This window comes from Hypanus sabinus (genome assembly GCF_030144855.1).
Source record: "Hypanus sabinus isolate sHypSab1 chromosome Y unlocalized genomic scaffold, sHypSab1.hap1 SUPER_Y_unloc_18, whole genome shotgun sequence".
NCBI classification, from domain to species: domain Eukaryota; kingdom Metazoa; phylum Chordata; class Chondrichthyes; order Myliobatiformes; family Dasyatidae; genus Hypanus; species Hypanus sabinus.
In genome coordinates, this window is record NW_026779019.1 from 271,244 (window position 1) to 410,000 (window position 138,757).

A 138,757-nucleotide genomic window follows, 5' to 3' on the forward strand; every position below is an offset into this window, starting at 1 on the left:
CTAAGTGACTTTGACTGTGGAATGATTTTTGGTGACAGACAGAATGGTTGATTACCTCAGAAATACTTGATCTCCTGGGATTTTCATGCACAAAACACTCTAGAATTTTAATGTGCAAAAAACAAAATACTTCCTGTGAGTAGGAGTTCTTTAATGAAAGAGTTAATGTTAATGAAAGAGTCAGGGGAGAATGGACAATGTGTTCAAGCTGAGAGTAACTCAAGTAAACACACATTGCACAGTGGTGTGCAGAAAAGCATCTCTGAATTCACAACATGGTAAATCTTGAAATGAATGGACTACAGCAGCAAAAGGCCATAAACATGGTGTACATTAATAACTATTCAGGTTTGCCACCAACATTTACAGAATGTTATTACTTGCAGAAATGAACGGTTTAAGTTTCAGAACTGGTCAGTGTGGATGTTATCTGCCCGCCTGACTAGGCAGTCATTTGTCAGTTAGTTGACATGTCCAAGGTTCTTCAGCAGGCTTGGATATCTGCATGCAGAAGTACTTTCCCCTGATATTCCCTATAAGAAGTGGGATTATAGATACAGAAAAACATAGAGAGCTCCTTCATTACACAGAATCACAACTGGTGCATCCTGTTTTCTTACCTGAGTGAAACCCAGCTTAATTCGCCTTTGCTTAAATGTTTTTGCAAACTGTTCCAGTTCCTCTAAGTCACTGTGACGCTCAGAACATACGGGGGTTGGGGGGGGGGTGGTGTGCTTTGGGACCTGGTGGGGAAGAAGAACTTCCAAATGTGACTCGAGGTTTGAGTCCATGAGACTTGACTGAAATACTGCCTGATGAGTTATTAAAATAAATCCAGTAAATGGGCTTGAGCACAATATTCAGGAGAACTAAAATGTCCACTAGAACTCTTCAGTTAAGGCCTTACCATAAATCAGAAGACCAGCCCATTTAGCAATGTAATCATTTTCAGTAAGATCACAACAGGAAAGCTATCTACAGTACTTTACCATCTACTTCACTGATCATATCATTTCCAAATATCTCGTGGGTCAAACATATGCAAAACAGCAACTGATTCCACAGTCTACTGGGAATATGGAGTTCCAAAGATTCAGGAGTTTACTCAGGGGCATCTTTGGTCAGACCTAAGTAATTTAAAAAATAGATTATTTCTGGGAGCAGTTGCTTAGGGTTTAAATATTAATGGAACATTTTAAACACACTAACCTGTGAAATGAGCCCAATACCAGTCTGAGGAGAACAGAGGGAGCTCTGTGATTGTTGAGACAATGGGAGCAAGTTTGCAGACTGGAGTGAACCTGAAAATATTTTAAGACATTTCTCATTGACTATATCACAAATTACAATTACACTTGTAGTCTAAATGCCCCAAAGAAGGAAAATCAACCACAATATCAATGTCAAAGCTGATTGACAATGTAATGAAGCATCCACTTCAGAATTTGTTTTCAGAGACAAAGATCTTTACTGCTCTGTCACACATAGTCTGATTCTCTCCTTCACACAATCCATTTTTAAACAGGCCCCTCTCACTAAGAATGGTTGTTCCCTATCTCCACATACTATAGCCTATCCTAGCTCTCATCTTGAGGTATATAATCCAATCCTACCAAGCCTTATTCCTAATCATCTATAAGAAAGCCCTTGTGAGCAGAATAAGAGATCACCTTGTTGGTTATGTAGTGTCTGAGGCAATAGGAATGTTGTTGCTGTCTGCAGATGATGCCCGGGTGTAACCACTAACTGCTGCAAGGTGTGAAGTGGCTGCAGGTCCTAAACAAAGGCAGTATTTATTAGTCTATGATTTCTAGCTTTAGCATACTAGATCTTACTCAGACATTCTTCGACTGAAAAGAAAATTAATTCTCAAATAGATACTTGTCCAATGGAGTACTTGAAATTGAAACACGCTTACCTCCAAAGACACACCCACATTTTACTCACACCATATCCAATTCCTCCAGCCTACAGCATAACATCATGGCTCTCCTGTTGCTCCTTTTAAAACCTACCAAATCTCAAGGATGTCTACTCTCTTTACACTGAAGACTATGTCACTAAGCACAGCTCAAATGACCTGTACAGATCTGCCAAAGACCCAACTAATGTAGGCAGAATTTCAAATGGTGCTGAGGTGACATACAGGAGTGGATAGATCAGCTGTTTGAGTGGTATCACAACAACAACCTTGTACTCAACATCAGTAGAACTAAGGATTGTAGATTGTAGACACCTTCAAAAGACTATACCTTTAAAAGGGGGTTTAAGAAGAATCCTGATCTCCCAGGACATGCTCTTTTCTCATTGCTGCCATCAAGGAGATGGTACAGGAGTTCTGAAGACAGACACTCAATATTTGTGGAACAGCTTCTTTCCCTTTGTCAAGGGATTTCTGAATGGGCAATGTACCCATGAACACTGCCTTAGTATGTTGTTCCCTCTCTTTTTGGATCACTTATTTAATTTAAATTTTTAGATATATTTTATTATAATTTATGGTTTTTATCATGTACTATAACATACTGTGACACACCACAACAAACTTCTCAACATATTAAACATGATTCTGATTCTGAAATTCCAAACTTTGCTCCCAATGCAATTGCAGGCTGTTCCATATACAACTCCCCCCACCTCAATTCAATCATGCTTGTCTCTACAAGGGAATCCCAATATCTAATCACACATTTTCCTTCAATAGACACTTTCCTTAAATAACTGCATATACAAAAGTTGAAATGCTATCTCTTGCAGCAAAGATGCCTTAGTGGATTGGATGGTGTGTGTAACAAGCCACTTTGAGATGTTCAAACACACATCTCTGAAATCACTGCTATGAAGAAGCTGGTACACAGCAAATGACGTATCTCTGCTGATACCTGTGAGGGGACTCTCTCTGGTCCTCAGTTTTGATCTGGAAAATGGAAGGTAATCAGCATCAAACATCAGAAACAAGGGTTTGAAAGTTGTTTATACAGACAATACCTACACTAGACCAGATACCAGAAACCTGAAATTCTTAGCATCAGAGAGAGACTGAGCTCATCACTCCAATATATCGCATGCCAAAAAAATCTGAAACCAATCAACCTAATTCACTGTTAAGGAGGTGTGGTGAACTACATATACCTGTCTGGACACGCCCCCCCCCCCCCCCCTGCTGACTGCTCCTCTTGTGTCTCCTCCCACTGACCCCAGTATAAAGGCGATCAAGGCCTGAGCCCTGCCCTCAGTCTTCAGGATGTAGCATGGTGGTCAATTGCTGCTTGTTCTTTCTTCCAGTCAATAAAAGCCAATATCTCACCTCACGTCTCAGAGAGTTATTGATGGTACATCAATTTTATTGACTGGAAGTTTTAAAACATGTAAAGTATTTTACGTCCGGAAAAATTGGATTTGGATCCCCAAGCCCCTGAAGCCGCCCTTGCCTTTGAACTCTGGCTTGCATGCTTCCAATCATACTTGGAGGAGGTTCGTGTGACTGACCCTGCCGTTATGCACCGAATTCTCCTCTCGAGGGTCAGCCCAAAAGTTTAGTCAGTTATCAGAGACCTGCCGACCTACCAAGGGGCACTGGACGCCCTCAAAAGACAGTACCTGCAGCCAGTGAACACCGTCTACGCAAGACATCGCTTAGCGGCACAGTGAGTCAAGCGGGCAGGTTCTCCGAGCCCTACAGACACTTGTGCAAACTTGCAACTGCAAAGGACTGATGGCGGAACAACATGCGGAGCTCCTGGTAAGAGACGCCTTCATTACGGGTAACAGGTCAGTGTACGTGCGCCAGCGGCTCCTGGAAAATGTCGATCTTACCTTACACTCGGCGATCGAGACGGCCAACATGCTGGAGGCTGCTCTGCACAACGCTGACGCTGTCCAGCTGCGTGATCTCCCGCCAGATCCTTGGACACATCAGACCCCACCACCGCTGCCAGTCGTGAGTCCACGAACTCCCCGAAACTGACCACAGCTGCTGCCAGTCGCAAGTCCGCGCAGTGTTACTTCTGCGGACTCAAAAAACACCCCCAAAAACACTGCCCGGCCCGAGAAGCTACCTGCTCCAGCTGCGGGAAGACAGGCCATTTCGCCAAAGTCTGTAAGTCTGAACCACGAGCGGGGTCGGGCAGCACTGAGTGTGAGGCATGGGGGCTGCCATCTTGCCTGCCCGGATGGGGGCGGCCATCTAGCCTGCCCGGATGGGGGTATGTAGTTGAGGGTAGTGCAGTGGATGTGATCTACACGGATTTTAGTAAAGCATTTGACAAGGTTCCACACGGTAGGCTTATTCAGAAAGTCAGAAGGCATGGGATCCAGGGAAGTTTGGCCAGGTGGATTCAGAATTGGCTTGCCTGAGTCAGTGGTGGAGGCAGATTCACTAGTGAAATTTAACAGACTACTAGAGAGGTATATGGAGGTATTTAAGGTGGGGTTATATGGGAGGCAGGGTTTAAGGGTCAGCGCAGCATTGTGGGCCAAAGGGCCTGTACCGTGCTTTATTGTTCTATGTTCTTATCCAATGTGGCAGGAATGGAATTTTTGGAAAGTGTCATTAAGCACTTCATGATGATTGCTGTCAGTGTTACTGGGTGGGTAGTCATTTAGTTCTGAAGGTGTAGAGTGCATTGGTACAGGGATGATGGTGGCTGCCTTGAAGCATGTGGGGACATCAGTCTGAATGTGTAAAGTGTTGAAGATGTCTGAAGAATTCATTGAGCTGCTGTGCACACTGTACTCGGCGCGGGATGTTGTCTGACCCATCCACCTTTAATTGTTTTTGTTGACAATAGCTGCTCACTTAGATAACTTCCATAGCTGGTGTTGTGTTGCATGCCTCGAAGTGTGCATAAAAATTATTCAGAGCTTCACCCGGGGAGGCATCATTGGTACAGACAATGCTGTTATTCTTGTGTTGTCAGTAATACACTTGATTCCTGGCCATATACACAGCGAGAGTTCCTCAATGTTTTGAGCCTAGGATGTTTTGCCCTCTTGATACCTAAGATGAGGTTACTCTGGTCTACTCTGACATCTGTCTGTCTCCCAACCTAAAGGCAACATCCAAGGCTTTTAATAGGGAATGTACATGTGTATCAGCCAAGACTTCTAGCTGGGTAATGAGATAACTGTTCTTGAGATGCCAATGTCATCCACAAACTTGCAGATACAGCTGGTGACAGATGAGACACATTACTCAAGGTTTGTGTCCCCTCCACTTGTGTGGCCTCCTTGAGTATTTGTCTGTTATTTCATTCAAAACAATCCTAAACCATAGAGATTGCCTCATTAAGACATATCATGATGGTCTTCTTGACGGGGTTCTCCATTTTCAGCAGCGGCTGATATGTTGGGAATAACGTTATGCAAAGTGGTCAGATATAAAGGTGATGGCATGGGATGGCTTTGTAAGTACCGTATCGCATCCATAAGACCATAAAATACAGGTGCAGGATTAGGCCACTGGCCCAAGCCTCCACCAGCATTTCACTAGTCCAAGATATGCTCTCAGCTGAGACACATTTTCAGGTGGTGGTGCCTTAAGCACTGCTTCTATCTTGTCTTCTATCCTGTCTTGAGACATGTATAAGCCATCCTTGTCGATCATATGCTCACAGTATATTTCCTTTTTGAAAAACTTACATTTCTGTCCATTAGCTCTGAGCCCACTTTCTCATAACCAGGTGAGCACTTGTTCAAGGTTGGAAAGATGTTTGGCGTCACCTTTGCCAGTGACAATGATGTCATCCAGGTAACACTGAGTCCCTGAAATCCCCTGCAGAACCTGGTCCATTTCCCTTTGCCAGATCGCAGGAGCTGATGCTATCCCAAACACCAACCTGATAAAGTCCTTTTGTGTATATTTATTGTCAGGTATTTCTTGGATGCTTCATCGATTCCCATTTGAATGTAAGCCTGGGTCAAATCAATTTTTGTGAAATCTTCCCCTCCTGATACGAAAGTAAAAATGTCCTCAATGCAGGGTAGAGGATACTGTACTGTGCGGAGAACTGGGTTAACAGTCACTTTAAAGTCTCCACGTATACGCTCCTTGCTTGGTTTTCCTGGTTTTGTGCTGGAGGTTTTCTTCATCACTGGAATAATAGGTTTGGCCTATTCACTCCAATCCACTTTTGACAGGACCCCAGTCTGCTGCAGATTTTTCAGCTCTGCCTCTACTGTAGGTCGGATTGCTTATGGCACTGGTCTGGCTTTGTGAAATTTTGGACATGTATTTTCCTCAATCTCAATCTTTGCCTTCATGCCCAGAAGGCATAGATTTCCTATTCCTTTCATGAACACTTCCTCAGAGTCAGCAAGTATTTGTGACAGTCTCTCAGGTGTAGCTTTGCTGCACTCCTTTGCTGACACATTTAGTGCCTCAGAGTCAGCAAGTGTTTAGAAACATAGAAAATAGGTGCAGGAGTAGGCCATTCAGCCCTTCGAGCCTGCACCGCCATTCAGTATGATCATGATCATCCAACTCAGAACCCTGTACTTGCTTTCTCTCCATACCCCCACATCCCTTTAGCCACAAGGGCCATCTCTAACTTCCTCTTAAATATAGCCAATGAACTGGCCTCAACTGTTTCCTGTGGCAGAGACTTCCACAGATTCACCACTCTCTGTGTGAAAAAGTTTTTACTTATTTTGGTCCTAAAAGGCTTCCCCTTTATCCTTAAACTGTGACCCCCTCATTCTGGACTTCCCCAACATCGGAAACAATCTCCCTGCACCTAGCCCATGCAATCCCTTTAGAATTTTATATGTTTCAATAAGATCCCCCCTCAATCTTCTAAATTCCAGTGAGTATAAGCCTAGTTGATCCAGTCTTTCTTCATATGAAAGTCCTGCCATCCCAGGAATCAATCTGGTGAACCTTCTCTGTACTCCCTCTATGGCAAGAATGTCTTTCCTCAGATTAGGGGACCAAAACTGCACACAATACTCTAGGTGCAGTCTCACCAAGGCCTTGTACAACTGCAGTAGAATCTCCCTGCTCCTGTACTCAAATCCTTTTGCTATGAATGCCAACATACCATTTGCCTTTTTCACCGCCTGCTGTACCTGCATGCCCACCTTCAATGACTGGTGTACAATGACACCAAGGTCTCGTTGTATTTCCCCTTTTCCTGATCGGCCATCGTTCAGATAATAATCTGTTTTCCCGTTCTTGCCACCAAAGTGGATAACCTCACATTTATCCGCATTATGAATTTGCCCACTCACCTAACCTATCCAAGTCACCCTGCATCCTCTGCATCCTCCTCACAGCTAACACTGCCACCCAGCTTCATGTCATCCGCAAACTTGGAGATGCTGCATTTAATTCCTTCGTCTAAATCATTAATATATATTGTAAACAACAGGGGTCCCAGCACTGAGCATGTGGTACCCCACTAGTCACTGCCTGCCATTCTGAAAAGGTCCCCTTTACTTCCACTCTTTGCTTCCTGTCTGCCAACCAATTCTCTATCCATATCAATACCATACCCCCAATACTGTGTGCTTTAAGTTTGCACTCTAATCTCCTGTGTGGGACCTTGTCAAAACCCTTTTGAAAATCTAAATATACCACATCCACTGGCTCTCCTCTATCCACTCTGAAGATTCGGCAGACATGATTTTCCTTTCACAAATCCATGCTGACTTTGACTGATGATTTCACCTCTTTTCAAATGTGCTGTTATCACATCTTTGATAACCGACTCTAGCATTTTCCCCACCACCGATGTCAGACTAACCGGTCTATAATTCCCCGGTTTCTCTCTCCCTCCTTTTTTAAAAAGTGGGGTTACATTAGCCACCCTCCAATCCTCAGGAACTAATCCAGAATCTAAGGAATTTTGAAAAATTATCCCTAATGCATCCACTATTTCTTGGGCTACTTCCTTAAGCACTCTGGGATGCAGACCATCTGGCCCTGGGGATTTATCTGCCTTTAATCCCTTCAATCTACCTAACACCACTTCCCTACTGACATGTATTACCTCAGTTCCTCCATCTCACTAGACCCTCAGTCCCCTACTTTTTCCAGAAGATTATTTATGTCTTCCTTAGTGAAGACAGAACCAAAGCAGTTATTCAATTGGTCTGCCATGTCTTTGTTCCGTATGATCAATTCACCTGTTTCTGACTGTAAAGGACCTACATTTGTCTTAACTAATCTTTTTCTTTTCACGTATCTATAAAAGCTTTTACAGTCAGTTTTTATGTTCCCTGCCAGCTTTCTCTCATAATCTTTTTTCCCTTTCCTAATTAAGCCTTTTGACCTCCTCTGCTGGTCTCTGAATTTCTCCCAGTCCTCAGGTGTGCTGCTTTTTTTTGCTAATTTATATGTTTCTTCTTTGGACTTGATACTATCCCTAATTTCCCTTATCTGCCGTGGGTGCACTACCTTCCCTGGTTTATTCTTTTGTCAAACTGGGATGAACAATTGTTGTAGTTCATCCATGAGATCTTTAAATGCTTGCCATTGCATATCCACCGTCAACCCTTTAAGTATCATTTGCCAGTCTATCTTAGCTAATTCATGTCTCATACCTTCAAAGTTACCCTTCTTTAAGTTCAGAACCTTTGTTTCTGAATTAACTATGTCACTCTCTATTTTAATGAAGAATTCCACCATATTATGGTCACTCTTACCCAAGGGGCCTCGCATGACAAGATTGCTAACTAACACTTCCTCATTGCTCAATACCCAATCTAGAATGGCCTGCTCTCTAGTTGGTTCCTCAACATGTTGGTTCAGAAAACCATCCCTCATACATTCCAAGAAATCCTCTTCCTCAGCACCCTTTCCAATTTGGTTCACCCAATCTATATGTAGATTGAATCACCCATTATAACTACTGTTCCTTTATTGCACACATTTCTAATTTCCTGTTTAATGCCATCCCCAACTTCACTACTGCTGTTAGGTGGCCTGTACACAACTCCCACCAGCGTTTTCTGCCCCTTAGTGTTATGCACTCTACCCATATCGATTCCATATCCTCCAGGCTAATGTCCTTCCTTTCTATTGGGTTAATCTCCTCTCTAACAGCAATGCTACCCCACCTCCTTTTCTTTCCTGTCTATCCCTCCTGAATATTGAATATCCCTGTATGTTGAGCTCCCATCCTTGGTCACCCTGGATCCATGTCTCTGTGATCCCAACTATCTCATATTCATTAGTAACTATCTGCACGTTCAATTCATCCGCCTTGTTATGAATGCTCCTCGCATTGACACACAAAGCCTTCAGGCTTGTTTTTACAACACTCTTAGCCCTTATACAATTATGTTGAAAAGTGGCTCTTTTTGCTTTTTGCCCTGGATTTGCCTGCCTGCCACTTTTACTTTTCACCTTACTACTTTTTGCTTCTACCCTCATTTTACACCCCTGTCTCTCTGCACTTGTTCCCATCCCCCTGCCACATTAGTTTAAAGCCTCCTGAACAGCAGTAGCAAACGCTCCCCCTAGGACATTGGTTCCAGTCCAGCCCAGATGCAGACTGTCCTGTTTATACCAGTCCCACCTTTCCCAGATCTGGGTCCAATGCCCCAGAAATTTGAATCCCTCCCCCTTGCACCAGTTTTCAAGCCACGTATTCATCTGAAATATCCTCCTATTTCTACTCTGACTAGCACATGGCACTGGTAGTAATCCAGAGATTATTACCTTTGTGGTCCTACTTTTTAGTTTATCTCCTAACTCCCTATATTCACCTTGTAGGACCTCATCCTATTTTTTACTTATATTGTTGGTACCTATGTGCACCACGACCACTGGATGTTCACCCTCCCATTCCAGAATGTCCTGCAGCCGCTCAGAGACATACTTGACCCTTGCACCAGGGAGGCAACATACCATCCTGGAGTCTCGTTTGCGGCTGCAGAAACGCCTATCTATTCCCCTTATAATCGAATCCCCTATCACTATAGCTCTCCCACTCCTTTTCCTTCCCTCCTGTGCCACAGAGCCACCCATGGTGCAATGAACTCGGCTGCTGCTGCCTTCCCCTGATGAGAGATCTCCCCCAACAGTATCCAAAACAGTATATCTGTTTAGGAGGGAGATGACCTCAGGGGACTCCTGCACCACCTGCCTACTACTACGCTGTCTAGTGGCCACCCCTTCCCTTTCTGCCTATGTAGCCTTTACCTACGGTGTGGCCAACTCACTGAACGTGCTATTCACGACTTTCTCAGCATCGCGGATGCTCCAGTATGAATCCAATCGCAGCTCCAGATGCTCAATACGGTCTGCCAGAAGCTGCAGTTGGACACACTTCCTGCACACATAGTCGTCAGGGACACTGGAAGTATCCCTGATTTCCCACATACTGCAGGATGAACAAACCACGGGGCTGATCTCAGCTGCCATGACCTACCCATGTGGCAGTCTCTCAGGTGTAACCTTGCTGCCCTTCTTTGCTGACACATTTAGTGCTTTGATGGTGTGCCAATACAACTGAATTTTCCTGAACCATTCATTCCCAGCAATGGTTATCCTCCATTTTTCAGTACATAAAGGTTCAGCTGCTGTGTTTTGGCTCCGTGGGTCACTATCACTTTAATTTTACCTTTGGGATGCATTCTCTATCTTGAGTAAGTCTTTAGCAGTAGTTTAGTTCGTTTCAGAGGTATGTGAGAAAACAGTCATTTGTAATCGTGTACAGAGATCACTGTTTAAGTTGAGCCAGTGTCCAACTCCATTTTCAGTCTCACGCTGGCCAATTGTGGAATGATCCATATTACTCTTCGATCATCTGTCTCTTGGCAGACAGAACAGTTCACTGAGTCCGAGTCGTTTTCATCAGAACTGCTTTCTTTCATTTTGTGTGCCTTGTTGAATTTTCCTTTCTGGGGTTTCTTGTTTCTCTGTATTTTGTCCTTTTCCTGCTGATTTTTGTTGTATCTCTGAAGCACCTCATGAGTCTGTTTCTATTGATATTGAGATGTTTAGCGCCTTGTCGAAAGTAAGATCTTTTTCATACAGGAGCCCTTCTCAGTGGTTTCACAGTGCATGCCACACACTAACCTATTGCACAATGCATCAGATAGACCCGCGCCAAATTGACAATGTTCTGATAATTTGTGGAATTCAGCACGATATTCAGAAATGTTTTCATTTTTGCTTTGATTCCATTTGTGAAATTTAAATCTTTCAGTAATGACCAATGGCTTGGGGTTTAAATGCTGTTGGAGAGTGCCTACTTTTTTCCTGAACATTTTGTCAGCTGGCTTTTCAGCAGTTAACAAGCTCTAAATTTTTGCTCTACATCTTCCTTTTGACTTTTATGTCAGTTTTGATTTCTCTTGCTAGCCTCAGTTGTGCCCTTCTGAAGGGTCTCAGCCTGAAACATCAGCTGTACTCTTTTCTATAAGTGCTGCTTAGCCTGCTGAGTTCCTTAGCATTTTGTGTGTATTGCTTTGGACTTCCAGCAACCGCAGATTGTCACTTCTTAGTTCACAGTTGTGTCATCCTGCCTTTTAAATACCGTTTAAATACTGGAATTGCTCCCAGAAACTCCAGCAATTGCTGCTCTGCTGTCATCACAGCTAATATCTCTTTCCATTAAGCTTTGGTCAGCTCCCCTCTTGTGCCTCTGTAGTTCTCCTTACTCCACTGCAATACTGATACATCTGACTTTAGCTTCTCCCTCTCAGACTCAAGATGATCACTTGCCACTAAGGGGACTTTTACCTTAGAGCTAATCAATTCCAGTTCATTGCTCAACAACCAATCCAGAATTACTGATCTCCTAGGGGGCTCAACCAAGAGCTGTTCTAAAATGCCATCTTAAATACAATATAAACAACACACACAAAATGCTGGTGTAACACAGCAGGCCAGGCAGCATCTAGAGGGAGAAGCGCTGTTGACATTTCAGGCCGAGACCCTTCATCAGGACTAACTGAAAGGAAAGATAGTAAGAGATTTGAAAGTAGTGGGGGGAGGGGGAAATGTGAAATGATAGGAGAAGACCGGAGGGGGTGGGGTGAAGCTAAGAGCTGGAAAGTTGATTGGCGAAAGTGATACAGAGCTGGAGAAGGGAAAGGATCATGGGACGGGAGGCCTCGGGAGAAAGAAAAATGTAACCAAGGCAAATATACGCTGCGAATGTGACTCCCGTCTCCCCTTCCCCCACCACCACTCTGCAATCCCCTCTCCCTCAGATCCCATCGTCAGCTCCTGGGCCCTCAGAGGCTCCATCTTCCTCTCACCCCGACCCTTCCCTCTCCACTGACACTACCAGCCTCCCTCCCCCCTCTGATCCCATCTCTCATCCGTGCCGGGTCTTTACCAATCCCTCCGACCTTCAACTCTCTGAGACAGTCCTCAGACTGAGCTCGTTGATTTCATTAACTTTGCCTCCAACTTTCACCCTGCCCTCAAATTTACCTGGTCCATTTCCGACACCTCCCTCCCCTTTCTTGATCTTTCTGTCTCCATCTCTGGAGACGGTTTATCTACTGATATCTACTATAAGCCTACAGACTCTCACAGCTACCTGGACTATTCCTCTTCCCACCCTGACTCTTGCAAAAATGCTATCCCCTTCTCATAATTCCTCCGTCTCTGACGCATCTGCTCTCAGGATGAGGCTTTTCATTCCAGGATGAAGGAGATGTCTTCCTTTTTTAAACAAATGGGCTTCCCTTCATCCACCATCAACTCTGCTCTCAAATGCATCTCTCCCATTTCCTGCACATTTGCACTCATCCCATCCACCCGTCACCTCACTCGGGATAGGGTTCCCCTTGTCCTCACCTACCACCCCACCAGCCTCCAGGTCCAATGTATAATTCTCTGTAACTTCCGCCACCTCCAACAGGATCCCACTACCAAACACATTTTTCCCTCCCCCCTTCTGATTTTCACAGGATCACTCCCTACGCAACTCCCTTGTCCACTCATCCCCCCCCATCCCTTCCCACCGATCTCCCTCCTGGCACTTATCCTTGTAATTGGAACAAGTGCTACACCTGCCCTTACACTTCCTCCCTCACCACCATTCAGGGCCCCAGACAGTCCTTCCAGGTGAGGCGACACTTCACCTGTGAGTCGGCTGGTGTGGTATACTGTGTCCGGTGCTCCCGGTGTGGCCTTTTATATATTGATGAGACCCAATGCAGACTGGGAGACTGTTTCGCTGAACACCTACGCTCTGTCCGCCAGAGAAAGCAGGATCTCCCAGTGGCCACATATTTTAATTCCACATCCCATTCCCATTCTGATGTGTCTATCCATGGCCTCCTCTACTGTCAAGATGAAGCCAAACTCAGGTTGGAGGAACAACACCTTATATACCGGCTGGGTAGCTTCCAACCTGATGGCATGAACATTGACTTCTCTAACTTCCATTAATGCCCCTCCTCCCTTTCTTACCCCATCCCTGACATATTTAGTTGTTTGTTTTTTCTCTCTCTGCCCATCACTCTCCATCTCCCTCTGGTGCTCCCCTCCCCCTTTCTTTCTCCCGAGGCCTCCCATCCCATGATCCTTTCCCTTCTCCAGCTCTGTATCACTTTCGCCAATCACCTTTCCAGCTCTTAGCTTCATCCCACTCCCTCCAGTCTTCTCCTATCATTTCACATTTCCCCCTCCCCCCACTACTTACAAATCTCTTACCATCTCTCCTTTTGGTTAGTCCTGACGAAGGGTCTCGGCCCGAAACTTTAACAGCGCGTCTCCCTGTAGATGCTGCCTGGTCTGCTGTGTTCCACCAGCATTTTGTGTGTGTTGCTTGAATTTCCAGCACCTGCAGATTTCCTGGTGTTTAGCCACCCTTTTCTGCTTTATATATTTATAAAAACTTTCACTATCTGTTTTTATATTCTGTGTTAATTTACTTTCATACTCCTTTTCCTTATTTCTTGTTTAGTTGTTCTCTGTTTCTTTGTAATGTTTTGCCAAACCTCCTGTCTCCCATTACTCTGCGACTTTGTACACATGAGCATTTAATTTGATACTACCTTTCATTTACTTAGTTATCCAAGGCTGGCTCTCCCCACACTTACTGTCCTTGGTTTTGACTGGAATATACTTTTGTTGAGCACTGAGAAAAATCTTTTCCTGTGAAATAGATTCCACTGTTCCTTAACTGTCCTCCCAAATAGCCTTTGTTCTCAATCCACATTAGCCAACTCCTCCCTCATCCCGTTGTAGTCTCCCTTGTTCGAACATAATACACTAGTTTTAGATCTAACAGTTTCATCCTATATCAGTATGCAAAATTCAGTCTTACTATGATCACCCTTTCCAAGAGGATCCCCGACTACAAGATTCTTCACCTTACTTGTCTCATTGCACAGGACTAGATCTAAGATAGTATTTTCCCTTGTAGTTTGTAGGCACCATGGTTTGATCTATAACTTCTTGGATGCTTCGCTTTTCACAAAACCCGACTGGTTCATGTTTTCCTTGGTCTACTCATGCTCTCTATCCACTTTTGCAACAGATCTTATTACAGTGATGTAGTTACAAAGAACATGATTGTCAGCACTGAAGACGTAACATGAAAAGAACTCAACTCCACTAATCGTTTGGAAAGCTCGAAACATTTCTTATTACTTATCTTGTCTTCTCAAAGTCCATCTCACATTGAATCGTGCATCATCACAACCCTTTCCAGCTGGAGTTTCTCATTCTAGCTAGAATGTGCATAGTAACAAGCCTAGGGACTTCATTGTGGAGTTACCATTGCCTTGTTAACTACCGATAAAACTGGACTTTCAATTTAGAAATCCCTGTTGCTAATTCCGGAGCTATCAAACTACGCATTGATTGCCCCTTTCAAAATTTCCGCCCCATGTTATATAAATTGATTAATTTTTAAAGTAATTTTTCATCTCCATTGGCCGACAGGGAATGACGTGCTGAACAATAAGGTGGAGTTGCAAATTAAATAAAAATGTAACGACGAAAGCTGCGGCTCTATTGTATGAGAATATATAACAGCTATTGCTAACTATCCTGCACTAGCTATTCGGAAGCAGCTAGCACTCTGCGCGCAGCTGAGGGAAGAGTATGGCCTCTCGTTATTTTAACATTTCGCAACAATTACAAAGTTCCCTTCGGAATTTTACATCTGTATAGAAAATATTTTGTTGCTTTTCTTTAAAAAAATCAATAACATCCTTCACAGCAGCCGAATACAGCGGGCTCGCTAAAGGAAAGGAAGGAACTGATAGGAAAAAGGGGATTGGAGACGTCGGAAATATCGCGAAGCATGCCGGCTCTCAACCGGGACTAGAAGGGGTACACGCCAGCGTTGTAGATCTGGCGAAGGTTGAGTCCCGGCTCTCCTATTTTTGCAAGACGAAGGTAAGGTAGTTAAAAAATTCTGTTAGGTGCATTTTAGAAAAGTAAATTAGCAATCCAGAAAAAAAGCCGGGTGTGTGCTCTGCTTCAAAAGAAAGTACAAGCGGGCTTCGACATGAGATTTTGCCGAGAGCCGCCTCTTGTTGACAGCTTCAGAAGCTGGTTGGCTCGAGTAGCGGCGCCAGTGCAGGGGATCGTTCTCGGTTCATTCCTTCGGTTCCGGCCCCTTTTGTCTTAAGCTGCTGTCGCTGCTTGGCTGGTATTGAACAGCGTCTCTCTCTTCGAGCAAAGTCGCGAAGCTTCCGGACTGGGTGAGTGTTCGGGTCCACCCTTTTGCTCGTTTTATTGTAATTTTATTTGCAGAGCCGGCGTTCTAAGTGATCGTCTAATCACCTCGCATCCTTGCTCGGTTCTCTCGGATTATTTATAATTTTCATTTATTTCCTATCCTTTCATTTTTTTTCAAATTATAACCATATAACTATATAACCATATAACAATCACAGCACGGAAACAGGCCATCTCGGCCCTCCTAGTCCGTGACGAACGCTTAAATGGGTTTGATTTCATGCTTATTGCGGGTTTATGCCGCGTTTTCCCTTTGGTAGCAGCGCTCACATGGCGGACCAAATCCTTCGCCCATAAGGGCTCTTATTCTGCCATAATTGGCCGGTGTGGAAGCGGAGACGATTAGTAGTCTAAAAGCGACTCCGTGTAGTTTCCCGATATATTTTAATTATTAAATTGTAGATATTTTATTTATATTATTTAACAAATAAATACAAATTATGAACCGTTTTTCGACACACTGCAGCTAACTGTAAACATGGCCGTGTGCGGCTGCGAAGTGCAACCGGAACTGGGACGCCATCACTGGGACAACGAGAGGGCCATGCGACGGGCCGATTCAACATGGGGATAGTAGCGGAACAGAGAACCGGGCGGAGATCAACTTGGAGGGCTTGTCTGGTGTTTGGTGCACTGTGTGGGGTGGATAATCAGTTGGTTTGGAAGTTTGCAGAAGGAAGCCGAGGGCGGCTGTGCACAATCGGATAAAAATGGCGGAGAGCTGGGCTGGGGCGGGTGAAAGCAAGACCGAGGGAGATGCTTCTCGCCCATGTCTTTCGTCTTCGTTTCCTAAATTCGAACTCCCCTACCACGCCTCAGCGAGAAGTTGATGCCGCTGCCAGCCAGAGATGCGCGCTCTCGTCCTCCACCAGACTTGGAGCGCATTCAGAAACAGCCAGTTTCCATTCTCTTTCGTCCGCTTCGTGCAGCGCTGCTCCTGCTTTGGACAAGCTGTGACTGGGAGGTTTTCTTCAGAGCGACTGTTGCACACGCTTAGACTGTACGGGAGAAATAATAAAGGTAGGAGGTTATTATGTAAGCACAGTTGGTTTGACTAGACTGGCTTGCATAGGATGCGCAGGGGTAGAAATGACTTGCAGCTATGCTATGGCTTAATCACTCGCTTCTACTTAGGTGATTGTGGACTCGACGAGTCGCGTGTTTCTGTCGAGCAGAATGAACGGAGAGACGGCCATGACTGGAAATACTGAAATAAGCGATACTAAAGGTGAGTTCCATAGGGCTGATGTTGCAGGCTGACTTCAGACTACAGAAATTTCCGTTCAGATTTCGTGAACGTGAGATTTATTTAAGTCTTTAATTAGCAAAGTGCAGAAATAATTCTTGCAAATTAACTTTTTAAATAAATTCTTACTTTCTTATATACCAGATTTTAATTTTGACCAGTTAACAAGTTATAAAATAAATAATGTACTTTGAAAAACAATAGTCATATTCGACCCTTGTTAGTATTCTTCATTAAATACACATCAAACAGAAAATACTTTAGTAGAACATCAAGAGAAGAAAATTAAACCCGGATTACATTTTGACGGTTAGATGTTGGGAGGGATATGTTTATCACACCTTAAAAGTAAGATTTGTTTCAAGCATTGAATTTCCCTTGTTATGATAGATACAATCATAATTGATAGCAGATGTACTCTCAATGACTGTCCACATGGCTTTAGACCACCTGGACAACACAAACACCTATGTCAGGATGCTGCTCAACTACAGTTCAGCATTTAATACTATCATTCCCACAGTCCTGATTGAAAAGTTACAGAACCAGGGCCTCTGAATCTCCCTCTGCAAATGCATCCTCGACTTCCTAACCGGAAGTCCACAATCCGTGTGGACTGGTGATAACATATCCTCCTTGCTGACGATCAACACTGGTGCACCTCGGGTGTGTGCTTAGCCCACTGCTCTGCTGTCTGTATACTCATGATTGTGTGGCTACACGTAGATCAAATACCATCTATAAATTTGCTGATGATACAACCATTGTTGGTAGAATCTCAGGTGATGATGAGGAGGCGTACAGGAGTGAGATATGCCAACTAGTTCAGTGGTGCCACAGCAACAACCTGGCATTCAACATCAGTAAGACGAAAGAGCTGATTGTGGACTTCAGAAGGGTAAGATGAAGGAACACATACCAATCCTCATAGAGGGATCAGAAGTGGAGACAGTGAGCAGTTTCAAACTCTTAATAAAGCACAGTTGTCAAGATCTCTGAGGACCTAACTATCTCCAATCCTCATTGGGATTTTAATATGGTTTTAATGATTTTAATAGATTTTATGATTTTAATAGATTTCAACATGCAGGTCAATTGGGAAAATCAGGCTGGTAATGGATCTCAAGAGAGTGAGTTTGTTGAATACATAGAAGATGGCTTTTTCGAGCAGTTTATCATTGAGCCGACTAAGGGATGAACTATACCGTTATGTAATGGACAGGAAGCAATTAGGAAGCTTAAGGTAAAGGGACCCTTTGGAACTGGTGAACACAATATGATTGAGTTCAACTTGAAATTTGATAGGGAGAAAGTAAAGTCTGATGTAGCAGTATTTCAGAGGAGTAAAGGAAATTACAGTGGTTTGAGAGAGGAGTTGGCCAAAGTAAATTGGAAGGAGATGCTAGCAGAGGTGTCAACAGAGCAGCAATGGTGTGCGTTTCTGGGAAAATGAGGGAGGTGCAGGACATATGTATTCCACAAGTGAAGAAATACACAAATGGTAAAACGTACAACCGTGGCTGACAGGAAGTCAAAGCAAACATTAGTGGCAAGATAGAGGATTGGAATGTTTTTAAAAACTTACAGGGAGCAACTAAAAAAATTATTAGAAGGGAAAAGACGAATTATGTAAGCACTGTGGAAGACACTAACAGACAACACTGTGTGAAGGAAGACAATTGGGTACTGTTGCTTTTACAGGAGACAATGTACTCAAAAAGCTAAAAGATCTAAAGGTATATAAGTCACCTGGTCCAGATTAACTGTATCCTAGGGTTCTGAAAGAGGTAGTGTTACAGATTGTGGTGGCTTTAGAAATGATCTTTCAAAAATCATTAGACTCTGTCATGGTGCCAGAGGACTGGAAAATTACAAATGTCACTGTACTCTTTAGAAGGAAGGAAGGCAGCAGAAAGGAAGTTATAGACCAGTTAGCCTGACCTCAGTGGTTGGGAAGATGTTAGAGTCAATTGTTAAGTATGAGTTGATGGAGTATTTGGTGACACAGGACAAAATATTACACAGTCAGCATGGTTTCCTTTAGGGAAATTCCTGCCTGACAAACCTGTTGGAATTCTTTGAGGAGGTTACACATAGGATAGATAAAGGGGATGCCGTGAATGTTGTATATATGGCCTTACAGAATGCCTTTGACAAGGTGCCATGTAAGAAGCTGCTTACCATGTTGAGTGCAGGAAAATTATTAATATGGTTAGAGCATTGGCTTATCGGTTGGAGGCAGCGAGTGGGACAAAAGGATCCTTTCCTGGTTGGCTGCCAGTGACTAGTGGTGTTCAGCAGGGGTCAGTGTTGGGACCGCTTACTTTTATGCTGTATATAAATTATTTAGATGATGGAATAGATGACTTTGTTGCCAAGTTTGCAGATGAAACAAAGATTGGTGGAGGGGCAGGTAGTGTTGAGGAAACAGGTAGAATGCAGAAGGACTTAGACAGATTAGGAGAATGGGAAAAAAGGGCAAATGAAATACAATGTTGGAAAATGCATGGTCATGCATTTTGATAGTAGAAATAAATGTGAGGACTATTTTCTAAATGGGCAGGAAGTCCATGAATCCAAGATGCAGAGGGTCTTTGGAGCCCTTGTGCAGAATACCCTGAAGGTTAACTTGCAGGTTGAGTCAGTGGTGAGGAAGGCAAATGCCATGTTAGCATTCATTTCAAGAGGTCTAGAGTACAGGAGCAAGGATGTGATGCTGAAGCTTTATAAGGCACCAATGAGGCCTCACCTGCAGTATTGTGAACATTTTTGAGCCCCTCGTCTTAGAAAAGATGACCTGGCATTGGAGAGGGTCCAGAGGAGGTTCGTAAGGATGATTCCAGGTATGAAAGGGTTATCATATGAGGAACGTTTGATGGCTGTGGGACTGCACTCAAAGGAATTCAGAAGGATGAGGGGGGTATCTCATTGAAATCTTTTGAATGATTGATGAAAGGCCTAGACCAGGGGTCGGCAACGTTTACCACTAAAAGAGCCAATATGGACCCATTTCCCACAGAAAAGAAAACACTGGGAGCCACAAAATGAAATAACATTGCATACAACGGGGTTTTTTTGCCTTTATGCTATGTATAAACAAACTATAATGTGTTGCATTTTTGAAATTGATGAACTCCTGCAGAGAAAACGAAATTACATTTCTGCATGCAACAAAAACATTTTGAACTCCGAAAAAAAGACGTTGGGTTGAAGGTTACTACATAGGTAGCCTACCTTGGATCGAAGAATTAAAAGAAAGCGCGCACTGGCGGGTGTCAGGCATTGGCAGTGGTGATGTATATTAATAGCGATAAAAAACACGTTGTAGCGGTGTAGCGCTACACGCAGCGCTAAAATAAAGACTGCAGTCAAAGGTAACTTTATTCGAACTAAACAGCCTTGCTTTTAAGCCTCCCTCAACCCAGCCCCCATGGACGCAGATGCTGCAAAAGACGCGTACTCACAAACCCCCGTAGGCTATCTCCCTTAGCCGGAATGCTGGCTAATTGTGAGGAAATGTGAGGCCACACTTAGATTGTACAAGATCACCATAATCTTCAAATTTAGAATTACATTTCAAAAGCTAACAAACTAACATAAAATACATTTTAATTAAATACTGACCAATTATTTCCCAAAGCAACAGGGAGCCGCAGCACAGAGGTGAAAGAGCCACAAATGGCTCGGGAGCCGCAGGTTGCCGACCCCCGGCCTAGACAGATTAGTTCTGGAAAGCTTGCTTTCCATGTTGGGAGAGTTTAGGACAAAAGAGTGCAGCCTCAGCATAGAGCGCCCATTTGAAACAGAAATGCAGAGAAATTTCTTTAGCCAAAGGCTGATGAATTTGTGGAATTTGTTGCCACATGCAGCTGTGGATCTCAGGTTGTTGGGTGTATTTAAGGCAGAGATTGATAGGTTCTTTATGGAACATGGATTCAGGAAAGAAGGCCGGGAACTGGGGTTGTTGAGGAGGAAAAAAGTATCAGCCATGATTGAATGGTGAAGCAGACTCAATGGATGAGATGGCTTAATTCTGCTTCTATGTCTGATGGTTTTACATTTTATCACTGTAATGTGGAAATCTGAATGTGATCAGATACGACTGAATATGAAGCCGTCATTTGATGTTTTAAGTAGTTTGTGCGTAGCTCACTAGAGATGGCAGATTCTGTTTTTTTTAGAATCAGAGTCAGGTTTACTATCACTGGCATGTGACATGAAATTTGTTAACTTAGCAGTAGCAATTCAATACAATACATAATATAGAAGAAGAAAAAAATATACAAGTAAATCAATTACATATACACATCATAAATAGAAAAATATTTGTGCAAAAACAGCAGTATTGTATATTTTTAAAAAGTGAGGTAGTGTCCAAGGGTTCAGTGTCCATTTAGGAATCGGAAGAAGTTGTTTGTGAATTGCTGAGTGTGTGCCTTCAGGCTTCTGTACCTCCTACCTGATGGTAACAGTGAAAAAAGGGCATGCCCTGGGTGCTGGAGGTCCTTAATAATGGACGCTGCCTTTCTGAGACACCATTTCCTGAAGATGTCTTGAGTACTTGGTAGACTAGTACCCAAGATGGAGCTGATTAAATTCAAAAACCTCTGTAGCTTCTTTCAGTCCTGTGCAGTAGCACCCCACCTCCCCATACCAGCCTGTCAGAATGCTCTCCATGGTACATTTATAGAAATTTTTGAGTGTATTTGTTGACATGCCAAATCTCTTCAAACTCTTAATGAAGTATAGTCACTGTCTTGCCTTCTTTATAACTACATCGATACGTTGGGACCAGGTTAGAGATCTTGACACCCAAGAACTTGAAACTGCTCACTCTCTCCACTTCTGATCTCTATGTGTATTGTATGAGTAATGTAAGATGTTCCTTCATCTTACATTTCCTGAAGTCCACAATTAGCATTTTAGTCTTTCTGACTGTTGTTGTGAGAATGAAATCACCAGAGAGAGAGTTACTGGTAGATACAAAACAGCTTCTTTGTTCGATAAAACAAGGTACAGCAGACATCACACGGAGACGCTTTCAGTGGAAAGGTCTGCTGGCCTGATATAGGGCTTGATATTTATTTGCTAAACACAAAAGTTCCATATTTACAAATACAGTCGGCCCTCCTTATCTGCAAGTTCTGCATGCGCGAGGTCAACCAACCGCGAATTGAGAAAACCCGGAAGTGCTCTTCCAGTACTTGTTGTTCGAGCATGTAGACTTTTTTTGTCATTATTCCCTAAACAATGCAGGATAACAACTATTTACATAACATTTACATTGTATTAGGTATTATAAGTAATCTAGAGATGATTTAAAGTATACGGGAGGATGTGCATGGGTTATCGTGGATCGAGATCGAAAAAAATCGGAAGTTCTCTTACTAAGTAAGTCAGAACAGGTATATCTGGTATGAAGTTGAAAGCTGGAAAGGTGATTGGTGAAAGTGATACAGAGCTGGAGAATGGAAAAGATCATGGGACGGGAGGCCTCGGGAGAAAGAAAGGGGGGGGAGCACCAGAGGGAGATGGAGATCAGGCAAACAACTAAATATGTCAGGGATGGGGTAAGAAGGGGAGGAGGGGCATTAACGGAAATTAGAGAAGTCAATGTTCATGCCATCAGGTTGGAGGCTACCCAGCTGGTATATAAGGTGTTGTTCCTCCAGCCTGAGTTTGGATTCATTTTGACAGTAGAGGAGGCCATGGATAGACATATCAGAACGGGAATGGGATGTGGAATTAAAATGTGTGGCCACTGGGAGATCCTGCTTTCTCTGGCGGACAGAGCACAGGTGTTCAGCAAAATGGTCTCCCAGTCTGCGTCGGGTCTCACCAATATATAAAAGGCCACACCGGGAACTCCAGACACAGTATACCACACCAGCCGACTCACAGATGAAGTGTCGCCTCACCTGGAAGGACTGTCTGGGGCCCTGAATGGTGGTGAGGGAGGATGTGTAAAGGCAGATGTAGCACTTGTTCCGTTTACAATTAAGTGCCAGGAGGGAGATCAGTGGGAAGGGATGGGGGGGGGAGGGGACTAGTGGACAAGGGAGTCGCATAGGGAGCGATCCCTGCGGAAATCAGAAGGGGGGGTGGAGGGAAAGATGTGCTTGGTAGTGGGATCCCGTTGGAGGTGGCAGAAGTTATGTAGAATTATACATTGGACCTGGAGGCTGGTGGGGTGGTAGGTGAGGACAAGGGGAACCCTATCCCTAGTGGGGTTATGGGTGGATGGGGTGAGGGCAGATGTGCGGGAAATGGGAGAGATGCGTTTGAGAGCAGAGTTGATGGTGGAAGAAGGGAAGCCCCTTTGTTTAAAAAAGGAAGACATCTCCTTCGTCCTGGAATGAAAGGCCTCATCCTGAGAGCAGATGTAGCGGAGACAGAGGAATTGTGAGAAGGGGTTAGCATTTTTGCAAGAGACAGTGTGGGAAGAGGATTAGTCCGGGTAGCTGTGAGAGTCTGTAGGCTTATAGTAGATATCAGTAGATAAGCCGTCCCCAGAGATGGAGACAGAAAGATCAGGAAAGTGGAGGGAGGTGTCGAAAATGAACCGGGTAAACTTGAGTGCAGGGTGAAAGTTGGAGGCAAAGTTAATGAAGTCAACGAGCTCAGCATGCGAGCAGGAGGCAGCACCAATGCAGTCGTCGATGTAGCGAAGGAGAAGAGTGGGATAGATATGTGTATAGGCTTGGAACATGGACTGTTCCACAAAGCCAACAAAAAGGCAGGCATAACTGGGACCCATACAGGTACCCACACTCTCGGTACACCCTCGGTTTGGAGGAAGTGGGAGGGGCCAAAGGAGAAATTATTGAGGGTAAGAACTAATTCCGCTAGACCAGGGGTCAGCAACCTTTACCACTGAAAGAGCCATATGGACCCGTTTCCCACAGGCAAGAAAACACTGGGAGCCACAAAACCCGTTTGACATTTAAAATGAAATAACACTACATACAACGTTTTTTTTGCCTTTATGCTATGTATAAACAAACTATAATGTGTTGCATTTATGAAATCGATGAACTCCTGCAGAGAAAATGAAATTACATTTCTGCATGCAACAAAAACATTTTGAACTCCGAAAAAAAGATGTTGGGTTGAAGGTTACTCCATAGTTAGCCTACTGTGGATCAAAAAATTAAAAGAAATCGCGCACTGGCGGGTGTCAGGCATTGGCAGTGGTGACGTATATTAATAGCGATAAAAAACACGTGGTATGCTACACACAGCGCTAAAATAATGACACGGAGTCGGTAAACTGCAGTCAAAGATAACTTTATTCGAACTAAACAGCCTTGCTTTTAAGCCTCCCTCAACCCGTCCCCGTGGGTGCGGATGCTCCAAAAGACACGTACTCACAAACCCCCGTAGGCTATCTCCCTTAGCCGGAACGCTGGCTAATTGTGAGCCGGTTCGGATGTGCCAGGAAATGGGTCGCCACAACGTTTTATTTAGATTGTACAAGATCACCATAATCTTCAAATTTAGAATTACATTTCAAAAACTAACAAACTAACATAAAATACATTTTAATTAAATACTCATCATTTATTTTCCAAAGCCACAGGGAGCCGCAGCACAGAGATGTAAGAGCCGCTTGCAGCTCAGGAGCCGCGGGTTGCCGACCCTTGCTCTAGATGGAGGAGAATAGTGGTAGAGGGGAATTGGTTAGGTCTGGAATACAAAAAGAAGCGAAGAGCATCTTCAATCTTCTGTGGAGTGGGATTCACAGCTTTTAGGGAATGCATTGTGTCAGGAATCCCATGAGATGTTGAAAAGGACCAGTAGAAATGGAAGACCTCTATATGTGTGTGTGTGTGTGTGTGTGTCATTCTGTCTGTCTGAGGTGTGTGTGTCTGTGTGGTCTGTCTGTGTTTGTGTGTGTGTCTGCCTGCTTTTAGACTCTGACACACTCTCTCTCTCTCTCTCTCTCTCTCTCTCTCTCTCTCTCTCTCTCTCTCTCTCTCTCTCTCTCTCTCTCTCTCTCTCTCTCTCTCTCTCTCTCTCTCTCTCTCTCTCTCTCTCTCTCCCCCCCCTCTCCCCCTCCCTCCCTCCCTCCCCCTCCCTCTCCCCTCTCCCTCTCCCTCTCTCTCTCTCTCTCCCCCTCTCCCTCTCCCCCCCCCCCCACCCTCTCCCTCAATTAATGTCCCTCAATTGCAGGAAGCTCACTGCCTGGTCTGTGACTGAGTTGCCCGCCCACTTTTGGCCCGAACTTGTTGTGAATCCTGCTTGGTTTATTAGCTTGTCATGGGAGCCCCTCAATGTTAACACAACTCTACACTTTGAACCACCTTGAACTCCTCTATCACCAATGACAAGAGCAACTGTAGCTGGTCTCATCTTATGTAAAACCCTACTGAAGTAAAACTTGGGGAATCCCCAGCCACCTCTGCTTGTTAACATTCCTCTTGATGCCTTCCACAGTGGTGGCGGGGAGCTCCTAAAGCAACAGCTGATTTGGTACAAGACCATGTTAAAATTAATTTAAATTTCTGGTTTTGTCAACATTGTCCTCTTGGCATGCATTTTCTATCTTCCATTGTAATTTGTAGACCACCTCCTTACTACTGTTTTGGGGTCTATATACAACTCCCATTAAGGTCTTTTAATCCTTGCTTCTCCTTAGCTCTGTCATCTGTTAAGGTCATATACTGTGTTCAATGCTGCTGGTGTGGCCTCTTGTTTATCGGTGAGACCTGATGTAAATTGGGAGAGCATTTCACTGAGCATCCGTCCACCAGAACAAGCAGGATCTCCTGGTGGCCACCTGCTTTAATTCCACTTTCCATTCCATTCTGATATGTCCACCCATGTCCTCCTCCACTGCATTCCTCAGCCTTCTTTCAATTTGTTTGTGCTACTCAATCCCAGACAGGGATTGGTGTTTGGTCAGAGCTCAAATTACATTGCTGCAATCTACTGCTGCTTTGTTCCACTCAGACAGTTTAACCTGAGTGAAATACCCTCCTCTGAAACTTTGAATGTTTTGATTGGTTAATGATCAAAGCATGGAAATGCTGATAACAGTCTTTGCTTCACTCTGGAAACACTTTTTATAGGTTAGTTCATTTAAGGGCAATTTGAATACTTGTCAAAGCCTTGAGCATGAAGGGATTGAACAATTATGCATAAATTGGTCTTACCAATGCTAAAGACATAATTTGAGGAATTAATTGTTTGAATTAGTTGAAAAGGGAAGTGCATTACTATAGACATTTGCTAATCTTTTATTAAAATGTATGAATAGGAAATAATCAATCCTATTAAGCCTACATTTTGAGGTTAGTGATTGTCATGAAGAAAGTAATATATTTGTTAATGGTGAAGTGTGATGTGGCAGAAAATTAACTGAAGCAGGATAGATGAGTGTGTTGTTGCTTAAAGCTCCAATTTAATATTTAGCAAGTGCGAATTAAGCCGTATTGAAGTTGTCCCCAACCATGGGGCCGGAAATGAGGAGGAAATGATATCATTTGGTGATATGAAATGATAAGAATCAGCTGCACCTTTTCCCATTCTCAGTCACGCCCATTGTTGAATTTGAATGCACGTGAGGTCATTACGCGCACAGTCATAACCCATGCGAGGTTATCAGTCGCCCAAACACTGTGATAACCTCACGCCAGGGATCACTGGTTGGCCTCTTGTGGCAGGTGGGAAGTGCCGTTGGTACTGGCCTGGAGCACCGCCTCTAAACCTGTTTACTACAATGAATGTTCAGTGCTAAAATATTCACAGACGACCTAATTCAGGCTCAGGGTTTCATAAGTAGAGCAGCTACCTCACTGCGATCTAGTGAAAGTCATCCCTTGAGACAACTTTTGTCGGCTGATAGATCCTACAAGGTGTGCGCTTGTCGCACTCCTCACTCAGCCACTCGCTCTCTCCAGACTGCAACTGCTGCAGCCCCAGCTCAGAGACCTCTGGCCCTGAACATGTCCTCTTACCCCACCCGCGGCCAGCCGCACCTGATTCCAGGAATGAAAGGGTTACCGGATGAAAAACATCTGGCAGCTCTTGGACTGTATTCTCTGGAGTTCAGGAGAACGAGGGGGGGTCTCATAGAAACATTCCAAATGTTAAAAGGCTGAACAAATTAGATATGGAAAAGTTATTTCCCATGGTGGGAGATACATTTAAGGCAGAGATAGATAGATTCTTGTTTACCCAGGGCATTAAAGGGTATGGAGAGAAGGCAATGGAGTGGGGATGACCAGAAGAATTGGATCAGCACATGATTGAATGGCGGAGCAGTGTCTGGCTCCTATACCTTATGGTCTTAAAGGTCTTATTTACCTGTACAAATATTCACCACCAAGTGAAATGACATTTCTCCAGACCAAGGTGCACAACACGGTACCTACAGTTAACACACATAAAGTAATATTAATATTAACGGATAATAAGGTGCATTTACAACTCAGGTTTAACAGTAAGCAGTATAATGCTACTGGCACATCATGCATGATAGACCTGGGTACAGCCAGGGAGTTCAGTACCGGAAGTCAAACTATAAGTGGATCTGAATTTTTGTGGACAGTCTAGATGTGGTCTTTAGTAAATGCAACAAAAAACAAGATTGTTGATTTTTTAAAATTTGAAATGCTGACCCATATCTTAAGTTGCATGCATAGGCAGAGACTGGGCAGAAAGGCAATTCTCATGACTCTTGAATCTACAGTTATTTTTCAATCTGCTCAGAATTTCAAACTTTATTTCCTTGCAATATTGGGGGAAGCCATTTGCCTTGAGCCACCAGTCCAATCTTACTGATGTTTCTTGAAGGGTTTTTGCTTATCACTGTGGTACTTTCAACAAAAAGGGCATCCTTTATGGTATTCCAGTTAAATTGAAACCTAAAACTCGATGTGTTTTAATACTGGTGAATTATTATTGTTGGATTCTTGTTTGTTGTATTTAAGAGACATCAAAATTTTTTTGAGGAAGGAGTTAATTTCAAATGGTGGGGAAGAATTGAATTATTGTTTATGAGCTGTAGAGGTTGATTCACTTTTTCTTTACAGAGTGGCCAAAAGAGGATCTCCTGGGCCTATTGAACAGCATGAGAAGCATGGTTCCTACCAATGATGTGATGAAATTTAAAACAACCGAGTCACACATGGACTGGAATAAGGTGACCTTCTCACATTATACAGCAGAAATGTGTAAACAGAAGTGGTCGGAGATCTCACATGAGGTAAGTGTCGACATTTAGCTGTTGTACCTAATAGGGCACAGCTTTAAATATCAAAGTAGCTGCGCGCCATAATTTTTGAAGTGAATAGTACCATTTTTGTGTAATGAATATGATAGGCTTAGGTTCCAACTCTTGATCCTCTCCAACTAAAGAATGTCTTGCAGCTTAGAACTTCCACTTTATAAAACAAACTTGTAAAACTTATAAAATTTTATTGAGCGTGTTTAATAGGTTAGTGAATGACATACCATTTAATGTGGATAACTGTAGTTACAACACTTTTGGGAATGGAATTCTGGCTATGCTCATGTGTGACGGACATGGACTGTGCCTTTAAAAGCCAGAGAGAGAGACTGACTACAGTCCTGCCTGGGTTGCTATGGTGAGAAAGGTGTTGTTACGTGATGGACAGTTGATGTTTACAGATGCTTTGCGACATGTTTATTTAAGCAAGGTCAGATGACTCAAAGATACACAGACTGGAATCAACCATGGAAGAAGAGTCACTGGATGGAACCTTCAAGTGTTCACAAGGGTGGGTTGAGGATCAATCAGGAGAATCAATGGGTAGCTATTACGGTGTGTAGAAGGACTGGCTCTGTGGAAGCTATTAGTGCGTTTACTCTTGCCTGGGTTGTAGTTTTCCCTCGAAGACCATAGCCTTTGTGATAAGGTATGTTTGGCTAACTTGAGAGTGGATTCGGTGTCTGACCACAGAAGACCACCAACACCTGTTTATCCATCCTTCTATTGTGGATTTTACCTCGGCTTACAAATACCTCTCTCCCCACTTCCTTACATTACCATCGTAAGACTTTAATTCTTGCCACCTGAGCTTAAACGAGTTTGGGAATAATATTTATACACACACGCACGCACACACACGCACGCACGCACGCGCACACACACACACACACACACACACACACACAGACACACACACACACATACACACACATGCACGCGCGCACACACACACACACACACACACACACACACACACGCGCGCGCGCGCACACAAACACACGGACACACATTCACACACACGGACACACACACACACACACACACACACACACACACACACACACACACACACACACACACACACACACACACTCATACCCCCCAACATTTGATTTATCAGGTTTAAGTTACTATATTAAGTAGTTACTAATAAATAGTGGGGTCTATTGCTGCTGTTTTATTTAAACCACTGTGTGTGTGTAATACCTGTTTAACAAAGATAAATGATGGAAAGTTTTAGATGGTCAGTGATGGCCAAGAAGTGGGAGAACTATTGATAATAAAATAAATTTTTGGTATATTAGCAGTATCATTTCAGTTTGAGCAGGAATATCTATAACTTTTAAAGAGCACAATTTTAGGACCTCTTCATTTAGGAGTTTGTGTTTGATAAGACAATACCCTAGATTAATTACTTCATGAACACGTTTTAAGTTAAAGGTTGCCTTTGAATTTTAATCATTTCATGAGGACTGATTAATTGTTATTTCGGCCTCCATTTTAAGTCCCAATCAAGATCACAGTCTTTGTTAAAGATTAAGAATATTTTCATCCTGTATTCCTTCTTCAATCTTTGATCTTTTTTACCTATCATCTTTCTGCTTCTTACTTCATTGACTTTTCTATGTACTCACTCATCCATTTCCTCACCTGCTTTCATTTATCACCTGTCAAATTGTGGTCCTTCAACCATCCAACTTAGTATTTTTTCCCTTTTCTGGGTTCCATACCGGTCTTGCCCTGAAACAAAACTGTTGATTACTTGCCATTACCTGCCTAGATTGTGCCTCTGGCACAGAGTCTGGCCCTATGGCTCAGAAGGGTAGGGAAGGGAAGAGGAAGGAAGTAGTGATAGGGGACTCTATAGTTAGGGGTCAGACAGGCGATTCTGTGGATGCAGGAAAGAAACTCGGATTGTAGTTTGCCTCCCAGGTGCCAGGGTCTGGGATGTTTTGGATCGCATCCATGATATCCTGCAGTGGGAGGGAGAACAGCCAGAGGTCGTGGTACATATTGGTACCAATGACATAGGTAGGAAAAGGGGAGCGGTCCTGAAAACAGACTACAGGGAGTTAGGAAGGAAGTTGTGAAACAGGACCATAAAGGTAGTAATCTCAGGATTACTGCCTGTGCCATGCGACAGTGAGAGTAGGAATAGAGAGAGGTGGAGGATAAATGCATGGCTGAGGGATTGGAGCAGGGGGCAGGGATTTAGATTTCTGGATCATTGGGACCTCTTTTGGGGCAGGTGTGACTTGTACAAAAATCCCAGGGAGACCAATATCCTGGCGGGGAGGTTTGCTAAGGCTACTGGGGAGAGTTTAAACTAGAATTGCTGGGGTTGGGAACCGAACTGAAGTGATGGAGGAAGAGACAGTTGGCTCACAAATAGAGAAAACTTGTAGACAGTGCGAGGGGGGGGATAGACAAGTGATAGAGAAGGGACCTGCTCAGACCGATGGTTTGAGTTGTGTCTGTTTTAATGAAAGGAGTGTTGTGAACAAAGCAGACAAGCTTAGAGCGTGGATCAGTACTTGGTGATATGATGTGGTGGCCATTACAGAGACTTGGATGGCTCAGGGACAGGAATGGTTACTTCAAGTGCCAGGTTTTAGATGTTTCAGAAAAGACAGAGAGGGAGGCAAAAGAGGTGGGGGTGTGGCATTGTTGATCAGAGATAGTGTCACCGCTGCAGAAAAGGTGGACGTCATGGAGCGACTGTCTATGGTCTCTCTGGGTGGAGATCAGAAACAGAAAGGGGTCAATGACTACTGGGTGTTTTTTATAGGCCGCCTAATAGTAACAGGGGCATTGAGGAGCAGATAGGGAGATTCTGAAAAGGTGTAATAATAAAAGGGTCGTGATAGGAGATTTTAATTTCACCAATATTGATTGGTAAACAGTGAGTCTTACCTCAGTGATTGGTAAGTTGATGGGGAAGATCCTGAGAGGCAGGATTTATGAACATTTGGAGAGGTATAATATGATTAGGAGTAGTCAGCATGGCTTTGTCAAAAGCAAGTCAAGTCTTATGAGTCTGTTTGAATTTTTTGAGGATGTGACTAAGCACATTGATGGTGGTTGATCAGTAAATGTAGTGTGTATGGATTTCTGCAAGGCATTTGATAAGGTACATCGTGATGCCTTATCGTGTAAGGCATTTGCGATCGTGTGGATAGTCAGAGGCTTTTTCACAGGGCTGAAGTGGTTGCCACAAGAGGGCACAGGTTTAAGGTGCTAGGAAGTAGTTACAGAAGAGATGTCAAGGATTGGTTTTTTACACAGATAATGGTGTGAGTGTGTGCAGTGGGCTGCCATTGATGGTGGTGAAGGTGGATATGATAGGGTCTTTTAAGAGACTCCTGGATAGGTACATGGAGCTTAGAAAAACAGAGGGCTATGGTTTCTAAAGTAAGGACATATTCGGCACAGCATTGTGGGCTGAAGGGCTTGTATTGTGCTGTAAGTTTTCCTTGTTTCTGTATGCATGTACTCCATTTCCAGCATCTGAAGGATCTCATTTTTATCTACAGAAATTTTAGGAGTTATAGGCTATCAGATTCTTTGCTCCCCATTTATAATTTGCCTTCAAGTACTGCTGTTAGGAGTTTTTTCACTTTTAGTAATAAAATTTTGTGTTTAGGTGAGAAAGTTTCGCACTTTATCAGAATTGATTCTTGATGTCCAAGAAAACGTGAAAAATCCCTATAGAGGGAAGAAGCTCAAGGTAAGCATTCAGTATAGGAAAATAATTTCTTTGCTTTGTTTTAAATTCAAACAGACTTAAATAATATGCGCCATCTATAAAATTTTGATATGACACTATTTTTATTTTGATTTCATTTGAAAGCAATTCGGTATTTTAGAGAGTGACATCAAATATTTGTTGTAACTTTTTTGAAGAGAACAATGAAGTTGTAGTAGTGGTTCATTGAATTTTATTCATGCGTTGATATATTCTCTTAAACACATCTAATAATATATTTGAGTTTTGATGCATTTGAGCTAACAGTGGTTGATGAAATTTCATTCTGAGTTGATTTCTTGCAATGACTACATTAATCTATACAGTCAACTCTTTAGTATGAGTGGTTTCTCCACAATTGCACAGTCTTGGTAAGGTATGATCAGTTAAGCAGTATGAATCTATTGTAAGTATGGAATATTCCTGCTGTTATCTTTGATCTTTAGCTTAAAAATGTTACGAAGTAATGAATCAAAGAGACTCTTCTTTCAAGGCCTCCTTGTTGTGCTGAATAAAGGGTGCTGTTTCACTAGCTTCAGTGTCTCTTTATTGACTTTGTTCATCACAACAATATTAAACCTGATTCTAATTCTGAATCCACTAATACCACACCAAGAGGAGGATTAAATTAATATTGTAACCTCAAAACCAATTGCTACAACTTTGTATAGTGTGAAATTGTAAAATCGTGTGTGTGTGTGTGTGCGAGTGTGTGTGTGTGTGTGTGTGTGTGTGCGCACGTGTGTGTGAATGTGTGCGCGCGAGTGCGCGGTACCAGAGGGACAATTCTATGGTTACAATAGATTCTTACTATTTCATATGATTCAGACAACAACTAGATCTTCAGGCACTCTGAACACTCAAAACTGAATGATTGGTGTGTTTGAGTTGCATTCATACATATGAACACAGTCAGGTCTGTGAGTATATCCTGGTTTGCAATCAACCCCAGTCTGCAGCTCTGAGAACATCATTGTTCTGAGTGCCTTTTAAACTCAATCTACAATTTGCATTCTGATCTGAAGACTGGTTGCTGTTGAAATTAGTATTTGCTATATTCCAACTCCAGAATGCAATGCACTTTAAGCAATATCAGTGGTAGATGTCATGAAATTTGTTTTTTGTGACAGCACTACATTGAAATACATAATAATGAAAACATGTCCTGAGTGATGGGAGTCATTAGTGATGGATGACGCCTTTTTGAATAATTAACTTCTGATGGTGTCTTCAGTGCTAGAGAAGTTAGTGCCTATGATGGAGCTGGCTCTGTTTGCAACTTTTAGCAGCTTTTCCCCAATCCTGTGAAGTGGCTCTTTCATACTATTCAGTGATGCAGAATCAGAATCAGGTTTGTTATCACTGGCATGTGACGTGAAATTTGTTAACTTAGCAGCAGCAGTTCAAAGCATTTCATAATATAGAAGAAATAAAACAATAAATTTCAGGATATATTTACTGAATAGATTAAAAATTGTACAAAAACAGAAGTAATATATATTAAAAAAGTGAGGGCGTGTTCACGGCTTCAATGTCTATTTAGGAATTGGATGACAGAGGGGATGAAGCTGTTCCAGAATCACTGAGTGTGTACCTTCAGGCTTCGGTATCTCCTACCTGAAGGTAACAGTGAAAGAAGGGAATGCCCTGGGTGCTGGAGGTTCTTAATAATGGACGCTGCCTTTCTGAGAGACCGTTCCCTGAAGGTGTCCTGCGTACTTAGTACCCAAGATAGAACTGACTAAATTTACTATCCTCTACAGCTTCTTTCAGTCTTGTGTAATAGCCCCCATCCCCATACCAGACAGTGATGCAGTCTGTCAGGGTGCTTTCCATGGTACATCTGTAGAAGTTTCTTAGTGTTTGTTGACGTGCTAAATCTCTTTAAACTCTAAAAGTATAGTGGCTGTCTTGCCTTCTTTATAACTACATTGATAGGTTGGGATCAGGTGATAACTCTATGAGGATTGGTATGTGTTCCTTCATTTTACTCTTCCTGAAGTCTACAAACAGCTCTTTTGTCTTACTGACGTTGAATGCCAATGCTCCACTAGGTGGCATATCACACTCTTGTATGCCTCTTGTCATTCCTGAAATGCTATTGTCAGCAGAATGGTTGTATCATCAGTAAATTTATAGTTGGTATTTGAGCAATGTCTAGCCACACAGTCATGGGTATATAGAGGAGTAGAGCAGTGGGCTAAGCTCATACCTGAGGTGCAACGTGTTGGTCGTCAATAAGGAGGAGATATCACCAATCTGCACAACTTCCGGTTAGAAGGTTGAGGATCCAGTTGAAGAGGGAGAGGAAGTTGCCCAGGTCTTGCAACTTGTCAATCAGGATTGTGGGAATGATGCTGTTAAGTGCTGAGCTATAGTTGATGAACAGTATCCTGATGTAGTTGTTTGTGTTGTCCAGGTGACCTAAAGCCGTGTGGAGAGCCATTGAGTTTGTGTCTGTAGTTGACCTATTGTGACGATAGGCAAATTGCAATGGGTCCAGGTCCTTGCTGAGGCAGGAGTTCAGTCTAATCATAACCAACCTCTCAAAGCATTTCAACACTGCCGATGTGAGTGCTACCAGGTAATAGTCATTAAGGCAGCTCACATTATTCTTCTTTAGCACTGGAATAATTGTTGCCTTTTTGAAGCAAGTGGGAACTATTGCCATAGCAGTGAGAGTTTGAAAGTGTCCTTGAAAACTCCCACCAGTTGGTTGGCACAGGTTTTCAGAGCCTTTCCAGGTACTCCAACAGGGCCTTCTGCCTTGTGAGGGTTCACCCTCTTTTTACAGATAGGCTAATATTGGCCCAGAGATGGAGATCACAGAATAAGCAGGTGCAGCAGGGATCTTCACAGCTGTAGTTATATTCTTCCTTTCAAATCGGGCATAGAAGATGTTGGGTTCATCTGGTAGTGAAGCATCGCTGCCATTCATGCTATTTATTGGGTTTCACTTTGTAGGTAGTAATGTCTTGCAATCCCTGCCGGAGTTCACACACATCCGATATTGTCTCCAACTTTGTTCGAAATTGTCTCTTCGCTTTTGAAATAGCAGTCCACAAGTCGTACCTGGTTTTCTGGTACAGGCTTGGGTTGCCAGACTTGAATGTCACAGTGGCACAGATCTAGCCTTCAGCAGATGACATACCCCTGGTTCATCCAGTGCTTTTGGTTTGGGAATGTACAGTAAGTCTCTGTACGCACACACTCATCCACACAGCTTTTAATGAAATCAGTAACAACTGCACCATACTCATCCAAGTTCGAAGATGAATCCCTGAAACACAGAAAACCTTTGACCCACAATATTTGCCGAATATGCACATATTTCAAAATTTCCTAGGCTTACCCATATCCATCTATTCCATATGACTATTTCAAATCATATTATGCCTAACTCCTGCCTCTCAGGATCTTCTCCATCAACTTAGCAACCACTGAAGTGAGACTCACTGGTCTATAATTTCCTGGGCTATCTCTACTCCTTTTCTTGAATAAAGGAACAACATTTGCAACCCTCCAATCCTCCAGAATCTCTCCTGACCCCATTGTTGATGCAAAGAGCATTGCCTGAGGCTCAGAAATTTCCTCCCTCACTTCCCACAGTAGCCTGAAGTATATCTCATCTGGTCTCGGTGACTTATCCAATTTGATGCTTTCCAAAAGCTCCAGCACATCCTCTTTCTTAATGTCAAGCTTTTCAATCCACTGTAAGTCATCTCTACAATCACCAAGGTCCTTTTCTGTAGTGAATTTAGTAATTTGTGAGTGTCTGTAGTGACACATCACTCTTCTCAAACTCCTGATGAAGTATAGCAATTGTTGTGCCTTCTTTGTATGTGCATCATTATGTTGATCCCAGAATAGTTCCTCAAGAGATGTTGATACCCAGGAACTTGAAACTGCTCACCCTAGATTCGCCAATTTGGAATCTTGACTAGAAATAGTGAGAAAAGAAAACCTTCCTAACTGAACTATTTAGGATGAACTATTGTCACTACAATGAACATCAGTATTGCTGATAATAGTGATTAATGCCTGTAGATAGTGGAATTGAATAGTGTCTTTAACTTTTTCCCTTTACTGTCTGTATACCTCCTGCCTTTTCCTGCGAATGCTGACAGATTTGTAACTTAAGCATATCGTTTTCAGGTTGCCATTTGATGTCATGTACTATAAATGCCCATGCTACATCTAATGCGCAATATCTAGCAAATCTAAAGAAATTATACTAAACAGCGTTTTTTTTATCTTGTACATTAAGATTCTCTTTACCCTATTTCAATTAATTGAGGACTGTTATAAATTAGCTGCAAACTAAAGTAAACTGATATTTAGATTTAACTAATCTTGTGAAGCGTCAGTGAAAAGTACATTTGCAGGAAGTTAGATTACAAATATACACTGAGTGGAATTGTATGGCTTTAGATGCACATAGGTTCAAAAGTACTTTCCCAGAAATTACAATTGCTGTATTCTCTCATTTGAAAACCTTACTGATCATTTCAACTTCAAATATACAATACAGGCACATTTAGTTACATCAGCTTTATGACTCTAAAATGCAATAATTCAAATTATAGAGGAAATTGAGCCACAGTTTGGGCATTCTTGATATAGCATCTGAAAAACAAATGTAAATTTCTTACATCTTTCGACCATCTTGCAAAGTGGGTGGGACATTGGTCATTTTGATAATTACAGTCGGCCCTCCTTATCCGCAGGGGATTGGTTCTGGGACCCCCCACAGATGCAAAAAATGTGGATGCTCAAGCCCCTTATTTAACCTGTCTCAGTACAGTGGAATTTAGGATCCAGCGGAGCTCTAGACCCAGTGCCCGAGGCTGCTGCTGTTTCTGTTCCTGAAAATAATCACAATTGAAAATAAGGTGGAAATAATAAAGTGATTAGAAAGATGTGAAATGCCATCGGTCATTGGAAAAGCATTAGGCTACAGTTGCTCAAAGATCGGAACAATTTTAAAGGATAATGGGTGGCAGATATCGTAGTTACTTTTCCCTCGCTTGTATGTGTTCCCGTACTCTGTCCTCGCAGAGTTTCCCTTGTATTGAAATGCCGACCCAACTTTTCCTACGCTCGTCTATTCTAAGCGTGTTTCTACGAATACTGTAGCCGCTTGTGTTGTCCCAAGCTCTTCTCCCTTTGTAAATAAACTCCCTATTATTAAAACTGTGATGTCCAGAGACCTTCCTTGTCCTTTAAAAGAATCTGTCTCATTTCCATCACAACATTTACATCAAGACCCTGCTGCCCCCCCTCCCTGGACCCCCTGTAGTTTGCGTACCGTCCCAACCGCTCAACAGATGATGCCATTGCCACCACCCTCCACCTGGCCAAAAAAGACACATACATTGGAATACTGTTCATAGACTTAGTTCAGCATTCAACACAATCATCCCTCAGAAACTGATTGGAAAGCTGAGCCTACTGGGTCTGAACACCTCCCTCTGCAACTGGATCCTAGACTTCCTGACTGGGAGACCTCAGTCAGTCTGGATCAGGAGCAACATCTCCAACACCATCACACTGAGCCACAGGGGCTCCCCAGGGCTGTGTGCTCAGTCCACTGCTGTTCACTCTGCTGACCCACGACTGTGCTGCAACACACAGCTGGAACCACATCATCAAGTTCACCGATGACACGACCATGATGGGTCTCATCAGCAAGAACGACGAGTCAACATACAGAGAGGAGGTGCAGCGGCTAACGGACTGTTGCAGAGCCAACAACCTGTCTCTGAATGTGAACGAAACAAAAGAGATGGTTGTTGACTTCAGGAGGGCACGGAGCGACCACTCTCCACTGAACATCGACGGCTCCTCGGTAGAGATCGTTAAGAGCACCAGATTTCTTGGTGATCACCTGGCGGAGAATCTCACCTGGTCCCTCAACACCAGCTCCATAGGCAAGAAAGCCCAGCAGTGTCTCTACTTTCTGCGAAGGCTGAGGAAAGTCCATCTCCCACACACCCCCCATCCTCATCACATTCTACAGGGGTTGTATTGAGAGCATCCTGAGCAGCTGCATCACTGCCTGGTTCGGAAATTGCACCGTCTCGGATCGCAAGACCCTGCAGCGGATAGTGAGGTCAGCTGAGAAGATCATCGGGGTCTCTCTTCCCGCCATCATGGACATTTACACTACACGCTGCATCCACAAAGCAAACAGCATTATGAAGGACCCCACACACCCCTCATACAAACTCTTCTCCCTCCTGCCATCTGGGAAAAGGTACAGAAGCATTTAGGCTCTCATGACCAGACTATGTAACAGTTTCTTCCCCCAAGCTATCAGACACCTCAATACCCGAAGCCTGGACTGACACCTTGCCCTACTGTCCTGTTTATTATTTATTGTAATGTCTGCACTGTTATGTGCACTTTATGCAGTCCTGTGCAGGTCTGTAGTCTAGTGTAGTTTTTTTTCCTGTTTTTTATGTGGTTCAGTCTAGATTTTTGTACTGTGTCATGTAGCACCATGGCCCTGAAAAACGTTGTCTCATTTTTACTGTGTACTGTACCAGCAGTTATGGTCGAAATGACAATAAAAAGTGACTTGACCTGGAACATTTAGTCTTCAGTTCTCCCTTAAGCTTCCTCTCCCTTGTGGCTTTTAGTTTTAAAGGACCCAGCTTGGTAAGCAGAATTCGACTGCCTGCCCCACTCTTTGGAGTTCAGAGAGTGAGACTGATCTCATCAAAATAAAGGACCTCTTTTACAGTAAAGATTAAACTGCCAAAATTTTTCATGATGTATCATAGTTTGGTATGGCAACAGCTCTACACATGACAGTAAGAAATGGACCTGCTCAAAAACAGGATCTGGGGAAATGCAACTTCCTCTACAGTCCTATTCCTTGTGGATATAAGCACTACCCGTTCTGCAATTTGGCACCCTCATACAGATCCAGCAGTTCCAGGCATTACTGTAGTTTACAGTCTCATACACCACCCATATGAATGTGCTGTAGGATCTCACAATGACCACTATCATTTCCACTGCTACCACCATCCATCACTTCACTAGTCCAAAATATTAGAAGATACACAAGCTCACAAGCTCATTGTCAGTCACTAGATAGATAAACTATCCCCTGTTCCCTGGTAATGCCAGCCATTAAATATTCCTGGTCTGCATGCCACAGTTCCCTCCCTCACACAATGATGGCCCTTGTTGGTGCTGCATCCAAACCTTTCCTGACCCCTCCTCCAAATCTACCTTTGGAGGATCCAGCACTTTCTTAGATCCACTGGCAGAGAATTCAGGTTATCCACCACTTGCTGCAACACACCAAACTACCTTTGAAAGATGTAGAAGAGAGTCATAATTTATTTTGCTGTTTCATCAGCACATTCATATGCTCATTCAAACTTGCGCCTGTGAGTAGTATGAGATGTGGAACAATCTAGGGGGATCGCATATAAGTGCCTCAAACCTTTATTGTCCTTTCCCTGGTCAATATGGTCAGAACAACACTGCCAGCAGTACTCTGGAATCATTTCTTATTCTGTGGTGACAGAAGCTCCACATAATCTACTTGCCGTACTTGACCAGCCACCATGCTCCTACAGATGTGTCTCAAGGAACCCCTGACTGCTCCCAGGCTCAAGCTGCTGGTTTGTCTTCATTAGAAGCTCAGACTTGAGCTTCTGCCCATTCCTTTGCTCTTTCCTTCTCAGACATCTGTGGACCACATAATTGACATCAACATGGCTTGGCGTAAACTGGAACTATGGACATACCCCTGTGAGAGTGACAGAAGAGTAAAGTTAACCCTCCCAGGTAAAGTGAGCTGGACTTGTGTCTTGGGACCAGAGGGATGGAGAAGAAGACATTAGCTAGGCCTGCTGCTGGAAACCAATGCTTCCTCCCTCCTAACCCACATGTCCTCAAAAACTGACACTACATCTGTGATAGCCACTGTGAAGGTATTCAAGGACATTTTCAACTTCTCATTGTTAAGCATTGAAGTTCCCACTTGCTTAAACAAAGCAACAATTATACCAGTAATTAAGAAGAATAATGTGAGCTGCCTTAAATGACTGTCACCCGGTAGCATTCACATCGACAGCGATGAAATGCTTTGAAAGGTGGTGATTAGACTGAACTCCTGCCTCAGCAAGGACCTGCACCCATTGCAGTTTGTTTTATCGCCAAAATAGGTCAGTGGCAGACACAATCTAAATGGCTCTCCACACAGCTTTAGACCACCTGGACAATGCAAACGCCTAGGTCAGACTGCTATTCATCAACCATAGCTCAGCATTTAATATCATCATTCCCACAATTCTGATTTGATAAGTTGCTGAATCTAGGCCTCTGTACCTCCCTCTGCAATAGGATCCTCAACTTTCTAACTGGAAGGCCGCAATATGTACGGATTGGTGATAATATCTCCTCCTCAGTGACAGTCGATACTGGTGCACCTCAGGGGTGTGAGCTTATCCCACTGCTGTACTCTCTATACACATGACTATGTGGCTAGGCATAGCTCAAATACCATCTATAAATATGCTGACGATACAACCATTGTTGGTAGAATCTCAGGTGGTGACGAGAGGGTGTTCAGGAGTGAGATAGGCCAATTAGTGGAGCTGTGCCACAGCAACAACCTGGCGCTCAGTGTCAGTAAGACAAAAGAACTGATTGTGGACTACAGGAAGGGTAAGACAAATGTACACATACAGTTCTTCATAGAGGGATCTGACGTGGAGAGAGTGAGCAGTTTCAAGTTCCTGGGTGTCAAGATCTCTGAGGATCTAACCTAGTCCCAACATATTGATGCAGTTATGAAGAAAGCAAGACAATGGCTATACTTCATTAAAGAGTTTAAAGAGATCTGATATGTCAACAAATACACTCAAAAACTTCGATAGTTATACCGTGCAGAGCATTCTGACAGACAGCATCACTGGTACGGAGGGTGGGATTGAAATATGTTGCAGAGGGCTGTAAATCTATTCAGCTCAGTCTTGCCTACTAGCCTACAAAGTACTCAGAACATCTTCAGGAAATGGTATCTCAGAAAGGACCCCCATCACCCAGGGCATGCCCTTTTCTCACTGTTACCATCAGGGAGGAGGTACAGGAGCCTGAAGACACACACTCAACGGTTCAGGAACAGCTTCTTCCCCTCTACCATCAGGGAGGGGGTACAGGAGCCTGAAGACACACACTCAGCGATTCAGGAACAGCTTCTTCCCCTCTGCCATCAGGGAGGAGGTACAGGAGCCTGAAGACACACACTCAACGATTCAGGAACAGCTTCTTCCCCTCTGCCATCAGGGAGGAGGTACAGGAGCCTGAAGACACACACTCAGCGATTCAGGAACAGCTTCTTCCCCTCTGCCATCAGGGAGGAGGTACAGGAGCCTGAAGACACACACTCAACGATTCAGGTACAGCTTCTTCCCCTCTGCCATCAGGGAGGAGGTACAGGAGCCTGAAGACACACACTCAACGGTTCAGGAACAGCTTCTTCCCCTCTACCATCAGGGAGGGGGTACAGGAGCCTGAAGACACACACTCAACGATTCAGGTACAGCTTCTTCCCCTCTGCCATCAGGGAGGAGGTACAGGAGCCTGAAGACACACACTCAACGATTCAGGAACAGCTTCTTCCCCTCTGCCATCAGGGAGGAGGTACAGGAGCCTGAAGACACACACTCAACGGTTCAGGAACAGCTTCTTCCCCTCTACCATCAGGGAGGGGGTACAGGAGCCTGAAGACACACACTCAACGATTCAGGTACAGCTTCTTCCCCTCTGCCATCAGGGAGGAGGTACAGGAGCCTGAAGACACACACTCAACGATTCAGCAACAGCTTCTTCCCCTCTGCCATCAAGGAGGAGGTGCAGGAGCCTGAAGGCCCACACTCAACGATTCAGGAACAGCTTCTGTCCCTCTGCCATCAGGGAGGGGGTACAGGAGCTTGAAGACACACACTCAGTGATTCAGCAACAGCTTCTTCCCCTCTGCCATCAGGGAAGAGATACAGGAGCCTGAAGACACACACACAGGGATTCAGGAACAGCTTCTTCCCCTCTGCCATCAGGGAGGAGGTACAGGAGCCTGAAGATACACACTCAACGATTCAGGAACAGCTTCTTCCCCTCCGCCATCAGGGAGGAGGTACAGGAGCCTGAAGGCACACACTCAATGATTCAGGAACGGCTTCTTCCCCCCTGCCATCAGGGAGGAGGTACTGGAGCCTGAAGACACACACTCAGTGATTCAGGAACGGCTTCTTCCCCCCTGCCATCAGGGAGGAGGTACAGGAGCCTGAAGACACACACTCAGTGATTCAGGAACTGCTTCTTCCCCTCTGCCATCAGGGAGGAGGTACAGGAGCCTGAAGACACACACTCAACGATTCAGGAACAGCTTCCTCCACTCCGCCATCAGGGAGGAGGTACAGGAGCCTGAAGACACACACTCAATGATTCCGGAACAGCTTCTTCCCCTCTGCCATCAGGGAGGAGGTACAGGAGCCTGAAGACACACACTCATCGATTCAGGAACAGCTTCTTCCCCTCCGCCATCAGGGAGGAGGTACAGGAGCCTGAAGGCACACACTCAACGATTCAGGAACGGCTTCTTCCCCCCTGCCATCAGGGAGGAGGTACAGGTGCCTGAAGACACACACTCAGTGATTCAGGAACAGCTTCTTCCCCTCTGCCATCAGGGAGGAGGTACAGGAGCCTGAAGACACACACTCATCGATTCAGGAACAGCTTCTTCCCCTCTGCCATCAGGGAGGAGGTACAGGAGCCTGAAGACACACACTCACCGATTCAGGAACAGCTTCTTCCCCTCTGCCATCAGGGAGGAGGTACAGGAGCCTGAAGACACACACTCATCGATTCAGGAACAGCTTCTTCCCCTCTGCCATCCGATTCATAAATGGACATTGGACCCTACCTCACTTTTTGCATATACAGTATTTTTTTTTGCATGTTTTTAAAATCTATTCAATATATGTATACTGTATATTTATTGATAAATTGGACTACATCCAACTCCGACGTAATACTCGACGGGAGTACAGAGTTTGCTCCACATACGTCTTCACAGAGACATGTCTCACTGATGGGATTTCGGACGCTGCCATCCAGCTAGACGAGCTAACTTTGTTTCGCTCGGACAGAGATGCAGCTCTCTCCGGTAAGGTCCACGGTGGTGGTGTCTGTGTTTACATCAACACGGAATGGTGTAGGAACTCTGTGCTGGTTTCCAGACACTGCTCATCGCTAGTGGAGTTTGTGGCAGTTCGATGCAGACCATTTTATTTGCCACGGGAATTCACCTTTGTCCTTATATTCGGTGTCTACATTCCCCCCAGCGCTAATGCTAAGGAGGCGCTCTGTGAACTGTACGGGGCTATTAGTGAACTGCAGAACGCACACCCTGATGATTTGTTTATTGTCGCCGGTGATTTTAACCACGTGAACCTTAAGTCAGTGCTCCCCAAATTTCATCAGTATGTGGACTTTGCAACGAGGGGGGAGAACGTGTTGGACCTGGTTTACACAAACATCCCCAATGCGTACCGGGCAGAGCCTCCCCCCACCTCGGATACTCAGACCACATCTCTGTTATGCTAATCCCAGCATACAGACCGCTCGCCAGGCGCTCCAGACCAGTTCAGAAGCAGGTGAAAACCTGGCCAGCAGGAACCATCTCTGCTCTTCAAGACTGCTTTGAGCTCACTGACTGGCACATGTTCAGGGAGGCTGCAACCGATGGCGACTCTACCAACAGAGGAGTACACGGCATCAGTGACCAGCTACATCAGCAAGTACATTGATGATGTTACTCTGTCCAAGACCATCACTATACGTGCCAACCAGAAGCCATGGATGACTGCAGAGGTGCGTACGCTGCTGAGGTCCCGCGACTCCGCCTTCAGAGCAGACAACAAGTCAGCCCTAACAACAGCAAGGGCCACACTGTCACGAGCCATCAGAGGGGCAAAGCGTGCACACACCCAGTGAATCCACAGCCACTTCCAGGACAGCGGCGACATGTGGCGCATGTGGAAGGGCATCCAGGACATCACCAATTACAGGACAACATCACCTGACTGTGCAGGTGATGCCTCCCTCCCAGATCCGCTGAATAACTTCTACGCCCGGTTTGAGGCAGAAAATGACGGGGCGGCGAGGAAGTCCACCCCTCCTGCGAATGACCAGGTGCTGTGTCTCTCCGTGGCTGATGTGAGAAGAACCCTTCCGATATAGAAGGCTGCTGGACCAGACAACATCCCTGGTAGAGTGCTCAGAGGGTGTGCAGACCAGCTAGCAGATGTTCTCACTGACATCTTCAACATCTCCCTGAGCAGCGCCATCGTTCCAACGTGCTTCAAGGCTGCCACAATCGTCCCCGTGCCGAAGAAGTCTTCAGTGTCCTGCCTAAATGACTACCGTCCTGTTGCACTCACATCCATCATCATAAAGTGCTTCGAGAGGGTCGTCATGAGGCATATCAAGACCCTGCTGCCCCCCTCACTGGATCCCCTGCAGTTTGCATACCGTCCTAACCGCTCAACAGATGACCATCACCCTCCACCTTCCACCTGGCCCTAACCCACCTGGACAAAAAAGACACATACATTCGGATGCTGTTCATAGACTTTAGTTCAGATTTCAACACAATCATCCCTCAGAAACTGATTGGAAAGCTGAGCCTATTGGGCCTGAACACCTCCCTCTGCAACTGGATCCTAGACTTCCTGACCAGGAGATCTCAAGTTAGTCCAGATCAGGAGCAGCATCTCCAACACCATCACACTGAGCATGGGGGCTCCCCAGGGCTGTGTGCTCAGTCCACTGCTGTTCACTCTGCTGACCCATGACTGTGCTGCAACACACAGCTCAAACCACATCATCAAGTTTGCCAATGACACGACCGTGGTGGGACTCATCAGCAAGAACGACAAGTCAGCTTACAGAGAGGAGGTGCAACAGCTAACGGACTGGTGCAGAGCCAACAACCTGTCTCTGAATGTGAATGAGATGGTTGTTGACTTCAGAAGGGCACAGAGCGACCACTCCCCGCTGAACATCGACGGCTCCTCGGTAGAGATCGTAAAGAGCACCAAATTTCTTGTTGTTCACTTGACGGAGAACCTCACCTGGTCCCTCAATACCAGCTCCATAGCAAAGAAAGCCCAGCAGCATCTCTACTTTTTGCGAAGGCTGAGGAAAGTCCATCTTCCACCCCCCATCCTCATCACATTCTACAGGGGTTGTATTGAGAGCATCCTGAGCAGCTGCATCACTGCCTGGTTCGAAATTTGCACCGTCTCGGATCGCAAGACCCTGCAGTGGATAGTGAGGTCAGCTGAGAAGATCATCGGGGTCTCTCTTCCTGCCATTATGGACATTTACACTACACGCTGCCTCTGCAAAGGAAACAGCATTATGAAGGACCCCATGCACCCCTCATACAATCTCTTCTCCCTCCTGCCATCTGGGAAAAGGCTCCTAAGCATTCGGGCTCTCACGACCAGACTATGTAACAGTTTCTTCCCCCAAGTTATCAGACTCCTCAATACCCAAAGCCTGGACTGACACCTTGCCCTATTGTCCTGTTTATTATTTATTGTAATGCCTGCGCTGTTTTTGTGCGCTTTATGCAGTTTGTAGTCTAGTGTAGCTTTTCTCTGTTTTTTAATTATGAAGTTCAGTCTAGTTTTTTTGTACTGTGTCATGTAACACCATGGTCCTGAAAAACTTCTCATTTTTACTATGTACTGTACTACCCTGTAACTGGGTAACTTACCAGCAAAGATAGAGAGGTCCGTTGAAGTCTGATGGTACTATCTTTAACAGTATTTATTGAAAAAAATACACAAAAATAATATCAATGCAAATATACAGGTAATATACGTCATCAATACTAAATCTTACACGGGTATAATAATACTCAATAAGAAATAGCTCTATCGTTGTCTAGGGGATAATGTATTGTCCGATGGAAATATAAAAGTCACTCAAGTTCATTCAAGCTGCAGCTTTTGGTTGGAGAGAAAGACGGAGGTTTAACTTGCCCATTCCTTTTATGATGTCGATCCTTCAAGAGTCGTTGGGGGCTGATTTCTCCTTTGTTGTTAGCTAAAGCCGTTCTTCCGTAGTAAAGGCCCACCAGTTCCGAGGCAAATGGAAAAGGACGCACGTGGGCTTTTCCACCGGCTTTCGCTATTACGCTGTTACAGGAGTTCTAGCATTTCTTCTGGTGCGTCTGAGGGGCTGTTCCCACAGACCCTCTTTTATCCTGACTCACAGGGTCTCAGATGTCAATCAGGTTGGGGTGATGCAATCCCTCCACCAACACCCCCCCCCCCCCCCCCCCCGGTTCATCGCCTGGGGGCTTCGATGAATCGTACAGTACTCAATACACAACTCCGTCTCCAAGAGACAATGGCCGCTTCCCATGGCTTGGTCTCTCAGAGGCCCAGGACACATTCCAAACATTGAGGAATCTGCGTGTCTCTCTCTCATTTCCTGGGTCTCCTGACCCGAATCAATAGCGATCCTGAGATTCTCAAAAAGGAGGGGGCCACAGGCGTAACAGGTCGAAATGACAATAAAAGTTGACTTGACTTACTTATTTTTAAAATTTTATTTACTTTTTTGTACTTTTATATTATGCATTGCATTGAACTGCTGCTGCTAAGTTAACAAATTTCATGTCATCTGATAATTAACCTGATTCTGAATGTCAGTAGTTATACAACCGTATATAGTCAATAGTCATACACTGGACTCATGCAGATGCAGGTTTGGTAAGTGGGAGAGAAGACACAGACTACAACTAAGCTTGTTAACCATTTATTTGCAAACAGTGAAATACTCAGCTTAACATTTAAGTCTATCAAGTACTTATCTAAGCCCCTTAAGATAAAAAAAACTATGACACTAAAAACTTAATAACAGTTCTAACTCAAACAGGTACTTTGTTGAGTCCTTCCAAGATACACAGCTACAATACTAAATGTTCAAGAAACAGGCAAAGGGCCCTTCAATCAAGACTTATACTTTCAGCCTCCTCACACCATCATGGCCTTAAGGAGAACATGAGAGGAGTTTTGGACACCCATCCCAATCTAAAAAAGTATATACTAACATTGGAGAGGGTTCAGAAGAAGTTTATGAGAATGGTTCAGAGAATGAAAGTGTTATCAAATGAGGAGCTTTTGACAGTTCTGGGCAAATACACACTGGAATTTGGAAGAATGAGGATCTCATTGAAATCTAATAAAAATTGGATGTCTGTATAGAGTAGATGTGGAGAGAATGTTTCCTATAGTGAATGACTCTAGGACCAGTGAGCATTGCCTCAGAATTGAAGGATGTCCATCTGGAATATAGATGAGGAGAAATTTCTTTGGCCAGACAGTGGTGACTCCATGGATGACTGGGAGGCAATTCATTGAGTATATGTAAAGGGGAAGTTGATGGGATCTCGATTAGTCAGGGTGTCAGTTATTAGGAAGGAAATGGGAAAGAGAGGGTTAATAGATAGGCATGATGGAGTGGTGCAGAACACTCGATGGGCCAAATGGCATATTTCCATCAATGGTCTTAACACCGGAATATAAGGCATATTCTATCCAGTTGTCTGCTGGCTCATAGGGTTACTGAGCCAGGAAAAAAATGATCTACTGACTTAATACACATTGACAATTTACAAATTGTTTCCTTAAAGAACATTGTGTACATTGCAGCTCAGGGTCAAATTTTCACATCCGAGCTAAAGGTTTGAAATTACACTTAATACTGCTGTAGAGAAATTTAGATCTATGAACACAAGAGTGTCTGCCAATGCTGGAAATCTAGTGTGACACATACAAAATGCTGGAGAATTTTGCTGGTTATGCAGTTTCTATAGAGAAGAGTAAAATATCTTTTGTTCACATTCACTTGCTCTGATTAGATTGTCATAGCAAGAATCAGTTCAAAGTCTGGATGTAACATCACCTTTATTTCCTGCCGTGCATCAAGAAAGCTCACCTCTGTCCCAGGATACTGACGGACTTTTAACCGCTGTACCATTGAGAGCATACTCACCAACTGCATCTCAGTGTGGTATGGCAATTGTCCCGTATTGGACCGCAAAGCACTCCAGCGTGTGGTGAAAACTGCCCAGTGGATCATCAGCACCCAGTTGCCACCATTGAGAACACCTACCATAAACGCTGGGCAGGGTGAAAAGCATTATCAAGGATGCACACAAAATACTGGTAGAACACAGCAGGCTAGGCAGCATCTATAGGGAGAAGCAAATGTCGATGTTTCGGGTTGAAACCCTTCGTCAGGACAGGACAAGGTTGCATCTCACCCTAACTCTGGACTTTTTACTCTCCTCCCATCTGGTAGGTGCTACAGGAGCCGCTGTGACCCTACTGAACTGTCTCAGTACCTTTATGTTTGTGTGCTGTAGCACTTACTTTTTATTCACAGTTATTTTTGTAAATAATATTGTTCTTTGCACTTCTGGTTAGATGCTAAATGCATTTCATTGGCTTTGTATCTGTACTTGGCACAATGACAGTAAAATTTAATCTGGTTTAGTTTAAGTTTAGTAACGTTTAGGTACTGGTTTGAGAATGGTCACAGGTTTAGCAGATCATCACCTGAAGCTTCCTATGTCCACATTCAATTTCTCTGATTAGATTATCCTAGAGCTAGAATCAGTTCAGAGTCCACAAAATGGGGGGAAACAAAGACAATTGGTTTGTCTGCTTCCCCTGTCATTGATCAGACTGAAGTTTCTTCTGGCCAACAGTTGCAATTCAATGTTTAGGCTTGGTGAATTTCAAATTAAGATTGATAAATTTAATAATACAGTGGATTCCAGTTAATTTGGTCATTTGTTAATCATGGCAACCATGTATTTTGAACAATTCTTAGAGAGGAAAAACTGAATGGAGAAAATAGCTGTGAATCCCTTTGTTTATTTGCGACAATATGCCACTTAATTGGGGTGTGAGACTATTGCTGAATAGTTTTTATCTAGCTTCATTTGTGTACACTTGTGTGGCTATTGAACTATGTCATGCCTAGAGCATTCAGGTTTTAGGCAGCATCACTTGAATGTGCCTGTGTTCAAAAGGCAGTGTTTTTTTGTTACTGATAGTTGGTGAGAAATAAGCATTAAGACAATTAATTTCTGTTTTGATCACCACACTTTTAGTATTCGGACTTAGAGACATCAGAAACAGCCTGGAGTAAAAATGAAATGATTTTACTACTTCAAAAAATTAGATACTGTGAAGTTATCAACAATCATCTTGAATATTCCAATAAAAATGAAGATTTGCAGGACGCTGTCTTCAAAAGCATTCTATGAAGACAGTCCATTACCTAACTAGATGTAAATGCTGACTTTGTTCATTTATAGTCAACTGAAAATACACAGCAATTGAATTCCTCCATCAATAACTATTAGAAACTAATACAGTTTTATAGTACTGTAGTACGTTAGTATTCTAATTTGTTCTGCATTTCATTTAAGTACAAGGAGTCCCCAAGTTATGAACATCCAACTTATGAACAACTTGTACTTATGAATGGACGACCATAAAGCCTATTATACAAAAAATTTGCTGGCATCTGCCATTTTAAGTTGGATCACATTACCATTAACACTGTTTTGAATGTGTAATTTTGTATTTGGCTTAAATTTTTCTTAGCAAGATTCACCCTGACCCCCCTTTTCTTGTCAACACTGCCCCACTTATCGCATTTAACCTGGCTCAGTGCAGGTGGACCTTAGGACCCGGGGGAGCTCAGGACCCGCCACCTGTGGCTGCTGCTGAGTCCACAGTGTTTCTGTTCCATTGAAGGAAATGATCACGATAGAAAGTAAAGTGGAAATAATCAAATGACATTAGGCTACAGTCGGTCAACGATCGGAACAATTTTAAAGGATAAAGTGAGAATAATGGAGCATGTGAAAGGCCCTGCCTGATGAAAGCTACAATTATTACTAAGCAACACGGTGGTTTAATTATTGGAATACATAATGGGGATGTAAGTTGGAACAGGTACATTTGGTATTATGTAGCAACAGTTAATCAAACGTTTGTCTTAGTATATAGTACATATTTTACCTTTCTATGCATATAAATCACTTAAGAGACATATGTATTTCAATAATTAAACCACTGCGTTAAACTGACAATGACTTAAAATGGGGGACAGTGTTATGATCCAACTTAAGCTGGTGGACGGTGTTCTTCCTTGGTTTGTAAGTACGAGTTCATAAGTCAGACGTTCGTAATTTGGGGACTACTTATATTTCTATGAGACCAGCTATTTAGAGCAGCCATTTAACTGGCCCATTGTATCCCAGTTAACCGGAATCTACTGTATTTGACATGGAAATACAAAGGTAAGGAGAATGGCCAAGGAAATTGTTCTAGTTTATCAATGTATTTTAGCAAAAATCTCATACAGAGGTTATATATGCATTTAATTTGAATTATAATATAAAAAGCATTGTGCCAGAAAATGTTCTCAATATCTTTGAGACAATTGCTCAGTCAGAAGATCTTGATAAAATGGAGAATCAGAATAGTTAATAAAGATGTTTATGCATTGTCTTGCTGAAATTTCTTGCAACATTAAAATTACATGACCTGGCTAATGCATTTCTACTGCTGCAATAGCGTCATTTTTTTAATTAGCTTAGTAGTGGATGCAGATATGATGCAGTAGTGGTTCTGAGTGAGTTTCTTTTATTGTAGAATCATCCGGATTTTCCCAAAAAGCCTCTCACACCTTATTTTCGATTCTTCATGGAGAAAAGAGCCAAATATGCAAAGCTTCATCCTGAAATGAGTAACCTGGACCTGACCAAAATTCTTTCCAAGAAATATAAGGAGTTGCCAGAGAAGAAAAAGGTCAGTGTATCATTCAATCTGAACTTGTCCTTAAATTGCATAAAGGATGTAGAGTCAGAATGTTATATAAAAATAAAAGCACTTTCAGTACAGTTGACTGTAGGAAATTTGAGGCTTATTTTGCACCTGCAGATGAAATATATTCAGGAGTTTCAGAAAGAGAAAGAAGATTTTGAACAGAGCATGGCCCGCTTCAGGTAATGACTAACAATTTTATATCTTCATGTTTTTGACTTTCCATCCTTCATTCCACCCTCCCCACATCCATCTTGATTCATGAAGATTCATTAAACTTTTAAAAAAATGTTCCACTAGCTTGGTACTGTGTTCTGTTCAGAACTATGATCAAAAGTGATTGGAATGGATGGAAAGTGATGATAATGCTCCTAAGTTTCTAAGTATTTTGTTCAATTTAGCTTTAAGTGTGTTAAATGCAGATTCTTGGACTGTTGAGGCAAATAAAAGGATACAAGATATTTTCCTGTGCAAATTTGCCATCATTCTGTATGTGTAATTCCACTCCAGCGTATACATATCTTACTGTGCGCTTGGGTTTAGAGTCTTCTCTATTGTTTCTCCAATACTAATGTTAAATATTCAATTACTAATTAATAGGCCTATTTTTCAGTCACTGGTGGATTCTCTTACCATAATGTTGCTGTCTGAAATCTCTAGCTAGTTTTGTGGGTTGGGTCTTGAACTAGTCTGATGTAGGACAGACTAACTTCCCTATGATTCTCACTGATCTATTTTAAGCAGCTACTTTGCCACAAGAGACTAGGGGTGTTGAGTCTTCTTGGCTCTTCTGCTTCTGGTGGTAATAGGTTCAAACAAGATAAATAGGAAATTACTAAGAATAATGAGGATATGGGTTACGGTATTGATGATGGAGGTAAGTTTCAAGATTGAGACTATCAACATTTCTGATGTTTATCACTGCGATCATTCCAGAATCAAAAACTGTTTAATTAGTATGAATTAACTACTTAACGTTCTGAAGAGGATAGTAGTATTTGATTTGAGAGCCACAGATTTAATTAATTAATTGAATTAACTATTTAAATTGTTACATAAAAAAGTAATAAAATAGATATTTTTCTCTCAGAGAGGATCACCCAGAGCTACTGGAGAGTGTAAAGAGAACAGATGTCCCAGAGAAACCTAAAACACCACAGCAGTTGTGGTATCTTCATGAGAAGAAGGCCTTTATGAAGATGCATCCAAAGGTATCGATTGGTGTTTGCACTTTCATTTCATAATTGGCTGTATGAAATGTTAACTACTGACAATAGATTTAATGAGTGACATCAACATCTGAGGTGCTAGTATCTGATCCACAGACATTGCTTTCTTTTAATGCCGTATCAGCAACTTTAGGCATTATAGATAGGTTTCCATTAATAGTTTTGTACAAGCCCTCATGACTTGCCATATTTAGCAAGCCTTTGGTTCTAATAAATTAAAGCATTCTTTTAAGTTTTGCAAATAAACTCAATTGTGTACATTATGACAAACACTACCATCTTCACCTGGCAGACATGTCTTCTGTCACTGTTGATGTGGAGAGCTAAACAAAGTGAAAACTGTCTTAGAAAGATGTTCAGAGGCCCAGTACCATTACTTGTCTATAATACAAATTAGCTACTTTTTGACATTTAAGTAAAAGCATGTATAATGTATTTCTATTTCACCTTTTAATGATTAATGTGTAAAAATTCAAAGTTCAAAGTAAATTCATTATCAAAGTAGATATGCAACCATGAGATTCATTTTCTTGCAAGCATATTTAAAACAATTGATGGAGTAATAACCATAATTGAATCAATCAAAGACTTCCCAATATGGACGTTCATCCACAATGCAAAGGACAAACGAATTGTCATTTCAACAATGCACCTAGTGAACTTGACTGAAGATAATATCCTCTTTAGTTCAAGAGCCTGATGGTTTAGGGATAATAACCCTGTGAGCCCTGAGGTTCTTGTACTTTTTTATTGATGGCAGTAGTGAAAAGGGAGCATGTCCTGGGTGGCGGGGGGTCCATGATGATAGATGATATTTTCCTGTGACAGCATTTTGTGTAGATGTGCCTAAGGTTGGGACGGCTTTACCTGTGGTGGGTAATGCCTTATCCACTAATTTTCAGTGTAAAAGCATACCAGGCAGTGATGCAGCCTGTCTACATACTCTCTACTAAACGTCTATAGAAGTACATCTAAATTTTAGATGTCATTCCTAATCTTCTCAATCTCCTATGGAATTAGATGTGCTGCTATTCTTTCTTAATAATTGCATTCACATGCTGGGCCCAGGACAGCTCCTCTTGAAATGATAACACAAGGAATTTAAAGTTGCTGACCCTCTGATCCTCCGAAGAGGACTGGCTTATTGTCCTCTGGTTTCCTCCTTCTCAAGTCTATAATCAGCTTCTTGGTCTTGCTGACATTGAGTAGGAAGTTGTTGTCGTGGCACCATTCAGGCAGAGTTTGTCTTCCTCCCTCCTGTGTGCTGATGCATCACCACCAAAATAAAATATAACTCATCTTTTCTAAAGTAATCTGTGGAGCTGTGTCTATATTTAAATTCATACCCTGACCTCCTGAATCGTGACTGACTGGAGTGGATTCCTCATTGGTTCATGAAGGACAAGGATGATTATGTGAAAGTTACTGAATTCACAGATCCGTCGGAATTCCCTTCAGAATAGTCAACCAAACCCATCTGTATTTTTTCTAGTGATTTCAGTAAGGGATCCTAGTGTAAATCAGCAAGATTAGAGGAACTGTTCCCCTTCTATTCCATTATGAGTATCAAAAGTCTATTATTTGATGTTTTATTCTCTCCAGTTGAAGGGTACATTAAAACCACCATGTATTTATATCAAACAAAGTTGGTAACTGTAGTTACACGTTGAATGAGGTCATTGGTACTTGGGATTGTTAATGAAATTCATCTAATAGTTTTACATAAAGCTTTTGGATAGTTTTCAGTTAACGTTATATCAACCTCATTGAAGTCAAAGGCCAGCAGGTAATCTTTGATGTCAGTTTAAATAACATTTTCCACAAAAGCAAGCATGAAATTTCTTTCTGTACTGAAAGTTCAAGTGCTGTCAGCTCAACCCTGGACTTTAAGGATGTTAATTTGATTTACTCCATCTATTAGTTTTGATTCTGACATCTCCTTATTTGTATCTAATAATAATGCTTAAATTCTACCTTCTCCAAGGAAGATTTGCGTTTAGTGAAAACTTATTTAATGTTGCAGTGGATTAGATCAGCTAATGAGGTGTGGCATGGTAGGGTAGCAGTTAGAACTGATAAGGGTTCAGTTTTTGTCACTGACTGTAAGGAGTTTGTACTTTCTTCACGATGTAGATTTTTTCCAAGTGCTCATTTCTTCCCGCAATACAAAGCCATATAAGTTAGCAGATTAATTGGTCGCATGGGTGTAAATGGTCAGCATGAACATTGAGTAACAAGGACCATTTAACATACTATATTTATAAATTAAATTAAAATTTTGTAGCCATTGTATTTTGATTAGAACCCTAATCTTCCATTTTAGTACTGTATAAACATCATGTAGGCTAAAGTGAATATGAATCTTTTATATAAAATACTATAAGTAAGTTAATTGATTAAACAGCACCTCAAATAATGAACATATATATTTCAGGCAGATGATCATTTGCAAGAAATTCTTTTTAATCATGCCTTTGATTTTCTTTCACTTTCCTAGGCTCAACATTTTGGAGAACTAATGTGTAGTGTTTTGTTTATAGTTGTTTACAGATCAAACATAATGGATTTAAAAATCTTAATGAATTTCTCTATCTATTTTGAATGGCTGCCTTTCTTCAAGTTGCCAACTATTCCAGCCCCGGGGTTGCTGGCTACCTGGCAGTCAAATGATGTAATTATCATTTGATGAATGCCATGTATCAATAAACCTTGTGTTTTTCCAGGCCACTATGAAGGATGTTAAAGAGGCACTGGGTAAACAGTGGTCCCAGCTGTCTGACAAGAAAAGACTCAAGTGGATTGGCAAAAGCTTAGAGCAGCAAGAGCTGTATGAGGTAAATTAATGGTGACTAAAGTGATCTCTTCCTAGCAGAGCAGTAGAGGAGCAGGATTGTTTATATGACAAAGTGATGAGACTTAAATCATTATACCTTTTACTAAAAGTATGATTTGAGAAATGGCCATGATTAAGAGTTATATATGCTTTCTACAAATGTGTAGCTAAGTGACTGTGATATATGCAAGTGACTATCTTTCACAGATAATTGTCTGTAGGAATTTACTTTCAGTAGAGGCAAGTACTCAGGTAATCTTCACTGCCTTCATGGGTTCATTTTAAAGTATTGAGACCATTTGGCAGTGGCAATTGATAAAAACAGTGAGCAAAAAAAAAACAAGTAAAAGTAACTCAAGAACAGAAATGCCTAGAAATGTGGAATAATTCAGGAAGTTCCTCTGAGTAAGGAAGACTATTAAGCATCACTTCAAGGTTTGTTGTTGATAGTATTGAAATGTAATTGAAGAGTGAAATAATAATTGGGGTTCAGGGAGATATAATTGGTAAATGGGGCAGGCTGTGATTTTAAAGTGGCGTGAGAGAAATTGAAACTGCACCCTTTTGAATTGAATTTTAGCCATAATCTGGAAACACTGAAGAAATTGGAACTATTCACAGAGCAGAGAAGTTGGAGGAAGTTATACAGAATGTTTCTCTGAAAAGTTTTGATGGAGCAGTTGAAGTTGAATTTTCTGCTTGCAGGAAGCTATGAGAGATTATGTTTTACGTCATCCTGAACAAAGCATCAGTCTGGATGATTTGAGCAAGAATACTCTGACCAAAGCAGAAAGACAGCTCAAGGATAAGTTTGATGGTCGACCCACAAAACCACCTCCGTATGTTTTATTTCCTAATTATGTCTATAGAAAGAATTTTGAATGTAATAACTAAAGTTATTTATATTTACAGAATGGAAAGCATGCTGTATTCTGTATTTTAACTACATTTTGGTTTAACATTATTAGAAATTTATCTGATGGTTCAGTTTTGTTTTGTATTGACAAATTTTTCTACCTAGACAATTTTCATTGTTATAACTACACAATATTGTTATTCAACACTCTTTATGGCATTTAGATCAAAAGTATTCTATCTTGACCTTTGGTACCCAGCTATCCATTGAGATTGTAACTAATGAGCCTTATCTCTGACCTACTGGATATCCTTAATATGAATTAAGTTACTTCAGATGTAAAATTATTATTTGGTCATCCTTTTGCTTGCAAAAGAGAATTCAAAATGTCTACCTTTAAGTATTAAGATATGTCTCTTAACTTATCCCCCAAACAATCTGCTCCTTATCCTAAGCTCTATATTTCTTGGTCAGTTCTTTAGTTAAACACTTGTTGAATTTCCATTCTCCATCCAGTCCTCAGTTAACCATGCTACATTTTAGGTAGCTCAATCCTGCTTAATTATCTCTTTCAAAAACTGACCATTGCAATTTCTTGAATATGTGTGCATTTTTTACAAGATCATATGAAAGTTAATTTGAGATGGCGGGAACTGTGGCATTGACCTCCAGGAGCAGAATGAGTATACCTGAAAGTTCAAATTAAATTTTATTATCGAAGTAGTTATATGTCAGCATATACAGTCCTGAGATTCATTTTCTTGTGAACTTAATCAGTAAATTCATAATCAAATATTAATCATAATAGAATGATTGAAAGACCAATTCAACTTGGCCTTCAGCCAAGACACCAAACCATGAAGATACAAAAAGAAAGAAATAATAATAATAACAATAAATAAATAAATAAATAGATAGATAGATAGATAGATAGATAGATAACTAAATAAATAAACAAGCAAGCAAGCAATAGATATCAAAATGAAGTCCACCACACTGCACACAGTTCTCTCTCACTTGGACAACAAAGACACTTATACCAGAATCCTGTACATTGATTTCAGTTCACCGTTCAATAACATCATCCCACACAGTCTACTGGAGAAACTATCGCTGCTTGGCCTTAACACTTGCATGTGTCACTGGATTCTGGATTTCTTGACAGAGAGACCACAGTCAGTCCGTGTTGGCAGGAACATCTCTGACTCCATCACACTGAGCACTGGATCCCCACAAGGCTGTGTGCTCAGCCCATTGCTGATTACACTGTTAACACATGACCATGCAGCCAGATTCAAGGAGAACCTGATCATTAAATTTGCTGATGATACCACGGTGAAAATAATGAAACAATGTACAGGGAGGAGGTTAACCACCTAGAGAGCTGGTGCAGTGACAACAACTTGTTGCTTAATGTCACCAAAACCAAGGAGATGATTGTCGATTTCAGACGGTCTCAGCCTGAGCACACACCCCTCAGCATTAGCGGCTCCACAGTGGAGAGAGTGGAAAACATCAAGTTCCTTGGGGTGCAGATCTCGGACAATCTCACCTGGTCCAGGAACACCACTGGGATTGTGAAATGAGCCCAGCAGAGATTGCACTTTCTGAGGAAGCTTAAACAAGCATCACTCCCCATTAACATCTTAACTACATTCTACAGAGGAGTGGTTGAGAGTGTGCTGACCTTTTGCATCACAACCTGGTACTCCAGCTGCAGTGCTGCCGACAAAAAAGCCTTGCAGAGGGTGGTTAGGGGAGCAGAGAAGGTTATTGGGGTCTCCCTACCTTCTGTCCAAGACCTCTTTCAGAGTCGATGCCTCCAGAAGACACGATACATCATTAAAGACCCCTCACACCCTCTCCATAAACTGTTTGTTCTTCTGCCATCAGGTAAACGTTACAGGGGCATCAAAACTAAAACCACAAGGCTAGTAAAGAGCTTCCTCCCACAGGCAGTCAGACTGCTAAATAGCTGCTTTATCTGACTCTGCTTTGGACACTTTTAACTTGTACTGGACACTTATAACTTGTTTTTAACTGACATGTGGCTGTTGTGTTTTACTATTTATTGTTGGGTTTACTATTTAGTGTTGCGTTTGTTATTTTATGATTGCACCTCCTGGGAAACGCTGTCTCATTCTGCTCTACAGAGCTGATGTACGGCTAGAATGACAATAAAGTTTTTGAATCTTGAAAATGAGTATGTAGGTTGGGAAATTTTGTTGATGGACAAGTGAAGGTGAGTGAAGTTATTCCTTTTGGTTGAGGGGTAATATATGTCCAGAGTGATGTGAGTCTGGAGGCTTCTTTACGTCTTCCTGACGGCAGCAGTGAGAAGAAAGCATGTCTGGCTGATTGGATCCCTGATGATGGATGCTGCTTTCCTGCAGCAATGCTCTATGAAGATGTGCTCAATGGTAGGGAAGACTTCACTGAGAAGAGGTCCTGACTGAGGGAGGGGTGGGCTGGGTGGGGAGTAAGAATGTGCCTAGAAGGTGGTGGGGTGGGGGGGGCTCCTGTTGGCATGAGTGTGGGTAGGATGTGGTCCAAGGTTTATGGGGGTGTAGAGTTTAGGGTTAGGAATAGTGGTAGGGTTGACATTAAACTGAAAGGCTAGATGAAAGAGGTTTATAGTTATTAGGGTTCTAGGTAGGATTGGGGGTTGGAAATGGAACAAGGGGCACGGTGGGGTTTTGTCTCGTTCATGTTATAAGGCCTGTAGTCATTGATATAACCACATCTTAAGTTCCCTGGGTTATTTTTAAAATCAGATTATACTATTTTTTTTAGGTAACTGTTGACATATTTGCACCATTTGAGTACCCAGGTTCCTTGACTACCTTCTTGTATGCCTATGTAACCTACACTATCAGTGCTCTTGATCTTCTTGTTACTTTCCTTGCATCGTTATCGATTTATGATTCCAGAGAAGGTATATACCTGCCATTATTGCTGTGTCGGTATTGATATATAATGTTATTACTTCTTGATTTTAGAAATGGCTATTCTCTTTATTGTGCTGAACTGATGTCTAACATGAAAGATATTCCCAGCACAGAACGCATGGTTCTGTGCAGCAAGCAATGGAAAATGCTATCTCAGAAAGAGAAGGATGCGTATCAGAAACGATGTGAACAGGTCAGTATGGCAGTAATTCTTATTTTCTAAAAGTCTGATGTGGAAAGCTATGACTAAATCATCCAGCTACTTTTGATCCTGAATCAACAATAGTTTTTATTCCTCAATTAACCTGATGTATGTTGGATAGATATTGCATGTAACCAACAGATGATTAGTTTGGGATATAACTACAATTGTTTAAAATAAAATAACTTAGATTTTTGGATTTTGAAGCTGCAGACATTAGCTTATAATAACTTGGTTTATTTGTTTACTTCCAATAGAAAAAGAAAGAATATGAAATTAATCTTCATCGGTTTTTGCTGGTAGGTGTTATTGGATTGGTATTGATAGTGGATTTTTGTTATATTTACAAAGTTAATGAGAAGCTTGTCATACATACTGATTATCAATCTACATTACTCAGAATAATAATGCAGAATAAACAGTAAAAGCTAGTGAAAGAAGGCAGTGCAGCTTAATAATAAAGTGAAAGATCATATTGAGTTAGATTGCAACGCTAAAGGTTCATCTTACTGTGATTCTTTCAAGAATCTGATAACAGTGAGATAGAAGATGTCATGAGCTTGGTGGTACATACCGTCAAAGATTTTGTATCTTCTACCGGATGGGAGAGGGGAAAACAAAAATGGTTAGGTGAAGCAGTGAGACATATAGATAAAGTTCATAAAGATTAGGCTTGTTCCTGTGATGTGTTAATCTGTGACTAAAATCAAAATCAGGTTCAGATTGAAACTCAACATGATCACTCCATAAACTCTCTCTGGAGCCCCTGTCGTCACAAGCAGAACATTTGTCAAATTAAACAATTAGACATCCAAAATGCTTTCTATGATGCATCAATAAAAAATTAGTTAGACAACTGGGACATGCTGAATTTCTTTAGCCTCCTAAGGAATTAAGAGGAACACATGATCTTCTTAGCATCAACATGGTTGCACCAGGGTAGGTTATTAGTCAAAATTATTAATGGGTTATTAGTCTAATCCTCTTCCCACCCTGTCTCTTGCAAAAATGCCATCCCCTTCTCACAATTCCTCTGTCTCCGTCACATCTGCTCTCAGGATGGGGCTTTTCATTTCATGACGGAGATGTCTTCCTTTTTTAAACAAAGGGGCTTCTCTTCCTCCACCATCAACTCTGCTCTCAAACGCATTTCTCCCATTTCCTGCACATTTGCCCTCACCTCATCTGCCCACCACCCCACTCGGGATAGGGTTCCCCTTGTCCTTACCTACCACCCCACCAGCCTCCAGGTCCAACGTATAATTCTCCGTAACTTCCACCACCTCCCAACGGGATCCCACTACCAAACACATCTTTCCTTCTCCCCCCCCCACCGCTTTCCGCAGGGATCACTCCCTATGCGACTCCCTTGTCCACTCGTTCCCCCCCCACCGATCTCCCTCCTGGCACTTATCCTTGTAAATGGAACAAGTGCTACACCTGCCCTTACACTTCCTCCCTCACCACCATTCAGGGCCCCAGACAGTCCTTCCAGGTGAGGCGACACTTCACCTGTGAGTCGGCCGGTGTGGTATACTGTGTCCGGTGCTCCCGGTGTGGCCTTTTATATATTGATGAGACCGGATACAGACTGGGAGACCGTTTCGCTGAACATCTACGCTCGGTCTGCCAGAAAAAGCAGGATCTCCCAGTGGCCACACATTTTAATTCCACATCCCATTCCCATTCTGATATGTCTATCCACGGCCTCCTCTACTGTCAAGATGAATCCAAACTCAGGTTGGAGGAACAACACCTTATATACCGGCTGGGTAGCCTCCAACCTGATGGCACGAACATTGACTTCTCTAACTTCTGTTAATGCCCCTCCTCCCTTTCTTACCCCATCCCTGATACAGTGTTTTTTTTTCTCTCTCTCTCTCTCTCTCTGCCCATCACTCTGTTCTCCATCTCCCTCTGGTGCTCCCCCCACTCCCGTCTTTCTCCCGAGGCCTCCTGTCCCATGATCCTTTCCCTTCTCCAGTTCTGTATCCCTTTTGCCAATCACCTTTCCAGCTCTTAGCTTCACCCCACCCCCTCCGGTCTTCTCCTATCATTTCACATTTCCCCCTTCCCCCAACTACTTTCAAATCTCTTACTATCTTTCGGTTAGTCCTGATGAAGGGTCTCGGCCCAAAACATCGACATCGCTTCTCCCTATAGATGCTGTCTGGCCTGCTGTGTTCCACCAGCATTTTGTGTGTGTTGTAGGTTATTAGTGATTTTCACACACAGGAACTTGAAGATGTCAGCCTTTACAAACTCAACCCTGTTGTTGCAGATGGGAACAATGTCCCTCTTTCTGAAGTTGGTGACCAGCTGTTTTGTTTTATTGACAATGATGGAAAAATTGTTGTCATGTCATTGAGCATTCTCTTTTCTGTACCCCAACTTATTGTCACTTAACATGTGGTTCATTACATCAGCAAACTCGTAGTTGCTGTTTTATCAGAATATAGTCCTGTTGACAACTGAACAGGAGGTACGGTAGGAGGCTGAGGACACAAAGTTATGTTTGTGTCATTGAATTGTAGATGGGATATGTCATGAATGAATAGAATGAATTGTTCCATTTCCTTTGATGAAACTGCAAAAATATTTTCCATTGGGATTAAAGTAACTATGTATAGGATTTTCATGTAACCAAATTAAACATTTTTTGCCTTATTGCAGAGCCTTCCTGAACATGAACAGCAAAGAGTCCTGTCTGAGGAAAAGATGATTGGATTAAACAAAAAAACAGCAAGCAACCTAAAGCAGGGTGGATTTAGAGGTGTCCCTTCATCTCCTTCAGATGCCACAAAGGTGCAGATTAATGGTTGGCCAGGCATTTTTGATTTTATCTGTGATTTTATGGAAAGGTTTCGTATTATGTGTAGAGAAATGAGTTTGTTGCAGTGTCCGGTTTTAATGTTGGAAACTTAAGCTGAACAGACTTATTACATTATTGTATTAAATATTAGAAACATTTTCATTAATATTGTTGAAACTGTTGTGGTTATCTTAAGTGCCATTGCAAACCAAGGACCCTTAGGCACTGATTGTGGATTATATTTTAATTATCTGATCACCAAATGTTGAGTGTTAGTAATTTCCCTACTGTGGTGGTTCTGATTAAAATTATGCTTATGCATTTACTTTACCTCCTTGAGACCTTCCATAAAGCATGCCATATTTAAGTGGTGGTGGTGGCATCCGTCGGTCTCGAGAGACCATGGACTTGCGCCTGGGCAGGGTTGTCTGGGAGACCGGCAGTTGTCCAAGCTGCAGGCCTTCCCCTCTCCACACCACCGATGTTGTCCAATGGAAGGGCACTAGGACCCATGCAGCTTGGCACCGGTGTCGTCGCAGAGCAATGATTCACTTCAGTTATGCCACTTTCATTGTAGAATTTTATTTTACTTAATGTGAAATGTAATATAGGAGTATCTTGATAATATAATACTATGTAAGGTTCCCAGGTATTATAACAATTTGAAGTTTGGTGTATCACATGCAGGAGTTCTCCCCGGATGTCCTAATGCAGGTTTCAACCAAAACATTCCTTTCCACAGATGCCAATTGTGAAGTCCTTTAGCAGATTATTGCTTCAACATATAATACTATATTTTTGGTTTTAAAATTTGAATTTTTAATTGGATCTGGAAGTTGTATGAATGCAAAGTTAGGATGGTGATACAGATAGTTGCCTTGTTTTTTTGTAGACAAACAGTAAATTAATTGCTTTCCATACCTAAGCTAAGTGATCCAATTTCTGCTGCTGGTCTGTTGTCTCTGGTTACATCAATAGAAGTTACAATGTTACAATGAAAATGAAGATTTAGAAGACACAAACATTGCAATCATTGTATGAAGACATTTCATTATCTGTACTAAACACAAAGTACACTGCAGATGCTGTGGTCAAATCAAGATGTACAAAAACGCTGGATGAACTCATTAGGTGGGGCAGCACCCGTTGAAATGAGCAGTCAACGTTTCGGGCCGAGAAACTTCGTCAGGACTCAGATGGTCTCAGAGTCCTGACAAAGGGTCTCGGCCCGAAACATTGACTGCTCATTTCAACGGATACTGCCCGACCGGCTGAATTCATCCAGCTTGTTGATCATCTGTACTAGGTATCCTGAAACATAGAAAACCTACAGAACAGTACAGGTCCTTCAACCCACAAAGTTGTGCCGAACATGTCCTTACTTAAGAAATTACTAGGCTTACTTATAGCCCTCTATTTTTCTAAGCTCCATATATCTATCCAAAAGTCTCTTAGAAGATCCTATTGCATCTGCCTCCACCACTGTTGCCGGCAGTCCATTCCACACACTCACCACTCTCTGAGTAAAAAACTTATCCCTGACATCTCCTCTGTACTTACTCCCCAGTCCTCTTGTGGCAACCATTTCAGCTCTGGGAAAAAGCCTCTGTCTATCCACACGATCAATGCCTCTTATATACCTCTATAATTTTGATCATTTACAGCCAATAAAAAAATGAATTCCTACATTGATAACTATTAGGAACTGATACAAAATTTTACGGTACTGTAGTAGTAGTCTAAGTTGTTCTGTGTTTCATTTACATATTTTATTTGTTACTCCATTAAATGGCAGTTTGTCTTTTTTATACCTTTTTAAATATTTCCATGAAACTTCAGTTAATAGGTGCAGTCATTTAATTGGGCCAAGATGTACTGATCCTAATGTGTCCCAGTTAACTGGAATCCACTATAGTTTCTATATGAGGTGTTATTACTGTTCACTGGAGACTCTTTAAAGTTACTGGTATGTCTATATGGGTAGTTTTGACTTGCTTTCAGTTGGCTGGTTTAGCTTGAGTGTTATATATAAAATCCATTGCTTAAGAAATTAGTGGTATGGAATGTCCCATGTATTTAAATGATGCCACATTGTTGTGAGAGAAATTGAAATCCTGGCTGATTGGTGCCATGGCAATAATCAGTCACCAACACCTGTAAAACCACAAAGCTGATAGTTGCATGAGGAAGAAGCCGGATGTCCATTAGCCAGTTCTTGTTCAGAGTCAGTAAATTTACATATTTTTGCTGTTAGCCTTTCAGAGGATCTTCCTGGGACCAGCACATAAGTGCAGTTACAAAGAAAGCACCTCTGATTTCCTAGAAGTCTGCATAGATTCGGTATGTCATTGAAAATTTTGACCAAGTTCTATAGATGGTTGATGAAGATTAATCTGATTGTTTGTATCATGATCTGGTGATACTACCACTCAGAATAATGAAAAAAACATCTACAAAAAGTAGCAGAGTACATCCAAGCCATCATAGGAAAATCCCTTTTACCACTGAGCATATCTATAAAAAAACACTACCATAAGAAAGCAGAATCTGTTAACAAGTATCCTTACTATCCATATCATGTTCTCTTCACATTGCTGCTATCATAAAGGAAGAGGAGCATTGGGTACCCCAACACCTCAATACTTACTTCTACCACCTATGGACTTACTTTGAAGGACTCTACAATTCATGTTCTCAGTGTTATCTATTTATCTATCTAATATTTTGGGTTGTTTGCCTGTTTTTGTGTGTAGTTTTTAATTGATTCTATTGTATTGCTCTAGTGCCTGCAAGAAAATAAATTTTATAGTAGTATAGGGTGACATTTATTGGTGAGAATGATGTTGAAATTGGAAGTAGGGTTGAGATTCTGAATGCATTATTTGAGCAAGATACTGAAGAATAACATAATCTCTAAGGGTATGAGAGTTGTGGTGCTACATTCATTCCACACTAATAAATGGAAGTAGATGTCGCACAATATCAAAGCAAAACTAGGGAAGACTCAAAGCTGCAGAAATGTGGTTTTTGAGAAGAATGATGAGAAAAATAGTGTGTAACAATTAACAAATGTAGTGATGCAAATAGCCTGAATAAAAAAAAGAGCTGATATCATTAATCAGGAAATAGCAGCTGGAATTTCTGGGACTTATACTGAGGAAGGAGAAGCTTGAACATCTTGTAGAAATGGGAAAAACTGATGGAAGAAAAAGTGTAGTCAACAGTGTGTGACATCAGGGGATGGACAGGTAAATATTTTGAAGGCTGATTAGAACCTACCAGATTAAAGGCAATTGAAAGACCATTATTGCCCATGTCAAACAACACATCACCTAACCACACGTATGTGCTTTGATAATAAATTTACTGTGACTTTTGATTTTTACTAAGTTATTGTGATTGGTTTTGCATCATAATGTGAGATCAATTTGGCCAAATACACTGTGTAAAGTATGTGTTTGTGTCTCATCTAACCATATTTAACTTGCTTTATGTATTTGTATAAAGATCTGGTTTGTTACGACACACAAATTTGACCTTACTTGAGGAAGCATTTGAGTGTTTAATGCATTTCTCCTTTTTCAGTGCTTAGCTTGCTGCTCCAGATTTTTGATTAACTTTTGGTTGTGGTTTTAAGTTCAATGTTCAAAATTTATTAAACATAAAAGTTTAATGCCACTGTGCCACTGTGTACAACCCTAAGTATTTTTTACTTCTGGGCATACAAAGGAAATACAAGAAGCACAATAGAATTAAATGAAAGACTGCACCCAACAGGACAGACGACAACCAATGTGCAGAAAAATAGAAACCATGCAAATATAGAAAGAGAAAACAAAAATAAGTAAAAATAAATAAATAGAAAGAAAGAAATATTGGGAACATAGGATGAAGACTCCTTAAAAGGAAAGCACAGTAATGGAGTGAGTGAAGTTGAGTAATGTTATCTCTTCTGGTTTAAGGGCCTGATTATTGAGGAATAATATCTGTTCCTGAATCTGGTGGTGAAGGTCCTTGATGATATATGCATCTTTCCTGCAGCAACACTCCATGTAGGTACACTCAATATTGGGGAGGTCTTTACCTGTGATGGAGTGGCGTTAGTCACTACTTTTTGTAGGTTTTTCTATTCAGGTGCATTGACAGTTTCCATACTGAGCTGTGATGAAATATGTCAATATATGCACATCTACTCGTCGCCACACTTCATAATAAGATTGTCATGGTTTTAGATAACATGCCGAATCTTTACAAACTTCTAAGAAAGCAGCCTTAATTTCTTCATAATGAATAAGCATTCTTGTTTATTTAAATAATTTGTTATGGGTTATATGTGTAAAAACATGAACTGTATTTATTATCACTCTAACATAGATGTACAACATTTTTACAAGCAAACTTTTTCTGCTGAGGTTGGGTGGGATTGTGATGAAGGGTCATGGATTACTGGTGAAAAGAGGGGTTTAAGGGAACATGAGGGTAAACATTCACTCAGAGGGTGATGTGTTTATAGAATGAGTTGCTAGCACTGGTGGTCCATATGAGCTAGATTTCAAAGTTTAAGAGAGTTTGTATATAAACATGGATAGTAGGGGTATGGAGGGCTATAGTCCAGGTGCAGGTCAATGGGAGTAGGCAATTTAACTGGTTTCGGCATGGACTAGATGGGCTGAATGGTATGTTTCTGTGCTGTACTTGTCTTTGACTGTTTGATTCTATGACCATGTGACTCATGCCAGCCTGTTTAAAGAACAAACTAAGACTTGCATCTCTTAGCTGTCTTGTTTTTCAGTGAATTAAAATAATATTTTGAAATTACAAAACATAACAGTGAGTGATGAGATATTTTTAAAATAAACCTGAGATAGCTACTGACCTTTGAAGTGCATTGACTTGTTTTAGCAAAAATAAGTGCGTTGCAGTATGTGTGAAGATATTTGAGCTAAAAATTGGCAATAAATGGTAGAATTCACATGTTCATAAATAGTGGGTAGTAGGTGATAATCATAAAAACAGAAATAATTGGCTACATCAGAAAGATTGATGTGTTCAGTTCCTCTGCAGATAACTAGCTGATGTATACTGAGCTAATTGTGAATATCAGATGTGCGAACTAGCAATCAACAAGCAAAATGCTTACACCAGAAGTGATTGGCAAATTAATTAAAATGGAACTAGCTCAACTGTACTAGTCATTCGACCAAATGGGTTTGATCTGCATTTCAAAAAGAAATTCAAGGGAGCGTCACGTGATGACGTAGGGTCGAGACGTTGGGAATCCAGCTCCCTTGTAAAAAGTAATGAAATAGGGTTTAAATGAAGAAGAGTTAACAAATACCTACTAGAAACTATTTATAAGCAACTCAGGATTATCTTTTGATATGGCTCCTAAACTGAAACAGAAGAAAGCTACTACTTCGAAGACTGTGCAAATTGGCGGGGGAAATGGCCTAACCGTCTCGGTGAAGCCTTGGACTCAAGTTGGATCTCCTCCCGACGAAGTGCATGGCACTTCTGATGATGCGGGTCAGGAAGTTGCAGCAATGTCGGCGGTCTCCAAGAAGAAACGGCAAGAACAATGCATGCGTGAAAGTATGCATGAACAGATATTAACAAAACTACAAATCCCAACTACGGCTGGAAGTGAAACTGGAAGTGAATCGGAAGTGGAATCAGACTCTTTGGGAAATTCAGAGGAAAAGAAGGAAGAGATTAAAGGAGACATAACAGATATCCTGATATATATTATGAATGAATTAAAAGCTATAAGAAGCATACAGAATACACTTGATAATGTGGTGGAAAAACAAAAGAAGATGGATAATAAAGTTAAAGAGATGGAAGTAAAAGTGGAAGAAAACACGGAAGGAATAGAAAAGATAGAATACAATAAGCTTACCTGGACAATAGAAAGAAAACGGATGATGGAAAAAATGGATGCACTTGAGAACTCTAGTAGACGAAATAATATCAAAATTGTTGGTCTTATGGAAGGTACAGAGGGAGAAAATCCAATAAAATTCATTCAAGAATGGATTCCGAGAATGTTAGAAATGAAAGAAGGAAGCCAAGTAATTGAAATTGAAAGAGCATACAGAGCTTTAAGACCAAGACCTCAATAAGATCAAAATCCGAGATCAATTTTGATAAAATGTTTAAGGTACCAAGATAAAGAAATGATCTTGAAGGCACCTATTTAAGGTGCTAAAAAGAGAAATGGGCCATTGATAATAGGAGGGAAAAGAGTTTTTTTTATCCAGACATGTTACGATCTTCTGAAGAGGTGGAAGGAATTTAATCCAGTGAAAAAATCTTTGGGAAAAAGGCAGTAAATTTTTATTGAGCTATCCAGCAAAATTGATAATTTTCCTGGATAATGAAGAAAGAAGATTTTTCGTTGACTACCGGAAAGTGGAGGAATTTGTACAAGAATTACCTGATGTCCATGAAGAGGAGTAAAGAATTATAGAAATGAAATGGACTAATGATGAAGACTGAAACAAGGTTGGACTTCATGGACATTTATACAAAAAAAATAGTTGAGTATTAATTGGGAGTAGAGACATTAATTATTTTTTTCCTTCACTAATTTTTTTTGCTTTTGCGGGGGAGCTGGAGGAGCTCCTGATCGATGCCTGCGAGTTTCACGTGTACAATCATGGCGATTGCCATGACCCGTAAAATGGGGGGGAGGTAATGTTGTGTTCTTTTTATTCGCAACATTAGTGGGGGGGTATTTTGGTTTTTTTTCTTATATATTAGTTATCTTTTTTCTATCTTTCTTCTTTTTTGCCTGGATGGTTGGGGAGAAACTCATAGCAACATGGAGAATTTTAAAGAATTCCCAAGGTATTATGAATGATTAATTAACTTACTTTTTAAAGTTTTAATGTTAATGGAATTAATGGACCTGTGAAAAGAAAAAGAGTTTTAACATATATTAAGAAAATGAAAGGAGATACAGCTCTTTTACAAGAAACACATTTAACAGAAACAGAACATAAGAAATTAAAGAGGGATTGGGTTGGAAATGTCATTGCAGCTTCATTTAATTCAAAATCGAGAGGAGTTGCAATTTTGGTTAATAAATCTTTACCAATTAAAATACAAAATGTAATAATTCATTCTGGGGGGAGATATGTGATTATACATTGTCAAATTTTTTCAGAATTATGGACTTTTATGAACATTTATGCACCAAATGAAAATGATGCAAAATTCATACAAGAAGTTTTTTTGAATTTGGCTGATGCACATGATAAAATATTAATAGGTGGAGATTTTAATTTTTGTTTAGATCCAGTTTTGGATAGGTCAAATAAAATTGCTACAAAATTAAAAGTAATAAAACTAACTTTATCATTAATGAAAGATTTAAACCTGATTGATATATGAAGGAAAATTAATCCAAGAGAAAGATTATTTATTTTATTCAAATAGACATATTACTTACTCAAGGATTGATTTTTTTTATGATCAAGAAATATTCAGGATAGAGTGAAAAGTGTGGAATATAAAGCAAGAATATTGTCAGATCATCCCCCCTTGATAATGACAATGATAATGATGGATAAGGAGGAATCGATATATAGATGGAGATTTAATTCAATTATATTAAAACATCAAGATTTTTGTGATTTTATGAAAAAACATTCAATTTTTTTTGATACAGATTTACATTCAGTTGAGAATAAAATTGTATTATGGGAAGCGACAAAAGCATATTTAAGGGGTCAGATTATAAGTTATACATCTAAAATTAAGAAGGAATACATGGCAGAAATAGATCAATTGGAAGAAGATATCATAAAGTTAGAAAAAGAATCTCAAAGATATATGACAGAAGAAAAACTAAGACTACTTGTTAATAAAAAACTACAATATAATACACTCCAGACATATCGTACAGAAAAAGTAATTATGAGAACTAAACAGAAATATTAGGTGAAAGATCACATAAAATTCTTGCTTGGCAGTTGAAAACAGAACAGGCTTCTAAAACAATAAATGCAATTAGAACAAGTGTAAATAAGGTTACTTATAAACCTTTAGAAATTAATGAAACTTTAAAAAAATTTTATATTGAACTATATCAATCAGAATCACAAAATAAGATTGCTGAGATAGATAAATTTTTATCACAAATAACCCAAAATTAAATTTGGAAGAACAGAAAGGATTAGATATGCCCTTTACATTAAAAGAGGTTGAAGAAGCTTTAGAATCACTTCAGAGTAACAAATCCCCAGAAGAAGATGATTTTCCTCCTGAATTTTATAAAAAATTTAAAGATTTATTAATTCCTCCTTTTATGGAATTAATATACCGTGGAAAGAATGCATAAACTCCCACAATCTTTTTTAACAGTGATCATAACTGTATTGCCAAAAAAAAGATAGAGATCCTTTAAAACCAACATCATATAGGCCTATTTTTTTGTTGAATACAGATTATAAAATAATAGCAAAAATTTTATCTAATATCTAAATATTTACCAAAATTAATACATATGGATCAAACAGGTTTTATTAAAAACAGACAATCAATGGATAATATAACCCGGTTACTTAGTATAATTCATTTGGCACAAAAAAGAGAGGAAATGAGTGTGGCAGTTGCTTTGGATGCAGAAAAAGCATTTGATAGATTGGAATGGGATTTTTTTATTTAAGGTATTGGAAAAATATGAGTTAGGAAAATCTTTTATACAATGGATTAAAACTTTAAATACTAATCCTCAAGCTAAAGTAGTTACAAATGGTCAGATTTCAACACCAATTTGCTTAACGAGGTCAACTAGACAAGGCTGCCCATTATCAACTGCTTTATCACCCTAATGCTTTATTTGTATGGGCAATAGAACCATTAGCTGAATTAATTAGAACAGATTCAGACATTGGGGGCTTTAGAGTTAATCAAGAAGAATATTAGAATATTAGCAAATATCATTTGCTGATGATGTTTTGATTTATTTAACAAACCCATTGCAATCTTTGCAAAGATTATCTTTTAGATTGGAACAATATGGGAAAGTATCAGGGTATAAAGTAAATTGGGATAAAAGTGAAATTTTACCCCTCATCAAAGGAAATTACAATCAATGTCGATTAGCAACAATTTCTATGGTCAATAAATGGGATAAAATATTTAGGTATTAGAGTTGATAATGATGTAAAAAATTTATATAAACAAAATTATTTCCCATTATTAAAAAAAATAAAGGAGGATCTTGATAAATGGATGATGTTACCAATAACATTAATAGGTAGAGTTAATGCTGTAAAAATGAATATATTTCCTAGATTGCAATATTTATTTCAAAATTTACCAATACAATTACTTCAGAAGTTTTTCAAGAACTGAATAAATATGTAAGAAAATTTCTTTGGAAAGGAAAGATGTCAAGAATATCATTGGAAAAATTGACATGTAAATTTGATCTAGGAGGGTTACAACTTCCAAATTTTAAGAATTATTATAAAGCAAATCAACTTAGATTTATTGCATCTTTTTTTGATGAAGATAAACCGGCATGGATTAGAATAGAATTGGATAAGATAGGAGAAAGCGTACCAGAAGATTTTATATATATATGGGAATCTAAATGGATACGGGAAAAAAATGTATCTCCTATATTAAGACACTTGATTGATTTATGGAATAAGGTAAGTATGGATGATGAGATAAAGAAATCTTTATTAGCAAAAACAAACTAATTCAAAATAGGCTTATTCCTTTTACAATGGATAATAAACTTTTACATAATTGGTTCCAAAAGGGGATTAAATATATAGGTGATTGTTTTGAAGGAGGTATATTGATGTTGTTTGATCAATTAAAAAATAAATATAAAATATCAAATAACACTCTGTTATTTTCAATTAAAGGCTTGTTTACGAGAAAAGTTGGGTCAAACAACGTTGATGCCAAAATCTAGTGAAATAGAAATATTAATTCGAAAAGGAAAAATTAAAAAATTTACTTCTTGTATGTATAATTTGTTTCAAAAACAGACAATTAAATGAGGAATTCATAAATCAAGACAAAAATGGGAATTTGATTTGAATGTTAAAATTGATGGGAAAAACTGGTCAAGATTATGTTCTGATAGTATGAGAAATACAATAGATTTTTGACTTAGATTAATACAATGTAATTTTTTACATCAATTATATTTAACACCACAGAAAATAAATAGATTAAATTCAAATATGTCTGACCAATGTTTTTGATGTAATCAAGAAATTGGTACCTTTTTACATTCTACTTGGTCTTGTTTTAAAATTCAACCATTTTGGATAAATCTAAGACTTCTATTGGACCAAATTACTGGAGTACAACTCCCACATAGTCCAGTATTATTTTTATTAGGAGAAATTAAAGGGACAATACCAAAACTTAAATTGAATAAGTATCAGAAAAAAATTATAAAAATTGCATTGGCAGTAGCCAAAAAAGTTATCGCAGTTACCTGGAAATTTGATTTATATTTAACTATGGATTGTTGGAATAATGAAATACATAGTTGTATTCTACTTGAAAAAATTACATACAATCTAAGAAATGGATATGATATATTTTTGAAAATTTGGCTCCCATACCTACAAAAGACAGGATTAAATACATAGGTCCTTTGAAGATAAAATTATAAAGTAATTGGGGAAAGTAAAAATAAATATTAAAATTATTATGAACTCCATGGAGCACGTGGGGATCCTCCGATATCCAGGCAATCTTTCTCTTTTTTTTCTTCCTTTAGATAAGGGTTAAGGGGGGGTTAATGTTATTTTTCTTACTATTTATCATCACATTTATTGTTTATAATTTCCTGAAATTTAATAAATAAATAAATATAAAAGAGATGAAAAGAAATTCAGATGCTAAACTGAAGCCTACAGATATCCAACTAGGAACTTTTACAGGAAAACATATAACTCTTATGGAATAAAATTGATAATAGTTAAATACAACTAATAAGCCATATTGAGCTTCTGATGAAAACAGAAGGCCAGCATTGTGGGTTCATGATTAGTTGAGACACCTACAGAATAATTAGGAATCTATCCATCAATTTTATTCCACATCCCCTGCAATGATGTCAACTGAAGGTGAATTATGACAAGTACTGGAAGATGCTGCAAATGTCTCCTTGCTGTATGATATGATCTGTGGCTCAACAGAGGGCAAACAGATGTTCAAGTCCACTGTTTGGAAAGCATATCAGATCAAGGAAGGACCAGGTTGCCCAGAAGAAAAGTGATGAAGTGGTCCAATTATAACATTTTTTGTAGGCCACATATCTGAGAAAGCTTCTGATATGTTAATCAGGCAGTTACTTGTGAAATGTTGCTTGGTTTTCAGTTGGATGAGAGTTCAAAGAAATTCAGGAAAGTTGCAAGCATCTGACTTTTGTGAGTATAAAGAATCAGAATCTACTTTGTGTGCATTAAGGTTATTGCGTAAACTAATGGGAGAAAAAAAGCTGCTTGTAAAAATAGATACAGAAACCAAAAATCAGATGGCTGAATGGAAAGCCAAAAAGAAGGGAGTCAATGGAGATTAAAAAGACAGAGGATTTGACTTCCAGTATGGCTCAGATACAGCCAGCAGCATTATCAGTAAGGGCTCGCGGCTGGTCTTATTTCCCCCTCAGTAAGAAAGGGTTTATTTAAGTAGAAAAGTGGGTCTTGTAGCACGAAAGGGGGTAACGAAAGAAGAGGAAAACCGCAACGAAAGCCGAAGACAAGCAGTAAAATACCGACTGATGGTGAGGACAACCAAGCTGAACACGAGGATATGGAGGCTGTTCATGCCAACATCATGGCAAAATACAGACGCTTCGCTCGGATATGAAAAAAGAACTGAGTGATCCTATGGGTTTTCTAAAGAAGGAACTGGAGGATTTCAGAGAAGAAATTAACTAGAAGTTGAATGTTGTTGTTGGTGATTTAAAAGAAATAACAGGCAGAGTTGAGGATATGGAGCAAAGGGTGACAGAAGTGGAGGAATGGAAGGCCGAGGCCAGGGCGGTTCATTCCCGCACACTGGAACTTCAGATTATTCAAGCTTGGCTAACAGACCTGGAGGCGTGTTCAGGAATAACATAAGTATCCATGGAATTTCTGAGGGGGTGGAAGGAGACAACATACAGGAATTAACGGGAAATTTATTAAAACAGACTTGTCCCTTCCCAACGTTGCCCTCGGCATTCAACGCTGCCGTCGATGTCTTGGATCCAAACCACCACAAGGTTCTAGCCCAAGGTCCGTAGTTAGTTACTTTCAGGAGTATAAAATTAAAGAGTTGGTGCTTTGGTCTGCTTGGCAACAACAAGAGATTTATTACAACAGGAAAAGAGTATTTTTTTTGATCAAGACTACCCAACTGAAATACTTATGAAAAGAAAGGCATACTCCTCCATCAGAAAGATGCTTTAAGGAAAGGGGCTGTGGTTCCAGACTCTTTATCCAGCCAAACTTTGAGTGTTTCTTGGCACTGGAAGTCATCAGAGGTGACAGAAGGCCTGAAGAACAGGGGATTTTTCCTGGACTGTGTCGTGGCCCCCACGGAAGGCACGGCCACGGTGAAACTGAGGCAGCTTTCCTGGGAGACAGCTGGTGCAAAATCCCGTTGGGAATGAGAAACATCTGAAAAACACCCAGGTCAAGCTAAAGGAATTTCGATGCAACAAAGATACTGTGAGAGCTCTCAAAAGTATAGTGATGAAATATCCTTCAGCTAGGTCGGTAAAATCATATCTACCCTAACACCAAACGATAATTGACTTTGGATTAAGAACTTAAAAATAGAACATGATTTTTCCTCTGTAAGCTCTTATTACTATAAAGGACCACAAGCTTGGGAACTAATGTTTGATTTTGTTCTTTTTTGTGCATGGTCCTGATTTCAATTATTCAGAAGCATCAACCTGCGCTAGCTGGGGCCTCTTCGGGTTTAAAGGCTTACCCCCACCCCCAACTTAGAAGTTTGGTTTAACTTCAAAGATGGAAGTCACAGATACATGTTAAATGTTAGCTTGTCGTACAGACAGAAGTTCATTTGTTTAGATCATCTAGGGATCTCTTTTATTGGTGTGGAATGCCATATCAAGAATACAGAGTCATCACCCTTAATGTGAATGGGTTACAAGAACCCAATAAAAAGGAGTGAGGCATAGCTAAAATAAAGATGAAAAAGTAAGATACAATCTTTTGGCAAGAAACGCACCTTTCAAAGATTGAACATGAGAAGTTACGCAAATTGGGATTTGAAAATTTGTTATTATTCTTCTTTTGAGAGGGAAAGCACAAGGGGAATTACAATATTAATCTCAAATAAAGTAAATTTCCAGTTCTCCTCACAGATTACAGACAAAGAAGGGTGTTACTTACTGGTGAAGGGTTTTATTGATCATAAAGAAGTTACTCTACTGAATGTTTACAGGTCACACAGGAAATGATAAACAGCTGATTAAGAAGGTTTTTAATATGATAGCTATGGAAACATCTGGTGTGGTAATAGGTGGGGGAGACTGGATATTCAGTTACACCCCTGGACTCCTCCAATAGAACAAAAAAGATAAACCCAGAAACATTACATGTCAAGAAACTGTTCAAAGAAATAGGCATGATAGATTATGGAGAGAGTTACAGCCACGATAGGCAGTTCACCTTTTCTTCTCACCCCCATTCTGTGTACTCAAGAATAGATTTTTTTAATGTTTAATTCAGAGAGACACATGATCATAAAATGAGATATAGGGCTAAGAGACATCTCTGACCATGCAGGGGTTTACTTAACATTACATTTAGACAACAAACCCAAAGATACCTTGTGGAGACTTAATACCAGTCTTTTGAATGATCCCTTATGTTTAAAATACCTAAAGAAAGAGTTTGAAGATTATATGATATTTAACGATAATGTAACGGTATCCCCAGCACTCTGGGATGCTGCAAGTTATTAGGGGTAAACTCATAAAGTAGTCAGCTCAGAAGAAGAAGGAAAAAGAGAAACAAATCAAGGATCTTATTGAAAAACTACAGTTTTTGGAGAGGAAGCATATGGAGTATAATGACAGTAATGTCTTAAATTTTGGATACAAAATGAATTCTGAATAATATCTATGAAAGTGATGTTAAGAAGAGAGCTGTCTGTTAAACAAAATTTCTATGAGAATGTTCCCAAATCTATTAAATTACTTGCATGAAGAATACGTAAACAACAGGCTGAGAGATCTATATATAGGGTGAAAGACACCCCCCCCCCCCCAGACTAATAAGATGCTTCACAATTGTAGAGTTAGCAGAAATATCTAATTTCTTAAAGATTTACTATCTGTAGGTACGGAGCAAAATAAACTAATAACTCAGCAGATAACAAGAAGAAATAGGTAAGGCTATATCAGCATTAAAAACAAATAAAATGTGAGGTGCTGATGGCTATCCAGTAGAATGGTACAAAATTTTCAGAGAGATAATAGTACCAATGCTTACGAAATGTTTTAATTATGTTCTCGGAGGAGGGGAGACTCCATTGTCCTGGAATCAAGCAATAATTTCAGTAGTTCCTAGAAGTGGTAAGGATCGGACTGAATGCAGTTTCTATAGGCCCACAACTGTTCTAAACAGAGAGTATAGATTATTTGCATTAATATAGGTAAAATGATTGGAAAATACAATTCCAGATCTAATTGACTCAGATCAAACAGATTTTGTAAAAAGCAGGCAAATCCTGGACAATGTGAGAAGGGCCCTTCATCTCATTGACTATATGAGCAATAATAACCTGGAATCTGTAGTTATTAGTCTTGTTGCTGAGAAGGCCTTTGACTAGGTACGATGGGAATATCTCTTCTTGGTACTTAAACGGTTTGGTTTTAATAATCAGGTAGTTGGATGTCTGAAATCTTTATATTCCTCTCCTACAGTCAGAATTAAAATAAATAGGAATTTATCTAAAACAACTTTTCTTGAAAGGGGATGTCGAGAAGGGTGCCCCTAAGCCCCATGCTTTTCGCTCTTTTATTGAGACATTGGCCCAGGCAATCAAAGAAGACAAGATTATAACAGGTGTACTGATCAGAGATACAGAATATAAGATCTGTCTATGTCCAGATGACATTCTCGTGACTCTTACCAATCCCAGTGCAGGTTTGCCTAAATAATTATCCCTGCTGAAAGAACTCGGTCTTACTCTGGCTGTTAATAAAATTTACATAAAACCCAAACTTTAAATTTACAGAATGAATAAATTCAAACAGAAAGGTAATATTATTAAATACCTAGGAGTGCAAATACCTGAAGACTTGTTTACTATCTCCAAACCTAATTATATTCCCATAACAGCTGATATTAAGGCAGACTTAAATAGATGGTCCTGACGAAGGGTCTCGGCCCGAAACGTTGACTGCTCCTTTCAACGGATGCTGCCCGACCTGCTGAGTTCCTCCGGCTTGTTTGTACGTATTGATTTGACCACAGCATCTGCAGTGTACTTTGTGTTAAATTCATTGTTACCAGTGACTATGTATAATTGAATGGAAACCATAAAGATGAATGTCTGTTGAAGTACCTTTTAAGTAATTTAATGAATGGAAAAGAATGATTTCAACATTTATTTGGGGAAAATAGAAACCAAGAATTAGATTTCAGACATTACAGCTGCCTAAGGATAAAGGAGGATTTGCTCTGAAGACTGTTATAGAGCAGCACAGCTGTGCAGTCTGGTCTGTTGGTGTGACCCTAATTGTGAGGCAAAGTGGATGGATTTAGAACAAAGTCTAATAAATATCCCTCTCCAATCTTTACTGGGGGATAAAACACTCCCAAAGAAGCATTTAAATAAACTGACTACGGTAGGTGGACAACAGTCCCTCTAAACATCTGGTACAAAGAATTTAAAGACCCAAAATTTGAATGAAATGTAAGAATACTACGTTGGGTGGCACATGACACAGAATTCCTTCCAGCCCAATTGGATGGTAGATTTACACATCGGACAAATAAGGGAATCACCTTATACTGTACAATATCCTCCATTAAGGTTTGGAGTCCTTTCAACAACTCACAGAAACTTATCACTTAGAGAAATAAGACTTCATTAGATATCTTCAACTAAGACAATATTTCAATAATATTAAAACTATTGGAAAGAAAGGTTTAAGTCTGATTAATATATTCATTGATGTGTATAAAAGTAATATTAAAAAGAAACTGATAACCAGGATTTACTCGATTTTACTATCTAACGGATTTCTCCACGATATACGTTAAATCAAAATGGGAAAAATGAACCAATATAAAACTGATAGAAGATGATTGGTTAAACATATGCAGAACACATTCCACTACTTCAAGCTCAGGTCTGTGGAGGGAATTCACCTGGAAGAATACCTTAAGATTTTTCATAATGCCAAAAATAAAGATGTTACAAAGTAACAGACCTGAACAAGGTCAGTGTTGGAGAGTGTGTTATATTATGTTGGCTGATCATTTTCAATTCAATGAATTCCACAGATTCACCACCCTTGGGCTGAAGAAAATCTTCCTCATCTCTGTTCTACAGGGATGTCCTATTCTGAGTCTGTGCCATTTGGTTCTAAACACCCACTAAGCAAAAATACTCTCCATGTCCACTTTGAGTCTTTCAATGTTCAATAAGTTTAATTGAATAACCTCTCTTATAAACTCCAGCAAATTCAGGCCCAGAACTATCAAATGTTCAACATGCATTAATCTTTAATTTCTGGGATCATTCTTGTGAACCTGCTCTGGACCCTCTCCAATGCTAGTACATATGTTCATAGATAAGGACCTGAAGTTGCTCCAAATACAGTGAGGTATAATGCTTTTACATCCTGGTTCTTATATTCTAATTCTATTGAATGCTAACATTGATTGTGTTTGCCTTCCTTACCATCAACTGGATCTACAAATTAGCCTTTAGGGAGGTCTGCACAAAGTCTTCCAAGTCTGACTTTTGAATTTTCTTCCACTGCAGAAAATAGTTTACACCTTTTAGTTTTCCCTCTTCCAAAGTGCATGATTATCTAAATAGTTGTGAAAAAAGTGGTCCCAATATTGATCCCTGTTGAATAACATAGTCACCAGCAGCCAACCAAATAAGGCTCTCTTTATTCGCACATTTTGTCTCTTATCTTACTAGTTAGGCATTGTTCTAACTGTCTTAGTTTCTTTTCTGTAATACCATGGGCTCTATAACTGGTTTATCTGTCTCATGTACAAAGCCTATCAATGGCCGTCTGAAAATCCAAGTAATAAACTGATCAATATGTAATTATGTCATTATTTCTGTATCTTCTATTTAACTGAATACCTTCCTTCTACAACAATTTGTGCTGCCTTAGTTAACTATTGAAACTAAGTTTTCTAGTTATCATGTGGGTATATCTATGCAGCAGCATTGCTAAGAGTTCAGTGCTGCCAGAGTTGCAAGAATAACCTTGTTCACTAACTTGGTGTACCCTTACAGGATTCTGTTTATCCTTCTAAGTTCATTCCAAAAGCTGGATACCAAAAGCTTGGCATTGATAATCATTTAATAATTTGAATGCATATTTTGTACCATTCTTTTGAAAATCCCATTCTTCATTGTTTGGGTACCATAATTAAAACTAAATATGAATCCAGACCATTCCACTTAATTATTCATCTCTTGAAATAAATTATAAATATTTCTGCTCTCTGAAATAGTGATCTATGTGGGTGGATTAATTGTACATTTTAGTGGTAATTAAAAAGGCAAGTAGATGATTTGGCAGGAAAAAACTACTTTGCAGAATTTCCTGTATTGTATTTACTGGGATGGTAGGCATTAGAGGAAAATTGATAATGTGCATTTGGTCCTCTGCATCCACAAGAGTTCATCCACACCTGGTAGACTTGAGCTTTGTTTTTGTGCATTACAATTTGAGGCATGTGTCATGACATCCTTTGTGGGAAAGTGATTCTGAATTAAATAGGACCAAGGGAGAAAGGTAAAGGAAGTGAAAGACCAGCTGCTAGAGTAAGCAAATGGTTAAAGGGTCTCTTCTCACATTTGTTATCAGACAACTACTGACAAACCAAAGCGTCCAATCTCAGCCATGTTTATTTTTTCGGAAGAGAAGCGTAAGAAGTTGCAAGAGGAGGAGCCAGAACTCTCGGAAAGTGAACTGACACGAAAATTGGCCAGAATGTGGACTGAGCTCTCTGAAAAGAAAAAGGTAATCATTTTGCAGCTAACAATTTCCACAATGTGGACTGCCAGTAGCTCACTATAGATTGAATAATGCAGTTATATATTTGCATATAGGTGCCCTGATTTTCTCAATATTCCAAAATCATATGTGTACTATATAGCTTACATTATAATAAGGGACTACTTTATGTTTTAGTAACATATTGTCTTCCTCCCCCGAAAATTGAAAATTTCTAAAACACTCTTCAGAGTGTTTAAATGTGAAGATACTGACTGGCTGGTGTAGTGTGTACAGGGTTAATGAAGCTTTTTAAAAATGCAGTCATGACATGCCGGAACGGATGGTCACTGCAGTGCAACATTTCATAATTTTCTTGAACGCAGCCTCCAACACCACAACAACAATGGTGGACGGCTTTAGGAGACTGCCCCTGTGCAGAATGTTACTGCAGCTTTGCAGTATGACCGAGAATTGCAACCTCCCACACAACCTAACAATTTCAGAACAGACGGCAACGAGACTGAAGCCAGAAGAGTTAGAAATGTACTCACCAAATACTTCGACCCATAACTTACTGAATAAATAAGTATACTCACTTTGCCCTGTTTTCTGACCTTGCTTTTAGGAAGGCGGTTTACCTATTTATGCAAGTACTTCTCTGACAATAGACAGCCTAATGTAACATTGTATGGAAGTATAAGATAACACTGATGCAGACATGTTTTATACATTTAGTAAGGTGCTTTATTAATGTATTGCATGTGCAAATGTTCAATAGATGCAATTGTCACCACTTCCACTTCCAAAAACGTCATTTTTAAGTAGTAGCTTATGTTTGGCACAGACGTGAAAATGTGAAGACCAAAAAAAGAAAATTGTAAGTTTCACTTTTACTCATGGAAAAATAAAATCACTTTTGCCCAGTAACTCATTTTATTGCACATGTTAAATACAGCAAAATAATACAGAAAGCCATGGCAAAAGTAAAGGCAAACAAATGAGGTAACAGCAAATTTCACTTTTGCCCAGTAATAAGCCTTTTTGCATGTAGCTGTAGCTGTCGTCCCTTTCATCAGTGAAGACTATGGCTGTAGGAAATGCTTCCAATACTGTCCATAAATTCCTCATTGGTTGCCTCCAGTATTTGTTTTTTTTTAGTTTTAGACCTCCTGCATGAGAGCCAACAGCTGTCCTGGAAGTGGCTGTGGATTCCTTTTAAGTTTTTCTAGTTTGTAACTGGACACATGTGCTCCAAGTCTTTCACCGGGAGATTCGACACCAAACATGTCACTTGTTTTCTGTAGATGTGTCCTGCACATGCCCAGTAGGAGGAGATTTGCCCAAATACTCGTTTTAATATGGATGGAGGAATTTTCAAAAAAAAATCTGGTGTAGACACCTATCATTTTTACACGAAACCAGTGTTTTCAAAATTATCCGGTCTAGTGTGGATGTAGCCTTACATTGAAAGAGTGGAGTTATATTGTGATGCTAGATGAAAAGAAAGCCAGCATCTTACTCAGTATTATAGGAGCAAAAACATACAGACTGCTACAGAGCTTGTTAACCCCTGAAAAGCCAGCTGACAAAACATTCAAGCAAATAGTAGACACTCTCCAACAGCATTTAAACCCCAAACCACTGGTCATTGCTGATACATTTAAATTTCAGAGATGGACTCAGAGCAAAAATGAAAGCATTTCTGAATATTGTGCAAATTTGAAGCTGGTCTATTGAAAGCATTGAGAGATAGTTGGTGTGTGGCATGCACTGTGAGACCACACAGAAGAAGCTCCTGTGTGAAAAAGACCTTACATTAGAGAAGGCACTAAACGTCGCAATATCATCGGAAATAGTTGCACGAGTTGCTTCAGAGATACAACAAAAATCTCTGGAAATTGTAAAATGTGACTGAACAGAAATGAAAGAAAGAAATGTTACTGTTGTGGGAACTTATGACATGACCCTGAGGACTGTTGGTTTAAATACAAAGAATGCAGAAACTGTGGTAAACTGGGCCACATTGGCAGAGTACACAAAGCTAGTAAACAGCAGAAAAATACAGAGAAACAAGAACCCCAGAAAGGAAAACACAGTAATTCACACAAAATGAAAGAAGGCAGTTCTGATGAAAACGACTCGGTCTCAGTGAATTGTCTTGTCTGCATCTTCACAGCGTGAAGGAGACAGATGATCGAAGAGTAATATGGATCACTCCCCAAGTGGCAGGCGTGAGACTGAAAATGGAGTTGGACACTGGCTCAGCTTTAACAGTGATCTCTGTACACGACTACCAACAACTGTTTTCACACATCCCTCTGAAACGAACTAAACTACTGCTAAAGATTTACACAGGACGGAAAATGCATCCCAAAGGTAAAATTAAAGTGACAGTGATCCACGGAGACAAAACACAGCAGCTGATCCTCTATGTACTGAAAATTGGCTGGCTCAGTAAAATCCAGTTTGATTGGCAAACCATCAAAGCACTAAATGTGTCAGCAAAGGAGTGCAGCAAAGCTACACCTGAGAGACTGTCACAAATACTTGCTGACTCTGAGGAAGTGTTCATGAAAGGAATAGGAAATCTATGCCTTCTGGGCATGAAGGCAAAGATTGAGATTGAGGAAAATACATGTCCAAAATTTCACAAAGCCAGACCAGTGCCATAAGCAATCCGACCTACAGTAGAGGCAGAGCTGAAAAATCTGCAGCAGACTGGGGTCCTGTCAAAAGTGGATTGGAGTGAATAGGCCAAACCTATTATTCCAGTGATGAAGAAAACCTCCAGCACAAAACCAGGAAAACCAAGCAAGGAGCGTATACGTGGAGACTTTAAAGTGACTGTTAACCCAGTTCTCCGCACAGTACAGTATCCTCTACCCTGCATTGAGGACATTTTTACTTTCGTATCAGGAGGGGAAGATTTCACAAAAATTGATTTGACCCAGGCTTACATTCAAATGGGAATCGATGAAGCATCCAAGAAATACCTGACAATAAATATACACAAAAGGACTTTATCAGGTTGGTGTTTGGGATAGCATCAGCTCCTGCGATCTGGCAAAGGGAAATGGACCAGGTTCTGCAGGGGATTTCAGGGACTCAGTGTTACCTGGATGACATCATTGTCACTGGCAAAGGTGACGCCAAACATCTTTCCAACCTTGAACAAGTGCTCACCTGGTTATGAGAAAGTGGGCTCAGAGCTAATGGACAGAAATGTAAGTTTTTCAAAAAGGAAATATACTGTGAGCATATGATCGACAAGGATGGCTTATACATGTCTCAAGACAGGATAGAAGACAAGATAGAAGCAGTGCTTAAGGCACCACCACCTGAAAATGTGTCTCAGCTGAGAGCATATCTTGGACTAGTGAAATGCTGGTGGAGGCTTGGGCCAGTGGCCTAATCCTGCACCTGTATTTTATGGTCTTATGGATGCGATACGGTACTTACAAAGCCATCCCATGCCATCACCTTTATATCTGACCACTTTGCATAACGTTATTCCCAACATATCAGCCGCTGCTGAAAATGGAGAACCCCGTCAAGAAGACCATCATGATATGTCTTAATGAGGCAATCTCTATGGTTTAGGATTGTTTTGAATGAAATAACAGACAAATACTCAAGGAGGCCACACAAGTGGAGGGGACACAAACCTTGAGTAATGTGTCTCATCTGTCACCAGCTGTATCTGCAAGTTTGTGGATGACATTGGCATCTCAAGAACAGTTATCTCATTACCCAGCTAGAAGTCTTGGCTGATACACATGTACATTCCCTATTAAAAGCCTTGGATGTTGCCTTTAGGTTGGGAGACAGACAGATGTCAGAGTAGACCAGAGTAACCTCATCTTAGGTATCAAGAGGGCAAAACATCCTAGGCTCAAAACATTGAGGAACTCTCGCTGTGTATATGGCCAGGAATCAAGTGTATTACTGACAACACAAGAATAACAGCATTGTCTGTACCAATGATGCCTCCCCGGGTGAAGCTCTGAATAATTTTTATGCACACTTCGAGGCATGCAACACAACACCAGCTATGGAAGTTATCTAAGTGAGCAGCTATTGTCAACAAAAACAATTAAAGGTGGATGGGTCAGACAACATCCCGCGCCGAGTACAGTGTGCACAGCAGCTCAATGAATGACGACTTACATGTGTCTCAAGACAAGATAGAAGCAGTGCTTAAGGCACCACCACCTGAAAATGTGTCTCAGCTGAGAGCATATCTTGGACTAGTGAACTTTTACCACGAGGTGTATTACTACAGACGGAGACAATGGAATTCAAGAAACTAAAAGACTCATAACTTCAGACAGGGTGCTCACACACTTTGACCCCTCCTTACCAATCCAAGTGGTTTGTGATGCCTTGCCCCATGGGATAGGAGCTGTGTTACCACACAAGTTTCCAGATGGCTCAGGAAGACCAATAGCCTTTGCCTCAAGATCGCTAACTTCAGCTGAACGCAACTACGCACAGATTGACAGAGAGGCCCTAAGCCATGTGGGGAGTCAAGAGATTCAGTCACTACCTGTATGGTTAAAAGTTTACTCTGTTGACTAACCATCAGCCTCTCGTGTCAATCTTCAACCCAAGGAAAGGCGTTCCAGTGATGACAACACAAAGGCTGCAGCGATGGTCCCTTTTCTTAGGAGGTCACATGTATGACATGGACCACAAGGGGACCAAGCAACATGGCAACGTCCAAGGATTCTGCACAAATGGATTCATCAGAGGTTATTCACAAAACAGTAGTTCAAGTCAAGTCAACGTTTATTGTCATTTTGACCATAAATGCTGGTACAGTACATAGTAAAAATGAGACAATGTTTTTCAGGATCATGGTGTTACATGACACAGTACAAAAAATTAGGCTGAATTACGTAATTAAAAAAAACACAGAGAAAACTACACTAGACTACAGACTTACACAGGACTACATAAAGTGCACAAAAACAGTACAGGCATTACAATAAATAATAAACAGGACAATAGGGCAAGGTGTCAGTCCAGGCTTCAGGTATTGGGGAATCTGATGGCTTGGGGGAAGAAACTTACATGAGAGCCCGAATGCTTCGGAGCCTTTTCCCAGACGGCAGGAGGGAGAGGAGTTTGTATGAGGGGTGTGTGGGGTCCTTCATAATGCTGTTTCCTTTGCAGATGCAGTGTGTAGTGTAAATGTCCATGATGGCGGGAAGAGAGACCCCGATGATCTTCTCAGCTGACCTCACTATACACTGCAGGGTCTTACGATCCGAGACGGTGCAATTTCCGAACCAGGCAGTGATGCAGCTGCTCAGGATGCTCTCAATACAACCCCTGTAGAATGTGATGAGGATAGGGGGTGGGAGATGGACTTTCCTCAGCCTTCGCAGAAAGTAGAGACGCTGATGGGCTTTCTTTGCTATGGAGCTGGTGTTGAGGGACCAGGTGAGATTCTCCGCCAGGTGAACACCAAGAAATTTGGTGCTCTTTACGATCTGTATCGAGGAGCTGTCGATGTTCAGCAGGGAGTGGTCGCTCTGTGCCCTCCTGAAGTCAACAACCATCTCTTTTCTTTCGTTCACATTCAGAGACAGGTTGTTGGCTCTGCACCAGTCCGTTAGCCGCTGCACCTCCTCTCTGTATGTTGACTCGTCGTTCTTGCTGATGAGACCCGCCACGGCCGCGTCACTGGTGAACTTGATGATGTGGTTCCAGCTGTGTGTTGCAGCACAGTCGTGGGTCAGCAGAGTGAACAGCAGTGGACTGAGCACACAGCCCTGGGGAACCCCCGTGCTCAGTGTGATGGTGTTGTAGATGCTGCTCCTGATCTGGACTAACTTGAGATCTCCCAGTCAGGAAGTCTAGGATCCAGTTGCAGAGGGAGGTGTTCAGGCCCAGTAAGCTCAGCTTTCCAATCAGTTTCTGAGGGATGATTGTGTTGAATGCTGAACTGAAGTCTATGAACAGCATCCGAACGTATGTGTCTTTTTTGTCCAGGTGGGTTAGGGCCAGGTGGAGGGTGATGGTCATCTGTTGAGCGGTTGGGACGGTACGCAAACTGCAGGGGATCCAGTGAGGGGGCAGCAGGGTCTTGATATGCCTCGTGACGAGCCTCTCGAAACACTTCATGATATTGAATGTGAGTGCAACGGGATGGTAGTCATTTAGGCAGGACACTGTAGACTTCTTCGGCACGGGGACGATGGTGGCAGCCTTGAAGCACGTTGGAACGATGGCGCTGCTCAGGGAGATGTTGAAGATGTCAGTGAGAACATCTGCTAACTGGTCTGCACACCCTCTGAGCACTCTACCAGGGATGTTGTCTGGTCCAGCAGCCTTCCATGTCGGAAGGGTTCTTCTCACATCAGCCACGGAGAGACACAGCACCTGGTCATTCGCAGGAGGGGTGGACTTCCTCGCCGCCCCGTCATTTTTTGCCTCAAACCAGGCGTAGAAGTTATTCAGAGCATCTGGGAGGGAGACATCACCCGCAGAGTCAGGTGATGTTGTCCTGTAATTGGTGATGTCCTGGATGCCCTTCCACATGCGCCACGTGTCGCCGATGTCCTGGAAGTGGCTGTGGATTCACTGGGCATGTGCACGCTTTGCCCCTCTGATGGCTCGTGACAGTGTGGCCCTTGCTGTTGTTAGGGCTGACTTGTTGTCTGCTCTGAAGGCGGAGTCGCGGGACCTCAGCAGCACACGCACCTCCGTGGTCATCCATGGCTCCTGGTTGGCACGTATAGTGATGGTCTTGGACAGAGTAACATCATCAATGTACTTGCTGATGTAGCTGGTCACTGATGCTGTGTACTCCTCTAAGTTGGTGGAGTCGCCATCGGTTGCAGCCTCCCTGAACATGTGCCAGTCAGTGAGCTCAAAGCAGTCTTGAAGAGCAGAGATGGTTCCTGCTGGCCAGGTTTTCACCTGCTTCTGAACTTGTCTGGAGCGCCTGGCGAGCGGTCTGTATGCTGGGATTAGCATAACAGAGATGTGGTCTGAGTATCCGAGGTGGGGGGAGGCTCTGCCCGGTACATGTCGGGAATGTTTGTGTAAACCAGGTCCAACACGTTCTCCCCCCTCGTTGCAAAGTCCACATACTGATGAAATTTGGGGAGCACTGACTTAAGGTTCACGTGGTTAAAATCACCGGCGACAATAAACAGACCATCAGGGTGTGCGTTCTGCAGTTCGCTAATGGCCCCGTACAGTTCACAGAGCGCCTCCTTAGCATTAGCGCTGGGGGGAATGTAGACACCGAATATAAGGACAGAGGTGAATTCCCGTGGCAAATAAAATGGTCTGCATCGAACTGCCACAAACTCCACTAGCGATGAGCAGTGTCTGGAAACCAGCACAGAGTTCTTACACCATTCCGTGTTGATGTAAACACAGACACCGCCACCACGAGCCTTACCGGAGAGAGCTGCATCTCTGTCCGAACGAAACAAAGCTAGCCCGTCTAGCTGGATGGCAGCGTCCGAAATCCCATCAGTGAGACATATCTCTGTAAAGACGTATGTGGAGCAAACTCTGTACTCCCGCTGAGTATTACGTTGGAGTCGGACGGAGTCCATTTTATTGTCCAGGGAGCGGACATTGGAGAGCAGAATGGACGGGAGAGCTGGCCGGCTAGGGTTTGCTTTGAGCCTGGCATGGACCCCTACCCGCTTGCCTCGCTTCTGCTTCCTCGCACATCGCTTTTGACGTCTCCATCTCCGGCTCCCAACATCGCGCAAGTCCGAGGATTGTAGGCCCGTCCCCCTCAGCAAACCGAGATCACGTAATTCAGCCAGCAGATCTTTGTGAAGGTTTGTTTTTGGATGCTCTCTGTATTGTAGTAGTGTCTGGTGATGGTAGATAGTCGCTCTGTTATCCATGTGCCCCAGTCGAAAATTGTGTATCAAATTAGATTCGAAAATTAAATTAAAGTAACACCAGGTCTGAAAGGCCGCTGCTGCTGTGCTGCAGCACCTTATGGGAACGGTTACCAGTGCCGAACAGCCTCATTGAAAGAGAAACACACAATGACCCTATGTTGTCAGAAGTGTATGACATCACGGTAAAGAGATGGCCAGTGTGTGGTAACACACTGTTTCCAGCCTCCTCAGCGAGGAAGGAGCAGTTGTCAGTGTGTTGGGGAACACTAATATGTGGTTCACGAGTTGTGATTCCTCTCAAGCTACGCACCAGAGTGCTCAGGAACTGCACAAGGGGCCCCTGGGTACCATGAAGATGAGAAGTCTTGCCCGTGCCTGTGTGTGGTGGCCAGGAATCAATAAACAGATTGAGGACGTGAGCAAGAACTGCTCTGGATGTCAAAAGATCCAGAACACCCCACCACAAGACCCTTTCCATCCGTGGGAGAGGCCCTCATCACCATGGCAATGAGTGCACATTCATTTTCAAGCACTGCATTTACGTGTTTTATTTCCTTTCTAATTCTGCAACAGTGTAACAAATGATTACTCTTACCGCATTTGTTGAATATTTTCCAATATTCTAGACACTACTTTGGCTGATTCACATAGCTTTTTTCTCTCAGATGACATCTTGCTGTTTTGTTAGGTTGACATCGGTTTTGTTGTCCTTTTGTTATTTTTTCTAATATGTTTGCGTTTATTCACAGCGCCTACTTTGCAGTTTTCAATAACAAGCTCTTTAGCCTGCAACATCACAGTTTGTGAAGCTTTGCAGAATGCCAACACTTTTTTTCCAAATTTTAACACTCTTTCTCTCAGACCATTATCCAGAGTACTACAAATAATTATGGCTTTAATGAGAGAGTCTGTCAGTTCTGCAAACTCACATGTTTTACTGTGGTGTGTCAATTCAGTAACAAATTGATTGATTGATTGATTGATTGACCAGCTTTCTGCTTACATGTGAAAAATTTATATCTTTCATAGGTCACATTATGCTTCAGTATACAAAATGCATCAAATTTGTCCATTATTGCTTTTAAATTGAAATTATCTTCATTTTCAAAAGTAAAATGGTTATATACCTCAATTGCATCGTCACCTATTACATGGAGTAGAATCACAGCTTTCATTTTTTCCGGTTTTTTATCTGATTAGGTTGCCGATAAATAAATTTCAAAATATTGTTTAAGCTATCTCCAGTGCTCAGCTACACTCCCAGACAAGTGAAGTGATGGTGGCAATTGCAGTCCTTCCATTTGTAAAACTGTTAGCAAGCACCAAGACAGTTTGATCTCTTTTTCTTCGACCCTCCCATATTCAGAAACATATTATTCTTCCAGACCGACTTTTGACACCATGTTGTGTTCTTTATGCGTACCATGGGTTACTAAGATCAAACCATATTCAGGAAGAGTAGAACTTTTATTTACAACAGCAACAAAACCACACGCCATACTTCTCGATGTTTCTCGATCATTCTCAGATTTCTGTGTATGCTCAGAACTCTGCCCAATCATGTTCTGACATATGATATCACCACATAAGGGACTACTTTAGTAACATGTTGTTGCATGCGCTATTACATAAGTATTGATCTGTATGTGTGTGTCAACTTTCTGACTCTGCCAGTAAAGAACCATGAAACTTAGTTTCCATCTCCAACATTTTTATTAATAATTGTGTGAACAGGTCACATATAGAATAGTATAGATTAGTAAGTTAATTGATCAAATGGTTGTTATTGAGTGGCCTGTGCCTGTTGGGCTGGAAGGATCTGGTACTGTGCTGAATCTCTAAATTAAATAAAAATAATAAAATTAAATTATAATTTGCTGATGTTTTGAACTTGAGAAGCAAAGACGTAACTGGAGTAAATGATGGCACTCCATTATTTTGTCTGATTCAGTCTTTAAAACCCTAATCAAAATGAAACCTCCAATATTTTAGGATCCTTAACCTGACTGCAAGTTTTGTTACACAAGTTGATGGTATTTGTCAAAAGTAGGAGGAGGTGAAGATGTGATCTTTTCCAAGTTTTAAATAGGTTTTAGTTTGGGAGTGAATAAATCTATGCCGTGCAATGTTATTCCATTTGCACTTCCTATTTCAAATGAAGGGTTTATTGAAGTTCCATCTAATTTGTTGCTACTTTTTTTTGAATTCTGAAGGTCACACAACTACTTTGTCTTGCTCCTATTAACTAGAACTGCAGTCAATGTGAAGTTTTTGCTACCTGTTTGTCTTTATAGAAATGTTTAAAGATTGACTAATATTGTTTAAAGCAAATTTCAAAACTTTCTATGTATATGGAAATACTATATAAGAAACTCTTCTTAATTTCATCTTTTTGTTTTCCTTTTCTATTATTCATTGTTTTATCATTTACTTTGTTTCCTAGCCTCCCTAATTGGTGTAGTAGAATTGTATGGTCAACTTATTCTGCAATATTCTTTTGACCATGCACAGAAGAATATTGTGTAGTAGTTGTATTTTCTTCTTTTCTTATTCTTAATCATCATGCTTCCTGGTTTATGGTGTTCCCAGATGTCCATGGTTTGTAGATTGTAATAAAAGAGGGAAGAGGTTAAAGATCCTTCATGATAAATTCAAAAACTTTTGTTTAAAGATTTTATCTCATTCCACCATCGGTATATTGAATTGAAATGTGTTAGTAGCATAACCGGTATTATAGGAATTTTAGATTGTTGCAGTGAAGTATTAAAGAATATTTCAAATATTAAAAATATTAAAAAATATTAATCTTGCAGGTGCAAGGTTAAAAGACAATAGTTTAACATTTGGGCAGCACACAGAAGAACTGGAGCAGTTTAGGAAGTTAGGCAGCACCTATGATGGAAATGGAGTTGATGTTTCTGTTATTTCATTGGGCTGTTCATTAGTCAAGTTTTGATGTAGGGTTTTGAACCATATCATTGACTTTCATTTCTTTTGGTAGATGCTTGCTGATCCACTGAGTTATTTTTTCTCCCGAGGCCTCCCGTCCCATGATCCTTTCCCTTCTCCAGCTCTGTATCCCTTTCGCCAATCACCTTTCCAGCTCTTAACTTCATCCCACCCCCTCCGGTCTTCTCCTATCCTTTCACATTTCCCCCTCCCCCCACTACTTTCAAATCTCTTACTATCTTTCCTTTCAGTTAGTCCTGACGAAGGGTCTCGGCCCGAAACGTCGACAGCGCTTCTCCCTGTAGATGCTGCCTGGCCTGTTGTGTTCCACCAGCATTTTGTGTGTGTTGTTGTTTGAATTTCCAGCTTCTGCAGATTTCCTCGTGATAACGCAAGCTATTCCCGTTGCTTTATATGATGCTCTAGATTTCTAGCACCTGCATCTGCAGCCTTTTGTGTATTATAGATTTATGCAGCAAACCAATTTGTGGCATTACACATCAGCTACAGTAGAATTGCAAGCAGTCTAAAAAACGGGCTGGTTTAGGTCCCTAATTGGGGCAGACCTTCCATTGGCCAAAAATGACATTGGGCATTTGAGTTGGTGTGGCAGGACCCCAGCTACCATCACTGAGGATTGCTCATTGTTACATGGGCTGACTGATATAGACCAGTTTAGGCCTCAGATCCCCAAACCCTGAGAGTCACTCAGTGTTAAAGCTGTTAATGATGATCTTTGTTCACAACAGTTGGTGCCACATACATGAAAGAATTAAAGACATTATTCTTCTAAAAATAATGCATGTAATTTGGGTGTGTGTTTTCTATTTTTTGCCTTTTGGTTGATATCTCTTCTTTAATTATTGGGGCCCATTGTGTGGCATCATGTTTCACCATGCAGGCTTCACAACCTAAAAGCTAGGAATTGTTTGAGTGATAAAAGTGCTAAAGGTGTTGCAGAAATGTAAATTTTGGAAAGGGAAAATGCTAGATTGTTGTCCTCTAAAGGAGATAACTAGTAAATTTAGTATTTTCATTTGGCAATCCTTCTTTGAAAGACCTTGCAAAACTCAAGCATAATTTTACTTGAAATGGAATATTATAAAATGATACCATAGATAATCAACAATCCAGCAAAAATTAGCTCTCAAATCTGTAAGCTAGTATTAAAGGAAGTGATAAATTTTTAAAAGAACTTATGAAACTTTTTGCTGCAACAGGAAAAATATCGACAAATGGAAACAGTAGCAAAGGCTGAATCGGAACAGAAGAGACAGGGCTATGGAAAAGATGGAAAAGGCTCTGCTGTCCGTGGAAAACTGCCAGAGCCACCCAAGACTGCAGAAGAGATCTGGCAACAGAATGTGATTGGCGATTATCTGGTCAAGTACAGGGTATGTATTAGTCTAGTTGTTAAAATAGAGAGGAAGCGACCTCTTCAAATGGATGGTGATCAAGGCTACTTACCAAACCTGCAGGACTGTACATCCATGCTGGCAAAGAGGCTCTGTTAGCTTTTTTTTGACATGGTAATCAGAGTAGCTCCATCCATTACTGTAATTACTCTAACTTAGCTGCTTCCTTAATTACATCATGACTTGGATCAAACTATCTATCTAGATTCTTCTGTTATGATAATGTGCAGTAGACATTCCCACAGTGTGGTTGGAAGTGCACTTTGAAATGTAATGTCTCAAAGATCACCAAACACCCCTCCTCAAAAAAAAAAGGTTTTCTATAAATAGATATTAGCAGATCTGTTATTATGAAGCTTGGTCCGTTGTAATTATTAATGCAGACTACTTTGGGTTCCTTTAATTTTTTGAAATTATAACTTAGTTTATTTGGTTTCTTGGAATGTCTTCAACAGTTTAGAAATACGTGATCAACTGAACCAATTTTTTGTCCATTTTAACATGTTTCCCAGATATGATTACCCTCCTACAATGTGAGATTGCTGTGCTAACTAAACAGTTGAAATCTTGTGTTAATGAAAGGCCATTAATAGTACTAATACAGCAACAATTTTTATTTTTTATAAGCACACCCCTTCAGGACTGATCCAGGATTGGATTTGAAATGAAAGGTGATTTACCAATGCATTTTAGGCCAATGTCCTGTGAATATTCTGAGAAAAAATTCCATTTCATTTCTCCATTTTCTGTTGCCTGTTTCACTATCTAAATCCTCAACTAGAACATACTAAAACATAGTCTAAAACCTCCTGGTGTATGTAACTCTTGTAACTTACTAATATCTCCCTTAGCTTTTGAAGTGAAGAATTCAATTGTATCAAGCTTTTTGTTAATTTAAACTGAGCTGTTGTGGCAGATTTTAAATGCTCAAGGTTTGTGATACTCTTGAATTTCTTCTGGAAAATTTCCACAGAAGCTTTCAGTTGAAATGCTGTTACTTCGGTACTTTCTGTATTTTTCGAGAGGTCCAAGAGGTCTTTCCATATATGTACAGATCTATATTAAATTAGCACTTTATGGAATTCATGTAGTCACTACTGTTTACAGTAATAATTTGATTTTCTAAGGGTAAAAACTGGACAGAGATAAAATTTCAGCAAAGAAGATCTCTCAGCTATGAGCAGGACTGATAATGAAAATATGCATGTTCATAGTAAATAAAAGGGATTGTATTAAGCATCTAGACTTCCAGGTTTAGCTCCTGACCCTCTAGCCAGATTTACTTGGAAATAATACTGCACCAGAGAAGGATTTTAAAAAGTTTAATGAGCACTCATTGCTCCTTTATCATTATATGAATTAACTTGATTATTGGCAAATATGATGTTTTTTTGTCTGCTTTTTGACTTTGATTCCGGTTTTAAGAGAATTTAGAATTTCACTAGCTGGTGAACCTAAAAGATCTCCAGATTATGAAAAAATGCTCAGGATTTGAGAAACAAAGATGCTCTATGAAGCCCAGCATAAATGCTTAAGTTAGCTGGTGAACATACAAGATTTCCAAGTGTTGAGAAGATGACTTTTTTCAATAGATGCTTTTAACATATGTAAATTTAAAATGTCATATTTTTCTTGAGCATTTCTTCTTAGAACAATTGTAGGATTCTGATGTAAGATTTAAGTTACTTTTTTTCATTTTACACACCAAGAACCCAGTTTGTGACATGCTTGATCCCACAACATCATGGTTATAAGTAGAGTCTGTTTACTTTCTCTGCAAACTATAGTGCTACATTATATGAACTTTGCACATTATTACTAAATCCTCTGTAATTTGGACCCTATTTCACTCTCATTTCTTAATTAACTCATTAATTATGCCCTGCATTCTTTTGGGATTTATTTAATCTGCAGTTGAGAGAATGGAGGTTTTTGAAGTAATGCACATGCTTTTGGTGTCAACTGATTGTGATCTGGGCAGTATCTTGCAAAAATGCTGGACTTCATAATTCATCTTTGTTATTTTTAGAATGACCGCACTAGGGCTTTAAAAGCAATGGAGGCAACTTGGAGTGCAATGGAGAAAAAGGAGAAATTAATGTGGATTAAAAAGGCCGCCGAGGATCAAAAGCGATATGAGGTATACACCTCTCTGTTCTTAAAGCAAGTTGGATTCCAAAGCAACTGGCTCTTGACTGAGTTAGGAAATGAGATACTTATTTGCAGCAAAATATCAACATGTTATACTTAATTGAGGTGCTTATTGCAGTGATAAACCTGGTTGTATGCCTGCTTTGCTACAGAGTTGTTTTGTAATATCCTTTACTCTTAGTTTGCTCAAGAGTAGCATTTGATTGTAGAATGAAAAATGCAACTCTTCCAGCTCTGTGTATTGAGAAACTATTGAATTGAATTGACTTTAGTTTTACATCCTTCATATACTTGAGTAGTAGAAATTTTTATATTACTTCTCCATTCAAATGTGCAATGTGCAATTATAATAATTTATAATAATGGTATGTACAACAGGACAGTCAATATAACACAGAAATACAGTTGTGTCAGCGTCAATTAATCAGTCTGATGGCCTGGTGGAAGTGGAAGTGGCAATCCAGAAGCCTGTGCGGTACCATTTCCCGATGGTAGCAGCTGGAACAGTTTGTGGTTGGGGTGACTCGGGTCCCCAGTGATCCTTCGGGCCCTTTTTATACACCTGTCTCTGTAAATGTCCTGAAAAGTGGGGTTCACATTCACAGATGCGCTGGGCTGTCCACTCCACTGTCTGCAGAATCCTGTGATTGAGGAAAGTACAGTTCCCGTACCAGGTAGTGATGCAGTCAGTCAGGATGCTCTCAATTGTGCCCCTGTAGAAAGTCCTTAGGATCTGGGGACTTGTGCCAAACTTCTTCAACCGTCTGAGCTGAAAGAAGTGCTGTTGTGCTTTTTTCACCACACAGCCGGTGTGTACAGACTATGTGAGATCCTCGGTGATGTGGATGCCAAGGAATTTACAACTGTTCACCCTCTCAACCCCAGATCCATACTTAAGTTCCAAGTGGAGCTCTCAACACTATTGTGCACATGCTTGGTGTTTGACCAAATGAATGTAATATTGACAAAAATCTTCTGAACATTGTGAAGGAGATGGAAAGCGTTTCATCTGTGTCATCAATGTAACCTATCTATGTATGTTGCAACTCACAATAGTTACTGGTTCTGTACTTCTTGTTTCTTCTCTCCATATCTTTATAAAAATGTGTCATTGATGGAACCCAAAATAGATTTTTTAACATGGGAAGCAAATTATTTAGAGATGCAGTATGGAATAACCCCTACTGGCCCTTTAAGACACACCACCTATTTATTACATAAGTGCCAGTATTTTGGTGGCATTAAAAAAGTTGTTACTGAAGAGCATCAGGAGTTTTGCAGCAGTGGCTTATAACGTTGCTCCACTATTAACATAACTATAGTTCAATATGAAGTTAACACGAGTGAATCTGCAGAGGACCTGTAAGATTAGAGTGGAAGGGAGTTTAAAGGCAATGTGAGAGGAAAGAACTTTTTATGCAGTGTAGGTGTCTGGAATTAGCTCTTAGACATATCAATACGAATAGAATAAATTGATAATAGAAAGAAGGACATTTACTTAAATTGTCACTAAGTTCGCCCACAACATTCTGGACTGAATGGCCTGCAGATGTTGTACAGTAAGAGGAATTGCTTCAATTCTGTTTTTTCATGGCGTTTAGATATACTCTTAGTTATTAGATTACTTTCAAGAACTGAAATCTTTGGTCCATATTTTCTGTCTCTTTACCTAAAGTAGCTGAAGTTCTGAACAATGTGTTCTACCGTTGTCTTTTACTACATTTACATATACTGGTGAAAGAAAAGAAAACCTTTGAACAAAGGCCTAAAATGAAAGAACTAGTGTCCTGCTTTTCACTTCATAAGTGTATTACTTTTATTATTGTAATCCTTTTTTTACAAATGTTTTCCTCTTTTAGAAAGAACTGAGTGAAGTACGAACACCAGCTACAAATGTGAACAAAAAAATAAAATTTGAGGGGGAACCAAAAAAACCACCAATGTAAGTGCTGTTCTTTTTGTTATCAGAGTTACAGAGAAGCACTTAAAACCCCCAGTATATAACCAGTAATTAAATATGCACTCATTTTATCTCAACTAAACTTTATAAATTGTTTTATATTTCATTGTCCCGATGAGTTGGAAGCAGTATTATGGAAAAGTGAGGAAGTGGCACATTGAGGACTCTGAATGGCATGTAAAATAAACCTAAAGGAAGATGGCTGTTATGATTAATTTAGAAGTTATAGTTTGAGATTATAAGACCATAATACTTAAGGACAGAATTAGACAATTCAGTCCATTGAGGCTGTTCAGCTCATTGCTTTGCGGGTGATTCATTATCCCTCTCAACTCTCGCCTTTTGCTTGGTAACCTTTGTTGCTCTTACTGATCGAGAACCCATCATGTTCTGCCTCTACAGAACTGGTGACTGTGAATTTCATAGATCCACCACTCTGGCTGAAGAAACTCCTCCACAGCGATGTTCTAATCCTAGACTTTCCTACTATTAGGAACATTCTCTGCATGTCCACTTTATCTAGGCCTTTCAATATTCAGTAAGTTTCAATGAGACCTCTTCTCATTCTTCTAACTCCAGTGAATATAGGTCCATCAATCACATCTTTCGTTCCCAGGATAATTTTTCTGACCACCTCTAGATCCGCTCTATTGCCTGTTTAGATAGTGTCCAAAACTGTTTATAATATTCCGTGTGGTCTAATTAATGCCTTAAAAAATAAAATACCTCACAATATATAGTTGCTTTTGTTTTCTAATTCTTACAAAATAAATGTTAACATTTCATTTGCCATTCATACATCTGGTAGCATGCAAGTTAACCTTTAAGGAATCCTGCACAAGGTCTCCCAATTCTTTCTGTACCTCTGATTTTTAATTTTTTTTCCCATTTGAGTAATAGTCCACGCCTTTATTCCTTTACCAAAGTGAATGACCCTACACTTCCTTAAAATATATATTCCATCTTGCAGTTCCTTATCCATTCTCCTAAAATACCTAAGTCATTCTACAGGTTTCCTGCTTCCTTCTGCAACGCTACCTACCCCATCAGCTATCTGAATCAACCAGAAACATGGCTAAAAAACTATCAATTCCTTCATCCAAATCATGGCATAAATATGGAAAAAGGGAATTCATAACACAGATCCCTGTGGAACAGTAGTAGTCACTAACTGGCAATCAGTAAAGGCCTGCTTTATTCCCACAATTTGCCTCCTGCCAATCACTGCTCTATTCATGCTAGCATCTTTTCTATCTATTGTTAGCTTATTTAGAAACCTCATGTCTGGCACCTTGTCAAAGGCCTGAAAGTCCAAGTAAAAATTCATTGATCCTCCTTTGTCTATCCTGCCTCAAAGAATTGCAATGGATTTGTCAGGCAAGATCTCCTCTTAAGGAAACTACATTGACTTTGGCCTATTGTATCTTCTTGTTCTTATCATGTTACCACCTTCTAAGGATTTAATTTCAGTTTTTACAAACTGAACCACCCCCACCACCTCTGCCTACCTGACTCTTTTTGATACAATGTGAATCCTCAGTTGTTAATCTCCCAATTCCTTATCTGTCTATCTGCAACTGTGCTACAAGACCATCTATATTATTTTATACTGGATCCATTCAACCATACATAACTTCACTCCTGTATTCATCACCTTTGTTTAGACTAGAGAGGCTGCAGTGACTCTGCATGCTGGAGATGACCAAATCATATTAAAGGTTATAAAGAAATGCCAAAGGTTTGTTTTATGTGTCCTTTGTAATTTATAGAGTGTTGTTGCTTTTGGTGTTTGGTTGAGGAACTCTGAAGGAATGGATTTTGTAATACTTTTCTGAATTACAATTAGCCCTAAGTGCATCTTGAGTTTATTTTGGTACTTATAGGCTGAGGAATTTTAATCGATTGAGTAATTTCTATGTTTCAGGAATGGCTATCAGAAATTTTCTCAAGAACTACTTACAGGTGGTGAACTGAACCATTTGAATCTCAAAGATCGGATGGTGGAAATTGGGAAAAGATGGCGGAAAGTTTCTCAGGCTCAAAAGGATCGTTATAAAAAGATGGCGGAAGAGCAACAATACCAATACAAAATCAATCTAGAAGCCTGGCTTATGGTAACAAGCCTTACTAGTCTACAAATGGTAAAGGGGGAAATGGTGTAGTTAACATGTTGGAATACCAACATGTTGCCAAATCATATGCCCTAGTCATGAGACTGGAGTGAATCTAGTTATATCAAGCTTGGAAAAGGGGATTAGTCCCTTCCTGCCACTAAATGGCTGATTTGGTTCACGATTCTCAGAAAGTTATTGCATACTTTGGAAAGGAAATAGGAGTCTAAATATGGTGACCTAGAGAATGCGATCTGATAAAATGATCAAGGAATAATTTCACTGAGGTGTCAGTATCATCAAATAGTGGGCATAAGGTAAAAAACAGAGAAGATTAACATCTCTGACAGTTCACCTAAATTAAATGTGCTGACCTAAATTAACCTGCTCAGTGTGTTTTGACCAGCTACCATTCAGGAAATCAGAAGCTTGAGAGGAGGGAATTTCACTCAGACTTGCTAATGGAGTAGAAAAAGGCAGCCTAACCCTGCGTTACAGTCCATTGACTTCCTTTTTTAAATGCACATGTCTATCTAAGAGTCTAATGGATTAGCATCAACCATGACACCCAGTACTTAGTTTAAAATATGGTATCTTTAATTTAATCTCCCCTACATTTTCCTACACACACTTTAAAATGGTGTCCTCTGGTATTAACCATTGCTGCTGTCTATACCATTTTAAGTTTTATACACTGATCAATATACCTCTGACAATAGTGTAAAATGTTGTGATTGTAGTACTTAGTACTTTTATGTATTGCACTGTAAATCTGCTGCAAAACGAAATCAAATTTCAAGACTTGGAATGATGATAAATCTGATTCTGATGTGGGTCTCTATTGAGCACTAAGTGGGAAGGGAGCAGGGAGAGGGGAATTATCAGTAAATTAATTGATTGGAATCAAATGACTTTGCCTGGTATCTCTCCCAGCCCTAGCACTACTGCTTGTCCCACAGCATTCCATTGCTGCCATTCTTAACTTTCCATTTCCTTGCTAGATTTCGTGCATTCTAAGCACACTCCCTCTTGCTCCTTGTTGACAAGTAGAGTACTACCTATGGATATGTACATAAGACTTTGGTACAGTACACTATTTTCAAATCTGTTGTACATTTGGCTGAAAGTTTTCTCATCATGGTGAGCTTTTACCATAATGCTGACTCCCTACTACACTCTAAATGTTAGCAGCCAGTTTATGAAATCAAGATTGAAGTTTATTTAGCACATGCACATTGGAACATACAGTGAAATACATTGTTTACATTAACAAGTATCACACCCAAGGGTGTACAGGTGCCACAGTAGCATAAACGCTAGTGCATGCTATTAGAGCTGGAGGAGTTCGGAGTTCAACTCAGCGTTCAGGGCTGCATACTCAGCAACGACCACAGGACTGATCACTGAATGTCAACCTTTAAATCCAAGGACATATTTAAAGTTTACAGTTGGCACCTACATCTTGTATTCAGAAAGAAACCACATCTTCTTCAAATGTTGTTTTCAATAACAGTTATCTGATTTCCATAGATTTTTACCTAGTTTCTGCAGCTCAATTTTTGTTCTAAAGGACTAAAACGGTTAAAAAGAGTTTAAAAACTGCTCCTACGTGAGGAAATCTGCAGATGCTGGAAATTCAAACACACACAAAATGCTGGTGGAACACAGCAGGCCAGGCAGCATCTACAGGGAGAAGTACAATTGATGTTTCAGGCCGAGACCCTTTGTCAGGACTAACTGAAAGAAGAGATAGTAAGAGATTTGAAAGTAGGAAGGGGAGGGGAAAATGTGAAATGATAGGAGAAGACCTGGGGGGGGTGGGATGAAGATAAGAGCTGGAAAGGTGATTGACAAAAGTGATACAGAGCTGGAGAAGGGAAAGGATCATGGGATGGGAGGCCTCGGGAAAAAGAAAGAGGGAGGGGAGCACCAGAGGGAGATGGAGAACAGGCAAAGAGTGATTGTAAGAGGGGCAGAGAGAGGGAAAAAAAGGAGGGGGAATAAATAAATGAATAAGGGATGGGGTAAGGACGGGCATTAACGAAAGTTAGAAATTTCGATGTTCATGTCATCAGGTTGGAGGCTACCCAGACAGAATATAAGGTGTTGTTCCTCCAGCTTGAGTGTGGTTTCATCTTGAAGACAGAGCCGGTGGAAGAAGAGTTGCGTGTCATGGCGTACGCGGAACTCGCTGAGGTGTGGGCGAAGAGGGACAAAGCTGAGGCCCTTAATGAGGACAGAGCGCTCTGCCTCAGAGAGTTGAAGGTCGGAGGGATTGGTAAAGACCCGGCACGGATGAGAGATGGGATCAGAGGGGGGAGGGAGGCTGGTAGTGTCAGTGGAGAGGGAAGGGTTGGGGTGAGAGGAAGATGGAGCGTCTGAGGGTCCAGGAGTTGACAATGGAATCTGAGGGACAGGGAATTGCAGAGTGGTGATGGCGGAAGGGGAGACATGAGTCACAGTCGGAGCATGTGAAGACACGGTCTGGAGTTCGAGTTTGGAGTTGCAGCTGGAGGCTGACACAATCAAGCCTGCTTCTTCGGTGTTGGCTCCGTCTTCGAGCTTACTTCTTCTCACCTCCACCCCTTCTCCTGTCTTCAACCCTCCTCCTCTTCATGGACACCCCGCTCTGGTCTTCGGCCTGCTCTGGATCTCTTTATTGCTAATTGCTCACGGGGCATCAACCGTCTCGACTTCACCACGCCCTGTTCGAATTCCAACCTCACTCCTTCCGAACGCTCTGCTCTCCGCTCCATCCACACTAATCCGAACAGTACAAAACCCGCTGATAAGGGGGGAGCTGTTGTTGTCTGGCGTACTGACCTCTACCTGGCTGAGGCACTGTGACAACTCTCTGATACCTCCTTTTATTTACCCCTCGGTCATGACCCCACTAAGGAGCACCAGGCCATCGTCTCCTATACCATCATCAACCTTATCAGCTCTGGGGATCTCCCATCCACTGCCACCAACCTCAAAGTTCTCACACCCCACACTTCCTGTTTCTACCTCTTACCCAAGATCCACAAACCTGCCTGTCCAGGTAGACCTATTGTCTCAGCTTGCTCCTGCCCCACCGAATTCATTTCTGCATACTTTGACACTGTCTTATTCCCCCCCCCCCCCGTTCAATCTCTTCCCACCTATGTTCATGACACTTCTCAAGCTTTGAATTTTTTCAATGATTTTAAGTTCCCTGGCCCCCACCGTCTTATTTTCACCATGGACATCCAGTCCTTATATACCTCCATCCCCCACCAAGATGGTCTCGAAGCTCTTCGCTTCTTTTTGGATTCCAGACTTAACCAATTCCCCTCTACCACCATTCTCCTCCGTCTAGCGGAATTAGTTCTTACTCTCAATAATTTCTCCTTTGGTTCCTCCAAACCAAGGGTGTAGCCATGGGCACGCGTATGGGTCCCAGTTATGCCTGCCTTTTTGTTGGCTTTGTGGAACAGTCCATGTTCCAAGTCTATACCGGTATCTGTCCCCCTCTTTTCCTTCGCTACATCGACGACTGCATTGGTGCTGCCTCCTGCTCGCATGCTGAGCTCGTCGACTTCATTGACTTTGCCTCCAACTTTCACCCTGCCCTCAAATTTATTTGGTTTATTTCTGACACCTCCCTCCCCTTTCTAGATCTTTCTGTCTCCATCTCTGGAGACAGCTTATCTACTGATATCTACTATAAGCCTACAGACTCTCACAGATATCTGGACTATTCCTCTTCCCACCCTGTCCCTTGCAAAAAAGCTATCCCCTTCTCACTATTCCTCCATCTCTGCCATATCTGCTCTCAGGATGAGGCTTTTCATTCCAGGATGAAGGAGATGCCTTCCTTTTTTAAACAAAGGGGCTTCCCTTCTTCCACCATCAACTCTCAGACTCATCTCTCCCATTTCCCGCACATCTGCCCTCACCCCACTCGGGATAGGGTTCCCCTTGTCCTCCAATGTATAATTCTCTGTAACTCGCCACCTCCAACAGGATCCCACTACCAAACATATCTTTCCCTCCACCTCCTTCTGCTTCACTCTGTGATCGCTCCCTACGCGACTCCCTTGTCCACTCATCCCCCCCATCCCTTCCCAACGATCTCCCTCCTGGCACTTGTAAACGGAATAAGTGCTACACCTGCCCTTACACTTCCTCCCTCACCACCATTCAGGGCCCCAGACAGTCCTTCCAGGTGAGGCGACACTTCACCTGTGAGTCGGCTGGTGTGGTATACTGTGTCTGGTGCTCCTGGTGTGGCCTTTTATATATTGGTGAGACCCGACGCAGACTGGGAGACCGTTTCGCTGAACAACTACGCTCGTCTGCCAGAGAAAGCAGGATCTCCCAGTGGCCACACATTTTAATTCCACATCCCATTCCCATTCTGATATGTCTATCCACGGCCTCCTCTACTGTCAAGATGAATCCACACTCAGGTTGGAGGAACAACACCTTATATACCGGCTGGGTAGCCTCCAACCTGATGGCATGAACATTGACTTCTCTAATTTCCGTTAATGCCCCTCCTCCCTTTCTTACCCCACCCCTTATTTATTTTCCCTTTTTTTCTTTCCTCTCTTTTTTTCTCTCCCTGTCCCTCTCACAATCACTCTTTGCCTGTTCTTCATCTCTGATGCTTCCCTCCCCCTTTCTTTCTCCCTAAGCCTCCTGTCCCAAGATTGTCTCCCTTCGCCAGCTCTGCATACCTTTTAGAACATAGAATAGTACAGCACATTACAGGCCCTTCGGCACACAATGTTGTGCCAACCCTCAAACCCTGGCTCCCATATAACCCCCCCACCTTAAATTCCTCCATATACCTGTCTATTAGTCTCTTAAACTTCACCAGTGTATCTGCCTCCACCACTGACAAAGGCAGTGCATTCCAAGCACCAACCACTCTCTGAGTGAAAAACCTTCCTCTAATATCCCCCTTGAACTTCCCTCCCTTTACCTTAAAGCCATGTTTTTGCCAAACAAAATTCTTAGCTCTTAGCTTCATCCCACCCCCGTCTTCTCCTATCATTTCAGATATCCCCCTCCCCCTCCTACTTTCAAATCTCTTACTATCTTTCCTTTCAGTTAGTACTGACGAAGGGTCTCGGCCCGAAACGTCGACAGTGCTTCTCCCTGTAGATGCAGCCTGGCCTGCTGTGTTCCACCAGCATTTTGTGTGTTTTGCTTAAAAACTGCTCCTGTTCCTCAAATCTGGCTGGTAAAATTTATATGACATTTGAGAGTTTCCTAGCTAGACAAGCGGATTATCATTAACTGTTGTTTAATGGGTTGCAGATGCAATGTTAAAAAGCAGAATATACAGCAGCTTTGAGGTGGCATTTTATTTTGAACAAAATTTGATTCTGGCCACTGCTTTATTTTCTTAGAGCATATCCCCACAAGAGAGGGCAGCATATAAGGAATACACTTCAAATGTAAGTGATGAGTCATATTTTCACTAATATAACTTAAAATGCTATTAGTTTTATGAAATTAGTTACAAAGAAAATTTCTGTCATTGTTTTCTGCTTGCTTGCTTTTATGAATTGAAGCAGAGCAGTTATGGTCTGAACTAACATGTAATCATAAGGAAATTGTTGAGGTGCTTTGTTTTTATGTCTGATCACTGAGACGGTAGAGACTTGCTTTTCTAGGCTAAGATCTGTCTGGGGCTGGTGCATCTGGGGTATTACTGCTGATACTTTGATGTCTGAACTTGTCATTGACAGAAACGCAAAGGTACTGCAAAAGTATCCAGTTCAAATCCCAAAATGAAAGTCACAATACCGCAGAATGCAAGTGTAAGTATTGATGTTATAAGTTTATATACTGGGCTTTTTGCTATGCTTGGATCTTTCTGTCTTCCTGTTCCCAATTTACTGCCTCCTCTACTGCATAGATGAAGCCCCTCACAAATCTGAGGAGCAACATCTCATATTTTGTACGATTGGTCTTCAAACTGATGGATTGAACATCTTTCTTTAATTTACAATATGTACGCTCGACTACCTCCTGTCTTTCCTATTTGCATTTTGGTTACCCTCTCTGGCTCCCTTCATCCTCTTTATTCCATGATTCACTCTCCTCTTCTATTAAATTTCTTCTTCACTCCTTTATTACTTTCCTCCCAGCTTTTCACTTCATCCCCCTACCCCCACACACTCATCTACCCTCTTCCTGTTTGTATTCCTTCATTTCCTCCAGCTAAGTATTCTTTCTCACTTCCTTTCCAGTCATGATGAAATATTTTAGCCTAATACGTTGAATCTTTATTTATGCTGCCTGACTTGCTGATTTACTTAAGCATTTTCAGTGTTTTAATGTTTGTGATCTTTTTTGCTTCTCTGACTGAAGATTCTATAGTTACAAATACTGGGTTTATAAGGCTACAGGGAATGGGAGCAGAATTAGTCCAGTTAGCCTGTCAAGGTTCCTTTTGATCATAGTTAGTTTAAAATTCTTCTCAACCCCCATTTTTGTGCCTTTTTCCTGCAACATTTGAAGCCATTACTAATCAAAGCCATTAAATTCACACAAAATCTAGGCTATATTGGTTAACAGGAATAAATTCCACAGATTCAGGCTCTGGTTAAAGAAATTCCATTTCATATTTGTTGTAAAAGGACATTCTACTACTATGAGGCCCACTCATTCCCCACTCATTCTTCAAAAACTGCAGTAAGTACACTCCCAGAGTCATCAAACACTCCTCATACATGAACCCTTTAATTCCTAATATTATATGGATTGCCTCTTGAGACCCTCTCCAATATCAGAACACCTTTTTTTTAGATAAGAGGTCCAAAACTTCTCAAACTACTCTGAGTAATGGCTTATAAAGAAAGCCTCAATATCAGGGGGGCCATGGTATTGTAGTGGTTAGCACAATGCTTTATATTACAGACAAACCAGATTCAATTCCTGCTGCTATCGTATGGAGTTCTCACTGTGACCTCATTGGTTTACTTTTCCAAAAAAGTTCAAACTTGTGATAATGCCCCACCCCCACTTCCGCCTTCTACTCCATCCCCTTTTCCTTCTCTCTCCTTCTTTCCTGCCCGTTGTCTCCATCTGGGGCTCTTCTTTTCTTCCATGATCTTCTATCCCTACCTATCAGACTCCCCCCTTTCCAGCCTTGTATTTCTTGCACCAATCAACTTCCTGGCTCTTTTCTTCATCCCTCCCCCTCCCGATTTTACCTATCACCTTGTGCTTCTTTCTCCCCTCCCCCACCTTTTAAATCTACTGCTTTATCCTTTTTCCCAGAACTTGATCTTGGCCATAATGTTGACTATACTTTTTTTCATAGATGCTGCCTGATCTGCTGAATTCCTCTTGCATTTTACATAAGAACATAAGAAATAGGAGCAGGAGTAGGCCATGCGGCCCACCATTCAATAAGATCTTGGCTGATCTGTTCGTAAACTCAGCTCCATCACCTGCCTTTTCCCCATAACCCTTAATTCCATTACTATGTAAAAATCTATATAACTGTATATTAAATATATTTAGTAAGGAAGCCTCAACTGTTTCCCTCAGCAGAAAATTCCACAGATTCATCACCCTCTGGGAAAAACAGTTTCTCCTCATCTCTGTCCTAAATCTTCTCCCCTGAATCTTGAGGCAATGTCCCCTAGTTCTAGTCTCACCGACCAATAGAAACAACTTTCCTACTTCTATCTTATCCATCCCTGTTCAAAATTGTGTCTGTTTCTATAAGATCCCCTCTCATTCTTCGGAATTCCAGAGAGTACAGTCTCAGGAGACCCAATCTCTCCTCATAGGTTAATTCCCTCATCCCTGGATCCCACCTGGTGAACCTCCTCTGTACTGCCTCCAAAGCCAGTATATCTTTCCTCAAGTACGGAGACCAGAACTGCACACAGTATTCCAGGTGCGGCCTCACCAGTACCCTGTATAGTTGCAGCATGACCTCCCTGCTCTTGAATTCAATCCCTCTAGCAATGAAGGCCAACATTCCTTTTGCCTTCTTAATAACCTGTTGTACTTGCAAGCCAACTTTTTGTGATTCATGAACAAGTACTCCCAAGTCCCTCTGCACAACAGCATGCTGCAATCTTTCACCATTTAAATAATAATCTGCTCTTCTATACACACACATACCTATGCACACACACATGAACACACACATATGCACACATGCATGAACACAGGTGTGCACACACATGCACACACACACACACACAGACAGCACACCCAGACATATACATACGCATCAATACACATGCACGAACACGTGCAATCCCGCACTTAGACACACACACACACACACACTTTTTATGTTTAGTGAAACTTGGAAACATTTATTGAACTCTTTAAACCACACAACAAAAGCACACTAGAAATCTTTTATTTGATAACATCATTATGTCAGACCAGATTCTTAAAGTGAAACCCCATTACAATGTCAGTGATTGTGAATTATGTACAATACCCTACAACAGGGATAGACAACCTATGGCCTGTGGGCCAAATCTGGCCTGCGAAGGTATTTTGACTGGCCCACAAACAAATATTGGGATACAATGCTTATCCGGCCCGCCAGCGATTTTTCATATTCTGAGTGTTTCACACAATCGCACTGCATGGCATCCTGTTACACTGGCCCCAGGTTCTGTTATGTTCCAAACCAAACACTGGTATATACGAATGACAGGAAGGCAGACTACCTTATCAATATGTATTATATACTCTCTGTGCATGCGCAGGTGTTCAGAGATCCACACTAATTATCCAGATATTTACATGTACTACAATACTTGTTGAATAACTCGCGTTTCAAAATAAAATTGAAGAAAAAAATTCCAATGGCAATGAATGCAAACCGCAGGAAGGTAGACACTGAGTGCTGAAATTTCCAAGACACTTGACACTAGATTACTTCTTCAAAGAGCAAGCTGGGAAACTAATTTGTCTCATCTGCCTAGAAAAAGTTGCTGTGAAGAAGGTGGCAAATATCAGCCTTTTTGCTGATTTTCACTTGCATGCAAATGAGTTCAGGCTGTTTGCTACTCCTTTTGATGTGGAAGTGGACATTGCGTTAGAAGTTTTTCAAATGGAATTGATTGAGATGCAGTGTGATGACATATTGAGATTGTAATTTCATTCTGAAGATGCGTTAGTGCTTGTCTTCTATAGAAAATATATCCATCCAAGTGGGAAGTATCCTAACTTAGCGGACCATGCAAAAAAGATGGCATCATTGTTTGGCAGCACTTACCTGTTTGAGCAATTATGTTCAAAAATGAGGCACACCAAGAACCATTTGAGAACAAGATTGATTGATGCCCATCTGGATTATGTCTTGCTCTTGGCATCAACAAGTCTGACACCCAATATTGAGAAGCTTTCAAGCAACAAACAGCATCAAGTTTCACATCGATCTATCGACTGTATTAAATTTTTCTTTTTTATTATACTTAATTTACCACCATTCAATGTATCATTTTCGTACGTTTTATGTTTAAAGATTCTTTGTGTCCTTTTAATAGATTCAAAAGATGCTTTGATTGAAATAAATTGCAACTGAACTGGGTTCTTTGATTACTAAATAGGCATTCTTGGTTAAGCACAAATGATTTTCTAGCATGTGTTATTCATTAATTTGAGTCAAAACATAACTAGATGTATTTAAATGGCTAATTCCCAAATTTCAAGTTTTTATGTCATTTATCTGGCCCACCGTCCGCTCATTAATATGCACAATGGCCCACAGAGGCAAAAAGGTTGCCAACCCTTGCACTACAAGTTCAGTAGCTGTGGAGGACAAATGATTTAGTTGGAAAAGTTAGTTAAAAATTTTTCTAAACAGTAAACTTGATAATCCACTCTTAACATGAAAAATGTACATATTCTGAGCTATTAATGGTTATTGCAGGAAACGGAGGACTCTGAGGAGGAGGATGAGAGTGAAGAAGGAAAGGCCAACTCTTCAGGTTCTGATGATTCTTCAGGTTCAGACAGTGATGAAGATACTGAAGAGGAAAATGATGCAGATGAGGTAAATGCAAGGAGATTCTTTTGAAGTCTGCTGTTAGAAGCTGTAATGCATTAGGAATGTTCCCTCTATCCCTACCTAGTTTCAATGCAGCCAGTAAGTGAGTTAGTTCACTTTGAACATCTGTGTACTTACAGACCACTAGAAGCCATTGAAATATCATAGTGGCAGGGAGATTTGAGAAGTGAGCAGTGCCTGTTAACATTCTACATGCCTAGATTGTTATGAGACCATTTGGAGCTTTCTCTGCAGAGATTGTGAGGAACCATCAGACTGGATGGAAATATGATTTGAAAAGATGAATAGGGATAGGCGGGGCATTCTGTGCATATGAGATTGCAGGATTATTAGGTACTTAGCAAGGGCCGATAAAATGGTTAGATTTCAGCAGAGCAGCCATTGTTGGAATGAAAATTATTATATTGTGGAGCTGGAGGCTTTGGAAAGGAAAGGTAGATACATAGAACACAGAACATAGTACAGCACATTACAGGCCCTTCGGCCCACAATATTGTGCCGACCCTCAAACCCTGCCTCCCATATAACCCTCCACCTTAAAATCCTCCATATACCTGTCTAGTAGTCCTCTTAAACTTCACTAGTGTATCTGCCTCCACCACTGACTCAGGCAGTGCATTCCACACACCAACTGAGTAAAAAAACCTTTCTAATCTCCCCCTTGAACTTCCTACACCTTACCTAAAGCTATGTCCTCTTATATATGAGCAGTGGTGCCCTGGGGAAGAGGCGCTGGCTGTCCACTCTATCTATTAATATGTTGTATACTTCTATCATGTCTCCTCTCATCCTCCCTTCTCTCCAAAGAGTAAAGCCCTAGCTCCCTTAATCTCTGATCATAATCCATACTCTCTAAACCAGGCAGCATCCTGGTAATTCTCCTCTGTACCCTTTCCAATGCTTCCACATCCTTGCTATAGTGAGGTGACCAGAACTGGACACAGTACTCCAAGTGTGGCCTAACTAGAGTTTTATAGAGCTGCGTCATTACATCGTCTCTCTTAATCTCTATCCCTCGACTTATGAAAGTTAACACCCCATAAGCTTTCTTAACTACCCTATCTACCTGTGAGGCAACTTTCAGGGATCTGTGGACGTGTACCCCCAGATCCCTCTGCTACTCCACTCTACCAAGTATCCTGCCATTTACTTTGTACTCTGCCTTGCAGTTTGTCCTTCCAAAGTGTACCACCTCATATTTCTCCGGGTTGAACACCGCGTGTCCCTTCTCAGCCCACTTCTGCATCCTATCAATGTCTCTCTGCAATCTTCAACAATCCTCTACACTGTCCACACCACCATCAACCTTTGTGTCGTCTGCAAACTTGCCAACCCACACTTCTACCCCCATATCCAGGTCGGTAATAAAAATCACGAAAAGTAGAGGTCCCAGAACAGATCCTTGAGGGGCACACTAGTCACAACACTCCAATCTGAATGTACTCCCTCCACCATGACCCTCTGCCTTCTGCAGGCAAGCCAATTCTGAATCCACCTGGCCAAACTTCCCTGGATCCCATGCCTTCTGACTTTCTGAATAAGCCTACCGTGTGGAACCTTGTCAAATGCCTTACTAAAATCCGTGTAGATCACATCCACTGCACTACCCTCATCTATATGCCTGGTCACCTCCTCAAAGAACTCTATCAGGCTTGTTAGACATGATCTGCCCTTCACAAAGCCATGCTGACTGCTCCGATCAGACCATGATTCTCTAAATGCCCATAGATCCTATCTCTAAGAATCTTTTCCAACAGCTTTCCCACCACAGACGTAAGGCTCACTGGTCTATAATTACCCGGACTATCCCTACTACCTTTTTTGAATAAGAGGAAAACATTTGCCTCCCTCCAATCCTCGGGTACCATTCCCGTGGACAAAGAGGACATAAAGATCCTAGCCAGAGGTTCAGCAATCTCTTCCCTTGCCTCATGGAGCAATCTGGGGAATATTTCTTCAGGACCTGGGGACTTATCCATCCTAATGTATTTTAATAACTCCAACATCTCCTGTCCCTTAATATCAACATGCTCCAGAACATCAACCTCACTCATATTGTCCTCACCATCATCAAGTTCCCTCTCAGTGGTGAATACCGAAGGAAAGTATTCATTGTGGACCTCGTTCACTTCCACAGCCTCCAGGCACATCTTCCCACTTTTATCTCTAATCGGTCCTACCTCACTCCTGTCATCCTTTTGTTCTTCACATAATTGAAGAATGCCTTGGGTTTTTCCTTTACCCTACTCGCCAAGGCCTTCTCATGCCCCCTTCTTGCTCTCCTCAGCCCCTTCTTAAGCTCCTTTCTTGCTACCCTATATTCCTCAACAGACCCATCTGATCCTTGCTTCCTGAACCTCACGCATGCTGCCTTCTTCCATTTGACTAGATTTTCCACCTCACTTGTCACCCATGGTTCCTTCATCCTACCATTCTTTATCTTCCTCACCAGGACAAATTTATCCCTAACATCCTCCAATCTGCTCCTTGGTATCTCTGCTGTGTCCCTGATGACTGTGTTAAGAAACTGAACCCAAAGTTGGATTAACTCTAAATCATTTGGAAGGCTGAAGTGTTGATTAATAGGTGATAAGGAATAAAGTACATCTCAGGTGCAGGGTATGGGTGACAGGATGGCAGTCACAAGGACAAAAAGGAACACGCAACCTCATTAACAAGTATATTGCTCATGGGAGAATGAGATTTCATGCAGGTGAGAAACTGCTAGAAAGTTCAGCAGTCTAATGAACAAGGAGGCAATTAAATGAGCAAGAGGACTCTGACTTAGTTTTGATAACATTTTTAATTGTGACCTTGAGAGAGAGTACGGCGCCAGCTGAGACACGAGCTGGGAAGTCACCATGGTAACAGCTCAGAGCGGTTGAGTTAACGGACAGTTGGAATTCCGGATGGATTATAAAAAGTTGGGGCTGTTGGTCTGATAACAGCAGAGGAGACACAACACGGGAGAAGTGTGGAAGCTACCTGAGAAACCACTGGTGGGGTTTAAGAGGCCACGGACCGATTAATTTCGACCCCTGATTACCAGTGCGGATAAGAGCTTGCCTGTGGGGGTCTGCTGGTGGGGAACCCGTGCCGTGGGTTAGTAGACCATTCCCTAGAAGGGGCTCTGTCCAACTGTGTCTGTGTGGGGTTCACACGAAGTGACTCTAAAGACTTCGGAAGCAAGAACAACTAAAGCTGCCAATGTAAACATCAACTCAATTAACTCTCTCTCTCCATCAATTCAACTCGACGCAACACAAAGTGAACTGAACTGCTTATACTTCCATTACTTCCCTGACACTGTAAGACCGATTTCTACCTCCGGGACTATTATCTTTGTTTCCACACACACACACGTTTACGGAGATACATATATATAAAATAGTTTATAACCTGTATCGAATTATCCGGTTTAATGATATTAATTTGTAGTAGTAATAAATATAGTCTTAATTTATAGTAAACCAGACTCCATGTGTTTTCCGTTTCTGCTGGTCCTTTTCAACTTGTCACGGGATTCGTGACAAAGGGAAGTCACAGCTTTCACTAAGGTAGAACAGAGGTATTGTGGGAATACAGGTCCATAATTCCTTGACAGTGGCATCACAAGTTGATAAGTCATAAAGAGAGCTTTTAGCACAATGATCTTCCTAAACTATTGAGATACTGTTTTTAGGTGTATGAGAGATTGGTAAGGCCTAATTTCAGGAATTTTTACAGTTCTGTTCACCTGCCTACAGCAAGGATAGCAATAGAAATAATATGGAGAAAGTTTATAAGGATATTACCAGGACTGGAGGACCCAAGTTACAGGTTTAGGTTAAGACTTCATGGAATAGGTTATGACTTTATTTTCCGGAGGTTAAGAGATAGTGAGGGGTATAGATAAATACATCAAGCTTTTTCTACTGAGTTTGGGTGAGACTATATCTAGAGGTCATAGGGTAGAAGGTGAAATGTTTAAGGGGAGCATGAGGTTGAACTATTCCACTCGGTGGTGAGAGTGTAGGACCATCTGCCAGTGGAAGTCTTGGAAATGGGTCATATTTCAATATTTATGAATAATTTGGATAAGTATATCAATGGGAGGGATATGGAAGGTGATTGTTTAGACAGAGCTTGGTGTGACATAGCAGAATATTAATTTGGTGTAGGCTGGATGGGTTGAAGACTGTAATGCTCTACGATTTCATGGCTGATATCTGTATCCAAGTGTTTTGCTGGTGATTGTAGATAAACACCTCAGATTGGTTGGTATAAAACCTTGGGATGAAAAAATTGCCAGAATATGAACTACATTGGCTAAAGATGCATCCACTGGTATTACAGTAAATGAACATAGGAATATAAGCACCAACACGTGGAAATCTGCAGATGCTGGAAATTCAGACAACACACACAAAGTGCTGGTGGAACGCAGCAGGCCAGGCAGTATCTATAGGGAGAAGCGCTGTCGACATTTCGGGCCGAGACCCTTCATCAGGACTAACTGAAAGAAAAGATAGGAAGAGATCTGTAAGTGGGAAGGGGAGGGGGAAAGCTTGAAAGGTGATTGGCAACAGCTGGAGCTTTCTCTCCATGATCCTTTCCCTTCTCCAGCTCTGTATCCCTTTTGCTAATCAACTTCCCATCTCTTAGCTTCATTCCTCCCCCTCCTGTTTTCTCCTTCAATTTCGCATTTCCCCCTCCCCATCCTACTTGCAAATCTCTTACTATCTCTACTTTCAGTTAGTCCTGACGAAGGGTCTCGGCCCGAAACGTTGACAGTGCTTCTCCTATAGATGCAGCCTGGCCTGCTGTGTTCCACCAGCATTTTGTGTGTTGATAGGGATATAGGCAAAGAGTTTAGTTTTGCTGTACTGAGGTATTAATTAGGGTTGTGCAAATTGGTTCAAGAATTTTGTTTCTTAGATCCAGAGTTAAAGTGGAATTAGAGTTTTTCAGCAGGCTATATGTTTTGATGAATGATTATAAGCATATATTTGGAATATTATAAACATACTAGCAGATTGTAATTGTAATTTTTCATTTCTATTTACTGCTTTAAACTTTTCATGTGCACTTTTAGATCATTCTATAATAGTTAATTCTATAATTCTATAATCATTCTATAATATATAGGACTTGCAATCAATTTTTCACACAAATGAGCAATTTACAATAGAAATTGAAGTAATTTGTTTGCTACTTAGCCCCCTGTGGAATATTTGCCCTTACTCCTTTCCTTCCATTCCTTTAGCAGTACTAATGTTTAATGTTTAGGTGACTAATGTTTAAATCAGTTGTTTGCTGGCAAACCATTGCTTGTTGACCATTTTCGTGCTTATTTCCTAGAATGTAGTTGAAGATGAAGAGGAAGAAGAAAACCAAACTGACAGCAGCAGCAGTTCTTCATCTGAAGAGTCCTCCGACTCAGAATCTGACTGAATTTTGCTTTGATCTTCCTCAAACTAACAGGGGCTTAAAGCTGAGCCCTCATGCCCATACCAGCTTGTGGCAGAAGAAGACATGCTAAATTTAATGTGATATAGTGATCATTATCCAATACAATCGGTTTCTTGGAACAAATTTTCTGGGCTTTTCTGAGTTGTTTTAAACTCCTTGAAAACTACTAAATATGAAAGTAAGAACGGACCAAATGAAGAATTAATGGTTTTCACTGGAACAATTATAGTTACAAATTATTCAGAAATTACTCTCCAACTGTTTGGTAATGAGTGTTGTCAGGACCACTTAAAAAAGACTGACATAGAAATTTTCCGGTATTGCTTGAAATAAATTTTTTTATCAGTAGTTTAGGCACATAAGAACAAAGTTGTATGTTATTAAGAGTGAAGCCACTCAGTTTTTAAAGAAATGTTTCATTTATCAGGTTATTCATATTTGAATTGCCAGGCACAAAAGCTTTGATTTTTATTTTTTGCAGTATTGATTACAATGAAGTTGGTTTCTGCCTCATTTACATGGATGTAGTTCTGATCTCTTGTACAACCTTTGTGATTAAGGAGAACAGAAATATCAGGTCTTAATATTTCCCTTAAATTGCCTGTTCTGTTATTTTTATTGCATAAAAATACAAAGAATGTGCTTTAAGGGTTTTTTATGAATGGAATCTTCTTAGTAATGTCTTCTTAATAATGACTTAGTACAAAGTCATTGAGAAGTTTGCACCAAAGCATTTGCCCGTTCATTTTAGACAGATGGAAGAAATCTGCTTCTGTTATTCCCTTCCCATTAAGATTGCAAATGACTCTGTTGCCTTTCTAACATACTTCTTGCTAGTTATTTTTCTGCATGTTTATTTTTTTTCTTATAGTGCTTTATTTATGGAGGATGTAACTGCAGTGGCTAAGTAGTTTGTATCATCTTAGTTCATCAGTTTGATTTGACTGTAATGTCACAATATTGGTGAAAGTTAATTTTGATGCAGACAGCTTCATATTCTCAGATTCTGTTTTGTCCAGTTTAAATGGGATGTACATTAAATCATCGTCAAATATACTGAGAAGTTTTAATAGATAGTTTCAAGCTGGGTCTAGAATTGTAGAATTGAAAGAATTTATTCCTGAGGCCTTTAAGAGAGAAAGCGCAGAGCTGCTGAAGTCAAGTCACAGGTGTAGCCGACCTGGATTTGGAACATTACTATCTCACAAATTCAAGATTGCACAACCAGTGGCAAGACTGTTCGTGATTTCCTTGCACAACAGACTTGAAGAAGAATTATGAATTTGGGGATTGGGGTGGAGTTTGTTACTTATATACAAGATGTTTTCTAGACCCAGATTGAAAAGGGAGAGGCAGAATGAGAGCTTGTGGTTTCTTCAACCAAAGCATACCCTCTTGAATTAAATTGTTGCAAGTTCAATATAGAATTGGTAGAGGGTGGAAGATGGGTTGTGGTTTGGTGGAAGAATGCTGTGCATCTAAACCTTCCTATTGCAGCTTAGGTTAAACTCTGGATATCTTTTCAGCCTGTGCACAGCTTGAGATCAAGGTGGATGTCATTTTAAAGAATACTGAAAGAGATAGTTTGTCATATTTGTATTGGATTTGAATGAGGAATTATGGTATCTGTATATAATGTTTGCATTTTGCAACTTTACTTCCCATCTTATTTTCTGTTTCTTCCAGTAAGGCCTGAGGCACTGGGAGTGTGTACTGTAAGAGGTTAAATGAGTGCATTTTTGCACTCCAGTGAAGCTGTCCTAGTAACCCATACATTACTTTTAGCTTTTGTGACATTTTGGAAATTTTTCTAATATTTAAAGATTGTTTTTTAGAAAGAATGCCTTACTGATTTGTATTTGCTGATTCTTTCAATTAGGTGTTGGAACTACTGTAATATTTTATAGGGAAAGTGTCCCTTTTGTTCAAGCAGTCAACAGCAACCATTAAAAAATAAGAACTCATTTGCTAGGTGAATAGAATTATTTGAACTTGCCTTGGAAATACAGGGCCAATGAAAAGCACATGTACACAAAGTAGCATATTTTCAATTGTCAAAGGTTTGTATATTTGTTAAGCTCTCCAAGGTGGAAATAATTGTTGAAAATGTTGAAATGTCAGAAGTGCTATAAATACAATGTTCGTTTCATGGCACATCTAACTTCTGGATCTGAGAACATTTGATGTGGTAGGTTTAGTGGTTATTAAAACTGCAATCACATCTCTGGGCTATTGATCCATTGGCATGAATTCAAATAATTAGTGTTTAATTAAACCTTTATTACTCTTTTTAAAAAATGTGATTATCAGATTTCCTTTATGGTAATTGATTAATAAATGTTGCTGTGCTAATGACATTCATAACTCTTTAAATAAAAACTGAACAATCAGGCTCTATGGTTGAGATGGTACATAGATGAAATCGGCATAGCTGAACTAACTGTGTCTTAGCTTACATAGGGAAATCTAAATGCCACTTTGTAAATTGTAGAGTCATCAGATGAAATAGATAAACAAATCAATTTAGCGGTGTTTTTCTTGAGTACACTCATCTTTCCCAAAGTTAATTCTTTTATTTAGTAATACATTGCAGAATTGGCCCTTCATTATGTCCTGTCACCATCAACACCACAACCCCAATCAACCCTAATCTCAAAACTGGACAATTTACAATGATCAATTAACCTACTGAGTAAGTCTTTGGAATATGGGTGGAAACCTGGGCACCTGGGGAAATTTTCATGTATTCCACAGCGAAGACATATGGAGATTTCTTACAGAACAATGCCAGAAGGGAACTCCAAACTCTGGAAAACCCTGAGTTGTAATAGCATTATGCTAACTGCTATGCAACAGTGGTATTCAAGTTGTCAACCCAATTTCTTGTTTTAATGTTTCCGATGTGAGGTATTCTTAAATGCATACTCCAGTTGTGAACAGAAATTCAAAGATTTCCCAAGTCCAATGAGTTAAGTTTGGTAACCCATTAACAATTAAATCGCTATCAATTATTGATTAATTATTGCTGAAATATAGTAACATGATCTCTTTAGAGACAACAGGAAAAAGTTTCATTTTTCATTTGTTTAAAAATTATTCCATGCTAGTATAGCTTTGCACTGCAGAAAAGATAGTTTAGTTGACTGTTATTCAACAGAGCAGCAGTGGCTGGAGTTTATGCGAGAAGTGAGGAAGGTGCAAGACAGATATATTCCAAAGAAGAAGAAATTTTCGAATGGAAAAAGGATGCAATTGTGGCTGACAAGAGAAGTCAAAGCTAAAGTAAAAGCAAAGCAGAGGGCTTATAAGGAAGCAAAAATCAGTGGGAAGACAGAGGATTGGGAAGTTTTTAAAAGCTTACAAAAGGAAACTAAGAAGGTCATTAAGAGGGAAAAGATGAACTATGAAAGGAAGCTAGCAAATAATATCAAAGAGGATACTAAAAGCTTTTTCAAGTGTATAAAGAGTAAAATAGGTGAGAGTAGATATAGGACTAATAGAAAATGATGCTGGAGAAATTGTAATGGGTGATAAGGGGATGGCGGAGGAATTGAACGAGTATTTTGCATCAGTCTTCACTGAGGAAGACATCAGCAATATACCAGACATTCAAAGGTGTCAGGGAAGAGAAATATGCGTAGTCACAATTCCGAAAGAAGAAGTACTCAGGAAGCTGAATAGTCTAAGGGTAGATAAATCTCCTGGACCAGATGGAATGCACCCTCATGTTCTGAAGGAAGTAGCTGTGGAGATTGTGGAGGCATTAGCAATGATCTTTCAAAAGTTGATAGATTCTGGCCTGGTTCTGGAGGACTGGAAGATTGCAAATGTCACTCTGCTATTTAAGAAGGGGGCAAGGAAGCAAAAAGGAAATTATAGACCTGTTCGCTTTACATCGGTGATTGGGAAATTGTTGGAGTCGATTGTCAAGGATGAGGTAACGGAGTACCTGGAGGCATATGACAAGATAGGCAGAACTCAGCATGGTTTCCTTAAAGGAAAATCCTGCCTGACAAACCTAGTGCAATTTTTTGAGGAAATTACAAGTAGGCTAGTCAAGGGAGATGCAGTGGATGTTGTGTATTTGGATTTTCAGAAGGCCTTTGACAAGTTGCCGCACATGAGGCTGCTAAACAAGGTAAGAGCCCATGGAATTACGGGCAAGTTACATACGTGGATAGAGCATTGGCTGATTGGCAGGAAACAGAGAGTGGGAATAAAGGGATCCCATTCTGGTTGTCTGCCAGTTACCAGTGGTGTTGCACAGGGGTCCGTGTTGGGGCTGCTTCTTTTTACGTTGTATATCAACGGTTTGGACTATGGAATAGATGGCTTTGTGGCTAAGTTTGCTGATGATACAAAGATAAATGGAGGAGCTGGTAGTCCTGAGGAAACAGTCTGCAGGGAGTCTTGGATAGACTGGGGGAATGGGCAAAGAAGTGGCAAATGAATTACAATGTCAGAAAGTGTACGGTCATGCACTTTGGTAGAAGAAATAAACCGGCAGACTATTATTTAAATGGGGAGAGAATTCAAAGTTATGAGATGCAACGGGACTTGGGAGTCCTCGTGCAGGATACGCTTAAGGTTAACCTCCAGGTTGAGTCGGTGGTGAAGAAGACGAATGCAATGTTGGCATTCATTTCTAGAGGAATAGAGTATAGGAGCAGGGATGTGATGTTGAAACTCTATAAGGAACTGGTAAGTCCTCACTTGGAATACTGTGTGCAGTTTTGGGCTCCTTATTTGAGAAAGGATGTGCTGACATTGGAGAGGGTTCAGAGAAGATTCACTGGAATGATTCCGGGAATGAGAGGGTTAACATATGAGGAACGTTTGACCGCTCTTGGACTGTACTCCTTGGAGTTTAGAAGAATGAGGTGGGACCTCAGAAACATTTCGAATGTTGAAAGGCATGGACAGAGTGGATGTGGCAAAGTTGTTTCCCATGGTGGGGGGAGTCTAGTACGAGAGGACATGACTTGAGGATTGAAGGGCGCCCATTCAGAACAGATGCAAAAAAAAATTTTAGCCAGAGGGTGGTGAATCTATGGAATTTGTTGCCACGGGCGGCAGTGGAGACCAAGTCATTGGGTGTATTTAAGGCAGAGATTGATGGGTATCTGAGTAGTCAGGGCATCAAAGGTTATGGTGCGAAGGCAGGGGAATGGGACTAAAGGGGAGATTGGATCAGCTCATGATGAGATGGTTGAGCAGATTCGATGTGCTGAATGGCCAACTTCTGCTCCTTTGTCTTATGGTCTTACTCAAACCATAGATGAAGTTGGCAGGTTATAAAATAACCATACTAAGGATTAAATAAATTACATAGGCATGTTTGTACTGCCCAGTTACTTGCAATGGAACTGAAAGAATGAAAAGCAGAGTGCAACTTATTAATTAAAAAAAGCAATAATAAAGCAACCTTAGTGCAATATGTTACAAATGGGGAGGGGGGTGAATAATTTCTGATTTTGGTTTTCCAGTCCAGATCTAAGGTGAGGGATAATTGAACATTATCAAATTGGCAGTTAGGAATTTGGCAGTTTTTTTTCACTTGTGGCACATGTTGTGGATACCTGCAATAGACTGATCTTCCATGAGAAATAGCTAATCATACTCATAATTAATGTCTGTGTGGAAGACTTTCTAAATGTGGTGAGGACATTAGCCTGACTTTCCAGTAGAGTCCCTGAATAAACACAATGTCATAGTTGGTCGACTAATGTCAATGGCAATAACCGGAACTTGTGTTTTAAAAGGTTTGTGTGAATTGGAACTTAAATCTATACTGGTCCAACCTTGATATTAATATTTGGAAACTTCAGAAAGTTAGACTACCAAAATTATTTTGACATTGACACTAGTGATAATTAAGAGGATTTTTGAGAAGGGTTTTAACCGAAAAGGCTTTAAATAGTTTACAAGAAAGAGCGCATAAATGTAGCTTATATTGTTCAGAGTAATATAATGGCATGATCTGACAAAATAGTTTGGCAAGTTCTTTGGCAGGGAGAATGGGTGGACTACAAGAGTAAGAGGATATTCTTAAAATCTCCAGTGAAAGATAATTTAGGAGATAGAAAATTAGGATTCAAGGATATCAGGTCTGAATTTCTCATTATTAGTTGATTATAACACCATCGGAATGAATGTTAGGAACACACACAAAATGATGGAGAAACAGCAGGCCAGGCAAAGTCTATAGAAAAGAGTAAACATTCAAGGTTTCTAGCTGAAACCCTTTGTCAGGACTGGAGAAAAAAAAAGCTGAGTAGAGTGAATGATGAGGGAAATGGATTGCCATTTAGAGGCAGAGCTGTCAATGCTAAAATGTTAATAGAGGCAGATTAATCCTCTGCCATTCAAAAAAACCCATTCCAGATCTACCCAATTCCACGTTGCTATAGTTTCATGGAATTCCATTTACTCTCTACCTAAACATTTATTGCTGCTTCCGAAGAATATTCAATTACCAACCAACCACAGCAGTTCAGTGTAGAATTCCAAAGTTTCAAAACATTTCAATTTCCTGATGTAATATGCAGACAAGCCAACTAATGGAGAGATCATATTGGATCTGGTTCTAGGTTATGAACCTAGTCTAATGTCAGATTTCTCAGTGGGTGTGGTCAGAGGCAGTAGCCATACCCCTGGCCTTTGCCTTCGACTGGAAGAATGGATAATGTTGGAAATTATTTAACTGGAGGAGGAAGAATAATGATGTTTCTGGCCAGGAACTTAGGAGCTTAAATTGGGAATTGGTATACTCAGGGAAATACATATGGAAATGTGGACATTATGGAAAATGAATGGGAAAGGATGATATGATGAAGAAACCATGGCTGTGGAATATTTTGTCAAGAGGAAGGAAAAATCTTACTTCAGGTTTACAAATTAAGGATGAGACTCTACAAATTACAAATTACCCAGGAACAGGCTGAAATAAATGAACATACAGGAGCAAGAAAGAGGCATGAGAAGGCCTTGGTGAATAGAAGTGAATATCACCATGCATCTTACACATAGCTGAAATACAGGAGGATGACAGAATGAGGATAGGACCGATCAAGGACATAAGCAGAAACATGCCTGGTATCAAAGAAGGTAGGGGAGGTCCTTAACGAATAGTTCACTTCAGTTTTTACCAGTGAGAAGGATCTTGAGTTTGTGATGACAGTGGAAACAGTTTGACGTGCCTGAATGCGTCAATGTTAAGAAAGGATGTTCTGGAAATTCTGAAAAAAAAAGATCTTAGGGGCCTGATAGTATACACTACAGGTTACTATTTGAACTGAGAGGAGAGACTGGTGTGGTGATGATATTTACAATTTTATTGGCCACAAGGATAGTACAAGATGATTAGTAAAAGAAAGCTGGACTTAATTTTGTGACAATATAACAACATTGTAAAAATACAGGGAATAAATTTGTTTGTGTTATTAAACATAGAGCCCACATTAACAGTGTCCTATATCTTGCAATGAGCTGAATAATGATAATTTGTGTAAAATAATGAATGTTAACTGAGACAGCTGTGCTTTCCTTTGAATATTTTAACTGCAATTCAGCAAAAGTGACTGAAGCACATCAGCAGACTTGACTGTTTATTTTCTGAAGGTGGATATCGCAGTGTTTCAGGTAGTGTCCCACAGGTTTCCCAGCTCTTGCTGACATTGGTGTCAGGAGAGCAAGACAGAGCTTCCTCCAGGGCTTCCACAGCCGTGGTTATCTGTACAGGGTCATGATTATTGATGGTGTCAATGCATGGCCTCCCCTCCCTTCTGGAATGATATCTTCTCAGCTGAAGTTTTACCTTGCTGCACATGGGAGAGTGCTGTGGTGATGACCTTTACAATTTTATTGGCCATAAGGATAGTACAAGATAGTTGCCAACATAAAATCACTAATACCAAGCCAAGTCTCAGTTCGAATAGTAACCTGTAGTGTATTCCAACAGGCCCTAAGATCTTTTTTTTTCAGAATTTCCAGAACATCCTTTCTTAACATTGACGCATTCAGGCACGTCAAACTGTTTACACTGTCATCACAAACTCAAGATCCTTCTCACTGGTAAATGTGTTATGGATTTGGTGAAACATAAAATGTCTTATTTCAAATTACTTGCTTCTCATTTTTTGTCTTAGCATGCTCCTCCCTGGATAGAGTAACACACACAATAATTTGAAGAAATTCAGTACCAATTAAGGATCTCAGCCATAAAAAAATATACTTGCTTTTATAGATGCTGCCTGACTTGATGAGTACTTCCAGTATTTTGTGTATTCAAGATTTACAACACTTAAAAGAAACTAAATTTTATGATATTCTGTTTGTTAAGTTATACTTTCAGATGGTACTCTCAAAGAGCAGTTTGGACTGTTGAGAAAGGATTGATGGACCTGAACCAATCTTGCTGATATACAGGGATTAACTCATGTTGAATGATAAAATCAAAGGTCTGGCAGTTACCTGGTGTCAACAAAGGTACGTAACATTATTTTGGTTAATTCATAATTTTTATTCTACTACTCTCTGATTCTGTCATGTATTAGCCAGCTGGTTTTATCAACAGTGAACACACAAACACAGTCAAATACAAAATGTACCTCCATGCACAACACATACACACACACACACAAAACATAGACAAGCAACACACATACTCAAGACGCACACATGCATAACAGATGCACTCACACAACGCCTACAAGCATAAACAAGCATAATGAGCACACACAGCTGCACAGACAAACACAGATAGACACAACAATACAGGATGTACAACAACCATAAACACACACAACACATACAACTAGATGCCAACTCATTCACACACACATACAAAGCACACACACAGGACAACCCCTCCACACACACTAGACACACACAAAACACACTGACACCGACACACACAACACACACACAAAGTACATAAACAGATATACACAGAATATACACACATAAATGCACATACAAATACATAATAGACACATAACACTCACAACAAACACACATACACTGCACATACATGCACAAGAAAACACAAAGTCACAGACCACACACAAGTCAGATACCTATAGAGAGATACACTCACAGATACAAGCACACACAAAAAGTACCAAATGCATACACAACAGAAACACATCCACATGCACAACAGACCCATACAACACACTCACAACAAACACAGATAGCACACAAAAGCTGCAGGCACACAACACAGAAACACACACACACACATACAGTCATACATGCACACACAGAAGCACACAAATATACACAACACAGATGTACAATACATGCATGTACATCACCAATACACAAACAACCCACATGGATACACAACACACAGACAAGCAAGTACACACATAAATCACAAACCCACACACAACACACAGACATGCACAAACAGATGCACACAGCACAAAAATATGCACAACACGCATGCATCACACACACACAAACACCACAGACACAACACACAAGCAGAACAGACACACACGAACAACATAAACACACTCATGCCCACACACACAACACATGCAAGGTGCATATGCTGTACAAGTGCACAGACACATGCACAAAACACACATACATAATACATATAGATACACTAAGCATATGCGGAATGCATACAGACAGCATACATACCCACTGACACATACGAACTGTCATGCACACAGAAACACAGACATACACAATACACACACAGCACAAAATCATGCACAGACACATGAAGGTGTATCTGTAGGTGTAAACTGTGTGTGGTGTGTGTGTGTGTGTGAATAGCTATTTGTGGCTTTCTGTGTTTTTTTGAGCATGTGTCTGTGCTGTTGTTAGTGTAGGTGTGTCTGGATTGATGTTTCTGTTTGAGTGTGTGTGTCTGTCTGCGAGTATGCAACAGTGCCTGTTTGTGTGAATATGTGTTCATTGTGCATATCCATGTGTGCGTGTTTGTATGTGTGTATATATCTGTGTTTATCTGTCTCTGTATGTGCCTGAAAGTGTGGGTTTCAGTGTGTATATGTGTGTGTATGTGTATCTGTAAAGATCTGTATTTGTACTTGTGCATTTGAGTGTACCCTTATGTGTCTCTGTATGTGTCAGTGTGTGTTTGTAACTCTGTGTGTCTGTGTTTCTGTGAGTTTCAGTGTGTGTCGGCTTCTGTTGGTGTGTGCCTGTGTGTGTCTGTTCTTGTGCCTATTTACCTATGTGAGTGTGTACATGCATGTGTGCATGTGTCTGTGGGTATGTGTATGCATGGGCTGGGTGCATGTGAGTGTGTCCACATCTGTGTGTGTGCGTGTGTGTGTGTGTCTGCTCTGTCTGCATGTGAGTGTGGCTGTGTGTGTATACATATGTGACTATGTGTGTGTGTGCATGCGTAACTGTGTGGGTATATGGGTCTGTATGTGTGAGTGTGGCTGTGTCTGCATGTGAGTGTGTCCATATGTGTGCGTGCGTATGTGCGAGTGTGAATGTATGTACATTATGTGTATGCATCCATGTGTATGTGCATGTGTGTGTGCATGTCTGTGTGCTTGTGCTGTGTCTGCATGTGTGTCTCCATTGTTATGAATGTACCACAGCTCTGAGGGGCCGAAGGGGCGGGAGCAGCCCCCTCCTTCCGGAGAATCGCAAGAGCACTATTAATTCGGGTCTCGGACCCAGGCAAATGACAGACAATGTAACGGTTTTGGCCATTGCTCTTAGAGACACCTGTGCTGAGGGCATGTCCCTGCTACGTGACAGCTACCACGGATATGGACACCCTCGGGCAATGTGGGGGTGGGGATTGCATCACCCTACTTTGATGGACATCTACAACTCTGCAAGTCAAGATAAAAGGGGACTGCAGAAGATGGTACCCCAGCGACGCACCAGAAGGACTCGATCGCTCAACGCTCCCGTGATAGCTGGAAGCCATTCAAAAGCCACGTGCGCTCCGTAACTCCTTTGCCTGGGGAGCGGGTGGCTGATGATACCGAGAAGGACTTCGAACTAATAACAGGAAAACAACGGTCCCCTGATTAAATGGAGTTGCTTCGTCAAAGACCCGGGCAAGTTTTTCCGTTTCTCCTCACTCTCTCTGAAACACGTGAAACCCAGCGATTCCCCAAAAAGACTGAAGCCTGTAGACTTCTGAGTGACTTTTATATTTCCAACGGACAATATATTATCCCCTAGACAACAGTCGAGATTATTTCTTAATGATGATTATTGGTATACCCGCGCTTTAGATTGAGTTTTGCCGATGTATATGTTCTGATTGTTTGTATTAAGCTTACTTTTGTGCCCCCCCCCCATGAATAAAACCGTTTGAAAATAGTGCCATCAGACTCCAACGGACCTCTCTATCTTTGCTGGTAAGTTATCCAGTTACGGGACACGTAACAACTTGGGGGCTTGTCCGGGATTTGACACCAAATTGGGAGGCCAGTGAATCGGGCTTGTAGTCAAAAACTTGAATCTGGTTACGCGGGTAGCCAGACGGGAAACCAGCAAAGATGGACGTGGGTGAATTTATGAAAAACCCAACTGTGGGGGTGCTAGAGGCGGCCACCAAATCAGACTTGTTAAATTTAGCGAAGGGGTTGAACCTCGCAGAAGTGAGGTCGTCCATGAAAAAGCGGGAGGTACGAAGGGCCATAACCCAGTATTACATTGGGAAGAAGGTGTTTGAAGCTGAGGTATTGGGAGATATCCCTGAAAAGGTACCATCAAGTGGGACGGTTCAGTTAGAGGTGGAGAAATTAAGGCTGGAACATGAAATTAAGTTAAAAGAGCTGGAAGCGGCTGAGAGAGAGAAAGAAAGGGTTGAGAGAGAGAGAGAAAGGGTTGAGAGAGAGAGAGATAAAGGGAGAGGCAAAGACAGCATGAAATTCACCTAAAGGAGCTAGAAGCAGTCGAGAAAGAGAAACAGAGGCAACATGACTGGGAGATGGAGAAGATGAGGAACGAGTGAAGAGATAAAGAGTTAGACCAAGCGGAGTGGTTTAATGTTAGTAGGGAGTTGAGATTGGTACCCCCGTTCGAGGAGACAGATGTCGATAGTTATTTCTTGCTTTTTGAAAAGGTGGCAGTAAATCAGAAGTGGCCAAAAGAGCAGAGGGTGGCGTTGTTACAAAGTGTGTTAAAGGGGAATGCCCAACAAGCATATGCGGTGTTGTCCCTGGAGGAGGGAGAAGCGGAGAATTATGCTGAAGTAAAGGAGGCCATTTTCCAGACTTATGAATTGGTACCTGAGGCCTATAGACAAAAGTTTAGAAATTTAAGGAAAGGGTGGAATCAAACTTATACCGAGCTAGCCAATGAGAAGGGGGTGCTCTTGGACCGTTGGTGCACCACGGAAAGGGTGGACGAGGATTATGGGCATCTCAGAGAGTTACTGTTGATTGAGGAATTTAAAATTTGTGTTCCGGAGGAGATCCGGATGTATTTGAACGAGAGGCCGACTAGGTCCGTCACAGAATTTGCTAGGTTCGCAGATGAATATGCCCTAACTCACAAGACAAAGTTTTCCTCGACAAAAAGTTACCTGAGAGACCGTGGGAACAGTAGGGAAAGCCCGCCGGCTAAGGTAGAAACTCAGCCGGGAGCTAGCCGGAAAAGTGAGGATACCAGGCCAGAAACCTGGAGATTTCCTGGTTTGACCTGTTTTAATTGTGGAAAGGTGGGACATATTGCATCTAAGTGCCCCGCTCCGAGGAAGGAGCCAGAAAAAAGGGAAAGCAGCTATCCCTATAGGATGTATCGCGTCGATCGGAAAATCGGCGAGAGGGCCCTCGGTAGATGGAGTACAGGAGGGGCGTGAGACGTTTAGTTCCATAGGAACCGTGTCCCTGGAGGATCCAGTACGGATCTGGAGAGACCGTGGAGCTGAGCTATCATTGATTAGCCGTAAAGTGCTAGAGTTCGGACCTCCGACGGGAGAGGTAGCCCTGAGAGGCATTGGAAAATGGACCGAAGTGGTACCCTTGCATAGGATCCTTCTAGATTGTGAGTTGGTGTCGGGACCAGTGGAGCTGGGGGTCCTGCCGGAGTTGCCGGGGGAAGGAGTGGATGTCCTTCTGGGGAATGACCTAGCGGGAGGGAAAATGGGAGCAGCCGTGAAGCTGACAACCCAGCCTGCGAGGATTGAGGCCCCTCCCTCAGATCTGAAGATATACCCCACCTGTGCGGTCACTCGCAGCATGTCAGTCTAAATCTGGCCGGTTTTGATTTGGCCGACACGTTTTTACCGACTCTGTACCAGCGAGGGTTCGAGGAAGGTAAACCGGAGAGTAAGGAGGGGGGAGAGAGTAAACAGGGGGAGGTAGACCTGCCCTTAGCCAGACGAGAGATTGTACAGGAACAGGAAAGGGACGAGGAGCTGATAGCCTTGAGAGAGTTGGTTCTTTTGGAGACCGAGGTTGAAACCGAGCCCGAAGGTTACTACCTGAAGGAGGGTGTGTTGATGAGGAAGTGGAGGCCCCCCAAGGTGTCGGTCGAAGAGGACTGGGCGGTGGTACATCAGATAGTAGTCCCGAAAGCGTATCGGGACGAAATTCTGAACTTAGCTCATAAGGGACCGTTAGGTGGGCATTTGGGAATAACGAAGACAGTGGATCGGGTTCAAAGAGAGTTCTATTGGCCAAACCTGAGAAAAGAGATTACTGAATATTGTGAAAGGTGTCATACCTGCCAAATGGTGGGTAAGCCGAACCAAGTTATCCCTAAGGCACCCCTCCGACCCATCCCCGCGTGCGAGGAGCCTTTCTCCCGAATCATTGTGGATTTTGTGGGACCCCTACCTAAAACTGCGAGGGGGCGGCAGTATATCATGACCATGATGTGTGCCGCTACACAATTTCCAGAGGCTGTGCCTCTGGGTAATATTAGCACCGCTGTGGTGGTGAGGGCCCTCATCAAATTCTTTACCACAGTGGGCTGCCTAAGGAGGTACAGTCGGATCAGGGGAGTACCTTCACACCTAACACATTTCGGCAGATGATGACCCAGCTAGGGGTCAAACAAATTCTAGCCTCCGCGTACCACCCGGAATCCCAAGGGACGTTGGAAAGGTTCCACGCTACACTAAAGACCATGCTTAAAACTTATTGTCAGGAGAATGTTCGAGACTGGGATGAGGCTTTACCCCTTCTGTTATTTGCCGTCAGGGATACAGTCCAGTGCTCACTGGGGTTCAGTCCGTTTGAGCTCATTTTCGGTCACAGGCCCAGGGGCCCTCTAACCCTCCTGAGAGAAAAGTGGTCTAGCCCGACCGTTCAAGTCAGTGTGATCGACTATGTTCTGAAATTCCCGGAGAGGCTGCATAAAGTACACGCCTTGGCAAAGGAAAACCTTAAAGACTCCCAGGAAAAAATGAGCCAGTGGTATAACCCAAGAGCGAGAGAACGAGAGTTTTACGTAGGCGACAAGGTTTTTGTCCTATTTCCGGTAGTTACCCATCCCCTTCAGGCGAGGTTTCAAGGACCATATACAGTGCGTAAGAAAATAGACTCGCTGAATTACGTGATTGAAACCCCCGATCGGCGAAAGCCGACCCAGTTAGTTCACGTGAACATGGTGAAAAGGTACCATGACACTACCCCCGCGGTGGTCGGTGCGGCCATTAAAACCGATCACAACCTGTTGGTATTCCTGGCCAATATGGAAGATAAAAACTGGAGGTTATTGAGCTGGAGTCTGATGCTGCAGGAATTCGATATTAAGATACAGCACATTAAGGGGAGTGGTAATGTACTAGCAGATTGTTTATCTCGATGCTGAACTAAGTGTATAAATCTTGAGTCTTCGGGTTGTTATGAATGTACCACAGCTCTGAGGGGCCGAAGGGGCGGGAGCAGCCCCCTCCTTCCGGAGAATCGCAAGAGCACTATTAATCCGGGTCTCGGACCCAGGCAATTTATCTTGACTTGCAGAATTGTAGATGTCCATCAAAGTAGGGTGATGCAATCCCCACCCCCACATTGCCCGAGGGTGTCCATATCCGTGGTAGCTGTCACGAAGCAGGGTCATGCCCTCAGCACAGGTGTCTCTAAGAGCCCTGGCCAAAACCGTTACATTGTCTGTCATTTGCCTGGGTCCGAGACCCGGATTAATAGTGCTCTTGCGATTCTCCGGAAGGAGAGGGCTGCTCCCGCCCCTTCGGCCCCTCAGAGCTGTGGTACATTCATAACAGTATGCATCTGTGTGTGTATGTTCATGTGCGTATTTGTGTGCTTGTGCTGTGTCTGCATCTGAGTGTCTCCATGAGCACGTGTCTATGCCTGTGTGGTCTTCCTGCATGTGATTGTGTCCATCTATGTGTGTGTGTATCTGTGTATTTGAGTGTATGCACCTGTGTGTATGTAAGTTCATGTGTTTGTTTATGTGCATGTGTGTGTGTATGTGTCTCCATGAGCACGTGTCTATGCCTGTGTGGTCTTCCTGCATGTGATTGTGTCCATCTATGTGTGTGTGTATCTGTGTATTTGAGTGTATGCACCTGTGTGTATGTAAGTTCATGTGTTTGTTTATGTGCATGTGTGTGTGTATGTGTATGTGTGTGTGTGTGTTTGTGTGTGTGTGTGTGTGTGTGTGTGTGTGTGTGTGTGTGTGTGTGTGTGTGTGTGCGTGCGCATGTGTGTATGTGTGGGTGTTTGAGTGTATCTGAACATTTGCTGTGTCTGTGAGTTTTTCTGTGTGTGCGTATGTATGTTCATGTGTGTATATGTGCGTGTTGCTGTATGTACGCGTGTATGTATGTGTGTGTGTGTGTGTGTGTGTGTGTGTGTTGTGTCTGCATTTCTGTGTCCATGAGTGTGTCTGTATATGTGTGTGTTTGTGTGCATGTGTGGGTGTATATCTGTGTGTGTGTACGTGCATGCATTCTGTCTCTGTGAATATATGTGTGTGTGCTGTGTCTGCATGTGCATGTGTGTATGTATGTGTATGTTTGTATGTATGTGCATACATGTGTGTGCACATATGCGTCCTTGTGTGTGAGTGCATATGTGCATGCGTGTGCTGTGGCTGCACGTGTGTTAGTCCATGTGTGTGTCCATGAGTGTGTGTGTGTGTGCTTGTGTCTGCATGTGCATGCGTGTGTACGTGCCTGCTTATGCTGTGTCTGTGTATGAGTGTCTCTGTGTTGTGCGTATGTGTGTGTATGTGCGTGCTTGAGTGTATATGTACATGCATGTGCTATGCATATGAGTGTGTCCATGTGTGTGTGTACTTATATGCGTGTGTATATACGTGCATGTGTATTTATGTGTGTGTGTGCATGTATGTGCATGTATGTGCATGTGTGTGTCCTTGTGTGTGCATGTGTGTGCTGTGTTTATGTTTGTGTGTCTCCGTGTCTGCATGTGTGTGCATGTGTCTGTGTGTATGCGCCTCTGTGGGTTTGTGCGTGCATGTGCTTTGGACGCATGTGAATGTGTCAATGTGTGGATGTGTGTGTGTATGGTCATGCGTTCGTGCGTGTGTGTGTGTGTGTGTGTGTGTGTGTGTATGTGCATGGATGTGCTGCGTCTACATGTGAGTGGGTCCATCTGTTTGGGTGTGTATGTGTGTCTATGTATGTGCATGTGTGTATGCATTTGCATGTGTATGTGCGAGCCAGTGTGTGAATATATGTGAAAGCTTGTGTGTGATGATGTGCATGTGTGTGCTGTGTCTGCATTTGAGTGTGTCCATGTGTTTATGTGTGCATGTGTATTTGCGTATGTGTGCTTGCCTGTGTCTGTGTTTGAGTTTGTCAGTATGTGCGTATGTCTGTGTGTGTTTATGTACGTGCGTGTGTTTCTGTGTTATGTGCATGCATGCTTGTATGTATGTGTGTGTATATGTGTTGTTACATACCCCGTAGGTATCTTGTGACTGTCTTATGACCATGATGTAATTGTGTAACTGGTGAGCATGATGTAATGGTCTTGTGATGATGGGGTGATGTAATTTTCCCACCAGAGTGTGGTCACATGATGTAATTTTCCAACAGGTAGAAAATGGGAAAGCCTGCTGTGACGCAAGAGTTTTTGTGTTGATTCGTTGTTTAATTCGTCAGTTACTCCATTATGCTGCGTGTTTGTCTCATGATGCAGTTTCATTTTAAAGAGGAGTTTTACTTTCTACTGTAAGGTACAAAATCATTGTGCCGGCAGTTTTGGCCAATCAGTTTTGTTTAATATATCTTTGATTTAATTTTGAAGTCTAAGTATTGGAGAGTGAAGACTTTACCGAACTATGTGAACCTAAAGGTGTCGTCTGCGGTTTTCTACAGGATCGACCTTATTGAATCTGCGTTCGGGAAATAGTGACCTGCATCTGAGATAACCCCTGCCTCTTAAGAGTAGAAAGGATTGTGCAGTGTTCATTTGCTAAGAGAAAGGTCAGGTCCTTTAAGCCGTTTTTATTTCTTTCATCATGAAATTTTCCGACAAGGCATATGTCGGCTGGGATCAGCAGTAGCATCATGTTGTCGAGGAATTCGTTATTTCAGCAAAGTGTCTCTTTATTGACTGTATAAATCACTTGGACTTTCGTATTTATCACAATTAAGACAGTTCGCATTTACGACTAAGAACTGTTCGAGAATTGTTGTATAGTATTAACTTAAAGTTAAGTTAGTCATTTATTTACTTTTCATTTTTATTGAGCAGAATTTAATAAATGTTTATTTGTTTTAAACTTAAATCTATATTCATTGTTGCTGGACGTGTGTCATAACAGAGTGCATGTGTGTGTTAGTGTGTGCGTTTGCTGTGTATGCATGTGCGTGTGAGTGTATGTGCATGCATGTGTGTTTGTGTGTATGTGTGTGTGGTCTGTGTGTGTGATAGTGTCTATTTTCATGTGTGTGAGTACATACAGGCAGACACTCACACACAAATGCACATACACACACATTCATGCATATATACACACACACCCATGCACACAAACATAGGGACACACACACACACATATACACAGATGTGTATGACTTACACACACACACAAATGGACACACTCACACAGGCAGACCACACACACACACAGATACACAGATACACTCACATGTGCACACATGCACAAACACACACAGACATGCAGACTAACAAATACACATGTACGCACACATAGATACATCATCACAAGCACATACACACAAACACACATGAATGCACACTCAAATCACAAACACACATGTAGACACAAACCCACACTTACACTCACACTCACACACACATGCACACAGAGACAGACACTTCAACACACACACACACACACACACAGTCACTCAAACACACACGTGCTTGCAAATACATACAAGAATAAAAACACCCACATGCACACATATACACACACATCAACACATACACATGCATCAACACACACAGTCATTCACACACACACCCAGGCACACAAACTCATATGCACACACAAAGACACCCAAATGCATACACACACACACACACACACACACACACACACATGCATACATATACACATATCATCAGACAGACACACAGGCGCACAAACATCCACACTCCCATTTACCAACACCTACACACACTCCCTGGATACACACACGCATACACATACAGATGTGTGTACATTCACACATATGAACACACACGTGCACACACTTCAACACACACACACTTGAACACATGTGTACACACTTACGCACACAAACATACACACATACACAAACATGCACACACTCACACCCATGTACTCATACACATGTACACACACAAACACCCTTGCACATCAAACACACTAAACATATACATGTACACAAATATATACACAAACACAAATACATACACACATGCACACACACACTCACATAAACACATACAAATGCAGACACAAACACATGCACACCAACACACACACAGAAACACAGAGAGACACACAAACAGATAATCAGTCAGACACATAAACAAAGACACACACACATGTACACACACACAGGCACACAGACAGACACACAGGTCGACACAAACAAACACGTGCACATACAAGTGCACACACATACTCACACACACACAGACAGACACATACAGACACACAGAGGCACACACATGCAGACACATATATACAGACACAAAGACAGTCACACATTGAAACACTGACAAACACACAGACACATAGAGTCAGACACACAAATAGTTGCACAGAGAAACACACAATCAGTCAGACGCACAAATAAAAACACACACACATGCACAGACACACACATGTACACACACACACAGGCACACAGGTCGTCACAAACAAACATGAGCACACACATACACACTCAGACAGACACACACGGATGCACACTCAGACAGATAGAAAGACACACACACACATAAACAGATACAGAGTGACACACAGAGACAGACACACACAGACAGACATACACTTAAAACCACATATACTAACACAGACACACACATGTAGACACTGAGAAAGAAAGACACACAGACACATAGACAGGCAGACACACACACACACATATGCACAGAGACACACAGGTACACACACACACATAGAAACACAGACAGTCACACAGACACGCATACAGACACACAGAGACACACACATGCAGACACATACATACAGACACAGAGGGTCACACATTGAAACACTGACAAAAACACAGGCACAGAAACAGACACACAGACACAGAGGCACACACACAGTCACACACACAGACACACACACTAAGACAGTCATGCAGAGAGACACACAGACAGACAATCAGTTGGACACACAAACAAATAAACACACATGCACACTCACACATACAGAAACACACAGACACAGATAGACAGACTGTCTTTGTGTCTGTCTGTCCGTGTGTTTGTATGTGTGTGCCTCTGTGTGTCTGTATGTGAGTCTGCCTGTTTGTGTGTCTGTAGACACACACACACACACACACAGACTCACACACACGCACACACAGAGACACACACACAGTCGGACACACATACAGAAAGACAGTCACAAATAGAAACTGACAAACACAGACACGCAGAAACACACACACACACACAGAGGCACACACAAGGACACACTCAAACAAGCACAAACACAGACACACAGATGCAGTCACACAGACTCACAGACACACACACAAATCAAAACACATACAGACACAAACAAGCACACGCACAGACACACACAGAGTCAGACACACATACAGCCTAACAGAGCACACACACAGACACTCAGGCACATACATATTGAGACCTACATACAGACACAAAGACAGTCACACATAGAAACACTGACAAACAGACACAGACACAGACACACAATCACCCAGAGAGACACAGAGAAAGACTATCATACACATATAGACACACAGAGACGGACACACTGGCAGAGACACAGACACACGCATAGTCATATAGCAAGACACACAGACAGACATCAGTCAGACACACAAACAGACACACACATGCACACTCTCACACACAGAAACACACACAGACACACAGGCACAGACAGACAGACACACAAGCAAACACAATTACACACACAGACACACACACACACTCACACAGAGGCACACAGACAGACACACAAGTCAACACAAACAAACACATGCACATACACATGCACACACATACTCACACACACATAGACAGACACATACAGTCACAGAGGCATACACACAGACACACAAACAGACATACAGAGTAACACATGCAGACACATATATACAGACACACAGTCAGACACACAGACACACACACTCAGACAGTCACACAGAGAGACACACAGACAGACAATCAGTCAGACGCACAAACAAAGACACAGAGACATGCACACAGTTGCACAAAACACACAGACTCACAGAGACAGACACAGGCAGACACACAGACACTCACGCATAGTCATATAGCGAGAAACACAGACAGACGACAGTTAGACACACAAACAAATACACAGACACATGCACACTCACACACACAGACACACAGGCACAGAAAGACAGTCACACAGACAGACACAAATACACACACAGACACAAACATGCACACACACAGGTGCTCACACACACACACAGACAGACGTACACACAGAATTTCACATAGACGCCAACACTGACACAGACACACACATATGGACACCTGTACAGACACACTGAGGCACATACACAGACACACACACGGATAGACACACAGAGGCAAAAACACACTGACACACACATGCACACAGAGACACGCATGCAGACAAATGGAGGCACACACACAGACGCAGGCTCTCGCACAGTCGCACATACACATTCTCTCTCTCTCTCACACACACACACACTCCAACACACACAGACACACAAATAGTCACACAGAGAGACACACAGACAGATAAGCAGTCAGACACACAAAGACACACACACATGCACAGACACACACATGTACACACACACATGCACACAGACATACACACAGGATGACACAGACACGTGCACATACATGTGCACACATATACTCACAAACACAGACACACACAGAGTCAGCCACACATGCAGACACATATATACAGACACAAAGACAGTCACACATTGGAACACTGATAAAAACACAGACTCAGACACATAGAGTCAGACACACACACTCAGACAGTCACACAGACAGACAATCAGTCAGACGCACAAACAAGGACACAGAGACACAGTTGTACAGAAACACACTCAGACTCACAGACACACACACACAGGCACAGACACAGGCACACATTCATACACACAGAGGCATACACAGAGACGGACAAACAGGCAGACACAGACACTCTCGCATAGTCATATAGCGAGACACACAGACAGGCATCACAGACACACAAACAAATACACACACAGATGCACACTCACACAGACAGACGTACACACAGAAACTCACACAGTTGCCAACACTGACACACAGACACAGACACTCACACGGACACCCATTCAGACACACTGAGGCATGTAAAAAGACACACATACGGACAGACACACGTACAGACACATAGAGGCAAAAACACACCGACAGACACGCACACAGAGGCACGGATACAGACAAACTGAGGGACACACACAGACACGCAGACTCTTACACAGTCGCACACACACGCATTCACACAACCACACACACACACACACACTCAGATACACACAGACACACAAATAGGCACACAATGAGACAGACAGACAGACAATCAGTCAGCACGCACACAATGACACTCACTCATGTACATACATACAGGCACACACAGACAGACACACAGGCAGACACAAACACATAATTGGACTCACATACTCACACACACTCCAGACTGACATATACAGACACACAGAGGCACACACACTGACACACAAACAGTCAGACATGCATACAGACACACAAAGGCACACACATGCAGACACATACATACAGACACAAAGAGAGTCACACATTGAAACACTGACAAAAGCACAGGCACAGAAACAGATACACACACACACACACACACACACACACACAGAGGCACAAACACAGTCACACACAGTCAAACACAGACACACACACTAAGACAGTCTCACAGAGAGGCACACAGACAGACAATCAGTTGGACACACAAACAAATACACACACATGCACACTCACACTTACAGAAACACACACAGACACAGACAGACAGACTGTCTTTGTGTCTGTCTGTCCGTGTGTTTCTGTATGTGTGTGCCTCTGTGTGTCTGTATGTGAGTCTGCCTGCTTGTGTGTCTGTGTGTGTGCCTCCATGTGACAGACAGACATGCACACATAGACATACACACAGAGACGCACACACAGTCAGACACACATACAGACACACAGAGGCACACGCACAGACACACACACAGATCACAGACACACACAGATCAAAACACATACAGACACACAGAGGCACACGCACAGACACACACAGAGTCAGACACACATACAGCCTAACAAAGCACACACACAGACACTCAGGCACACACATATTGAGACCTACATACAGGCACAAAGACAGTCACACATAGAAACATTGACAAACAAACAGACACAGAAACAGATGCACACACAAACACACAATCACCCAGAGAGACACAGAGAAAGACTATCTGTCAGACACACAAATAAAGACAAACACACATGCACACACATGCACAGAAACATACACAGACTCACAGTCAGACAGACACACATGCAGACACACAGAGGCACACATACCAACAGACAGACACAAAGACAGTCACACATAGAAACACTGACAAACTCACAGAAACAGACACACAGAGACACACAGATTCACACACGGACACACATACAGACACACACCGACAGACAGACACAAAGACAGTCACACGTAGAAACACTGACAAACTCGCAGAAACAGACACAGAGACATACAGATTCACACACGGTCACACATACAGACACACATCGACAGACAGACACAAAGACAGTCACACATAGAAACACTGACAAACTCTCAGAAACAGACACACACACAGACACACAGAGACACACACGGATACACATACAGACACACTGAGGCACATGCACAGGCACACTCACAGACAGACACACACAGAGACACACTGAAGCACAAACTCACAGACACACACACGAACACACACGAACACACACACAGTCAGACACATATACAGACACACAGAGGCACAAACAGAGACACAGGCAGACAGTCACACATAGAAACACTGAAAAACACACAGCCATGCACACATCCACACATGGAGTCAAACAGACAGACAGACACACTCACACAGTGACACAGAGAGACACAAAGACAATCAGTCAGACACACAAGGACACAGACACATGCACAGACACCCAGAGAGACACATTCAGACATAGACACACACACAAACACACACACACACACACAGAGGCACATACATACAGACGCAAACAGACAGACACACAGGCAGACACAGACACACACACACACACACACAAAGTCACATAGCGAGACACACAGACAGGGATTCAGCCAGATGCACAAACAAACACACACACACACACACACATGTGCAGACACACACATGTACACACACACAGGCACACAAACAGACAAACAGGTCGACATAAACAAACATGTGCACACACATACACACTCAGACAGACACACACAGATGCACACTCAGACAGATAGAAAGACACACACACACATAAACAGACATACAGAGTGACACACAGAGACTCAGACACACACAGACAAACATACACTCTTAAAACCACGTATACTAACACAGACACACACGTGTAGACACTGAGAAAGAGGGACACACAGACACATAGACAGACAGGCAGACACACGCACACACACACACACACACACAAACACACGCACACACAGAAACCAACAAGCATTCACACAAACACACACACACACACACACACACACACATGCGTGCACGCACGCACGCACGCACACACACACACACACGCACACACAGAAACAAACCAACAGTCAACTAAACAGGAAAGTTCCTGTAGATGCTGGAATTCCATAGCAACACAGAACACACACACAAACACTCACACGCACACAGAAACAAATGAACAGTCAACTAAACAGGAAATTTCCTGAAGGTGCTGGAAATCCAGAGCAACACAAAGACACACACACACACAATCATGCACTCATGCACACACATACACCCACTCACACGTATACATGCACACAAACACATATGCAAATATGATCACAAACTCTGACACATACACTCACACACTGACACAGACACTGACATTTCACTCATAAACATGTACACGCAAGTACGAATGACTGCAGTAACTAAGTAACTAACAGACAGGCAGACACACACACACACACACACACACATACACAAACCCAGACAGACACACCCAGACACAGTGACACACACAACTCAGACATTCAGACATACACACTAC

General features: G+C 41.4%; 1 protein-coding gene across 6 annotated transcripts; it reads left to right on the forward strand.

Moving 5' to 3' along the window:
* Positions 1-15,059: 15,059 nt before the first annotated feature.
* LOC132386019 (nucleolar transcription factor 1-like) lies at positions 15,060-116,247 on the forward strand. Of its 6 annotated transcripts, none has more exons than XM_059958290.1 (21): positions 15,061-15,313; positions 16,793-16,886; positions 27,941-28,113; positions 31,784-31,867; positions 50,662-50,817; positions 50,950-51,014; positions 51,923-52,043; positions 54,785-54,895; positions 55,600-55,733; positions 58,750-58,891; positions 59,158-59,199; positions 61,574-61,705; positions 79,840-79,938; positions 91,964-92,137; positions 94,188-94,298; positions 96,169-96,251; positions 98,194-98,383; positions 103,762-103,809; positions 104,104-104,175; positions 108,273-108,395; positions 113,751-116,247. In XM_059958290.1, exons 2-21 carry the CDS (start codon positions 16,835-16,837, stop codon positions 113,841-113,843), a joined length of 2,205 nt encoding a protein of 734 aa, XP_059814273.1. In that variant the 5' UTR covers positions 15,061-15,313; positions 16,793-16,834; the 3' UTR covers positions 113,844-116,247. The 6 variants fall into 6 exon arrangements, with proteins under 6 accessions (XP_059814275.1, XP_059814273.1, XP_059814270.1 ...); XM_059958287.1 differs by having other exon boundaries at positions 15,063-15,313; positions 79,783-79,938; XM_059958289.1 differs by having other exon boundaries at positions 15,302-15,318; positions 79,783-79,938.
* The last annotated feature ends 22,510 nt before the right edge of the window (positions 116,248-138,757 follow it).

What these genes read in the sequence shown, in the direction of transcription:
- LOC132386019 (XM_059958287.1), top strand. Translation starts at nt 16,835, where the DNA reads ATGAACGGAGAGACGGCCATGACTGGAAATACTGAAATAAGCGATACT. An exon ending in ATAGAGGGAAGAAGCTCAAG is followed by an intron (nt 31,868 to 50,661) that starts GTAAGCATTCAG and finishes CTTTTATTGTAG; the next exon opens with AATCATCCGGATTTTCCCAA. An exon ending in CAATACCGCAGAATGCAAGT is followed by an intron (nt 104,176 to 108,272) that starts GTAAGTATTGAT and finishes TGGTTATTGCAG; the next exon opens with GAAACGGAGGACTCTGAGGA.